Below are 140,782 nucleotides of genomic sequence, written 5' to 3'. Positions count from 1 at the left end.
ATCCTTACTAGTCAGGGTTGTGAAGATATGTGCTGAAGCTGTCATTTTCTCTTGGTTGTACTTGATTATTCTGTTCTCCGCAGGTTGATTTTTGCTCAGGATCAAGATCAAGTCACGTATTATTTGTCAGATGGTGAGAGCGGACCAGGAGACCAGGAGTCAACTTAATCAGGCAGGGGTTTCTGAGGACACGAGGTCTGGAGGGAAGGCGTTGGGAGGACCTCTAGAAGCTAGGCCCCAGAGGGCTAATTTTGTAGAATCTCATGGATCCCAAGAAACCACAGAAGGTCTTAGAAGAAAGAATTCTGCAAGTACAGTGTGTACAGTAAGGGTTCCACTAGGAAGTCACCACTCGCTGCCTGGCAGAGGAGCTTCACTGGAGAGAGGTTTGCTTGCACCCGTTCTTGCAGCCCGGAGGACTTCCACTGGCAAAGAGTCCTGTAGATGTGAGGGGTGTGAGAAAGTGCTGAGAAACAGACATGTGTTCTCACAATCCGGGTGCTCACGCCAGAGGGAAACCCACACCTGCAGCCAGTGTGGGGAATGCTTCCAGGCTAGTGCTGTGATTGTCCCCGGCAGAGTGAAGGCCTGAGAGTGGGAGTAATGTGCCAGAACCTTAGCCCTGGTCCCCAGCCTACACTGCGTGGGGACAAGTCTGAGTGCTGAAGGGTGTGGAGAAAGCATCAGAAGCCACCACTCAAGCTGCCCATCTCTATTGCTTCACAATAGAGAAAGCTCACGGGTGTCACAAGTGTGGAAGAACCTTCGGAGACATGAGGCCCTTCTCATCAATGAGCACACAGGATTACAGTTGTGTCCGACTCTTTGCGACTCCATGGACTACAGCTTGCCAGGCTTCCCTGTCCTTCACTATCTCCCAGAGTTTCTTCAAACTCATATCCATTGAGTCAATGATGCCATCCAACCATCTCATCCTCTATCATTCCCCTCTCCTCCTGCCTTCAATCTTTCCCAGCATCAGAGTCGTTTCCAGTGAGTTGGCTCTTCGCATCAGGTGGTCAAAGTATTGGAGCTTCAGCTTCAGCATCAGTCCTTCTGATGAAGATTCAAGGTTAATTTCCTTTAGGATTGACTGGTTTGCTCTAAGGAACTCTCAAGAGTCTTCACCAGCACCACAGTTCGAAAGCATCAGTTCTTCATTGCTCAGCTTTCTGGGAAGGAATATATCTTCCAGGAGGGCCTTTCCTCAGGAGGTCACTCTAATTGTTGGTCACACGAGAGAGAAGCTGAATAGAACATAAAGCATGTAGGAGAGATTTCAGAGAGAGATCACACCTCATCACACACCCATGTTCACACCCCAAGTAGGCCATGTGCATATCACAAGTGTGGAAGAGCTGTCATGTATATCATATTGACCTCTGGTCACTGCAGAGTTCACAGGAGAGAAGCCCCATGAGTGCAAAAGCTCCCAATGCTCGGTTTTTTTTTGAGTTCTCACTCTGAGGAAAGCCTTGCACGCATGGTGAGAAGGGAAAGCCCTTTGGGGACTGACACCATGGCATTGCCCATCAGAGAATTTATACTATAAGGAAGTCTTAAGAATGGTGTAGAAAAGCCCTTGGCCAAAACTGGACTCTCGGGGCCCATCAAAGAGTTCACCAGGAGAGACTCCTGGGAGAGCAGACGTGGATGGACATCCACCTGATGGATTATCAAAGACTCCACTCTAGGGAGAGGTATCAGCCAGGAGGGAGGAGGGAGGAAAGGTCATCAGTAATCATGGACCTTCACTGACACGACAGGATTCATGTCTCCTATGAGTTCAAATCCCACGAGGGTGATGAGCAGGGAAGTGGAAGAATGTTGAACCTTCCTCTAGCCAAAAACTGATGTTGGAGATGGAAGGACAGACAGACCAAGGAGTGGAAAGCCTTCACTGTGGCTCACCTGTCCCAGAGCAGGCCAGCGAGCTCAGTAAAGGGCCGGCGAGCAAGCACACTAGGCCTGTGGGCTCTGCCATTGGAGCGTGGAAGCCGCCAGACGGTCAGTACACGGATGAGTGTGGCTGCGTTCCAGGAAAACTACAGAAACAGGCGGCCAGCCAGATGGCCCCCAGGTCATACTTTGCCAACCCGTGTTGTAGAGGAGGCCTCTTAGAAGCCTTAATGATCCAAAGGTGGAGTCATGCTCGACTGGTTCCTTCTGCAGAAGAGCCTGATCAGCAGAGCAGAACCTTACTAAAGGGCGTTCAGGGTCAGCAGGCCACATGTGGACAATCTCGCCACCTGGATTCTACCACAAAATCGCTGAAGGGCTGGTGCCCAAGGGCTTGTCAGAGGAGAGCAAGACAGGATATTTAAAAGTGCTTTCAAAGTGAATGAATGTGGTAAACACATAAAAATGGCGATTTATGTGAAAAGACCCACTCTTCAGGGATTTTTCTTTTTTTTTTTTCCAGTTTTGTTTCTTTTTTGGATTTTTTTTTTTTTTTTTTTGGCTGCAATGTGTAGTCTTGTAAAGTCTTAGTTTCCCAACCAGGGATTGGACCTGAGCAATGGTAGTGAAAGCCCAGAATCCTAACCACTAAGCCACCAGGGAACTCACTCCAAGCAGTTTCTGAGCCCCAAGTAGTTTTTTTTTGTTTTTTTTTTTTTTTTGTTTTTTTTCCCAAGTAGGTATTTTGTGCCAAGTTCCTGCCAAGGTAAGTTTGGAAGAGTCATCATGCAGATGGTTTAGAGTCATGGACTGGGTGCTTTCACCAAGGGGATTTTTTTTTTTCTTTTACCAAGGGGATTTTTAAAAAATTATTTACACTATTTATTTGGCTGTGCCAGATCTTTGTTGCAGCATGTGGGATCTAATTCCACAACCAAGCATCAAACCCTGGCCTCCTACATTGGGAGTGCAGAGTCTTAGCCACTGGACCACCAGGGAAGTCTCTCACCGAGGGGATGCATGAAAGCTGAGCTGGGGGCCTCCAACATTTAGAAGTCAGGATGAGGAAATGAGGGATCCAGTATGAAAGATGGTGAAAGTGTCCTGTGGAGTCAGGAAGCAGAGTGAAGGGAGCATCTGAAGGCTGGGACTCTCACCCCCAAGTGCTGCCGTGGGTGGCTCAGGGCAGGACGTGGACTGGGACACCGGGTTTGTCGAAGGGTAGTGTATTAATTCCCTGGGGCCACTGTGACAGATCGCTACCAGCTGGTGTCTTAAAACAACAGGAATTTATCTTCACCATTTTGGAGGGCGGGTGCCAAGACCAAGATGCCCCCAGGGCTGGCTCCTGCCGAGGCTCCAGGGGATCTCACTCTGCCTCCTTCAGCACCTGGACGCTCCAGATGTTCCTGGGTTTGCGGCTGTAGAGCTCCATTCTCCTCCTCCTCCTTCACAAGGCCGTCTATTCTTTCTCTTTTTTCTAATTTATTTTTGGCTGCGCTGGGTCTTTGTTACTGTGCACCGGCTTTCTCTAGTTGGGGTGAGCAGGGGCTCCTCTTTAGTTACAGAGCACGGGCTCTAGGGTACTCAGGCTCAGTAGTTGTGGGGCGCAGGCTTAGTTGCCCTGTGGCACGTGAGATCTTCCCGGACCAGGGATGGAACCTGTGTCCCCTGCACTGGCAGGGGGATTCTTAACCACTGGACCCCCAGGGAAGTCCCAACAAGGCCCTTTCTTCTGCCTGTGTCTCTCACGTGTCTCTCGGAACACTCACCATTGGAATCCGAGGTCACCCAATAATCCAGGACAATCTCAAGATTCTTAATTCTATCTGCAAACACCTTTTCCCCCCCAAATTAGTTAACATTCATAGTTTCTGGGGTTGGGATGTGGAGGCATCTTTTGCAGGGCACCATTCAGCCCGCTCACTACAGGTTGTGTCAGTGCAAGGACGGTAGTGAAGCATGTGAGCTGTTCCAGAGAGAGCGGGGGCAGAGGGAGTGCAGACGGCGAGCGTGTGTAGAGCTAGAGGCTAAGACTGAGTCACGCCTGCCTGATGAAAGCAAGGATCCTGTCTCACCCACCTCTCTGTGTCGGATGCGGCACCCACACACACACACGTTCTCAGAAGGAGGAGAAGGAGGCGGCGGGGAGGCAGTTGTAGCACGGTATTCCTGTTGCACAGCCGTGGCCTTTCTGGAATCAGCCGCTGCAGTGGGCGTCAGGTCTCTAGACGCCTGGAAGCCACATGAGCTTGGCTGGGGGTGGGCAGACAGCATTACCAGGGCAGGTGGGCAGGAGCTAGAAGAGAACAAAGGTATAATGTGCCGGAGCTCCTATGAGCACCTCGGGAAGCCCTGAAGGCTATGCTGAAGACTTGCAGAGACTGCACTGCCTTTGGTACTGAGGCAGTCGTCCATAAAATAGACTGCATGTCCTCCTGCAGCCACAGAGACCTGTCCTCCCAGACTACACCCACTTCCCCAGCTTCCAGGAGAAAGAGATGGTCTTACCTGCAGGACACCTACGCTAGGTTTGGCATTCAGGCCAGTGTCCAGGTCTCCAGTGGTAAAAGCGCACCCTGGCTCTTTTGCACAGGATTGCTTAGACAGGGACTCAGACAATGGTGGTCTTTGGGGAATGGTAGCGTGACTCTCAGCCTTGAACAGAAGAGAACAGCAGGTCTTAGGAAGGGGCCGTGGCCAGAGTAGGCCAGGTTGTGATGTGCAGACAAAGATGGTGATGCCAGGATGAAATGACTCACTGGAAAGGGATAGCACCTGGAGGAAAATGGCTTGTGGGGGAGGATGTATTTCAAGTTAACTGAAATGTAATTTTTTCAAAAAGATTTTCTGAGGCACACCCACAAGTAAGTTGGATACCTTGTTCTTTCAGTTCACTTGTTTGGGGCCCATCATCAGGCTATGGCGGTAACTCCATGATGGCAAGGATCGACCACCATCCTAACATGGCTGATGGTACAAATTGGAGAAGAAAGGAAGGGAGAAACAATAGGCTGTCTTCTGCATCTTTGTTCTGAGCAGTAGCTAGGTGATGTCTAGGAGAACCACTGCCACCTGCTAGCTGCAGGAGCTGTCCTGTGAGCTCTGGCCCCTGCACAGCACTGGGCGGGGGAGGGGAGATGCAGACGGAGGGTGTCTGGCCCCTTTTTGAACTCTCTGATGATGGACTGCATGCCACCTTCCCGCCATAGGTTTGCCTTGCCGGTTTCTACCATCCCCAGCCATCGCTTGCCACCTCCCAGCTCTTCCCCTTCTCTGTCCTCATTCCCAGACTGAGGAATGCCAACTGAAGGGTGTCCTTTGAGTCCCCCCTCCCCTCAGTTTTCTCTTCTGTCCCTTTCAGCCAGCCTGAGCTGAAGAAATGTGCAGTAGCTGGTGGTATGTCACCTCCAGTACCAGCACCAGCCCCATGACCTCCTTCCACCCTCCCACCTTCAGATACACTTTAAGCCACAAGATGGATGCAAACACTTCTACTTATTAAGAAATGGAATATTTCCTGCCATAGCAGTAAGCAGGGATGTCACAATCATCAGCGATTCCAGCCCTCCAGGGCACTCAGGAAGGAGAAGAATACCTGCATGATCTAGCAGCCATCAGCTGCAGCCACTCCCTACGGTGAGCACTGAGGAACTTAGGATGTGAAAAATCACAGGATAATGGCCCCAGATAGCTGAGATGCATGTGAAAGGAACGATTTCAGTGAGCCCAGACTTTTGCATCTTCCCATATATAGAAAAGTGCTAAATTCCTTAACTTGAGATATCTGATTTCTTTAATTCATAAAAATGCTTTTGATGTTCAGACTACCTGCCCTTTGTAACAAACTTCTATATAACCTGATTCCTCCCCTAGTCTCCTGGGAGCAGATATCTCAGGGTTACTTGAAATGCTGTCTCCTGGGCTTGAAGTCCTAAAAATCCCCACTGAATAAAACGTAACTCTCAACATTCAGGTTGCGACTATTTTTAAAGTCAACCTCGTGTTACGTACACTTCTTACTGAGGATAAGGTAGGCCGGGCACTCAACTCTAACGTTTGAGCAGAGCATGAGGTCTCTGCTCAGCTGATCTTCCCATAATGAACATCAATTTCTTTTGGAACTGAATGTGACACATGAAGTCCACATGATTGGCAAAGCACAGATTTTTAAAAACGTATAAACTATTTTTGGCTAAAGAAAGCTTGTAGAAAAATATCTATTTTTATTAGATAAGTATCTAATCAAATAGTTATTTTATAAAGATCAAAGCCTAGCTCCAACCATGTCGTTTGAGAAGAAAAACAATGAGAGGAGAGTTGGCCTATCAGATATCAAGACCTTTCATGAAGCTACAAAATGCAGACAGTGTTGAACTGGTACAGAGACAAATGGCCAGAGAAACAGATCCACACATATGAACGCCTGATATAAGATGTGGTATTGCAGAGAAACTGAGAAAAGGTGAATGTTTTGGTAAATAGTGCAGGGAAGAATGGCATTCACATAAAAATAACTTAAAATGAATCCTTACCCCACACCAAACTCAGAATTAATTCCAGGGGGACTAAAAATCTAAGGATTTTAATCCAAGGATGAAAAGCAAACCTATAAGGGTTTTAGAAGACAATATAGGAGAATATGCTTATGATCTAGGAAGAAGGATTCATCTAAAAATTCACATAAAAGTATAAACCATAAAGGGAAAAATTCACGAATTAAACTGTTAAAGTAAAGAATTTCTATATGAAACCAAAAAGAAAATGAAAAGAGAAGCCACAAATGAGAAAAGACAATTGCAATTCATGTAATAAAGAATGGGAATCCAGAATATGTAAAGAGCTCCAATAAGTTAAAGAGTAAATAATTTGTTGTTATTGTTGTTAAGTCACTAAGTCTTGTCTGACCCTTGTGCAACCCCATGGACTATAGCCCACCAGACTCCTCTATTGATGGGATTTTCCAGGCAAGAATACAGGAGTGGGTTGTCATTTCCTTCTCCAGGGGATCTTCCAGACCCAGGGATCAAACCCAGGTCCCTGCATTGCAGGCAGGTTCCTTACCAGCTGAAATACCAGGGAAAACTCCTTTACTGCTAGTGCCACCTTGTTGTTGTTCAATAGCTCAGTCGTGTCCGACTCTTTGAGACCCATGGACTGCAGCATGCCAGGCCTCCCTGTCCTTCACCATCTTCCTGAGTTTGCTCAAACCCATGTCCATCGAGTCAGAGATGCCATCCAACCATCTCATCCTCTGTTGCCCTCTTCTCCTCCTGCCCCCAATCCCTCCCAGCATCAGGGTCTTTTCCAAGGAGTTAGTTCTTCGCATCAGGTGGCCAAAGTATTGGAGTTTCAGCTTCAGCATCAGTCCTTCCAATGAATATTCAGGACTGATTGTCTTTAGGATTGACTGGATCTCCTTGCAGTCCTAGGGACTCTCAAGAGTCTTCTCCAAAATCACAGTTCAAAAGCATCAATTCTTTGGAGCTCAGCCTTCTTTATAGTCCAACTAACACAACCATACATGACTACTGGAAAAACCATAGCTTTGACTAGACGGAACTTTGTTGGAAAGTAATGTCTCTACTTTTTAATATGCTGTCCAGGTTTGTCACAGCTTTTCTTCCAAGGAGCAAGTGTCTTTTAATTTCCTGGCTGCAGTCACCATCCACAGTGATTTTGGAGCCCAAGAATATAAAATCTGTCAGTTTCCATTGTTTCCCCATCTATTTGCCATGAAGTGCCAATAGTGCCACCTGGGAAGCCCTAAAAAGACTTGATCAGACCTTTATATATAAAAAAAAGTGGCCAATAATCATAAAAAAAAGAAAGATGCTGAACTCTTTAGTAATCAAGGAAATACAAAGTAAAATCATGCGATACAAAAGCACATCTATCATTTAGCAAAAACTAAAAAGCCTCACAATACCTGTTGAATTAAAACTTTTATTATTGCATTTTTTTAAGAAGGTGTATAGCCTTGGAATATTTGAGAAGTATACATTTCATTGCCGACTGATACACCAATTGCAGTTTTTTCTAAGTGATGTTCCTTTGCTAGTTGTGGAGAGAGGAGAAAGTCCCACAGTCACTTTTAGGGACCTGTCTCCAGAAGTGGAGTGGACTTCTTTATAATGCAGGGTTTTGTTGGTATGATGCTGCATTCAGCATGGCCTCCAAGTGATGCCCCAGAATCCTGTGACCCTATCAACACATGGTACCAAATATGTTATCTGAAAATAAAAATGAGGATGGTTCCTGTTTTATATACAATTTAAGAGGAAAACCCTTGAAACGGGACCAGTCCTTTTAAAAATCAAACTTTGCCCCTTAAATTTCTTGGATCCTGATTCTATTCCTTACTTTATAAATGCTGACATATTTGATTTTTAAAATTTTTAATTGAAATATATTTGATTTATAATGTGTTAATTACTGCTGTATAGCAAAGTGATTCAGTTATATATACATTCTTTTTTTAAAAAACATTCTTATTATTTTTTAATGTTTATTTATTTACTGTGTTGGGTCTTCCTAGTGGCATGCAGAACCTTTTGTTATGGTATGTGGGATCCAGTTCCCTGACCAGGGATGGAACCCAGGCCTCTGCATTAGGAACAAGAAGTCTCAGCCACGGGACCAGCAAGGAAGTTCCTATACATTCTTTTTAAAAATATTCTTTTCCGTTATGGTTTATCATGTGTGTTAGTCGCTGTCTTTGCCACCCCATGGACTGTAGCCCACCAGGCTCTTCTGTCCATGGAACTCTCCAGGCAGGAGTGCTGGAGTGAGTAGCCATTCCCTTCTCCAAGGGATCTTCCCAACCCAGGGACAGAACCCACGTCTCCTGCATTGGCAGGCTGAGAAGCTCGTATCCACCACACCAGCTGCTTAAATATTTTGAGGGGTGGCATTAAAGACAGTTTTTTGAAAGCAGGGACCCATTCTTAGTCATCTCGTATCCTCAGCACTTCATGTGAAGTCCCTGATTGAATGAGGGGCTGAATGAGCCAGGCAAGCGGAGCTTTCACGTGGGCCATAAAGCACCAACCAGGTGCCTGCTCCTGGGAGGAGGTGGGCTCGGTAGTCAGACCTTCCTGCCCGGCCGGGCCGGGAGAGGGGTTACCGCTGGGCGCCCTCCAGCGCCCCCGGCCCCGTAACAGTGAGGGCGGCGCCTGAATCAAGCGGGGGCGATGGGCTGAGAGCACCTGAGCCCGCCACGCCCCCGCCAGGGAGCTGGGATGCTGGGAGGAGAAAGAAGCACCTTGAACCCGAGGAGTCGGGAGAAAGCTTACAAGGATGGGAGGAAGGGCTTCCCTCAGAGGGAAAGCAAGGAGAAAACCTAGGTTTGAAACAAAGCATTCATCATCACCCCTACCCACGTAATCAGAGGGGCCCCGGAAGGCCGATCTCCAACTGCAGATGGTGGGCCAGGGAGCGCCGGACCGCCCCTAAAGTGCAGGCGGCGCCAGCCTCGAGCCGCGGAAGAAGCAGGTTTATGAGCCTTGAAACCTTCTGAGATGAGATAATATCCATAAAATCCAGGATTGCTAGAAAGTCACAGACTTTCTTCTCCAGACTGCCGAAAATAGAAAGTAGGAAGTGAAATTAACAGCGCTGGGAATGAGACATGAACAAGGCCAGGCGCGCTTGTCTTTAAAGCATCTTCTGTACACATTCCAATCCGGGTTCTTAACTAAGCAGTTTTCACTTCTTGTGTCATTTTAATCTTCATAACAACCCAAGGAGATGGGTGCCCCAATCTTGTTTGATCGATGAGGAAGTTCTGTTAGGTTGAGTAATTTGCCCAGAGTCGCCTGGTTGACTTGAGAGGACCGACTTAATCACTATGCCAGTAACTTTTAAACTTTTGGGGATGACCTTCAGTAAGAGAGGTATTTTAGATCCAGAGCACATACATACAACTGAAAGGAAATTTTATAAAACATGTACCCCCTGCTAGCTACAGTGCTGATTCTTCCTATCCTTTTCATTTTATGTAAAGGGAAACACTGGTTCCAACCTGCTTAATGAATTTCATACCCCACCTCCAACTGGAGAAACTGTGTTACTGCCTCCCAGCAGCAGCGGGGCTGGATTGGACTCTGAAGAGGGCTTTGCCAGGCTACCAATTGCTGGTCTGAAGCGTAAATACCTCAGATACCTCCTCAGATAAATAGTGAGGACTATAAGTCTTCTTGAATCTCCTGACCCTGATGAATTACATCCCAGCAGAGTGAGAGAACTGCCTCAGAGATCTTGGAGGAATTGCCACCAACGAAACTGGCAGTGGATTATGAACAAATCATTAATAAGCTCTTATAAAGGGGCACTGCATACATTCACAAGGAACAGGTCTCTGTCCTGGTGGAAATACTTCTGCTGTTACTGTAGACACCTGAACTTCAGCAGAGCATTGGACTAATATCCTAACAGCCCTCAGGAGAACATGAGAAATGTGGGATGGCTGGCTTCTCCTGGGGGTCTAGTCACTAAGACTCTGTGCTCCTAATGCAGGGGCCCCGGGTTTGACCCTGAGTCGGGGAACTAGACCCCCCATGCCGCAACTAAAAGATCCTGAATGCTGCAATGAAGACCTGGCGCAGCCAAGTAAATAAATATATTCTTAAAAAATAAATCAGGCTTTTCTGGAGGCTCAGTGGTGGAGAATCTGCCTGCAGGAGACACAGGTTGGATCCCTGATCTAGGAAGATTCCACATGCCGCAGAGCAACTAAGCCCGTGGACCACACCTACTGAGCCTGTGCTTTAGAGCCTGGGAGCTGGAACTACGGCAGCCTGCACGCCCCAGAGCCGGGCTCCGCAACAAGAGAAGCCACTGCAGTGAGAGGCCTGGGCACCGCAACTAGAAAGTAGCCCCCACCCACTGCACCCAGAGAAAAGTCTGTGCAGCAGCGAAGACCCCGAACAGCCAGAAATACATACATAAAATTATATTTAAAAATAAAACAAAAAGTTAAAAAATAAAATCTTTTAATACATAAATAAATGTATTCCCAGTTGGCTGCCTATCCCAAACAGGGCTCAAAAGAGATAGTCCTTGAAGGGAGTTCTATGTAAAATCAACAGTACCAAACAAGTGTGTTAGCATTTATATTTTTAATTTTTTTTAAATTTTTTTTTATTTTTAATTTTTAAAACAAGTTTTATTTATGTATTTATTTTTGGCTGTTCTGGGTCTTCGTTGTTACATGGGCTTTTCTCTAGTTGTGGCAAGTGGGGGGTTACTCTTTGTTGTGATGCATGGGCTTCTCATTCCGGTGGCCTCTCTTGTTGCAGAGCAAGGGCTCTAGGCACACGGGCTTCAGTAATTGTGGGCCAGTAGTTGTGGCTTCCGGGCTCCAGTACACAGGCTCAATAGTTGTGGCCCACCGGCTTAGCTATTCTGCAGCATGTGGGATCTTCCCAGACCAGGGATCAAACCCGTCTCCTGCATTGGCAGGCGGATTCTTTACCACTGAGCCACCAGGGAAGCCCAGACTTTATACCATATTTAAATGCATCTGTCTCCTCCACTAGAATGTGAACTCTCTTGAGAGTGGAGAACTTATTTCATTTGCCACCTTTGTATTCTCAGGGCTTAGCCCAGGCTCAGGCATTCATTTATTTATAATAATTTTTAAAATATAGTTGATTTACAATGTTGTGTTGGTTTCTGCTGGACAGCAAAGTGTAGTTATACATATACATATATCCACTCTCTTTTTAAGAGCAGGCTCAGGCATTTAGATGTTTCTCAGTCATTCTTGGTGGAATGTGACCATCAGTTGATCAATAGCTGCCTGAAAGAGAACTCCAGGGACATGGTCCAGGGCTCTGGCCCGAATCCTCTCATGTTCTACATTCTCACCAGTTACTTGGACGTGGGAATGGATGACATATTTATCAAAGTTTCAGGTGGCACAAAACTGGGACAGCCAAAGCACCGGATGACAGAATCAGGGTCCAAAAATAACTCAGCAGCCTGGAATGGTGGGCTGAATCAGGATGAAAAATAATAGAGATCTGTATTCTGCCTGAAAGTCTAAAACTTAACTTCCTAAACCCAGGATCTGGTTTAACAGCAACACATGTGAGGGACATGGGGTGCTTATGGGAAGCTAACAAATGAAGCAGCATGCGGTGAGGTTGCTGACACTGCAGACTCGCTTGGTCAACACTACAGGGACGGCAGCGCCCCTCTACATGGTGCAGGTCAGAGGAGGCTGGAAGAACCGGCTTGGTCTAAACAGCCATGAAGGATGAGACCAACACAATTCTAGAGGCGGACAGTACAGAAAATTTGTCCATATCAAAATCCAAGATTTTGTTTAGTGAAGGACACCATCAAGGTACTGACTAGATGGAGGGCAGACTAGAAAAACATATATTAAATGAGCATGGAATGAATACCTAGAGTATTTAAGGAACATGTGCAGGAGGCCGAGAGAAAAGAGGGCATTTCACAGAAGAGGAAACTTGAACTGCTACCAGCTTCAGAAGAGATGCTGGGATCCACCACTAATCAAAGAAATGCAAATTAGAGCAACAGGACTTCTCTTTCTGGTAATAGCAGGATAACGCTCTCCAGCCATCCTCCTGCTGAAAACAACTAAGTAAGCTGGATAAGATGTTGAAAACATCCTCTGTAAAGAACTGACAAGGCAGACAGCATCAATCTGTAGGTCACCAATACCAAGGTGGGAGGAGCCAAAAGGCTGCTGTCCTGCTAAGGAAGGGCCTTTGTCTGCTAGGGGGAGGGCTGACCTTCCCTTCTGATGACATCTTGAGAAGAGTGGGTCTCCATCACAGCCCAGGGCCTGCCCGGTGGGAAGTCACACAGGAGACCCTTTCTCCCCAATAAGGCAGGATGAGGGTAAACTATTTAGAAGTGGACCAACCTGCCAGAGACAGCCTGGTTCTGTTTACCTGGGTTACCCAAGCCTTGACTTTGTGTGGCTCAGTATTGACAAGGTACCCAGGCTCCTGGAAGAAGCAAAACAAGTTCTCTATGGAGGAAATTACCTTCATTCTGGTGCTCAAATTATCCATACAAACAATTTTTCCAATATAATGACTAGCATATAGTCAAAAATAACTTAGAGCACAAGGAAATCAGGCTCCAGCCTGTTGCCCTAGAAGCCCAAATTCTGCTAGACTCCATACCTTGACACGTCAGGGCACAGGTAGCACAGATCACTTGGCCGTCAGCAACCGTGTCCAGAGCCCAGGGACTGGTGAGGGGTTGACAGTGTAGGTGCATGTGTGTGCCAGGGTGCGGGAAAGTCCTGCCTGGCAGAGAAAAGTGTGCTTGAAGAAAAGTGCAAGTGTCAGTCACTCAATCGTGTCCGACTCTTTGCAACCCCACGGACTCTAGCCTGCCAGGCTCCTCTGTCCATGTAATTCTCCAGGCAAGAATAGTGGAGTGGGTAGCCATTTCCTTCTTCAGGGGATCTTCCCAACCCAGGAATTGACCCAGGGTCTCCTGCACTGCAGGCAGATTCTTTACCATCTGAGCCATGAGGACCACATGCTTGAAGGGCCACTTTTTCTAATTTGCTTAAAGGTGTCCTGTAGCCTAGGGGCAGCCCCATGCAAAGACTTTAGACATTAAAACTATCTTATACAGACTATAAAATAATGAAGTGTATGATCTTAAAGAAATAGGTTGAACACATCTGCAAGAAATAGAAAACTAGAAAAAGCAATATGGCGGGTTTGAAAAAGAACCAAGTGGGACTTCTAGAAGTGATAAATGCAGTAAGTGAAATGAGAAATCATTCCAGTGAGATAACCACTATACCAATCAGAAAGACAGAAGCCAGACGGGAAGGAAATATTCAACACTGGCTAGGATTCGGGGAACTGAGATCCTTGGCCAGCGCTTGCGGATATGAATAGAAAATTATCTTCTGGAGAGGCACCTGGAATACTTTGGGCAGTGGCACATATATGCCCTGTCATCTAACAGTCCTGACCCTGGGGTCAGAGCTCAAGAGAAACCCTTGCACAGGCCAGTGCGGAAATGACTTTGACGGCCACCATCCCAGCCTCACTTGGGCTGCAAGCAGCTGGGATGTGGCCCTCATGCAACTGGCGGTGGCTTTATTAAGGCAGATGTGGAAAGCAGGTTTTCATTTGGAATAATTCATACTATAGCCTGTAGAAATTGAAAAAGGAAGAGGCTTTTTTTTTTTTTTTTCCATGCCACATGGCATGTGGGAGCTTGGTTCACAGACCAGGGATCAAACCCGCACCCCTTGCCTTAGAAATGCAGTCTTAAGCACTGGACCACCAGGAAAGTCCAAAGAAGGTTTATCTTTAAGGGATTCTGACTAAATAGGAAGCTTAGGTGATGTTTCTAATTGAGATGATTACAAAATTCAATTTTAAAAATATTTTATTTGTATTGCTGACACAGTATTAAAATCATCTAATTTGTTTTGTTAAAGTCAGTACACATTTGTTATAGAAAAAATAATCCAGATTATATGGCATGGCTGTTTTAGAAAAATAAAATACTTTTATAATGTCAGTATTTTTTTTTGGAATGGTGGTTGATCTTCTCATAGTCTGACAAAAATAAACTCATAGCCAAAATGGAAATCTGACCAATTAGTTCCACAGAGTTAACCTCCCAGGACTCCACTTATTTGCATCATCTGTTTTTGCTAAATACATTAATAAAATCATCTTTCCATTCTTCTGTGTATACATTTGCAAAGTTAATGATTAACTTTAATTATTTAGTTGATTATTTAACAGCATTAAATATTTTAAAGTCCTTATAATAAAATGTAACCTACAGCCAAATCTGAGATGTGAAGATTACATATTAAAATTTTTTAAACTCTTTTTTTTGGTTGCACAGCATATTGGATCTTAGTTCCTAAACCAGGGATTGAACCTGTGCCCCCTACAGTGGAAACACAGAATCTTAACCATTGGACCACCAGAGAAATCCCTATATCAAGTGGCAAGTTTATATCAAATGGCAAGTACCAACTGGTGACAAATAATCAGTTAGTGGATTGTTGATTAAATCAACAGACCAAGACTAGTACCTTAAATAAACATATATTAAATAGTGAATTGAGTCTACCTTATTAAAATCAAATTGCCTAACTCCAAATGCTAGGTGCAATTTATATTGACAATATTTAAAACAGTTGGTAATTCCTGAACATCCTGGCTCTTCCTTGGAAGATGATCCTGGAAAGAGCTTGACAGACAAGATGGGCAGACCCAGAACCTAACGTTCCTAGTGGGCACATCCCATCAGCCTGTCAGGGGCTGGGTAACAAACACTGAAATATGTTGGCACCTATCGGCTTTAATGCTGCCTGGCTAGTTGATGTAAAATTATATATGTTGAGCTATCTTGGAAATTTCTTATTCAGGAATTAAATTTACACTTTTTTGCTTTGTTGGTTTTGGAATGCTCATCTTAGATATATTTTTATTAGATTCTGGGAGCTGTAGGTATTTCTCATAGGTAAGCTTCTTGTTGATTGACTTTTTTGTACATAAATGAAATCCCAAATTGGAAAAACGCAAACTAAATTTTTTCTACTTAAAATGCAATTCTTTTCTAGTTTTATGCATTCTTTTCCCCTTTTCATTAATTATTTAACACATTTAATGATCCATGGGGGTAACTGGCCTGAATGACTATTGACTATTTTTTTCCCTAAAAATTGTTTTGAGAAATAATGGAGTGAATTTAAAAGGGCATGAACTTTACAATCATTCCCACCTGGGTGTTAACTGGGGTTCCCCAATTAGCTATAAATTAATTACCCTGTTGCTGTTTCCGTTCCATAAAACGGAATATCACCATCCTTGCAGTTGTTATAAAGAGTAAAGCTAATGTGAGTAAAGCGCTTGGTGTCTGAGAGAGAGTTTTTGATATTATTCCCTTGTGTGATTCTTGCCAGGGTTTGATGGCTTAAGCATGTCACTCTAGTGGGTTTTTTGTTTGTTTATTTTACACAGCATGACATGGTGGATCATTCTGGCCCTTCAATCTATTCTTTTCAACATGATTTCATTTTCACCTGCACTTGAGACATACCATCATATGAGTTAATTTATCCAATCTTCACAATAGCCCATGAAGGTCTGTCTCAAGGTCATCAACATAAGCTCACAATCCAAAATTAGAAAACCCACAAGGAAACAATCCACAGTGAATAAGAGTTTGCCTACACAACAGCAGGATTAGATTCTCAAAGCACAGACAATAGAGTTACAAGATTCAAGCTGTAAGTATGATAAAAACGATTAGTCATAAAACAGAGAAATCAAACGCATGAAATAAACAGAATGTTATAAAAAGATTAACTAGGTATCAATGATTACAAATAACTAATATAATTCAATATATAAATATAAACTCAATGGATGGGTTAAACAGGTTAGAAGTAGCTGAGGTTAGAATTGGGTACTAGAAGATAAATCTGACAAAAGTGTCTAAAATGTAGACAAGAAAGATAAAGAGATGAAAAATGAGTAAAGGAGAGGAAGAGGCATGGTGGATAGAATGAAATGTTCTAACAAATACTGAAAAAATTTTGAGCAGGAGAGAATAGAGAGAATGAGGGGAAGTGGAGAAAAATGCTCATTTATTTACAAATGCATTCAATAACTATTTATAAGCACCTAATACGTGCCAGCACTATTTTAGGCTCTTAAAACAGATAATGAGATGAGAACAGATCATGATTGATCATCATCCAGAACTGATTTTGGACAAGAATTCTCTCTCAGTCTCAGGAAATAAGTCTCAAGATATACTAAATCCTCACCCAGATACATTAGAAAGAAACTAAAGAACTCAAAGACGGGGGGGATGGGGGGATATTTTAAAAGAAACAAGAAAGAAAACGTGTGTTCCACAAGCAATGAATCCAGGACAAATAGCAAATTTCTCAACAGCAACTATAGAAACAAGAAGACAGGGCACTACTATCTTCCTAGGTCTTGGAGGAAATATCTGGCAACTTATACCATTACACCCAGGTAACCTACCATCCGAGAATAAAGGAGACTTGAACAAACCCCCAGTATACAGTCGACTCCTGTTCAGGTTTACCTAAATCCTTACTGATCTTTTTAGACAGCTGGAGAAAGATGAGTATAGATTTAGTATTAGATGGTGTAAAGAATTATTATTTAATTAGTGATAAGGAAGTTGTGGTTAAGTAGGAAATGTCTATTTTTATAAGATAAATACTCAAGAATTTAGGGGCAAAATGCCATGATATGTGTAACAACTTTAAAAAAATCACAATGAGATGTTATTTTACATAATGATATTGGCAAAATTTTAAAAAATCTGCACATACCAAGCACTGAGGAAAACAAGTGTCTAGATGCTGGTGGTAGAGGAGTAAATGGGCTGGTGGAGAGTGACTTGGTATCAGAGTAATTTGATGAAGCTGAAGATGCAGTTTCCTCCTACCCAGTCAGATGTGTATCACAGAAAATTCCTCCTACCTGTGCAGAAGCCTGTTCCAAGTGGTCCCAACTGATGCTAGTTAGAAGTTAAATGTATACGCCCGCCATCTTTAGGATATATTTTTCCAACCCTCTTCCCAGTCTCTTGTTTATTGTAATGTATCCTGACTGAAATCTATCACACAGATCTGTCTAGAAAAAGCCTAAAGCAAATTATTAACAAAGAACACAATCTTAGTATATAACTATATACAGGAATACTTATATAACAGATGGAAAAGTAAGATATTATTGTCTTCTGATAGGAATATTGCATCACCTGTAATGTGATCTAGTCAATTCAGTTTGAGTTAAATCTTTTTTTTTTTTTTTTTTATATTCGAGTTTATTCTTCATTTAACTTTTAAACACTACTATAGTTGAATATTAAAACAAAAGCAAGTAGTGAGCATATTATGATTATAGTCCTTCACTCAATCACTACTGCAATAAAACCCCAGCAGTGAGTGTTATTCATGGGCCTACTAAGAGGTCTGACACTGAACACCACCCCGGGGATGATGTTCATCATCCTCATATGCTTCTCCATTGTAATGGCGCCGTCTTTCCTGATTTGGATCAAAGTCCACTAATTCTACCTGGTCCATTTCATCAGTCTCTTCTACTTCCTTCCTCTCAGGCAGAAGTTTTTCCAGCAAAGAGAGTTTATCAGGAGAGAGAAAGCCATTCTCAGGAAAGTTTACCTTAAATTCAATGATTAGGCGACCCTTTTCATATGGCCTACGATAAATTGGCATGCCTTCATTTAGCACACACTTGATATCTCCATGCTTGACGATCTGACCTGGATGAGAAGTGATGACTATGGTTCGGTTGTCAAGAGTAGATATTGGCTTCTGGAAGCCACACAACGCCTCAACCAGCTGTATGTCCATACACATGAAAAGATCTTCTCCTCGTCGAGTAAAAACAGCATGGTCCTTCTGATCTAAAACAATGATAATATCTCCTGGCTCCAGTCCTGGTTCTTGGTCTCCTTCACCATGGAATGTTATCTTCTGGCCATCTTTCATGCCTTTGTCAATACGAACTTCTAGAATTTTCTTTTCTCGAACTATCTTCCTTCCGTTGCAGCTTTTACATCTATCTTTAGGGCTGATCCGCTCCCCATGGCCCTGGCACTCCATGCAGACAGACTGAATTTGCTGAACCATTCCAGGTCCTATCTGATGAATTCTCATTTGCATCCCAGTACCTCAGCAATTGGGACAGCATTCTACCGCTCCTTTCTTACCACCTCGGCCTTCACATTTGTCACAAATCACATTCTTTTGCAGAGCTAGTTTTCTTGTTGCACCATTATATAAATCTTCTAAAGTTACTCTAAGTTGATGCACAACGTTTTTACCTCTCCTCTCTCTCTGCATCCTGCCTCCTCCTCCGAAAAACATATCAAAGATGTCCATGGGGGAGCCAAAACCACCACCTGCTCCACCTTCTTTAATTGCCTGTTCTCCTCCTTTGTCATATAATTCCCTTTTCTTTGCATCAGAAAGCACTTCGTAAGCTTGAGAAATCTGTTTAAACTTCTCGCCTTCGTTTGGGTTCTTATCAGGGTGGTACTTCAAGGCCAGTTTCCTGTAAGCCTTTTTCAATTCTTCTTGGGTGGCATTGGGTTTGACCCCCAAAACATCATAGTAAGTGGTTTCTTTCACCATTTTCTACAGCCGGTGAGCGGGCCGATGCCGGTGTGGGGGAGCGGGAAGGAGCGCGTTGCTGTGCGCAGCTCGGGAAGCCGCCGCTCCTCCGCCTTTCACCGAGCGTTCTGGAAAGTTCCCTTGAGTTAAATCTAAACAAGCCCTTGGATCTAACTTGCAGTTTAAAGGAAGTCTAGAGGAAAGAGAAACATGCTAAAGAACACTTTATGGAAGCAATCAGACCCAGAAAGCGGGCTATTTCATAGGAAAACCAGCCTTGTCAATTCAGTTAATCAGTGTCATGAAAAAAGGGACAGTTCAAAATTAAAAGGGGCTTAAGAGATACAATAAAGAAACCAATGCACTATGTGGCTCTCAATTGGATCTGATTGGAAAACCAGATATTATTGGGATAATTGAGAAAATCAGACTATGGAATGGATATTAGGTGATACTAAGAAATCACTGTTTATTTTGTTAGACATGTTAACATTAATTTGGCTACATAAGCAAAAGTTGTTTTTAAAATGTAGATACAAACATTTAGAATTAGAAATATCAAGACATCTAAATTACAGATTTTTAAAATATAAAGTAAGTTAATTTTTTATTGAAGTATAGTTGATTTATAATATTTCAGGTGAACAGCAAAGTGATTCAGTTATACATATATGTTTTTTAGTATTTTTCTCCATTATAGATTATTATAAGGTTGAATATCATTTCCTGTGCTGTGCAGTGGGACCTTGTTGCTTATGTTACATGACTGTGTGTGTCTGTCAATCCCAAACTCCTTTCATCCTTCCCCTTGCTCTTTGCCTCTGGTAACCATAAGCTTGTTTTCTATATTGGTGATTCTGTTTTGTAAATAAGTTCATTTGTATCTTAGATTTCATGGTAAATTAATTTTTTAAGGGAGGGTGAAATAAAGTCACTCTGAGAAAAACTCAGTGTTTATCACTTACGCAGTCTCAGTGCAAGATTCCTAAGGGATGTATTTCAGGATGAAGGAAACAGAACACTGAAATGCAAGACAGAAGAGCTTACAAATAAGGACTTTACATAAAAACAGGTATTGACTGCATAAAGCAACAACAATAACATCAATATGGAGGATCTAAAAATAAGCCATATCTGAATGCTGGACATATTAATGTACCATATGGAAGGGAGAGGGTCAGCGTAGTAGCAATCAGAGGCTCCTTTACTGTTATGGAAAAAGGTACATAAATAACCTTTAGACTGTCAAGTATGCACATTAAAATAGAAAAGAACTTACTAAAAAAACGGAAGAAATAGGAAGTATAACTTCCAAACCATTAGAGAATAAAGGAAAAAGAGAAAATACAATGATTTCAAATGCAAGCAGGAAAGCAGAAAGTAGCAATTTAGGAAAATCACAATATAAAATAATCATTATAAGATAGTAACAAATCCAGATATATAACTAATTGCAATAAATATAATGTTCCATTTTCCAAGGATTGTTGTACTTAAGGATTTTTAAATATAGAGCTATATGCTATACATTAAAGATATGCTTTTCATCACAGGCGACTGAAATGCAAAAGTAGGAAGTCAAGACATACCTAGAATAACAGGCAAGTTTGGCCTTGGAGTACAAAATGAAGCAGGGAAAAGGCTAACAGAGTTTTGTTCTTTTAAAATTTATTTGGCTGTACTAGATCTTAGTTGCTGTGTGGGATCTAGTTTCCTGACCAAGGATTAAACCCAGGACCCCTGAATTGGGAACCTGGAGTCTTAGCCGCTGGACCACCAGGGAAGTCCTGCTAACAGGGTTTTGTCATGAGAACACGAGGGTCATAGCAAACACCTTTCCAACCACCCAAGAGATGACTCTACACATGGACATCACCAGATTAATACCAGAATCAGATTGATTACATTCTTTGCAGCCAAAGATGGAGAAGCTCTGTATAGCCAGCAAAAACAAGACCAGGAGCTGACTATGGCTCAGATCATGAGCTCCTTATTGAAAAATTCAGGCTTAAATTGAAGAAAGTAGGGAAAACCATTAGGCCATTCAGATATGACCTCAAATACCTCAAATACAGTGGAGGTGATGAATAGATTCAAGAGATTAGATCTGATAGACAGAGTGCCTGAAGAACTATGGAGAGAGGTTCCCAGCAGTGTACAGGAGGTAGTGACCTAAACCGTCCCAAATGAAAAGAAATGTAAGGCAAAGTGGTTGTCTGAGGAGGCTTTACAAATAGTTAAGAATGAAGAAAAACAAAAGGCAAAGGAGAAACAGAAAGATATACCCAATTGAAGGCAAAGTTCCAGAGAATAGCAGAGAGATAAGGTCTTCCTAAAGGAACAATGCAAAGAAACAGAGAAAAACAATAGAATGGTAAAGACTAGAGATCTCTTCAAGAAAATTAGAGACAGCAAGGGAACATTTCATGCAAGGATGGGCATGATAAAGGACAGAAATGGTAAGGACCTAAGAGAAGCAGAAGAGATTAAGAAGAGGTGGCCAGAATACACAGAAGAACTGTACAAAAAAGGCCTTAATGACTGGGATAACCATGATGGAGTGGTCACTCAACTAGAGCTGGACATCCTAGAGTGTGAAGTCAAGTGGGCCTTAGGAAGCATGTGAAAAGTGAAAGTGAAAAGTCGCTCAGTCGTGTCTGACTCTTTGCAACCCCATGGACTGTAGGCCACCTGGATCCTCCATCCATGGAATTTTCTAGGCAAGAGTACTGGAGTGGGTTGCCATTTCCTTCTCCAGGGGATCTTCCTGACCCGGGGATCGAACCCGGGTCTCTGGCATTGCGGGCAGACACTTTACCGTCTGAGCCACCAGGGAAGCATGACTATGAACAAAGCTAGCAGAGGTGATGAAATTCCATCTGAACTATTTAAAATCCTAATGTTGTTAAAGCGCTGCACTCAATATGTCAGCAAATTTGGAAATGTCAGCAGTGGCCACAAGACTAGAAAACATCAATTTTCATTCGAATCCCAAAGAAGGACAATGCCAAAGAATGTTCAGACTACAGTACACTTGCACTCATTTCACATGCCACCAAGGTTATACTCAACATCCTTCCAGCTAGGCTTCAGCGTTACATGAACTGAGAACTCCCAGGTGTGCAAACTGAGTTTCAAAGAGGCAGAGAAACCAGAGATCAAATTGCCAACATTTGCTGGATCATGGAGAAAGCAAGGGAGTTCCAGAAAAACACTTATTTCTGCTTCATTGACTATGCTAAAGCCATTGACTATAAGGAATGCAACAAACTGGAAAAATCTTAAAGAGATGGGAATACCAGACCACCTTACCTGTCTTCTGAGAAACCTGTATGTGGGTCAAGAAGCCATCATTAGAACCAGACATGGAACATCTGACTGGTTCCAAATTGGAGAAGGCATATAGACTGTATATTATTATCACCCTGCTTATTTAACTTATACGTAGAGTACATCACGTGAAATGCCAGGCTGGACGAATCACAGCTGGAATCAAGATTGCAGAGAGAAATATCAACAATCACAGATATGCATATGATACCACTCTAATGGCAGAAAGTGAAGAGGAACTAAAGAGCCTCTTGATGAGTGTGAAAAAGGAGAGTGAAAAAAGTGGCTTGAAACTCAACATTCAAAAAACTAAGATCATGGCATCTGGTCAGTCTCATCATGTCATGGCAAATAGAAGGGGGAAAAGTGGAAGCAGTGACAGATTTTATTTTCTTTGGCTCCAAAATCACTGCAGACAGTGACTGCAGCCATGAAAACTGAAAGACGCTTGCTCCTTGGAAGGACAGTTATGACAAACCTCAGTTCAGTTCAGTTCAGTTGTGTCCGACTCTTTGCATTCCCAAGGACTGCAGCACACCAGGCTTTCCTGTCCATCATCAAGTCCTGGAGCTTGCTCAAACTCATGTCCATCAAGTCGGTGATGCCATCAGCCATCTCATCCTCTGTTGTTCCCTTCTCCTCCTGCCTTCAATCTTTCCCAGCATCAGGGTCTCTTCCAAGGAGCCATTTCTTTGCATCAGGTGGCCAAAGTATCGAAGCTCAGCATCAGTCCTTCCAATGACTATTCAGGACTGATTTCCTTTAGGATTGACTGGTTTGATCTCCTTGCAGTCCAAGGGACTCTCAAGAATCTTCTCCAACACCACAGTTCAAAAGCATCAATTCTTCGGCGCTCAGCTTTCTTTATGGTCCATTGGCTATATTCCTTGTGTTGTATAATATATCCTTTTAGCTTATTTATTTTATACAGAGTACTTTGTACCACTTAATCCCCTATCCCTATCTTGACTCTTCCCCCTTCCCTCTCGTCACTGGTAACCACTAGTTTGTCTTTGTACCTGTGAGTTTGTGTCTTTATTATAGTCCCTAGTTTTATTTTTCAGATTCCACATTTAAGTGAGATCATAGAGTATTTGTCTTTACTGTGTTGTAAACAAAAGTGCTGTCACCCAGGCTTTGCTATTCCATTCATAGAGCACAGGCAGAATAAATTTAGCACAATACTTAAGGGCCTTATGGTTTTTAGAAGGTCAAATGAGCACTGGCTTCAAATTAAAGTCACCAGTTGCACCAGCTCCTAACAAGAGTCACCCTGTCCTTTGAAACTTTGAAGCCAGGCACTGACTTCTCTCCAGCTATAAAAGTCCTAGATGGCATCTTCTTCCGGTGTAAGGCTGTTGGCCTGCACTGAAAATGTGTTGTTTAGCACAGCCAATTCTGTGAATTAGCTAGATCTTGTGCAGATCTTCCTTTGGCTTCTGCATCAGCACTCGCTGGCTCACCTGGCACTTTTACGTCATGCAGATGGCTTCTTTTCTGAAACCTCATGAACCAACCTCTGCTGGCTTCAAATTTCAGCTTCCTCACCTTTCTCAGCTTTCACAGAACTGAAGAGAGTTAGGGCTTTGCTGAGGATTAGGCTTTGGTTTAAGAGAATGCTATAGCTGGTTTGATCTTTTGAGACCACTAAAGCTTTCTCCACATCAGCAATAACGTTTATCATGTCCAGAATTTTTGGACTCCTAATTGTGCACCAATAGGAGATACCCTTGAATCTGTATTTAGTTTATCTCTTCACTTCTGGTATACTTGTATCTTATAGCAGCATCCAGGGTACTTCTTACTCCCTGGTGTAAGATGTTTTCAATATAGAGGATCAGTATAATATTCTGGAGAATATCCAGATGATCAAGGTCCTGTTAGCCTACACTGTGACAGAGAGAGCAAGAGAGGGTGCAAGGGAGTAGTCCCGGGAAGGACCATGACTGGACACCAATGTCTATTCTATGTGAATGGTTTCTGATCTTTGTTTCTGATAGAGATAGAAAAGAACACACTTATCAGATCAAAAGCCACATACTGGGGCTTCCCTGGTGGCTTAGTGGTAAAGAATCTGCCTGCCAGTGCAGGAGACACAGGTTCAATCCCTGATCTGGGAAGAGCCCCACATGCCTCAGAACAACTAAGCCTGTGCGCCGCAACCGTTAAGCCTGTGCTCTAGCGTCCGGTGGCCACAACTACTGAGCTCATGTGCTGCAGCTACTGAAGCCCTTCCACCCTAGAGCCTGTGCTCTGCAATGAGAGAAATCACTTCAGTAAGAAGCCCATGCACCACAACTAGAGAATAGCCCCTGCTTTCTGCAACTAGAGAAAAGATCGCGCAGCAACAGCACAGCCAAACCCAGCAGTCATAAATAAAAATACTTAAAAAATAAAGGCGATATACCAAGAGCCAGAGGCTATGCTGGATTATCAAATAGTCCACCACCATCCACCATAATCAATCTGGTTTTTACAGGAGCCATTAAAGTTACAATTCAGTTGCTCAGTTGTGTCCAGCTCTTTGTGACCCCATGGACTGCAGCACGCCAGGCTTCCCTGTCCATCACCAACTCCCAGAGCTTGCTCAAACTCATGTCCATCGAGTTAGTGATGCCATCCAACCATCTCATCCTGTCATCCCCTTCTCCTCCTGCCTTCAACCTTTCTCAGCATCAGGGTCTCTTCCAATTAGTCATTTCTTTGCATCAGGTGGCCAAAGTATTGGAGTTTCAGCTTCAGCATCAGTCCTTCCAATGAATATGAACCATAGTAGTGAAAAAAATAAAAGGAAATATAACCATATAACCACCACATTCTTTAAGTATTTGAGGACAGTATTAATCTCTGCCATTCCACGTAGGATGCAAAACTATTTCTAATTGATCTTGGCTTGGTAGGGGTAGATGACACTGCTTTGGGAGCTTTTACTTGTCTTTTCCTACCATTATGGCTCTTACTCCATAGATCAGGGAACTCCTAGGAGGGTCCTACCAGAGTCTAAATAGATACTTTCAAACTATGCTTTTGGGAATTACTGATATCATCAGAGGATTTTTCCATAGACCCATGAGACCTACTGTGAGAAATACTTAGGCCAGGACTCCATTTATTACTCAGCTTCCCTATACCACTTACTAGGGGTGCCATGATGTTGCTTTGGTATCCTAATACTGCTGTCAGTTCAGATTCTAAAACCCACATCTCTTAAAAGATCTTGCTGTTCCTCCTTTTTCCTATGTACAGTTCCTTTAATAAATTACAACAGGTCCCATTAGGATTAGAGGAACTTCTAGTATGTTGTCATAGAGTTTTTCCTCAAGATAATTCAGTCTTCTCTGGGTCTGAGAACTGGCTCTGCTGTCAGTTGAGTGAGGGATCATGATTCTTCTCTTCAGTAGCAATCAGCTTTTGGCTCATTCACTCTTGATCTTTCTGTTTTGGCTATGTAGGTTGCATAATGTCCTACCTGGCTATCTACCTTGCAGCGGGAATACCCTGACACAGACCTCTATTTGCCTCTTCCCTCTAGCTTCCATTCAGGCTTTGCTGCCTGTTATGGTAATTATGTCTGCCTTGCCCCTGACAATTAAGTCAGGGCCTCCACTCTTTCAAAATTGTATCTCTCTATTGACACTGGGGATTCCAGTTCCACATCAGCCTCCTCTGGGATGAATCCTAGCTTTCAAAGAACAGCTACTACCGATAATCTCAACAATGCCAGTGCTCATCTCCAGCAGATTTCTTATTGCTTTATTGAAGGGAGTGGCCTCTGGCCTCCAGGGAACACATTCAACTGACAAGTTCTTTAATTTCCATTTCTGATTGCTGATAAAGCAGTGCTTTTTTGTTTTAGTTATTTTTGACCATGCTCCATGGCATGCAGGATCAAAGTTCCCTGACCAGGGATCAAACCCTCCCCCTGCACTGGAAGCCCAAAATCTTAACCAGTAGACTGCCAGGGAAGTCCTATGTTCTTTGATAGTAAAGCAAATTTATTCTAGCATGTCTACATTTTAACTTTTCCAAGGAAGTTCTAGCATCTCCTCCTCTCTCACTATGGGATGTTGCCTTCCCGAGCTTCAAGGAGCTTTCTCAGTGGTGGGCTAGGATCAGTTCCAGGCTTCTTTGCCAGGATATTAAATCCTAAGTCACCAGAGAGTGTCTTTTTATTAACATATGCTTTCTTATCCAGTCTTATATTCCAATCTTCTTGTTTCAGCACCCTCAAGATCCCCTTCCCTTGGTATAGTCTCCCAATTCCTACTGGTACATATTAGCCAGGTTCTGCAACTCTTCTGGTGAAAAATTTCTTTTCTTCCAAAGCAGAGTCAGTGTTTCCCCAGCTGGGCCATAATAAAAGATCCAAATTTTTAGCCTAGAAGTCATGTAGGAAATTGCAGGCAAATCTTGAAGAGGGCAGGTATCACTTACAAGGCGTCTGTCTCAGATGCTGAAAGTAAAGACTAAGAAAGAGTTGTAAATGGCCTGGTTAAACACTGAAGTTTTCTCAACCCAGAGCCAATCTAAAAAGACCTAGAGAGTAATTTTCATTTTCTGGTTTTGTTTTTTTTTGTTATCCATAATTATCAAGGTATCCAGTTTTCAGAACTTCCCTGGAAGTCCAGTGGTTAAGACTCTACACTTCCAAGGCAGGGTGCATGGATTCAATCCCTGATTAGGGAACTAAGATCTCACCTGCCTTGCAGCATGGTCATGTGTCTTTAACTTATTATTTCACTGTTCATTTACATTACTGTACACATTTGTTACAGTTAAAAGGAAAATATGATTTATACCCTAAAGGTTACTGTACAAAGTCATTAATAATTAGACAGCTGGTGTTTTAAAGGCTTTATCTTAAGCAGAAAACCTGGTTGACTGTTATATACATACATGTATTAGAGTGTTTCAAGTACTGAAAGAAACTGGTTGGGGCTTCTAGGTGTGCTGGGAGTGCTGGGAATATATATATATATATATATATATATATATATATATATATTTTCTATTTATAACAATGATATACAGACACCCCTGCCTAAAAATTCACTATCTAACATGTTTTTAGGAATGGATTAAATCCTCTGAGGAATGCCTGAACTAGAATACGAGATATTAAAAAGAATAAAATCATATTGTTACTCATTGTTGTGAATATTGCAGTCCATTAGAGACACAAGGTCAGCCACTAGTGATACTAAGATTGATCATTTGATATACAGTTAATGCTTTCCCTCTTGAGATTGGAAAGTTATCTCTGTGGTGTTACTCTGGCTCTATATGAATGTTTACAACAATCAATCATCTGGTTTTAATACCAGTTGATAATCCTTGCCTGAATTTCATTGGAATTTGTTAAATTATGTTTTTCTAATTGTTTCCTTCACACTGTTTACAAGAATTCTGTGAAGGTTTTCTTCATTAACTGGAACTATGTGGTTTTCCTAAAATAAACTTTTACTGGAAGAGCAAAATAATGCTTAATAGTCTCCCTTTGGACTTCCTACGTGTCTCAGAGGTAAATAATCCACCTGCCAACCAAAAGATACAGGTTTGATCCCTGGGTTGGGAAGATCTCGAGAAGGAAATGGCAACCCACTCCAATATTCCTGCCTGGGAAATCCCATGGACAAAGGAGCCTGGTGGACTACAGTCGATGGGGTTGCAAACAGTCAGACATGACTTACCAACTAAACAATAACAACAATTTTCCCTTTAATTACCAATTTTCAAAGCAAATGTTTTAAAAGTTACCCCAAATGGCAATGAGTGAGAGTTCTTGATTTATTTGCATTTTGAGTATCATCATAAAATAATGAATTTCATTCAACCAGTGTGTTCAATTTGATCATTATTCTTTTAGTTACTGAGATTGTGATAACTTTGTTCAGTGGGTACCTTTTCATGTAGGCTCCTGGGTTCTTTTGACATGACAAACTTTTATCTTCTAAAGTTTTCTTGCTTCCTAACACAAAAATGTGTCCCAGGTACACTTTGAAAAATGCCTACTTCTAGATGTGGAATCAGCAATTTCTTCAAGAAGCCATGCTTTATTTTAGTAGGTACTAGGTTGCTCATTGTTTCTAGTCCATTTCAATGGACAAGACCAGAAAATATATACTGGAAAACTCATAAGTTCATCCTGATTTTTCACTTTAAACATTAGTATGTTGTCAGTGGGTTTCCTTGGTTATATAATTGTATATCTTTTCCTTATACAAAAAGCATTGATTCCTCAGGGGCTTTCCTGGTGGTCCAGTGATTAAGAATGCACCTGCCAATGCAGGGGACATGGGTTTGATCCCTGAAAATTTCACATGCTGCAGGACAACAAAGCCCAATTTCCACAACTATCGTGCGCTTAGAGCCTGTGCTCTGCAATAAGAAGCTACAGCAATTAAGAATCCTGCACACTGCAAGGAAGAATAGCCCATGCTCGAAGCCTCGCATAGCAATGAAGACCCATCATAGCCAAAAATAAACAAATAAAAACACTGATTGCTCCCACTTTTAATATAACCATGTCTTTTGACCTATTTATTGGAAAATACTTTATTTTTAAAATTCCTGTATTGATAATACTTCAAACAAAATAATTTCAGAAACAAGTTTAAAGCTTAAGAGAATTTCACATTTAAGGGCTTAAAAGTTTAAACTTTTAGTTAGGGATTTTTTTGTCCTTAAGAGAGTACATCCCCTTAAGGATGGAAAGTCTTCAGAACTAACTCTCTTTGTGATTATATTGCCAAGTTGATATGGTTCAGTTCATTTGTTCTCAAATTGAAAGAATTTTAAAATTTTTATTTTTTGATTAGGTAATTAAATTACATAATTCAAAAACACACAGGCACTTCCCTGGTGGTCCAGTGGTTAAGACTGTGGTCCAGGAGACTCCATGTTCCCAAAGCAAGGGGCCCAGGTTCGATCCCTGGTCAGGGAGCTAGATCCTGCATGCCAAAACTAAAAAAACAAAAGAAAGATCCTGAATGCCACAACTAAGACCCCATACAGCAAAACAAAAGCAAAAAAACCCCAAAGTACACCTACAGGAGTCTTAAAGCACATATGGTCATTTCTGTCCTTACCTCAACTTCTTTTCCCATTTTTATTGTTTTCTTGTTTATCCTAGGAGTGCTTATTTTTGCAAATATAAGCAAATATTATACCTTTATTTCCTTTCTACCTTTACTGTCTCTCACACAAAACATAGCATGTTATGTATTAATATATTGTCCTGCACTTCGCTTTTTACACTCAGCAATATATGCTGGAGATCACTCTAAATCAATACAGAGAGCAATGAATTATTTTAAGAGTCAAGTAGAAAGTTTTACTAACGTTGACCAGAACACCAACCAGAATGTGCTTGATTCAGTTCAGTCACTCAGTCGTGTCCAACTCTCTGCGACCCCATGGACTGCAGCATGCCAGGCTTCCCTGCCCATCACCAGCTCCCAGAGCTTGTTCAAACTCATGTCCATCAAGTTGGTGATTGATTAGATGCTCTTAATGTGCATTAACTATTTCCAAATTTATTTCTCAATCTTTTAAAAAAGTGACTATATATACAAAAATTACAATTAGTACAATTCTCTAGAATGCATATGTGTATTTGGCATTTTTATTCAGTCTACATCTATGGATATATGCATTTATCTGTAAATAACCAAAGAAAGAGCTCTCTCTTTTTTTAAACTTAACTCACAATACCATTATCACAAATAAATTTTTAACAATAATTCATGGTATCTTCAAACGTCTAGTCAGTTGTCTCATTTATGAGATAATTATGATAATATTTTTTTTAAATCTTAAAAATAAAAAACTATGATCCAAACAAGGCCCACACATTACGATTACTTAAGACTTTTAAAATCTTTTAAACTGCAGGTTTCCTTCCATCCCTTTTTTCCCCTTGCAATTTTTTAAGAAAACTGGTTGTCTAATCCCCAGAGTCTCATACAGTCTTAATTTTGCTGACTGCATCACTGTAGTATGGCTTAACATGTTCCCCTGCCTTCTGCATCATCTGTGAATTGGCAGTTTTATCTTGAGGTTTGATCACATTCAGGTTCCATACTTTCAGTTAGACTAATAGGTGGTGGTAGTGTTCTCCAAAAGCAACATATTACATATACATATGGAATTTAGAAAGATGGTAATGCTAACCCTCTAGGTGAGACAGCAAAAGAGACACAGATGTATAGAACAGTATTTTGGACTCTGTGGGAGAAGGCGAGAGTGGGATGATCTGAGAGAATAGCATTAAAACATGTATATTATCATATATGAAACAGATCCCCAGTCTAGGTTCGATGCATGAGACAGGGTGCTCAGGGCTGGTGCACTGGGATGACCCAGAGGGATGGGATGGGGAGGGAGGTGGGTTCAGGATGGGAAACACATGTAAACCCATGGCTGATTCATGTCATTGTATGGCAAAATCACTACAATATTGTAAAGTAATTAGCCTCCAACTAAAGTAGATAAATTTTTTTAAAAAAGCAACATATTTTTATTGTCCGGTTGTTTCTTTTTTTATGGTATTAGCCACCACTGATGCTCAATGTCGAGATCCATTAGCTCACTAAGGGTTCATTTACTTTTTCTTGTGGCTAATATACCTAACAAAACTTACAATTTAAGCCATTCTTTTTTTTTTTTTAAATTTAAGCCATTCTTAAGTGTACAGTGGCATTAAATAATTCATGTTGTTGTGAAACCATCACCACTATCAATCTGCAGAACATTTCTCATCTATCCAAACTGAAACTAGGTACCCATGTAACAATAATTCCCCTTTCCTGCTCTCCCCAGCCTCTAGCAACCACCATTATACTTTCTGTCTCTATGAACTTGACTGCTCTAAGTCCCTCATATAAGTGGAATCATAACAGTACTCTTCCTTTTGTTCTTGGCTTATTTCACTTAGCATAGTGTCTTCAAGGTTCACCTATCTTGGAGCATGTGTCAGAATTTTCTTCCTTTTTTAAGGTCGAGTAGCATTCCATTGTATATAAATACCACTTTTTGTTCATCCACACATCAGTCAGTGGACACGCTGTAGACGTGGTACCATTTCTTAAAAGGCAAAAAGAGCTTATATGGAAGCATCAATAAACCTCAGCAAAATCATTAAAGTTGTCTGAATTACAGGTAGAGTCAAGAACAAGAAGCAAGATCTCCATCCCCACACAAATTTGCAACAGACACATATTCTGAACCCAAACTATGGTTCCAGCAATATTTTTCAGACCTCAGTGCAAGTGCAAAGGAAATTCCTATATTTCATTTAACTGTGCAGTTGGAGAGTTTCCACCTATCCTTCAATTGGATGTGCTTAATTGACAATGTGGAAAACAGTGAAAAATTATTAAAGAGATGGGAATACCAGACCACCTTACCTGCCTCCTGAGAAATCTGCATGTAGGTCAGGAAGCAACAGTTAGAACTGGACATGGAACAACAGACCGGTTCCGAATTGGGAAAGGAGTATGTCAAGGCTGTATATTGTAACCTTGCTTATTTAACTTACATGCAGAGTACATCATACGAAATGGCAGACTGGATGAAGCACAAGCTGGGATCAAGATTGAATCAAGATTGCTGGGAGAAATATCAATAACCTCAGATATGTAGATGACACCACCCTTATGGCAGAAAGCAAACAGGAACTAAAGAGCCTCTTGTTGAAAGTGAAAGAGGAGAGTAAAAAAGCTGGCTTAAAACTCAACACTCAAAAAACTAAGATCATGGCATCTAGTTCCATCACTTAATATACAGGGAAACAATGGAAACAGTGACAGACTTTATTTTCTTGAGCTTGAAAATCACTCCAGACAGTGACTGCAGCCATGAAATTAAAAGACACTTGCTCCTTGGAAGAAAAGCTATGACAAACCTAGACAGCATATTAAAAAACAGACATTACTTTGCCGACAAAGGTCCATATAGTCAAAGTGGTGGTTTTTCCAGTAGTCATGTATGGATGTGAGAGTTGGACCATGAAGAAGGCTGAGCGCCGAAGAATTGATGCTTTTGAACTGTGCTGTTGGAGAAGACTCTTAAGTCTCTTGGACTGCAAGAAGATCCAACCAGTCAATCCTAAAGGAAATCAGTCCTGAATATTCATTGGAAGGACTGATACTGAAGCTGAAACTCCAATACTTTGGCCACCTGATGCAAAGAACTGACTTACTGGAAAAGACCCTGATGCTGGGAAAGATTGAAGGCAGGAGAAGAGACAACAGAGGAAGAGATGGTTGGATGGTATCACTGACTCGATGGACATGAGTATGAGCAAGCTCCGGCAGTTAGTCATGGACAGGGAAGACTGTTGTGCTGCAGTCCATGGGGGGGCAGTCAGACACGACTTGAGCGACTAAACTTAACTGAATTGATAATGTAATGAGACGATAAAAGGCAAGTATCAAGAGAATATAAATGATAGAACTCTATAAATGCCTTTCAAGTGATGAATATGCTCAATTAAAATGACATGCTTTTATAGACTGATACCAGTTCTGGCAGTATTACCTGTGTGAAGACATTTTCAAAGATCAAATATAAAAAATCTCATTACAGATCAGCACTAACAGATGAACATTTGCAGTTGATTATGATGATAGGAAACACTGCTTGTAATTTTTTTAGCTGCACCATGCAGCACATGGGACCTTAGTTCCCCAACCAGGGGTTAAATCCATGTCCTCTGCACTGGAAACACAGTCTTAACCACTGGATCACCCCGGGGAAGTCCTAGGAAACAGTAACTTTTGATCCCCAATTAGGCAGCTGACTTGTACAACAAAAATTTGTACTCAATTATTATTTTGAATTTTGTTAATAAATACAAGGAAATTGTGGAGATTTGTTTTCCTTAATTTTTTATGTACCTATATATCCTTGATTTTGCTTCTTGGCATGTAAAGCCTGATATTTACTATGCTATCCATTATAGAATAAGCTTGCCACCCCCTGGTCTAGAAGAACACTTGTCAATACATCCAGCTGCTTGTGATCACTCCCAAGTTCTATTCCTGTCTCCCACTCATTAAATGGCCTCTAACTCAAGCCAAAACTCTAGAAATCATCCTTGGTATTTTACTTTCCCAGAATTTCTTTATTGTTAAAATGTTGCGTGTCAGTCCTACCTTGAAAAATAATAATTTTAATCCATCTCCTTCTCTCCATATCTGCTTTTACTCACTTCTTGTCTGCACTAATGAAATAGTCTAATTGGTCTCCCTACTCCTGCTCTTGCCCTCTGTATACAATTTATTTTTGGCTTCATTGAGTCTTCGTTGTTGCACTCTGGCTTTCTCTGAGGTACACGGTTTTCTCATCGCCATGGCTTCTCTTGCTGTCCAGCACGGGCTCTCAAGTGTAGGCTCAGTAGTTGCAGCACACAGGCTTAGCTACACCAAGGCCTGTGGGATCTTCCTGGACCAGGGATGGAAGCCATGTCCACTGCATTGGCAGATGGATTCTTTACCACTGGACCACCAGGGAAGTCCAGTGAAAGTGTTAAGTCGCTCACTCATGTCCAACTCTTTGCAACCCCATGGACTGCAGCCCACAAGGCTTCTCTGTCCATGGAATTCTCCAGGCAAGAATACTGGAGTGGGTACTCATTCCTTTCTCCAGGTGATCTTCCTGACCCAGGGATCGAACCTGAGTCTCTTGCATTGCAGCCAGATTCTTTACCATCTGAGCCACCAGGGAAGCCCAAGAATCTCTTTAAAATGTGAAAAGATCATTATTCCCCTACTTTAAATTCTTTGTTGTCTTCTCAATGCATTTAGGATCAAATCCAAATTCCTTATCACAATCAAGGCTTCATATAGTCCAGTCCACCTCTTTAATCACATCTGCAATGAACTGATTGTTTATGCCCCCGAAAAATTCATGTTAAAATCTAATCCCCAAAGTGGTGTTATTAGAAGGCTGGGCACTGGTGAGATTAGGTCATGAAGGTGAAGACCTCATGAATGGGATATGTGCCCTTATGAAAAAGACTTCAGAGAGCTCTCTCTCTCTTTCCACTGGGTGAAGATATAAGATATATGAGTCAGGAAGCAGGTCCTCATGACACCAAATCTTCTGGCACTTGATCTTAGACTCCAGCCTCCAAGTGTGAGAAATAATTCTTTTGTTTATAAGCCACCCCATTGGTGGTACTGTTATAGATGCCAGAATGGACTAAGACAACCTCTCATTCCTCTCCAGGTTCCCACTCTCATCAAATACACCTCCTATCTCTTCCTTGGCCTTTACATCTGCTGAACACTTAACTGGAACCACTTTCCTTGCCCTGTTTGCATGTCTGGTGTAGTGGGAATTCCTAATAATGTACTTTCACAGCCTTGAGAAATTTCACAGAAATAATACCTGGAAAAACAGCATGTATTAAGAAACTATATTGATGATTACTTCTCATGTCCTTCTTAGAATTATAGCCTTGTTACAAACCCCAGGGTCAGACCCAGAAGGGATTATGACTGGGATCATGAAAGCATGGACTTGGAACGCCTAGTCAGCATCAGGCATGAACGCTGCCTATGCACTTGCTAACTGTTCCCAAGACCAGCCCAGAAGGGAATGGCCTGGGGTAAACACAAGGAGATCCGGACTGTGTCAGTGTAGTCCATGATGCTTAGGAGTATGTGACTGATATGGCATATGTCTTGAGAAAGATAAGATCTGAGAAAGTCTTGTAGTCTGCAGTTACGAATAAAAGCTGGACTCAGAGTGGACTCTGCACCTCAGTCCAATAGAGGCCGCAGGTCCCCGACCCCTTGCACCAGATTTCGTGTTCTGTCTTCATTCTCATCACTCACTCCCAGACCATTAGGGCAACAGTCTGGGTCTTTCTTTTCCTTTGGATACTAGATAAATATGTACAGTATGCCTTCCTTTCCTGTTACTCTCCATCTTATTGCCTGTTGTATTTCCTCTCCCTTTTATCTATGAAGTACATACACAATGATTTAAACATCTGTCTCTTAAAGCAAAAATCCAGGCCCAAGTCCTTATGATACTTTCTGCTTTCTTCATCAGTGCCCAGTACACAGCAGACACTTATTGTTGAAAGAAGGAAAGGGGGAAGAATCTAAGTAGCTTGGGGGTTAGGAAAACTGGATATATAAAACTAAGGGTCACCAGTACTTAAATGCTTTAACTCAGAAAAGTGGATAAAAATAATCCAGGAGTGTATCAAGTTAGAAGACAGGAGAAAAGAGCCCTGAAAAGCTAGCATTTATGAGAAAGGCAGTAATTAAAACAATAACATCTAATCCTTACTGAGTGCTGTATGCCTCATTTCCCTTTTAGTTGAAAACACTTTCCCTTTATGGATGTGAATGCTCCCTGAGAGAACCGATCCCCCAGTGTGGGGAACTGATGCTCTCACTCTGTAATAACAGCTGACATTTATTGAGTTTACTGAGTACAAGGCAGTGTTTTAAGCATTTTACATGTATTAGTTCTCACAATCCCATGAACATATTAACTGTTAATGAGAAACTACAGAGACAGAGAGTGAAGACATACGACAAAGAGGATAATTAAAAGAGCAAAGGCTCTGGGAAGGGGCCTAGCCATGGACAGTAAAAGGGACATTTCCTCCACTATAAAAAGGAAAAGACACAGGCAGAGAAGTGCACATTTAAGTTTGTTTAAACCAAAATCTTTCATCATGGAACTTGATTTCCCTATAATTCTAATAACTTGATTAAAAAAAAAAAAAAACTTCTAACATGGGAGTTTTAATGGGCTTCATAGGAAGTAATAAAGAGCTGTAGGGAATAAGGAGAGGGAGGAGGCAATTCTGCTGTATGTCTAGACATCTATTAAGTGCCAGGTATACCTGAGGCTTTACAGATCCCGAGATGGGCAACATGTGGAGACTGTATGGGTGGGCCTCTGTTCTTGGGTGGGCCCCCTTCCCCACTCTTCTGTCCCAGATCTTCAATTTACCCTTGAGGATTCCAGGATTTGTTGCCTCAATGAGATATATGGCCACGGTACTCTGGCCAGAGGATGGACCTGAGGCCCAGAGTCCACTCCTGGGAAATTTTATCTTAAGATGAGTGACACAAGACATAAGACTGACTGGGTCTTCCCAAAACATATGACCTGAAGAAATCCCCCGTTTCTGCTCCCTGAACCCCTGGAGCTGACCCAGGTCTTATCCTTCTAAAAGCTGGTCTTTTAGCCCTTCCTTCTGTTCCAGGAGCCACTCCACATCCTTCAGATTCCTGCTTTGATAAGGGTTAGTCAGAGCCAGCTTCCATTACTTGCAATCCAAGGATCCTGGCCAATAGATACAATCACTTACAGAATGTGCACCAAAAGAATGACAGGTGGGTGGCATGCAGTAGATCCAAGGGTGGCAGCCTCCATCCCTGACCCTGTATCCAGTGTGGTCACAGTCCTTATAGTGGGGATGGTTCCTTAGAAAGACTGACAGATCCCAGCTAGAACTCACCTTCTCAGCCACAGTCATAGTTTAGCCCCTTTAGGCTCCATACCTAATAACTTCTGAGGTACCGGCTTTGGCAAAGGCTGTCAGTCTTGACTCTGCAGTTCTCATGCTCACCATTTCCACATCAATTCAGTCACCTATCCCCACTGCCACACTCTGGCAACGGAGGAGGTCTTTGTGAAACCTCTGGTGACCTATAATAGGTCTTTACTCAGCTTCCTTTGTGCCACTACAGTAGCTTGTACTGTCCCCCATCATGGACTTACTATACCACATTGTCATTATATCTAGCTTTGGTAGTAGCTGCAAACTCTTCACGGTTAAGAGTGTAAGTCAGGGTTGAGTACAGTGCTTTGTAATAAGTGTTGAACAAACCAAACAATACACATAATACATGAAGTCAGGAGGCAACATTATAGAATCATGTGAACAACCCCTAAAAAAAGAGAAAACAAAGAACCAGTCAGAAGGTACATAACACCCCACCCCGCAAAAGAGAAAAAAAAAAATTAAAACTCTGAAAAATAAGGTAACTTATCAGAAGTTATTCAGAGGCAGGTGAGGACTGAGAATCTGGTCCACCAATGTCCAGGACTGTGTTCTCTGCATCAGCGTGAAACTATCTGATTCTTCCCCCACTGATATAACCCAGCTGTATAAGGAATACATCCAGGTCTTTGCAACTCTTTTCACATGGTCTCTCCCATATAAATGACTCAATTCAGTTCACAGTTAGCTTAGATTTCATGGCAAAGTTTATTTGAAGAAATAAAACTACGACAATCTCCCCATTCCAACATCTACCCTCCTATGTGTGGACCAAGGGGCTGTAATATGGGTGAGGATGGAAAGGGAGGAGGTATGGTCCCACTGTGCAGTTATTTCTCTAGTTTTCAGCATGTGCCACCTCAGCCCTGAGTCCCTCTAACCTCAGCCACTTGTTCAGAGCAGTGGCACTACCCTGAGAGCATTTTAGGTCAGTGGCCATCTCCTGAGTTCACTAATCACATTTCAGTCCCTGTGATCAACATGAGTGATCAGAGGTGGTCAAAGGTAGACAAGAGGCACAGACTGTGGAGGGAATACCTCTATTAAAGAGGGTTCTAAGTGACTCACGGAATCCTCAATTTGTTAAAGTGCTCAACTACAACATACAAAATAAAGGGGTTGAAAAAGTACCTACAGGTGAGTAAGTAATTTACAGACTGAAGGGTTTCCAGAAAATCATAACAAAGGAAAAGTATAGAAGACCTTTACTCATAAAATTTCAGCCAACGATGAGGGAAAAGTAAAGCTTAGAGCTTAGTCTCTGGGATTACTAGAACTCTGAATGGAGACCAGCTCCCTTAACTTCTTGTAGAGACTGAATTAAACATTTATCATAATTTTTCTTGCTCTAACTCCTCTCTCATCAAATAAAACTTCTAATCTGAAATTTAATCCAGTTTCCTGTATGAAAAGATCTATTACAGGCAACTGATCAGTATGTTTACGGCCTGTAAACCAGTTTCCTGTAGGATAGTTAGCAAAAACCTGGAGATGAGAAATCAAGTTTTCAAATCTGTCAGGTTGAGGCCCACACCCAAGAAGAGATTCATAATATATCTACCCTTCTGGAATAATGAACAAGATACAGGGACGTTGCTGCTGGTCCAGTGCTTAGGACTCTGCACTGTCCACTGCAGGGGTGCAGGTTCAACCCCTAGTGGCATGCTACGAAGTATGGCCAAGGAAAAAACCACCAACACCAACAAGATACAAGATTAGGGTACTGTGGTAGTGAGGGGTAATAAGTATCCATCAGCAGCAGTGGCTCCCTTGTCCTGAAAGTTAGCATATGGCCTCAGCAATCACTTGTAAGTCCAGTGAGCAGTGGCCCAGCCCTGACCCTTGCAGAGGTCCCGATGGCGAAGGAAACAGGCATGGACTCTGAACCGGCGACCACAGTGAGGACAGGCATGTAGGGCTCCAGCATGCGTCTTCATATGCTCTGTCAGATGGTGCTTCAGCTTGAAACGCTTGTTGCAGATGCCACAGCCAAAGGGTCGAAGGCTGAAGGTCAGCATGATGTGCCGGTCACGCTTTGGCTTCACTGCAAAGCGTTTCCCACACAAACAACCAAAGCGTTTTCCATCTGCAGGGGGTGCGCCACCTAGCTTCACAGGCCCGTGCACAGCCTGCCCTGCTCCCCCAGGTCCCCCACCCCCTGACAGGATTTCATTCCCATGAAGATCCACTGGTTTCCAGGATGGACCACCTCCTCCAGATGCTGTCCCTGCTCCTGAGGGCAGTAGGAACCCCAGTTCTCCATTCTCTTCAGTGTTCCCTCCTGGAAACACTTTGGTCTCCTCCTTCACTCCTACAGACTGACTTCCGCCTCCTGCTACCTCCTCCTTGGACTCAAAGGGTTCCTGCTTGACGTAGAAGATTTTGAGGGGCAATGCAGTGTGAGGAGCAGGAAACTCAGGTGGGGCGTTCTCGCCCTCTGGAAGCCTGCAAGGAGTAGTGGATGTGAGCAGGGGGTGGGATGCAGGAGGGCAAGGAAAACTCCCTGACCCTTTCTGAGACTGAGGAGTCTGAGAGGGTGCTGCTGACCCTTGGTCCTCCTCATCTTCTTCCTCCTCTTCCTCTTCAACCTGAAGCTGTAACATATCTCCCAGTTCACTCCCCTCCCCTCCAATCGGGCTCTGGGTAGAAGCATAAGACTGTGCCGGGGTCTGGCAAGGGGAAGAGTGGATGCACCAGCCTCCTGTGGTGGAAAGAAGTGTGTGGAAAGGGGTAGCTCCTCGGGATGAAATCCCACCACCTGCGTTTTCCAGTTCTCTAAGGATCTCTGAGAACTGATCTACCACTTGCCACATCTGCAGGCCACTGGCCACAAGGAGGTGCGCAGGGAGAGCATCCAGGGGCAGACGGAGGTGCCCCGAATAAATGAGCTGGAGCAGCCCCTCGAAGGCATCGGCTTCGATAACGCTGGGAAGGGTGAGACGCGGGGCATCCCCCAGAAGTAGTTTGTCGTGGAAGTAAGGAGAAGCGGCGGCCAACACTGCTTTGTGGGCCCTCAGTTCGCGGCCCTGCACCAGGAGAGAGACATCACAGAACTTTCCCTCCAGCCTGTGGCGGTTCAGGGCCTCCAGCAGCAACGAGCTGTGCTGAGGAAACTCGATCTGGATCGTCCGTGGGGCTGGGTTGCAGGCTGGGGAGGGGGCTACGGAAGGCAAAGGCGTCGAGGTATCCATGGCCTCCTGGGGAAGAAAGAGACCCCAGAGGGTCGGGTACAGGAGGTGAGGGGGCGGGGGAGAGCCCCTGCGCGACGAGGGCTGTGGAGGAAAGAGGGGGTCACAGACGCTCGGGATGAGGGCAATCGTATCTCCCCAAAAACGTCCGCCTCCGCTGCACCCCAACGTGTGGGAACTTTTCGGTCGCCGGTGGTTCGGGCAGAACAGTCCCAAACACACCCCGCCGAGAAAACGAAAACAAACCACAACAAAACACCAACCGGGGCTTGAACTTGCAGGGCCTGTAGCGAGGAGAAGGTCCTTTAGCCGCGAGCCGGACCCCGCCGTTCCGCTCCCCAACTCACGTGCCCGCAGAGTCCAACTCCCTGGCAGGCACCTGGGGACCGCGAGCGCCAGCCGCTTGGCCCTTCCTGCCGCCACGCCCCCACGGGTACACACGCGGTCTGGCGTCCAAAGCGCCTCTGCAGCAACCGCACCGCCTCGGCCGGAAGCCGCCTCCTCCCCGCCGGAAGCGGACCTCTAGGAGTTGGGCGGGGCCAGGGAGACAGCCAATCGGAGGGCGCCGGCCTACAAGCCTCACGCCGATTGGTCGCGCCGGGGAGAAGGCGGTGCTGGCGGGAGGCAGTAGACCCGGCCCGGGCCACAGAAGGGAGGAGAAGGTGCACCCGGTACCGAGGGCGCGACCAGTGAGCCATGCCAGTGATTAAATGTAGAGCCTGCCCCCGATAGGTGGAGATTAAGAGGGCATCTAGTGTATGGGCTAGGTATTGTTCGCATCACCTTCTATCCCACGCTCCCTCCCCCGACCTGCCACCAGCGAGGTGGGAGTTCCCATCCTTTCCTCAGGGGAGGCCGAGGCGGCAAATGCTGGCCCAGGGGCCGACTCCACAAGGCTGAGGCACCCAGTTCTTCCCTCCGTTCCGCACAGGAGCACTTTAACCAACAATTAAATAATCTTCATTTCTAGGTAATTATTTTTAAGGGACATGTAGATGTACACTTGTAATTTTTTATCAGATAATGCTGCTGTTCCTTAACCTCTCTACTCTTGGGGTTAAGTGGCGCAGTGGTGAGACACATGGGGGAAATTTGGCCTGTGCAAGACTCCTACTCTAAAACAGTTTCGCTGGTTGGGAGATCGGTATTCTAGGGCCAAGACTATGGCATCACACAAGGATACAGAATTTCTCCCAAGCTGTCAGCTTCCTCTCAAAAAGCAGTTCCTGTCACCATGCTAATCCTCCTGGAGGTCCGAGACTAGGAAAGTCAGCACCGCGATAAAAGAACAATCTCCGTTTATTAAACATGATTTTTCTGTTTCACCACACACTCCAGAAAAAAAGGAAATGGGGCTGGGAGTGGAAGAAAAGGGGCAGTGGTGGGGGAGAGAGTAGGCTGGGGGTGGGGTGGGGAGGGGTGGGGAGGGAGAACGAGAAAACAAAATAAAACAGGTAGGAAGAACATCTCCCTACCCTTATGGGGTGGGGGACGGAATCGTGGGGGGGAGGGGGCCAGGAAGCGCTGTACAGAGGGGTTGCCCCCAGCCCACACACACACACCCCAGATATGTACAGTACAAATCCCAGATAATTACAACAGCCAAAGAAGAGAAGAGGAAAGGGGGTCCAGGGGGAGGGTCTGAGGTTGGGAAAGCAAGGAAGGGCACAGGGATAAAATTTCACATATTTACAACTTTTATATAAGTATAAATTTGGCCCCGGCTGGGTGTCTGTGTGTAGGGGATGGGACTGAAAGGGAACTGTCCATACAAAAGAAAGAAGGGTGAAGTCCGAGAAGTCTCAATACCAAACGCAAGAAGGGATGAGGGGGCAAGGCTGGGTAGAGGACAGCAGTCAGGGACGAGGGGGTGCCAAGGAGGGCCTTCTCTCCTCCTATGACCGACCCACCCCAAACCCCATCCATCCTACCTCCCCTATCCCGCCAGAGAGCTATGTACAGAGAAACACCGAAAAATTGTGGAGCTGGCGGGAGGGAGAGATGTGGAGGGAGATTGGGGCGGGGGGAGGATGAGAGGGAAGCCCAGCCCTGTCCTACCTCCCCCAGGGGACAGAGTCATGGAAGGGGGCCCCCAACACCCCTCCTCCAACACAGGTCCCCCTGCCCTGGGGGAGAGAGACATGGCTTTTCCTAGAGTAAGTTCCCCCCTCCCCCTGGGAGTAGAGACCAAGAGGGGGGGGCAGGGGGGCTGTGTGTGTCAGGGTAGGGCAGATCAGCTAGTCTGTCCTCCCCAACATACACCCCCCTGCTAAACCCTAACCCCTCCCCTGAACCTCAGTTCCGCCCCACCCAACACACTGGGGGAGGGGGGGGCCTGAGCCCCCTCACCCCGCTCTGGGACCAGCCAAGAGCAGATCAGGTATGGAAGAAAGGGAGACAACTCCCATTCCCCCTTGCCGCCCCCTCCCTGCCCCGGTGGCCCCTCCACCCCATCTGGGTTCTGGGTGGGGAGGGAGAGTATTTGAGAGTGGTAGGAGGAGAAGGAGTTTGTGCGTGCTGAGCCCCCCCAGACGCTCCTGAGAAATCAAGGGGTAATAGGACCCCCTCACCCGGGGTCCCCTCCCCATAACAAGGGGGACAGGGGAGGCCAAAATGGGGCGGTGGAGGGGAGTTAGATTGTCAGCTCTGGTTACTGCTAAAAAATCACCCTGAAGTTGAAAGTTTGGAGGTGCCGCACCCCCAGGGTGGGGGTGAGGGTCTGTCCCCCAGTGCTCAGGGGAACGATGAGGCAGAGGATGGGGATAGCACCCCGGAGTGAAGGGGTCTGTGTCCTGGGGCAAGGGTCCTGGGGGTCACAGGGGACAGCACCCCAGCAGGAAGGAAAAGGGGGCAGCTGAGGCTCCCCGCTCTCCCTCCCAGAAATGGTGCAGTGGGGGTGGGGGACTGGTGCCCCGCAAGGAGGCGTTCAGGGAGGCGATCCCACTGTCCCTCGGCGACGTCCAGTCCTGGTGGTCGGTGCTGTTCCAGGGTGGGGTGCACAGGGAGGGAGGAGGAGGTCTGAGATGCTGGGTGGGCTAGTGGTCTGCGGTGTTTCGGAACTCGCCGTTCTCAGTGATCTGCAGCCGGGGTGGGGGAGGTGGGGCTGGGGGGGCCAGGCCGTTCCAAGGTGGGGCCAGCGTCACACGCGGGTTTGTTGGACCCAAGGGGGGAAGCTGCCTCTCCTGCAAGATACCAAAGAGGAGAGCGCGGACTTATTGAGACGCTTCGCGGGGGCCTGGCTGCCAGCCCCCAAGCAGTGGCCTCCCCCAGAGCTGGCCCACTCCACCAACTATCCCACCCCCTTCCCCCAAGACACCCCTCCCACCCACATCCTCCTCGTTTGTTCTCACCTGCAGGAGAAGGTACATCTTCTGCAATCAGGGAGAAGAGACTCTTACCCCGACTCCTAACTGGGGCCTTCAACCCCAGGAGTCACACCAGGAACCCATTTCAAAAGAGGTCAGTTTCCTATCTCACCCTCAAGCTAACCCTGGCATCTTCCACTGCCCAGGGCCCCCTCCCAGGCCACCACCAACTTGAGGTGGGAACTTAGTGCAGAGGGAACAAGGAAAGGCAGTACAGCAAAACCTCATTAATCCAACCCCCCATGGATTGGAATTTTTTCATAATTTGAACAAAAACTGGGCTTGAGTTTTCCTTTATCTGTGAAGAAAGAATGTGCTAAGCAAATTAATAGTAGAAACATGTCTGTGGGAGGGAATATTTAACCTATACCAGAAAACAGGCTTTTCAATCCTATTCACTCATTAACACATGCTCCCTGAGGGCCTCGAGTGGAAAAGCCTCGTTCATGGAGTTCTACTTACTGTATATATTCTGAAGATATGCATTTCATTAAACAGATACTGTCATTCAGTTTTGTCACTTATTCAGAGTGGCCATCTCAAATACAACACTCTACATTAGAGAGGTTTAACTGTACTGGGGGAAAGGAACAGGATTCAGGGAAGTAATGTGGGAAGGAAAAAATACTGTGGGAGGGCTGCCTCTCATGCTGATGTCAGAAAGGAAGGACCAGGAGCTCCTGCAGAGACACAGCATGCCCCTAGCTCTGCGTCCCCAGGAAGCAGAAGGACTTCGTTCCTCTCCACCCCCATGTTCCTTTCGTTCCCTCACCCTGGGCTCCCAGTTAAGAGGGTGAGGGGGACTCCCACCCCTGGTACTATTCTACCCCTTTCTACCCTTCCTGGACCAACTCCTGTCTCCTCCCCTCAGCTCTGGCCTCTGTTCCTCTGCTGGGAGCGGAGAACAACACTATGTATTTTATGCTTCAGGTCGCTCATTTGGCTTTTAAAAATACAGACATAAAATTAATTTTTACATTAATGGTTGAGTTACAGAGGGACCAATACCTGAAAGGGATTTAGAAAAACTGTCCAAATTATTTCCTGAGATATAGGGCATTGAAGCCTAGCAACCGAGCTGTGTCTGACCAAATCGCTAAAGACATAACAACATTCCAGGCAGAGGCTCCCGAATCCGTTCTCCTCACCTCTCAGAAGGTCACCCAAACCCAAGATTTAAGCAAAGCTGCCCTCTTAGCTACTGAGTACCTCCCACACTTTCCAGGAGTCAACAAGAGGAAGTCACGTGCAGCAGGGCATCCTGAGTGTGGCGGGAGAGCAGGGGAAGGAGACCTCAGACTCCCTTCCCTCTGCTTGTCTGCTGGCAGCGGCACACAGGCGTGCCCCCGACACCCCCAGGGACCCAAATTTAGAAAGGAGATAAATTAGGGTGCCATTATTCATTTTACAAAAGAATTCACCACAGGAGTCCTTTAAATGGTGAGGTCCCCTGGTGCCTGGCAGCATCTGTTTTCAGCTCACTAACTACTTTGACAGAGAGGCTGGGCAGGCAGAGAGTTAAAATTACAGTGTGAGGAGCCACTGCCCACTGCAGATCCATCCTGCAGAAAATAAAGCCTCTCAGAAGTGATGTCACTGGTTGACAGGTTCCCACTTACTGGCTTTTCAGGTAGGATTCTGTGCCCGGCAAGGCCACTGGGTAGCAGGAGACGGGGAGTGAATGGCATTAGCAGCCCCCAACCTAGCACCTCTGCCTGAAATCAACACGGCTACCAGCCCATGATCTTATCTAGGAAGTAATCTCCTGACACTGCCAACTCCCACACCACGTGGGCCGGTCCACGTCCTAACATCCATCAGGGTCTCCATTCTCAATCCTTCTCCTTGCTCCACTCACCCTTAACTGTCTTGACATCTGAATGGCACCCTTTCCAAGACCCCCAAAGTCTCCCTGCATTAACTACACACTCTTAACTCCCACCCAGCAGGGTCGAATAGGAGCCTCAGATGCTGTCTACCTCACAGGTGTAGGGAAGGAGGAAGAGAAACAGGTGAGGGGTGGAAGGAAGGAGGGCTCTCCACAGAACCAGGAGAAAGGAGAAGGAAGAGGAAACCCCAGCCTACCTGCTGCAGCCAGCACAGCCCCTTTAGCCAGCGCCCCCCAACCCAGTGTCACCACCCCTCCTTAACAAACCCTACCCCCAACGTCCCAACCCCCAAGGACGCTTTGGTGAAATGGGGGGTGACAGACATACACTGGAGAGATTAGAGGAGGAGGCAGGGTGTGGGGAGGTGCAGGGAGGTTGTGTGGGGAGGGCGCTGTGATCTAGGGATGTGCAGGTGTCTAGGGTAAAGAGCTTGGTAGGGAGCAGGTGTCCCTGAACGGTTCTGGGAGGCGGCAGGGAAGTGCTCTGGGGCAGTGCTTGGGGAGATGGGTCTGTGCAGGTGTCCGGAGGGTCGCGTCTGGGGAGGTCCTCAGGTGTGGGGGGCAGCCGTGAGCCGGGGAGGGGCTCTGGAGAGTCAGAGGGAGTGGGCTTCACGACCAACCTGCAGTGGTCCGGAGTCACCTCCCCCTGTGTCCTCCGCCCGTGGTCAAAGCGGAACCAGGAGAATTACCTGATGAGGAGCTGCAGGGGGAGAGAGTGGGGTCATGGGGTCAGGAGCCTTGGTGGTTCTGGGTGGGGGGAGCCTGGAGGTCAGAGCAGAGGAGAGGAAAGCATGGGTGGGCAAGTGAGCCGAACTGGGGATAGGGAAACAAGGGGTTGGGGGAGGGAGGGAAGTCCTAAAAGCTGGCTGGAGAGAGAGGGCGGCCGGCTGGGAGCTAGGGCGGTCAGGCAGGTGTGAGGACCAGGCGGGGAACAGGGCTGAAGAAGGTGGGCTGGGCTTTAAACACTGGCAGGAGAGGGTGCTCAGAGTGTGGGGCCGGGTGGTGGGGGGTGGGCTTCAGGATCCCAGAAGCTGGGAAGAGGCCTGGCGAGCCATCAGAAAACAAGGAGAACTTGAGGGGCCCAGGAAGCAGTGATGACGAGCACCTCTATGGCCCCAGGGCACCCGCCGGGGGCTCTGCGCTGGTGAAGCACTGCCTCCGGCCCCCTGGCCTGAGAGGCGCTCGGGGAGACCACGCCAGTCTGGGGCCAAGACTCGGGTCTGGGAGCAGAGAGACTGAGGTTCTGGCTGGAGGTCCTGAAATGCAGCCGAGCAGGGGAGGCAGGGTGGGGAGGCATGGGGAAGGGGGAAGGGAGTGGAGGCTGACACTGCTGGGAGTGACGAAGGCACAGACGACTGGATGAAGATGGGGTCGCGGGGGACGGCCGGGAGCGGCTGCTGGACGGAGGACAACGGGAGAGACGGCGGCAATGGGGCCGGGGTGGCTGGCGCAGTGACCGCACGAAGGACAGTGGGATGGATGGGGATGGGACACGGAGAAGATAAATGACATTGTAATTTCCACCTGAGCGTCGAGCAGCCTCTTCTTGGGTTCGGGCAGCGGCTCAGCCATGGTGGGGTGGTCCCGGCGCAGCTCCTCCTCCACCAGCATCAGCCTGAAGGGACGGGCTTCAGTGGGGTTAGTGGCGGGCACGGGCGGGGAGCCTGCCCGGGGAGATCCTGACCCTGGGAACCCTGCCACTCTCTCAAGAAGCTTCGGCACTTTTCTCGCTTGCACTCAGAATCCCTCCATTGCTCCCACCTCAGGGCCCCCAGAGACTGTCCGTCATTCACCCGCTTTCAGGAATGCCTGCATCTCCCTGCCAAGGACAGGTCTCTGTGCCCCGGGGGCCCCACCCACCAGGCACACAGCACTCAACACTCTATCCATGAGCAGGCCCTTCCGCAGACACTGCAGCTGAAGATCTGGCTTCTCCATCCCCTACGCCACCTCACGGAACTGAGACTGTCTCCACGGCAGCCCCTGGACACCCCTGGCCCAAGAGGGGTCTCTATAATCATCATTCCCAGCTTCTCTCTACCCTCATAGAAGGCTCTCAAGGTGATTTCTCATAAAGGATATCACAGCAGTGGTTTTCAAAAGTTTCAAGTCAAGCTTTTCTAATTAATCTTACTCAAAAATACACTGAGAATGGATGGAAATGGAGCTGGCTCTGGTTGGAGTGGGGTGTGGGGTCCTATCCAGTTCTCAAGCTAACTGACCCCCTTGTTGAGACACTTCCTTTGGAGCTCAGGGCTTGGCAGAGCACAAGGTAGAACGCGCATCATTCACTTTCTGACGGAACACCTTTCCACAGCTGCAGAGGAGGGCGGCCCAGGATGGGAACATCAGGGGCTACTGTGGCTAAGGGACCCCTGCTCAGATTTGGGGTGAGCATCATAGGCTGGCCTGAGAATAAGCAGTGGGGAGCCCCAGCCTAGGCCAGTCCAGACACACAGAGATGGCTGGACAGTAACAGGTGCATTTCTGAGGGCTTCAGACATTGCTAGCAAAGAGGTCAAGGTTTACTAAAAGGACATTTACTGCGCTGAGCACAAGGCGTCTCTCCATCTGGTGACGGTGGAGGAGGTGGCATCCCTGGGAAGGTGGTGGGCTCTCCTCCGGGTGTCCTGAGCTGGGGGGGCTCACTGACCCTCTTCAGCCTCAGGCTCTTCCTCACCAGCCCTGCCCGGGCCGCTCCTCACCTGCCGATGATGCTCTTGATCTGGGAGTCCTTCTCCACCTGCTGCTGCCGTAGCCTCTTCTCACTCTGCTCCAGCCGGGCCTGATACTGCATCAGGATTTTGCTGGTCTGCTCTTCCTGGGACAGCAATCTCCGCTCATACTCCTCCAGCTTCCGGTTGGACATGTGCAGACGCTCCTTCAGCGAGTGGATCTCCTCCTCATACTCCTTCACCTGCCCGCCGGGCACACGACCCCGCACTGTGAGGGGGGCTGGGCCTGACCGTCCACCCAGCCTCTACCCTGCCTGCTAAGCACAGCACCGTGCACTGAGGCATCCTCACCAGTCTCCTCCAGCCTTTCCCTGGCCTCTTGATCTCCCCTCTCTCTCTCTCTCTCTCACACACACACACAAACTTTTAAGAAACCCCTCCCATGGGGCTGAGGCTCCCTCAAGATGTAACAAGACCGTGGACTCCCCCAACCTAGAGGTATACACATGCCCTGACGCCTGCACCTGGACACAGGAGACCCCACACAGGAGCCTAGACAGACTCATGGACACAGACATTTTATCCTTGGTTTGTTAAATAGTGCTGGAAAAAATTTATAATAAGGTCTAAAGATATTCTCTTAGCTCAAGTCTATCTACATCAATCCCAACATTTTTCTTTGCTCAGAGACTACTTCTCCCCAAAAACCTCTCTGCTCCCCTAGTTGGAATTATGTATCCTGTATGTATAATCTAATCCTGCAGTCACCCTCTTCTTCAGGGTCCTTGTAGCAACGGCTCCCAAGCAGCTTTCTGCTGAGTAAGGGCCAGAGCTTCGGCTGACTTTTGCTGGGGGCCACCAGCAGCTCAAAGTCTGGATGGTCTTCCCCACGTGCGCCAATACACCCCGTTTTCACACACGAGACCTGTGACCGCTACCCCTCTGTCTCCGGTGCCATGGGACAGTGACTGGGGATGCCGTGCGTGGCTCGTGGTATAACTGCTCTGCCCTCGCCCAGTGGATCAGCTCCCACTGCTGGTGCAGTAACTGTCCTCCTGAGAAGCCACAGGAGCCAGGGCTTATGCTCTCCCTGGGGAGGAACACGGAGGCGGTCTAATACACAGCATGCTTCGCCCGACAATCTACCATGTGTGGAACCCACAAAACAGAGCTGAAAGGGGCTTTTCAATGGACTGATTGTATCTGGCCTCCCCTGAGAGACTGAGGGCTTCTCAGAAGGGATCGGGTCTTTGTCCTTTCTTCTCATAACTACTTGGCCCCAGGTGTTGCCCTTGGAAGGGACTAGAAGCCTGCCCTGTGGGTAAAGGTAATGACAGGGCTCAGGGCAGGGAGGGCCCCTCGTACCCTGTCCAGCCGGCTCTCGTCCATAGACTTGGAGTACTCCTTGAGTTTGTACTCTTCCCGCTCGATGTGGGCGCTCTCAATGTCAGCCGACAAGTGAGGCATGTTGGAGACCCAGGCCACCGTCCGCTCAGAGGCCGGCATTGTGGGGTTCAGTGTGGATGGCGTCTGGGAATGCTGGGGCAGGAGGGGAGAGGGAAGGTGAAGAAGGCGGGCGCCTTCAGAGGCAGGGAAAATGGCCCAAGGAGACGGGAGTCCCCCCGCAGATCCCCTCGTGAATGCTGTTCTCATCACATTTCCCCTGGGAGCCCCAAGAGGGCAGGAAGGCCTGTCTGTTAACTGACAAGCGCACAGTGCCCACAACAGCACGTGGAGCAAAGTAGGCCCTCTGTGCACTTTGTTTAATGAATGAAAGGAGATGAGAAAACTGTGACTTCAGACCACAGACTTTTCTGCTCCCCTCCACCCGTCTCCTTTTCCCCTCCCGCTCGCCGCCCCTTCAGCCCTCCCAGCCGTCCTACCTGCTTGGTGATGGAGGGCTTGAGCCCCCCGCCCCCGCCGCCGCCACCGCTGCCCCCGCTGCCCCCGATGCTGCCCTCCTTGCTGAGGCTCTGCTGCCGTGGGCGGGCAGGGCCATAACTCGGCTCCGGCGACTGCAGCAGATTCCCGCTGGACGGCCGAGGTTTCTGGGCAGCGCTGACTGTCAACTGCTGAGACTTGCCCCTCTGCAATGGGGGCGGCTGACCCCCGCCGCCCCCACCACTGCCCCCACCGCCGCTCCCGCCTGCAGGCCCTGAGGGGACAGGCCTCTGGGGACCAATGGTGATCTGGGGAGGGGATAGCATGTGCTGCAGGTTGTCCTGGAGTGAGAGCTGCCGACGGGTGAAGTCGGTGCCAGAGGGTCCAAACTCATCGCTGTAGCTGTGGCTGTGAAGGATGGAAGCAGCAGGGGGCTTAGGGACCCCTGAGGAGAGGTCCTCGCTCTTGCTGTAGCCGTGGAATGGGGCGAAGGTGTCCCCTGGGGGCTCTCCGCCTCGGTGGTGGTGGTGGTGGTGGTGGTGGTGATGGGAGGAGGGTGGGCCGTGGCCGCTGCCCGCTGCGTGGCCCCCTGGGGGCCCTGGCCCATCAGCGGCCATGTGGAAGAGAGGATTCTGGAAGGAGAGGGGGATGCGCAGTTGCTGGGCAGGGACACCGTCTGTGGTGACGCCCATCTGGCTAAGGCGCATGCCGGCCGCCGTGATGGACGAGCCGCTCCCCTGGGAGAGGCGGCCAGCAGGCGCAGGCCGCAGCCCCAAGGCCGCGGTCAGGGAGGCCTGGCTCGAGTGCAGCAGGTCCCCGACAGCCGCCAGGTTGGACACGCTGCTGCTGTTGAGGCGGCCGCCGGGCCCGTCGCCCTGCAGGTCCAGCATGGAGACACTCTTGTTGACACTCAGCATCTTCTGCTCCGGCTCTGTGATGTCCGAGCTGCTGGTGCAGTAGGCGGGGGAGGACCGGGCCAGGGGTGGGCGGCTGACATAGAACAGGTCTTTCCCCCCACCAGGCGGTGGTGGCGGGGGCTTCTCCTTGGTTGGGGAGGGGAGGCGAGCCATGTCCATGGAGCTGCAGGAAGGGAAGGGGGCACACGAGTGGGAGGTCAGAGCGGGCCGCCGGCAGGTGAGCCTCTGTGATCAGCAAAGGCCTGGGGTGAAGAGGGGGCCACAGGGCAGGGAGAGACGGCGGCGGCGGGGTGCGAGGGGTGCAAGAGAGACAGGACGGGCCGGGCCTCCGGGCAGAGGGGGCAGATGGGGCAGCAGGAGGAGGGGTGAGGGCAGGTCGGGGCAGACGTGGGGGAAATGAGGGTGCATGGAGAAGGCTGGGAGCGGGCGGCAGTCGGCAGAGAGAAGAGGGCGGGGGAGCGCAGAGCCCCTCACCTGTTGAGGCCTCGAGCCATGAAGGACTGAAGGTCGATGGAGCTGGAGAGAGATGCAAGAGGGGCGAGCACAGGCAGAGAAGGAGAGAGGGGCGGAGGTCGGACATGTGGAGGCGGGCGGGGTGGTGGATGGGAATGGTGTCATGGAGAGGAAGGGCAGGGCGGGCAGCGCCCGGCGGCGCAGGGGAGGCCCTGCGGGGGGGGGGGCCAGAGCGGGCAGGCTCTGCGGGGTCCCGGCGGGGACTGGGACAGAGCCATCCGAACATCCTGACACAGGTGGCTGGTCCCAGCGTACCGGCTGAGCTCCCGCCTGCAGCAGGCCTGGGCAGGCCGAGGGACCCCAGGCTCACAGCACATGGAGCTGAAGGGATGTTTTTGGCAGGGGGGCGCTCTGCGTTGCTTGGTTCCTCTGACTTTTAAAGGCTCTCAGCCCAACCACTGACTGAACCTGTCTCCTTACAGTTTTCTCTAAGAAAACGCTTCTCTTTCCTTTCTTTGAAGTCCTCGAGAGAGGCTCATGGACCCAGGAGTGTATCCGGGACAGATGTGCGGGCTCCTAGGGCACAGCCGGGGGCTCCCGGGGCTCACCTGTTGAGGTCCCGCATCATGTAGCCCTGCATCTCGGCCGAAGGGCCCCGCAGCACCATGGGCTGAGGCCGGGGCCGCTCGCTCTGACGACTCGGCTGCCTTTGGATGTTGGGGTTCCTCAGAGCCGTGCTGATGTCGTTGAGGAGCCGGGGCAGCGGGCCCAGCTTCAGGAGGGCTTCCTGGAAGGGGAAGGCTGTTACCTGGGGGCTAAGAGCCCAGCTTTACCTGGGGGCTGTTACCCGGGGGCCTCAGAGTTCAGAAGGGGAAAGGTGTCTGAGCCTGGGAAGTGGCAGTGACGTGATCAGAAGGGTGGCAGAATCTGCTCAGGGGATGGTCTCTGGGCCACAGGAGCCTCTGGAGACCTAAGGACCAGCCAAGGGGCCCGTGCTGACCTTGCTGAGCTGGGGCAACACCTCCCACAGCAGGGCGTGCAGCGTGGAGAGCTCTCGGCCCAGGTCGATGTAACCCTCAAAGCTACTGCTGTTAGTCAGCGTGTCCAGGTTGGAGATCTCGTACAGGAACTGCTGCATGGAACCCCACTCCAGCTCCAGAAACTCGTTCATGAAGCCCAGAAAGTCCTCCTTTGAGGTAAACCTGGCCAAAGCATCCAGAAGGCACAGGTCACACCCAGAAGGCCCCAACCCACGCCTGCCTCTAGGGACTCAGGAGACCTTCCTGCCAGCCCCACCCAACCCCCGGCCTGAGGCTTCCCTCACTTGGAAAAGTTGGCCAGGTTCTGGATGACCTTGGCGATGAGCGTGAGGGTTCTCGAGGTTTGCTCATCTGGGTACTCCTGCATGAGCCCAAAGAGGCTGGGAGACATGATGGCCGGGCAGAGGAAGCGCAGAAAGAGCGAGGCGCTGATCAGCCGGTCTGCGATGTCCTCCCGGCCCCGCTCTGCACAGCGCAGTCGCCAGGACGCAAACACCTCCTTTAGCTCCCTCGGGAACACGCTGGCGGGGAGGGGCGGGGAGACAGAGAGAAAGAGAGAGAGAGAGAGAGACCGGGACTGAGCCCCAGAGACCCTCAGCTTCCAGGGAACATGCTGAGGGGGGTGGTAGGAGGTGAGGGTGCAGAGACAGAGGTGAAAGTGACAGGGCGTGAGGGAGGGCGCGCAGGAGGAAGATGGGGGGCTGAGGAGGAAGAGGGCTGCGGCAGGGGACAGACGGCGGAGAGAGGACCGGAGGGAGAGGAGGTGGGGGACAGGAACACACGTGAGAGAGACAGCGCGTGTGCCAGAGAGACGAGGAGAGCAGGAGAAGAGAAACAGACACCGGGAGAGACAGAGATGGGAGAGAGATGGAGGGTCACTTGAGGTACAGGGAGCTCGGACCCCCCAACTCTTCTGGATTCCAGGGAATGGGGATGGAGGCACCCCAGGCATGGTCCCAATCCCTGGAACAGCTGAGTTCACTCCCCCCACCTCCCAGGTCCTCCTCTGCAATGTCCCATTGACACCTTAAACTTCGAACTGTGGAAAGCAGAGCTGAGCGTCGCCCCCACACCTCCAACCTCCACTGAGTCCCCTGCTCTTGACTCCCTGGTTCTGTCAGTGAGGCCACTGGTCGCCCAGCCACCAGCCTCATGGCCTCAGGACCCCCACAGACACGGCCCTTCCTTTCCAATTAGCTGAGGATGCCCGCTGATCCTCTCCACAGAGTCCTTACAGCGGCCCCTTTCTATTTTTCCTGCCAGATCCTAACTCAGGATCTGATTTCCATGCCTAACACATTAACAACAGCCCCCAACTAGCCTGGACTTCATCTCCCTATCCAGCCGCCTCTGCACCCACCTCTACTGAAGGACTAACCTTCACGGTCACGATACTGCACGGCGCCCACACCATCACAGGCGTCCCCTGACCTACTGAGAACTCAGGCTCCCTTACCGGGCAGTGAGGCCTTCACACGCTAACTCTCTGCACCCTGTCCGGCCACGTGGCCCTCCGTTCTCCACTGAGGTGAGCCACATGCTCCACTAAACCACTTCTGCCTGCTGTCCCAGGACCTCTCGCCCTCACACATGGGTCTGCTCCACAGCCTTCTCCCGAGGCAGCTTCTCAACCGGCCATATTCTACAGATCAGAACCCCGCCCAATCTTCTAAGCCCAGTCCAGGAGCACCTCTCCCATGAAGCCTTCTCTGCTCATCTCCAAGCTCTGCCTTCTCTGATCTTATGTGTGGAGACGGGATGGAGGGTCCCTTCCTTGGAACTTAACACATACTACACTGTTCCTTGGTTTTCTGCATATCTAATATCCCAACCCCTCTGGTGCAGGTCCTCTGAGGGCAGAGACCAAGTCTCACAGCTCTCTGCCTGCTCTATAGTACTGAGCACAACACTTTGCCTACAACTGGTTCTCGGGTCTCTTTGAAGATGGACAGATGGATGAACAGATGAACACACGACTCCCCCAACCCTGGCCTCCCAACCCAGCGTTCCCAGTCTCACCAATGGGAGTTGACCACCTTGCACAGGGCCAACTCACAGCACATCCGCAGGTTGGCCTGGTGCTCAGCCAAACTGGATGCCGTGCACTTGATGGGGTCCACCTCACAGTTTTCCTCAGATTCATACAGAGCACGGATGAATTCCCCTGTGGGGTTGGAGGCACAGTGAGGATCAGTCACACTTTCAAAGGGCAGGGACAACCGGGGTTTGGGGAATCTCAGAATCAGGCTGGAGGCTGGGGACTCTGGGTCTGGAAGCATGGAGCTGAGGCAAGGTGGACTTGGGGTCTGCAGGAGCTGTGTTTAGGGCTGGGCCAGGTGTCTGTAGGTTTGGGGAGAAGGCCTGCAGGGGGGCCGTACCGATGGCATCCTTGAGGTATTTCTGACCAATCAGTCTCATGTACTCTTCTATGGCTTTAGTGGCGAGCGTGTTCTCGCGGAATATGAGGTGTTCTCGTTCCATGAAGCGGTCCACCTCGGACATGGCCATGTCTGAAAGGAAGTCCTGGAGCCCAGGAAGAGCCAGGGGTCAGCCTCTGTTCACCCCAAGCTCACGAAGACACATATGCCCTTACTGTCCCCGCCAGCGAGTACCCATGCCCAGGCCGCCTCGTCCTGAGGGTCCAGCACTCACCTTGGCCTTGCCCGTGCTCTGCAGGATGTGAACCAGGGCACTGGCGACCTCCTCCTTGCCCTTGACGTTCAGGGCGGGCTCTAACACCGCACAGAGCATCCGATAATGGTTGGTGACATACTCGGCGAACTCCTTATATAGCTCCATGGGCAGGATGCTCATCGTTTGGTAACGTGCTTTCAGCCGCACCGCTGGGCAACCTCCTTTGCCCTTGCCCCCTGAGCCGCCCCCAGAGCCCCCTCCCCCACCCGAGCCCCCCATACCCCCAGAGCCCCCGCTGCCCGTTGGCAGGGTCACAGGGTACCACTGCTCTGTGAAGTGGCGCCCGGCCAGGGTGGCCACAGGCACAGTCACCAGGCCGACATAGCCTGCCTTGTCCTTCTTGCGCTTTTTGTCTGAATCACGGTATAGGTGCAGCCGCAAGGCCCGGACAGCCGGCAGGTTGTTGAACTCGAAGTGCTCACCCCAGAAAACGGTGTCCCCCGAGGCTGAGCGGGGCTTAGAGGTGGTGCGTGCATACAGCATGTCATCCAGGCAGAGCTCACAGTAATACCGCTTCTTGGGGGGCAGCTCCCGGGCCTCTATGATCCACAGTTTCAATACGTTGTCCACCCGGCGGCTGTTGTCCTGGCAGGGTAGGGTGGGTGAAGGGGAAGGGCCAGAGAGCCAGAGACACCAAAAGAAGACAGACAGTCAAAAACCCAGTCTCTGAGACCAGCGATCACAGGGTTGAGAAGGTGTGTGTGGAACAGAACCCTGTTCCCCTCAGATTCGTTCTACTTGGAACCTGGGAATGTGACCTATTTTGGAAATACAGTCCTTGCAGATAAAATCACATTGACATGTCTTAATACTGGATTAGGGTGGACCCTAAATCCCATGACTGGTGTCTATGTGGAGAGGGAAATTTTGAGACCAGACACACATGGAAAGGAGATGAGCCCATGAAGATGGAAGTAAAAATTTTGCAGATGGAGCTATAAGTTAAGGGATGCTGAAGACTGCTGGCAACCCCCAGACAGTATGAAGGGGAAGGGGAGCATTCTTCCTAGAGCTTCCAGAGGAGCAAGGCCCTGCCGACACCTTGATTTTTGACTTCCAGTCTCCTGACTACCAGAAAATAAGTTTCTGTTATTTTAAATAGCCTACTTAGTGGTAGTTTGTTACAGCAGCCAGACAAAATTGATATAGACTGAGCTCATACATCAGTTGATAGAATTTGTATTGGGAAAAGATTTTAAAAGTTATAATAATAAACCCAAAATATTAAGGTGGAATTTGAACAGGAAAACTGAGGAGTTTTTCAAAGACAATCAGAAGTTAACTGAAAAAAAAAAAAGGCATAAATGCAAAAGGTGAGAATCTACAGTTAATACAAAAAGGGCCTGGAGGCTGACAATGACCAGTGGTTTCAGTGTGAAAAGAGCCTGGTATCCGGACTCTGCAGGGGGAAGATGGCAGCATCTTGGGTCTAGTTTTTAAGAAGGACATTGACAAACAAGGGTCTCCCCAGAGGAGCTCACTGGAAGCTGGGACACAGAGAACAGCAGACGGAACTGGGAGCATTTCTCTTGGGAAGAACACAGGCTCACAGAATTTTTGAGCCAGAGGGACCTTAGAGATATTCTACTTCAACCCCATTCCTACCAGTTGTACAGAGAAGAAACCATGGTCTCGAGATTCAGCTACTGACCAATCTAAGTGTCCTACGGAAACACTGTGAGCGGGGGCTGGTGCCCCCCTGTCAGGGTATTAGGGAGACATCCCTGCTTGTGGGGAAGAGGCACTGGAGGAAATTCTAGAGCCCTGTCAGCTCTCAGTCTACGATTTCTATGGAAAGGAAACATCATACGGCAGAAGAAAACAAAAAGAAACAGGGGGTCTCCTCCTACTCCTCCGCCTGCCCCCTGCCCCATGCCGCCCCTGCCCCCGGCCCCCTGGACACTGGCCCGCCCGTGCCGTCTGGAGCCCCCAGACGCGCAGTACCTTATTGGGTTTCACCGCCCGCTGCAGGTTCTCGATCCATTTGTCCCTTTCGGCGGCAGAACGACAGGCAAAGCATTTTGTTCCTGATGACGTTGTTACCTGAACAGGGGTGCATGGTCAGAGGGGGCTCTAGAAGGGAGAGGACTCCATAGGGCTGGGATCACCCTACCATCTCTTCCTCCTGGCCTATTCCTCCTTCCTCCCAGCCCATTCCTCCTTTCTCCCAGCCCCAGAGGTTTCTGTTTCCCTGACATCCCACCTCTGCCACCTTCTCCAAGCCTCTCTGCCTGCCCCTCCTGGACCCCCACCCTTGGTCCCGCCCCAGCCCCACACACCCAGTACCTCAAAACAGAACTCCTGGCCCAGGATGGAGCTGTGCACTGGCTTGATAATGGAGTCTTCATCCAAGTTGAGCTCCAAGGCCTCGGCCGCGCTACTAGGACTCAGCAGGGACTCGTGAGAGTGCGACTCCTTAAAGCTCTGCATCAGCCGGGCCCTGGGTGGGGGGGTGGTCCAGGAGCGGGGATCAGGACCCAGCCTGCTTACAAACCCAGAGGGCTGCATCACCAAGCGGGCTCTGGGATGGACAGAGACCTGGGGAAAGTGCTTCTACACCCACTTCCCACACGAACACAGACAGAGAGAAACCCAGCCTGTACCAGGGAAGGACATAAGGGGTGTGAGAGAAAGCCCCTCCCCTCAGTCCACCACCTAAGGGGTTTTGAATACTGGGGACACCTAGAAATATCTCAAGCCAGAAATGACCCATGGCAGGGAAAAAAGGAAACAGGTGGGCTTTGGACAGTTCTAGATGGGACTTCTAGGTGATCACTCCCCCTAAAAAAAACTCACAGCTGTGGGAGTCTTGATTCTTGGGAATCAAGAATTAAAAGTACAAAGATGTTGGTCTGGGCCTGCCCCATAGGTACTATCTAAAAAGCATTTAATAAATCCAAGAATGAATGAGGTAAGAGAACACATTTTAGCAAAATTGAGGGAACGAGTGAGGGAAAATAGTAAGAGATACGAGGAGGCTGTGGGCAGAAAACAGAACAGGAGCATGGGTCTGGAAAGGAGGACTAGGGAGGAAGAGATAAGGAAAGGACAGGAAGAAGAGGGAAAGGCAAGAGCAGAGAGACAGGGTGGCAGAAGGTGAGGAGGGGCCCTGGAGGCTGGCTGAGAGCACAGAGGGCAAGCAGGGGTGAACTTGGGAGCACCCCTCAGAAGAGCAGAGGGACACGGGAGCCAGCGAGGGATGAGGAGTGGAGAGCCGCGGGGAAGGGAGGGGGAGCCGGGTGTGGGAGCCTCCTGGAGCTATTTATAGCAGCCCCGTCATCCTGGGCTCCACTGCCGTCAGCGCGACGCTCCCCCGGCCCCCCGCCCCCGCGGCCAGGAATACCAGGCCCTCACCCCCTGCCGGCCCCAGATCCAGCTCCAGGGACATGGAGGGGGAGGGGAAGGTGTGACTCACCTAGCCCAACTCCCTACCTGCCCTGCCCCGGGGTGGCCAGACAGGGGGAAGGAAGGACAGGTTTCTCCCTGGGAGGAGCCCCGGGGGAGGGGGAAACCCAAGGAGGGACCCCAAGAAGCAGACCCCAGGAGCAAGCGAGGTTCCTTCCAGCCCAGCCCTGGAGACGGTGCCCTCTGGACTGTCTGCGGCCTTCCTCCTCAGGCTCAGTCCATGATGAACCCTCCAGCCTGCCCTCCCTGGCTGTGGACCCGCACACCTGTGCTACCTGCCCTCCTCCGCTTGCTCCCCGTGCACCTGCTGCCCCGCCCCGCCCCGCCCCCCTCCCTGGGACCCTGCACCCGGATCACACACACCCTCCCGCCCACCGCCTCCTCCCCATCCTCTCCCCGGCTGTCACTCCATCTCTGTCCTTTGGGGCAGCTCTGTCCACCCCAGCCTGGAGCCCATCCTTCCCCGGCCAGAAGAGGCCCTCCTTGGCTTCACCTTCATCCCCTTTCCTGCCCCGCTCCTCGCTCCTCGTCCTCCCCCCACTCCCCACCTCCTGCTGCTCCTCCATTCTGGCCCCTGCCCCATAACACCTCTCAATCAGAGGCCATCAAGCTCTGCACTCTGATAGCCCCCACAGAATGGGCAGTGGGCACTCCAGAGCCCCCTACTCTGCATCCAAATTATCCCACCCTGGTCCAGCCCACTTCAGACCCCATACCGGTCATGGTCAGCACTTCGGAAGCGAGGCAGGATCTGGCGGAAGCTGCTGGTCCGGTCAAGTTTGGGTTGTGACTTCGTGCGTTTGATGGAGCTTTTTAGCCTCCGGCTCAGGAAGCCTTGCTGGGTGGGGGGAAATGGGGATAGGGGTGGGTTGGGGTAGTGTCGGTTCCACTTGCTCACTGCTCAGCTGGTAAGGAGCCTCTGGATGAAGCCAGGATTGGGGTAAAGGGAAGTCTCCAGGGTGAGAAAAAGGGGACAGGAGCCCTGCTACAGTTTGTCTTCCTGTGCTCCCACGGGTGCGAGTGCACACACAAACACACACACACACCAGCCTAGAGAAGGTGGGAGGGCTGGTCTGAGAAGCAGGGGGGGCAGAGCTAGGAAGGGGGAAACCAAAGAAGTGGGGGGACACACGCACAGACTCTCTCTCTCCTGCCCCCTTTCTCACAATCCAGGGGCTCCAGCTGGGACTGGCAGGGAGGGGACCAGCTGACCAACATCTGGCAGGGCCTTCACTCACCGAGGGCCGGAAGGGTGCGGCGGGGGCGGCCTCCATGCTGTACTGCTTCCCCCCTGGGACACTCTTCCTCCTCGAGCGACCCAAGTGGTATTCTGGAGGGGAGGAGAGGGCCGGCAGGGATGTGGGAGGGGGTCACCGTAGCCCCGGGTCCACCCTGGCCCCAGCACATCTGCCCCCTCCCTCGGCCCCTCAGCTCCAGCCTCACCTACCCCCCGGGAAGCAGCAGGAAGAGCAGCGGCGGCTGAGAGGCTGGCGGCGGGAAGGAGGGGGCAAGGAACCTGAGCCAGAGCCCCCAGAGGGGGACGGGGTGGGGGGCCTCAGGCCCATGACTGGGGTTGGGGCTGGCAGTCAGCAAAGGGGCATGGCTGAGAGCGTCAGTAAAACTTCAGGAATAAAGGACACCAAAGAGCCACGGATCCTAGGTTCTTGGTGCCCACACCCCCAGGAAGGGGTCAGCTGGGGGGGGGGGGGGGAAGTCGGGTTAAAGGTCATGGGCCGGAGGCAGGTTTTCCTCCTCTTTCAGCTGGGCACATCTTCTCCCCGACCCCAATCTGTCTGGAGGGCCAGGACTGCCTCCCATGACCCCCTCCCTGGCCTGGAGGGGGAGGTCCTGGAAGGGACCTGTGCGGAGTGGAAGCGGAAGAAGCCTGGGGACAGCAAAGGGCAGGGGGAGGGGAGAAGGGGCCCGCTCCACGTGCACTGCAGAGGCAGGGAGTCAGAAGGGAAGGGGGAAGGGGAAGGGGAAGAAAGCAGGGGAGCAGGGAGAATGGGCAGTGGGCACTCGGGGGACTCCCAAGTGAGGGCAGGGCGAGGAGGAGGGGAGGTGAACGCGGAGGAAGCTCGGACGGCTCTGAGTCTGGAGGGGTGGCAGCTCGGAGGAGGGAAGCTGAGGCTCTGCTGCCAGGGAATTGAGAGGGGCTGAGGAGCTAGAGGAGAATGAAAGTGGGGGGATGCCAAGCTCGGGCTCCAGCTCCAGAATGGCTGCCCAGGCCTGGGCTCCCCCCTCAGCCCCACAGTCACCACTGCAGCCAATGGGGGGGCAGGTGCTGCATCAGGGGCGGGGCTACCATCTCCACAGCAACAAGAAGCTACAGGCTGGTGGGGGGGGGGGACCGGAAGAGCCGCCTGTTAACCCTCTAGTGTCCAGAACAAGGGAGGGCCACAGCCACAGCTTCACTGTCAGCTTCCTGAACTGCAAATCACCTGCAAATTGCCCAGCTTCCCTATGCCTCTAAAACCCGGGTGTTAGGAGATCTACACACAAAAATGTGGATCCCATGACATGGAAACCCTTGTCAGTCCCTCAGCAACACATGTGTAGAGCACAGAAACATACACGGAGCTGTGTGGGGAGGGGACATATATACATGATAACCACAGCACCGACGATAAAGAGGAACCCAGGTGCTTAGGAGACATGCAGAGAATGGTGAGTTGGGGGTGCCACAGGTCCGCATCCTGAGGCCCTGGGGCCCACATACCCCACTGGACACATGCTTAGACATATGTGAGCACTGCAGCAGGGGAGTGCATACTTGACCCTGACACCCATGAGAGCTGCTGGTGTGGACCTGGGGCCCAAGTCCCTTGGGCAGTCATGTGGGCAGCACATTGCAGAAAAGGACATTTAACCCTGACACCACACAGGGCCCCCACACAGGGGAGGCCACTTTAACCTCTAAGACACAGGTCTGAGTAAACCATGATTCTGACCGCATCAAGGTACCCCCAGACCCCCAAAGCACAAGCATCCTTCATTCACAGGAAAAGTACAACCACAACCACTCTATCTCAGGACAACCCCTTCTTCCCCAGCCCTTTCCTGACTCCAACACAGGAATCCCTGGTTGCTTCCAGAATAAAGAAAAACCAAGGAACAAATGCATTAACTACCCTTCTGTTACACACTCAACAGTGCATCTAAGGGTTCAGGCTATTTCCTTCCTAAGTCTTTGCTTTTCTCAGGTCTGCTTGCCTCATTCTCATGCCAAAGAATGCAGTTCAGCCATTATGTTCATATAAAAGATCCTGTAATAAAGGCAGAAACTCTAACTTCAAATCCACTAAAATTCTGCTTTAGAACTAAAGAATTAACAGAAGGAGAATGGATTTGCTAATTGGTCTGCTTGATTCTTGGAAGTAATATAATCTTATACATATAACCAAGTACTAAGAGGCACAAACTCATATTTAAGTCAGAGGTACACAGAGACCACATACGCATATGCTTACAAAGCCCCTCAGTGCCACAATGAAAAAAAAAGAGCAGAAACACAGAGGAAAGGGGGCAGAGTGACAGAAACACAGGATATCCTGTTAACAGTGCTGCATGCAGTGACATGGACAGAACACAGGCCACAGGCCCATGTCCACGCAGAGAGCAAACCTGATAAGCACACACCAAGATCCTGGGCCTCCATGTCCCATCCCTGCACGATGTATACACGCATGCACACGCATAACAGCCACCTACACAGACCCGTAACACAGGCATTGTGCACACACCCACACATGTACACACCCTGTATACACACACAATTGCACTCACTCACACACACAGCAAGGGCTTGCACTCCCACCTCTCCAACCTCTCTAATCTTGCCATCACCCACAGAATCTCCCCCTACCCTCCAATCCCCCAAACCACTAACCTTCCCTTTGGCCTTTCTTCCCTGTCACACCCCGCTGGCAGCTCTCAAGGGGAGCCCCAGAGGAAGGCTGCCAAAGCAGGTGGAGGAACAGAGCTGGAGAGAGAGCAGAGGAATGGGCCGGGGCGGGTGGGGGGGGGGCAAAACTCTGGGCTGGGAATGGGCACCTCTATCAGCAGGTCCTGCTGCGCCAGGCCTCACTGGGAGCCAGCCTCTAGGATGGCCTCTCCTGAGCCAGCCAAGCCCGATTCTACATGGCCTACACAAGCCACAAGCCCGGCTGCCGCTCTCCTCTCAGTGATCACTTCACGGAAGGCCTGACTCTCTCTTGCCCCTGCGCTGCCTCCCCATTTCCAGACTCCCTTCTCCATCAGCTCCAGCCAGTTCCCCACCTCCTCTCTCTTCTCAACCTGACTCCACGAAGTCCCACCTGCCCAAGCCCTCTGCAGCCATTCCCTCTCCTGCCTCTCCCCTCACCAAGCCCCGCTCAGTCCTCCTCTCCCCCAACTCCCCACTTTTCCTCTTTACCCCACTCTTTCCCTTTTCAGCTAGCTTTCCTGTCCCCACTCCCTAACAGAGCAGGGGCTCACACCTGCTAGCCCAAAGGTGTTTCATACATGGCAGGATTCCAAAGAACACACTCACACACACTTACTCTCTTCCCCCCACTTGCATACCACCCACATCCAGACACGCCCTGGACACTCATGCTGGGACTGACACAGATACCCAGGCCAGTGATGGAACACACATGCAAAGACACACACCTGCCACCAGGGACACAGAAATCCTTCTCATGCAGCCACACATCTCCACACACAGGAGACTGACAGAAGGTGAGCCCCAGCCAGGGACGTGCATTCTCAGGGTCAGAGGTGACAGGGACCAGTACGGCCAAGAGCTGCCCCCAAGCCGCGGCCAGCCCAGCAGAGCCCTAGGTAGGAAGCAAGCCGAGGCAGGCGAGGGCAGGACAGGCTGCAAAAGGCTGGCTGCACATGTGTACGCGAGGAACGGGCCCCCGTGTGCACATGGCACTAACACAGGGGACACAAGCCTGGACACCGACCACACGCGGACACTAGGGCTGCCGCCTCCACCGAGGGGCTCCAAGACCACCCTACACCGGCCGCCCCCGCGCGCTCCGGAGACTGGCCCCACGAGGCCAGTCTCCGACCCCCCACCTCCGCTGCCCCCCGCCAGTTACCATAACTCCCCCCACTCGGAAGATGCAGCGAGAACATGCGGAGGGAGCAGCTGCCGCCGCCGCCGCCGCCACCGCGGCCTCCCCACCCCCTCCCCGCGCCCACGCACACGCGCGCCCCCACGAGCGCGGCGCCCCCCACGCGCTCCTCGTCCGCCCGGCCCCGCCCTTACCTCGCACCGCCCCCCGGGGGGGTCGGGGGTGTCCCCGACGGGGGAGGGGCGGGTGCGGCGGGAGAGGGGGCGGCGCGGCCCGGCTCGCGCCGCCCGGCGCGGTGGGGGCGGCGGCGGGGCCCGGGACGGCCTGGACGGCCGCGCGGTGACGGCCGCGGGAACGGCTCCCTCCGCCGCCGCTCCCGCCGCTGCCGCCGTTGCCCGGGCCCCGCCGCCGTTGCTAGGCGACCGCTGCTGCCGTGGCCGCCTCTGTCACGAGCCCCGTCGCCCGGAGACAGCGCGAGAGAGATGCGGGAGGGGGGCGAAGGGACCCCCAAAACCAACCGGGCCTCCCACCATTCCCTCCTGAGCTGGACCCCCCATCGAAACCACGGAGGGAATGAGGGGCGGCGGCTCCACCCAGGAGAGGAGGAGCCCTGAATGCCGATGCCCCTTGAAGGTCCGGCGACCTCTCCTGGGCTCGAGAGTCCACAGCCTCTGCACAGACCTTCTCGGACCCAGGCCCCCAAGGGTCCCTAAACTTCTAGGTTCCTTGCACATTCTCCACTCCCTTTACACATTCTACGTCCCTCTGAGAACCCCAAACGTTCACCAGCCATCAACTCTTTCACTAAACACTCCCCCCAAATATATATACCCCTGGACCCCCTCCCAGCCCCGACTGAACTTCTGACACAAACACCTCCACACACCATCCTCAATTCCAAACATACATGAGTGCCCTTCTCCCTAACACACAGGAGACCCACACGAGAGACCCCAGACCCTGAGGAGTGACAGTAAGAAGATAGAAGGGGAATGTGTGGGCAGAGACGCCCACCACCAGATATATAAAAAACATGCCCCATGAGCATATGACCATTCCGGCCTGGACACACAGGTATGCACACATGGACACAAACCTTTCCCAGGCATGGACATGACTGACTCTCACACACACACAGATGTGACAGACATCACACACATTCTCTATACACATTCCACCACCACCAGCAGCTCCACCTGGCTTTGCCTCACAGAAATGTGCTACCCACACGCCCCCATGGTCAGAAGTTTCCATGACAATGACACACACCCCAGGCCAGCAATCCACCCAGGGTCCCAGAGTTGGCCCCCAAGAGCAGTAAGGCTTGAGCCTATCAGAGAGGGCTGAAGGGAGCCAAGGGATGGAGACAGGCCACTGGCTGTAAGGAAGAGAAACTGGAAGCCTGGATCCCTGAGGGGAGGGGGGGTGTTGGTAGAATAAGGGGGTCACCAGGGGTTGAGGGGATGAAGGACCTGGACCCTTGGTCCTGGAAGGGGGACACAGTGTAGGGGGCAGTGACAAGGGGGTTTCTGGGGGCTGAGGGTGTCTCTCTGCACCTTGGCTGCAGATCTCGGTTCTCTGCCTTCATCTCCCCTCACTGTTCCCATGGAAACCTTTTAAGCGAACTTCTCAGGAAGACAAAAATCTTTTTTTAAATGACTAAAGAGGGGGGTGGAGGGGGGGCAGAAAGAGGGAGGGAGGGGAAGAGACAGATGGAGAGAGGGAGAGTTGGAGAGACAGACTGAGCACATAGCTCCACAGACAGACAGAAAGGAGATGAGATGGGGGTCTGACGGAGTTCCACCGAGAGCAGAGGGGAGAGGCAGACGACCCAAGAGCGATAGAGAAAATAAGAGATATCGGGGAGGAAAGCGGAAGAGGGTGACAGAATTGCAGAAAATAAAAACAGCTGATGAGAAAAGGAAAAGGGGGCAAGAGGGAGGGTCCACAGGCCAGAAGGTCTGGGAGAAGAATCAGGAGAGTGGGGGGTGGGGCAGAGGTCTGGGGGCAGGGCCGGAACTAGGTCATTCTCTCCAAGATCCCAGACCCAGGCCGGGGAGGGGCAGGGGCAGCCACACTCGGACAGGAAGCGAAAGATCTAAGGAGACTATTTTTACAAGCACCGGGGAAACAGTCAAACTTCGCTGCTGGAGAGGAAAAAGAGAGCGAAACAGCGAGGACCGCTGAGGCCTCTCACCCACAACCTGCGTCCCGCTCAGACCCCAGAGGAGGGCGCCGGCTCCGCCCGGGCTCCCACTCGGTGCGAGACTTCGTCTCCGCCCCCTCCCGCCCCGGACGCCCCCTCCCCTGCACCCAGGCCCCCGCAGCCCCCTCCCCGCGCCTGTCCGGGGCACGAGAGCCTGCTCGGCCGCCGTACCATGCTCGCCGTGGGGCCGCCCCTCCACCGGCACGGAGACCGTGCGTCTCAGCAGTTTGTTGCGACTGGACTCGCTCCTCCGGTCCCGGATCAGAAGGGGGTGTATCTAGGGATGCGGGGGGGGGGGGGGGGCGTCAGACCTCGTGGGCCCAGGCCGTCCTTCTTCTTTCTCTTCCCCACCCGAGGAGGATGAGCCTCCCTTCCCACCAGCCTGACCACCTGCCCCTTCCCCTCCGTACTCTTTTTAAGTGTCTCGGGGTGAGTGGATTTCTCATTGCCTTCTCTCTCCGAGTCTGCTCCCTCATCCCCTCCCGTCCCACCCTCCTTTCTTCCACCATGTCTTCTGAAACACCCTCCAGGGAACCCCTGGAACCACTCTGGTCTCTGCTGCTCCCCAAATCCACTTTCCCCTTGACCTTCAGTTCCTCCCTTCTCCCTGTTTTCCTCCCAACCTCCCACCGCCCTCACCCCCTTCCCTCCCTCCGTGGCTGTCACGGGGGTAGCAGAAGCTGCATTTATAATCAGGATCCACAGCTTGTCTCCCTCCCACGGCCAGGCTTGCGGCCAGAATGGGACCCAACCTCCCCACCCCCTAGAGGGCCTGGTCACCTCCCCCCGCACCTTTCATGGCCCCCCCCTTCAGCCTGGCTCACCTCCCTTTAGCCATTACCTCTCCCTAAGCCTCATCCCCATTTCTCCCTGGCCACCTCCTTCCTAACCTTCCCATCTCCACCCCGCCAATCTCCACCCCTTCAAGAACCACCCACCCCACTAGTCCCAGCCTGGGCTCCACAGCCCAGCCAATTCCAGTTCCCTGTGGCCCTGCACTCTGCCATTCCAGGACCCCCTCCACACCCTTCCTACCTCAGTTTCTAGCCACCGGTCCTCTGGACCTGTCTGTCCCCATCTCTTTCATTCCTTCATTCTCCCACCCACTGTCCAACCTCTTCATTCTCACTCAGTCTCCAGTTTCCCCCATTCATCCTACAGACCCCAAATGCTTGGCCACGACTAATGACCATTCAAATTGGCCCCCAGTGCCTAACACTTGAACCTCCCAAACCACCCTTCCCTTGAGTCAGTCACCATGTCCTCCCTGGACAAAGCTTCAACTTGACTCTGTGCCTGGGAAGCTCTCTACCCAGGCATCTCCACACTCACTTGCCCCCCAGATTCCTCGAAACTCTGGTTAACCTCAACTCCAGCTCTAACCCTGCCTCACTACACCCTTCCTGACAGTTTTTGGGACATATCTCTTACCACCTCTCTGGTCTTGCAGGTTATCCTGTCACTCTCTAAAGCTTACCTAAATCACCCCCCACCACCTGAACCACACCTCTGGGGATCCTTTCTTCATAGTCACATCTTCTGTTTCCTCTGATGGATGCTCTCTCTACTGCTGACCCGGCTCCAGGATCAGAGCCCACACCCCCTGGCTCTCTAATCACACTGCACGGCTACCTCCCTCCACGAGGATGCTCGGTTCATTTCACATCTTCCACTTCGGCTGGTCCTTGCCTCTATCCCACTCTGACTCCTTTAGACAACTTCCCATATTCCCAGTTCCCCTCACCCCCCTAGGCGTCTCTTCCCTCATATTCCTTCCCTGTGTCCCTGGTGAAAGCCCTCTCAGCATCTCTCTAAACCCTCATCTCAGGCTTCCCTGTCTTCACCACCATCCAGGCCCAGACCTACTGCTCTCTATTATCTCTCCTTGTACCCTGCTGCCCCTTCCTAGTTCCCTCAGAGACCCCACTCTGAGTCCATGCACTCTGCCCCATGCCAGGGAAAGGATGGGGAGTGGTCAGTGATGAGGCTTGCTCAGTATGGGGAGAGGAGAGGGAAATGTTCCCTCCAAAGTGATCCCTGTGTCTTCACCCTCCTCCAAGCCCTTTTGTTTCCCTTTCCTAGCCTAACCTATCCCACAATAGGAGCAGGGTGAAAACAGAAGGCACCCCCAAATCTTTAGAACCACGACTCCTCCCCATCACTGCACATGGCCCTCAAACACCCCTCTGGCCCAGGGGAGAGAACCCCTACCCCTTCTGACATCTCGACCCAAGTCTCAAGGCCACCCTCCTCCCACCACTTGCCAGTGTCTTTCCCTTTGCCATCTCTGTGCCTCACATCCCTTTGCAAATGAGGATTCTCCCATCCTTCTCTCACATTTTCACATGCTACCCGGAGGTATCTTCCCAGCCTTCCCACCCTGCTCACCTCGTCCTCATCCAGCATGAGAAGCTGGTTCCCCGAGATGATGCAGAACCGAGGGTTCCAACCAGGACGATCATATGGGGAGTGAACGTATTGGGTTCGGTGCATAGGGGGTCCCCGTACATCTAGGGGGCAGAGATACACAGAAACTGTAAGGGAAGCTCTATGTATTCAGGGGATAGAAGAAGAATCCATAAAGGGGGACAAGGGGCCCCCACCCACCTTGAGGAGATCATAGAAGGGGGTGAGGCCCCTGGAAACTTTAGAGGAACAGAAGATAAGCTTCTCTGGCTGGGGCGGTGGGAGCTGAGGGGCTCAGTAGACTTGGCAGAAGAAATACAGAGGAGTGGTTCAGAGGGGAATGATATCCTGACAGAGAGAGTACAAGTTTGGAGGCAGAGAAAGGGGAAGGAGCTCTCCATCCACTTCTGAAAAATCAAAAGGCTGAGGGTCCAACAAAACTGGCAGAAGAAAAATACAGGGAGGTTGGTGGCAAGTGTCTGGGAAAAGGGAGGGCAACCAGATAGCTGCAGAAGACAAGGATTTGGAAGGTGACCCCACCCATCTGCAAGAGAGTAAGGAAGCCTACAGAGCTGTGGGAAGAAGAATGGGGATGTAGGAACATTTGGGTCATGAGACTAAAAGCTAAATATCTAGAAAAGAGAGGGAGTGAGGAGCTTACTTGTTCCCAGGGTCAGAATACCATGAGGACCTCCTCTCCTGCCTCTCCTCTTTCCTTCACTCCCTCCTCCCCAGCCCAACCCTGCTTATCCTTCAGGGAAAGAGCTGGTTCTGCTGGTGGTAGAGGAAGGATGGGTCTTGTTGGTATCTGGCTGTGGAGGGGTTGGGGACTGAGGAGGCAGGAAATATGCCCTTGTTTGCATGAATACTGAGTTGATCTCTTCCCCTACTCCATGCCCAGAGGTCAAAGATTCAATACTGTCCCCCTACCCCACTTCCCCAGTCTCCATGGACAGGATGGAAGCCAACTCCTCAAGTAGGAACCTCCCCAAGGCACCGTGTGAAGCCTGAGGAAGGAAGAGGGGAGGGAAGAATGAAAGATCCAAGCCTGTGATATAGAGGCTGGGGATGGGGACAAACTTCCAAAAGTAGTAGTAAGGGTCGCCCCTCCCCTGACTTTGCTGTTCTTCCACACCCATGTGCATGCAAAGTGCCTCTCCTTTAAACCCCAATGCTACACACCATCACAGGGACATAGTGGGCAAGCCCTATAGAAGTCAGAGAGAAATAAAATTGATGACATCAACGTGATAGAAAATAAGCTTAAGGAATGAGGGTGACAGAGTTTAGAGGAAAAAAGATCAAATCCCGTTACCTTTCCAGTATAATTAATCATGGGAATATTGCAGGAAAAGAACTGGCCAGTGAACTTCATTCCAACTAAAAGCTATGAGGAGCAGAGTGTTAAAAAATCTAGCCCCTTTCTGTCTGTAAACATGGTTCAAATTTACCCAATCTGCAGGTCAGAGACAGAGATGAACTCCCTGAACACAGGTATCTAAAAACCCCGATACTCTTGAAACTCTGTGTCAGTGCCACCTCAGAGACACCAAAGATAAAGAGATCACCAAAACCTAGGCTCTGAGACTGCAGATACTGCAGGAAATATGCCCACTGCAGTCAGACCCTGAGGACTCCCAGAGGGGACATCTGTTGATTCACATCATCATCATAGGAGGGACTGGGTCAGACAGCAACCACAGGCAGGACAGTTATACTTCAGGGGACACCCTCCTCCTGGGAGTGGGGAAGGACACGGGGAACTTCACTTAGGAGCAACTCTGGAAATACACACATACACAAACATTGCCTGGACTTAGGATGATTCTGGGAGGCAGATGCAAGAGACAAAGGGACACAGTTAAGAAAGGGGAAAGATTTACTAGGATAAACAATTCCATGGGGCTCAGATGGGGATCTCTTGTAGGTCCTGTTCCAACCGTCAAAACTGGTGTCTTTGCTCCCCAAATCTCCAACAGCCCAGGAACGAGAGGAGACAAGAGAAGGGGAATGGGTGATAAGAGGTGGGGTCTTAGTGGAAAGTAAGTAGGCACAGACTTGTGGTGATAAGATAGGGAATGGGGTGGGGAAGAAGGGATGGGGTGGAGAAGAAATAACAGAAATGGATCTAAGAGAGTAAGAGTCAGAGATGATGGTAAATCTTTAGGGACAAGGGAATAAGGCCCAAAGAAAATGAAGGGGACAGAATAGGGACACTAGGACAAGGGGGTCAAGAAGGAGGGGGTGAAGAGGTGGTAGAGATATAAAGGACTACCAGGCAAAAGAGAGGGAGAGAGAGAAGGGACACCAGAGAAGGGACTGATAGAGGGGAAGGACAGAAGGGGGACGCATATAAGGAACGGACACCATATGTGGGGAAAGATATAGGTGATGGACACCAGAGGAGGGAGGGGGAATGGAAATAAGGACTGGCGGTGGGGGAGGGGGTGAAAGTGGTGAAGTGAAGGAAGTGGATAAGACCCCAGGGATTACGTTTCAATGCTCAAGGGCCTTAATGAGGGCCTGAGTCTGGGGCAGGGTCTTCATCTGCCCCCTATTCCCAGCACTCAGTTTTACTTGTATTGCCCCCCTCCCCCCCAATAAACACATACCTAATTTGGCCCTCCCCCTGCCCTGGTCCCTCCTCCCCCAAACCCATTCCCCATCCTCTCTCCTCTCTTCCCTCCATCTGGACCCTTCATTCCTCCACCCCCCCCCCCCACCACTGCCTCCCTCTCTCTCCATCTGGCCCCTTCTCCTCTCCTTCCATCTCCTGTCTTTTTCTACCCCCTACCATACTCTGAGACCCCACCAGATCCTACCCCCCCCCCATCTTCTTGGCTGCTTTTTTCACCCCTATGTTTTAATTTTCTTCATTTTCCCCTCCTAGCCCCTCTCCTAAGACTCTGTCCTTCTATTTTCTTGATATTTTCCTCATCTCTCAGCTCCCACCTCCAAATTATTTCTGCAGCTCTTCCCCCAACCCTACCCTTCTATCTTCCCACCTTCTCTGGCGATCTCTTTCCCCTTCATCGTTTTCCCCTCAGCCCCCTTCAAGGCCTGTTTCTTGGCCCCTCGGGTCCTTATTTACACCTATCCTCCAGTACCTCCTTCCCCATTGCTCCCATCCCTGCCTTCCTCTCTCCTTCCATTTCAGCTGCTCCCCTCCCTGGCCCCAGCTCTGCCCAGCCCCCCCCCCCGCGCCCCTCCCCCCTTCTCCCCCCCAACTGGTCCTCCCCCTCCCCTCACCACCGTACCTCTGAAGGGGGCATAGGACATCGCGGGGATGCTCCCCCGATGGATGGAGGCGCGAGACCTGCTCATCAGGCCTGGGGGGGAGGGGGCGGGGGGGCCGGGGGAGAAAGAGAAGAGAGAAAGAGGGGGAGAGAGAGGGGGAGAAGGAGGAGGAGGTGGAGGAGGAGGAGGAGAGAGGAGGAGAGAGGAGCGGAGAGAGGCAGAGAGGAGGAGAGAGAGGAGGAGGAGGAGAAGAGGAGCCAACGGCAGCAGCGGCAGCCGGGAGAGAGAGAGAGAGAGAGGGGGGCGGGGGAGCGAGCGAGAGGAGAGCAGGAGGAGGAGGAGAGAGAGTCCCTGCAGCCCCCACCCCTACTCAGTGAGAACCAGGGAGGCAGAGACCCCGACTCAAAACAGAGAGAAAGAGACTCAAGAGAGAGCGGTTCTAAAGATGCAGACCCCAGACCCTGATATCGGGAGGCTCCAGACCCACAAAGATACCTTGCCACCCGGAGGTGGGCGGGGGGGGGGGGGGGGGGGGGGTGGCGCAGGGGATAATCTGAGGCGCAAACCCTAAGTCTAGAGGAAAAGAGGCCCCAATCTCATAAAACAGACCCCAGACCACCCTCCTAAGATGGGTCAAAGGTCAAAATCTGAGCATTCAGTCTCCAAAAGGTTCTTCATAGCCACAGAAATCTTAAGACACCAGACTTAAACAGTAATTTCAGGGACTGAGATCTAAGACCTAGACTCAAAGGAAAAGATGAGACCAGATTCATAAAGAATCCAGACCTGAAATTAGGTCTTTGAGAACTCAGACCCACTGAGAGATATCAGAGACCCCAGACTTAGATCTCAGAGAAAAGAAACTGCAGACTCAGAGGCTGATAACTCAAAGACAAAGGAACTCCAGACCTTGGTTGGGGGGGTGAGGGGCAGAAGAGACACGCTGCTAGCCCAGAGATGAACTCAGAGATCCCAAATACATAAAAAAAGAATTTTTAATACCTCAGAGAGGGTGACTGCAGACCCAGAAACCTCCCCCCGCAAACAAAAAACAAGGACACTCAGTCCTAAAAAAGATACAAATACCAAAAGACCCCATAGAGATCCCTCAGAGACAAACTCCAAAGACAGAGATCTCAGGGAGACCTCCAACCCCAGAGTGGTAGGTATGAGAGAACTCAGCCTGGGAAATGCCCAGTTATACCCACCCAGCAGACCAGAGACCCCAGACCCAGGATGGAGGGGGAATACTGGGTAGGGAAAGTGGCAGAGCCTTTTTCTCCCTGCCTCCTCCCACCTATTTCTCCTCTCATTGGCCCCTCCATTTTTGGGTCACAGGATGTGCTTGGGCCCCAGGGAAGTTATGTAGGGCAGGTCCTGGCTCCTAGGGGGATGGGTTAAGGGAAGGAGACCCAAGGCTGAGAGGTAGACCTGACCCAGAGAGTGAAATAGGAAGGGGGTAAAGGGCAAAAGGTCCATCACTACTTCCTGGTGTCTTCTTCATACCCCCAACCTGCGGCCCTCCTCTCCCCCACCACCTCTATCGATTCACAAGTCTGTATGCAGTTTTAGGGCTTCAGTTAAGGCTGAGGCGCCCCATTTTAATCACTGTCTATCCCACTTACAGGGTCTTACTCTGTTCTTTTAAAATACATCTTTCCACCTAGCCGTGGTCATGCCATAGCCTGCCTGCCTAATCACTTCCCCCTATAACCAGAGACAGTTGGTTTCTCAGATTATACTTGTGCATTCCCCAACTCAAGAACCTGTCAGTCCTAACCAAAATGGCAGGGGGCGCTCTCTTCACCTCCCCCTCACCCCCGAGGTTCAATCTCCTAAGACCCTGTCACTCCTTAAGACCTCAGGAACAGTATAGGGGCTGCTACTAGGCACATTCCGGGGTTTAAGGATGAGCCCCCACTCCACAACCTGACGCATCGACTCTGCGGGGTCTCCAGCCCCCCTTTCCCAGCGCCTGGGCTCTCATCATGTGGCCTGCGGGGCTGCCCCACGATTGGTCTCTTCGCGTAGTTCATTGAGGTACCACTGCCTGAGGAGACCCGCCCCCTCACGTGACAGTGGAACGCCGCTGCGGCTCTCCTCAGCCAGCAATTGGCCGTTTCCGGTTTACACGGAAACGGGCGCTCCACTTCCGTGCACGTCTGCAGATCCGGGTGTTGATTGGTTGGATCCTTCCTCGCCCCTCCCGCCCACGGAGGCGGGACAAATCGGGCCACGTGGGGGCAAGGATTGGCCAGCTCTGGAGGTTAGGGTAGTCCGGCTTCTACTGTCACGTGGTCTGCGCTGTTTTCTTATCTCGTGGCTGCTGTCCAGGTAAGAGGCCGCTCTTCCTGGCTTTGGGGTTCTTTCTCCGCGTAACGTGTGGTCTCTGATATTCAACCCTCCTCTACCAGCATAGGCTGCATGAGGCGGGGTCGGGCTCCCGCATTCCTGCTCGGCGGAGGGGTGAGTGACCGGCCCCGCCCCTTCCGGTCCTCGAAGCTTCGCCCATGACCCGTACCCCAAAACCCAGAGGTTGGCCTCCGAGGAGAGTGAAAACCGAGTCTTTGCCTTAAATTTTCCAAGCTTCTCTTGGTTTCAGGAATGTTTTCCTTCGGGATGCAGAAGAGGGAGGGCCTGAGTGTCTATCCAAGCGAAGTGTTCCCGGGGTGCAATTTCTTGGGGTATTTATGAGACACCGAATTCACCTCCTGCTCTCAGGCCGCTCTGCTCCTGTCCCTTCTTTGGATGCCGACACTGCTGCCTGTAGCCTCCCGCCTTCTGTTTCTACCCCGAGCCCTGCTGTCCATGGCTTCAGGAAGTCCCCCGGCCCAGCCCTCGTCGGCCTCGGGCTCCGCCTATGTCCCCGGCTCGGTCTCTGCGGCCTTTGTCACCTGCCCCAACGAGAAGGTCGCCAAGGAGATCGCCAGGTGGGGACTTAAGTGTGAAGCGAGGAAAGGTGCTTATGAAGGGAGAGTTGGGGGAGCATCTCCCGCTGCTTCCTGACTGTCTCTGGGCTGCCAGTGCAAAAATCCGGGTCATGGGGCCTTTAAACGGTGCTCTCTTCACCTTCAGGGCTGTGGTGGAGAAGCGCCTAGCAGCCTGCGTCAACCTCGTCCCTCAGATTACATCCATGTGAGTTAATTAGGGGTTGGGGGGTTAACCTAACTCAAAGGGCTGACTGGCAGTCTTCTACCTTGAGGGAAATCTTTGCTCACACAACACTCTCTCCCTGACCTTTTCAGCTATGAGTGGAAAGGAAAGATTGAAGAGGACAGTGAAGTGCTGATGGTGAGAAGTGTTTCCTACCCGACAAAAACTTAATTCCCTGACCATTTACTTTGACCCCTATCCCTCATCCGAGATCCTGAAATCAACTTCAACCCCCCAATTCAGCCATGTTTGTCTTCACCCCTCAGATGATCAAAACCCAAAGTTCCTTGGTTCCAGCTCTGACAGATTTTGTTCGGTGAGAACTTTGACTTGGGTGGAGGTGAGGGTGTATCCTGTGGGGTGAGCCTTCCTGGGCAGTCTGAGGGGATGGTCTCCTTTGGGTAAGTCTTTGATCCCCCATTGTTCCCACAGGTCTGTGCACCCTTATGAAGTGGCCGAGGTGATTGCATTGCCTGTGGAGCAGGGGAACTCCCCATACCTGCAGTGGGTGCGTCAGGTTACAGAGTCGGTTCCTGACTCCAGCGCAGCGCCACTGGGATGAACCCTCGTTTCTGCCAGGGTTTCCCTCATAAATTTCAACGCTCCTACCTTGTGATGACTGGACTCAATAAATCCCATTTTTAGTTCTCTCTTCCATTTTCCTTTTTCCTTGTCAAAAAGTGAATTTGGTTGGGAAGATCAGAAGTGCTTCTAGTCCCTTTCTTCTCATTTTTTAGAATGACTCAGGGCTGCTAAGTTTGTTTATTTATCTTTATTTCAATGATACAGAGCCCAGGATCTGTTCTCCTCCCCTCCTCAGTCTCCGTCCCCAGGGGTTAAATAATTTTAAAAAATATTTAAAAAGCTGTAACAAAATAACATCAAAGGAAATGAGGGAATGGTTGGGGGGAAGGGTCAGGAACCGTGAAGGGAGTAGAGGAGAGCGAGCCTCTTCCCCAACCCCCAACCTGGATTCCAGCCTGGACAGTGGAGGGAAGTACCCCCCTAGTGCCCCAGGTACATCCCAGCTGTAGGTGAGGTCAGAGGTCAGGGTATGAAAGTGCCGGTGTGTGTCAGTGGGCAGTCGGGCAGAGGCAGGCTGTTCAGAAGATGCCCCCACCTCCCCACTCAACCAGGTACTGCACAGAGCCATCAGGCCGCACTCTGCGAGCAAGGACCCGCACGGGGTCCCCTCGGGACAGGTAGCCGACCCCACCTCGGACTCCACCCCCGGCCCCAGGAGACAAACTACGGCACAGGGGAGAAGGGGGTGCTGAGCGTCTGGGAACACCTGGGGAGGGGGCTGGGACTGAGGAGGATGAGGCAGTCATCGAGTGGGGGGCACTTTTAGGGAGGTCTGTGGGGAAACCAATGTGAAGTTCCAGGGGTGACCTAGGGAGAGAAAGCAACTGTCAGTCCAGATGGAGATAAAGACTGACCAGAAATGGAGGCCGTGTGGGGATCAGAGAAACAACAACAACAAAAAGGTTTACAAGACCAAGGAAATTAAGAGTACAGAGGTATCACAGGTAAAGGAATAGAATCTCACCTGTCTGGGGGTTCACCATCCCCAGAGGTCCCTGCGGTGCTGGCAGAGGGGTGGAAGGAAGCGAACATCCGGATGGGACTGCTGGGGTTGGAAAGAAAGTAAGTCAGGACCCAAAGCAGGGGAATAGGACCTTCTCCCCCTGGGAAGGGCAGAGTGCAAACACTATCCTCAAGGAACCCGTCCCTATATACTGGGGAGCAGACACTGGTTCTCGAAGTCTCTAGGTAAAGAAGTGGGCAGCCAAAGGGGAGAGGGAAAAGAATTTTGGCTGAGGAAATCCAGAAGATTGCAAGCAATTGGAAGAGAGGTTCCGAGGGAGTGTGTCTGGTTGGAGGGAGGCGGCGCACTGACCTGGGCAGGCAGCGGGCGTCTGTGGGCCGGAAGTTGTAGCCGCTGCTGCCCTGGTAGCTCTGGTTAGGGCTGGAGGGTGGTGGAGACGCTGAGGCCTAGAAGGAGCAGAGGACTGAGAGCGCATCCTTGACTCCTTCCCACACCACCATGTGCCCACGGCTGCCCCTGCCCCTGTACCTGCAGTGCCCTCTGCAGACGAGCCCGCTCCCTCTGCTCCTGGGGCTCGGGCTGGTTGCGCACTGCTGAGGGTGGCCCCAGCTCCTCCATTTTCCCCTTCTGCCTCCTCCTCAGGGGCTCTGGCTCCGGCCTCCGGCGCTTCCCCAGGGGACGTGAGACCCCTCCCCCAGGGCCCTGCCCTGAAGGGAAGCTGTAAGAGGCCTCCTTATCCCCCCAGCCCCCTCCCGGACACCCCAAAGACCTCCCTGTTTCCATACATACACCCTGAGAACTTCCCCATCCCCCCTGGACCAGTGACCTGGTGGGGGCTCCATCTCCAGGAGGGGGCTCCACAGGGGGAGGGATCCGAGCATGGAGACCAAACAAGCATTTCCTCTTCTTAATCTCCCTCCCTGAAATGAAACTGGGATGAGGAGAGAAATGATACAGGGTCAGTGCTGGAGAAAAGGGACCCTCCTATGCTGTCTGTCCTTTTCAGAGGGGATCTTCCAGATGGGCTGCAGCCCCTCCCTCTCAGGCTGCGTAGCCACGTCTCCATCTCCTGAGGCTCCCTCGGACTCACCGGTCCTTGTGGCTGTTAAGAGCAGAGAGGAGCTTGGAAGACCGTTCTCCCTTGGGGGTTTCTGAGAGCTGGGGGAGGGGATAGGAAATGGGGTCAGGAGAGCAGTGATCCCCTCCCCCATTTTTCCGCATCTCCCTGGTCCACCCCGACCCCCAGAGGTTCACCACCCCTTACCTCTCCAAGGAGCAAGCTGTCCCAATTCTCAGAGGTGAAGGGGAGGATCTCACGGTCAAAATCAAAGTATTTTTTCTTACAGCAAACACTGAGGTGGTAGAGGACAAGATGCGCCACATCCACCCTGGAGAAACACTGACTTGTCAAGGTGGTGGAAGCATTACAAAAGCTGGGGGGTAGGCAGGGGTATCCCCCAAGTAGGGGGCTGGGGCCTGCAAAGTGAAAACTGGGGGTGCGGAGAGAGGAGTGATGCTGAGGTCGTGCCCCATATCCAGCTCACCAGCGAAGCTGTAGCCTCCGGACCTTCTCAGGGCCCCCCCGACACACACAGCACTCAAACTCATAGAACCTGGACGTAGGCAAGAGGAACAGAATACACCTTTTACAGGAAACTACACCTGCCCATGGGGGAGGGGGGGTGTTCCGAGCAAGGATGGGGCTAACCAGTAAGCAAGGTTTCAGAGGTCAGGAAGACACCTGGTCTGGGATGGGGGGGCAGAGCTCCTGGAGGGTCTGCCCAGGCTCACCTGTCCCCGTAAAGGAGGGGCTTGCTCAGACACTGGGTGCAGGCCTCGTGGAACCACTGCAGGCAGCTCCGGCACTGCAGCATCTTCAGGTTCCACCTGAAGGGAAACGGGACCAGTGACCCCCCAGACACGTCCTCCTTAACTGCCCCAAACCCTGCTCACCACTCTCCTGCCCCTTCAGCACCCCGCCACCCTGCCCTTCTCCTCTGTTCCCACCCCCGTCACTTGTTCCCTAACCCCGCCCCTCACTACTCACTCCCCAGGGCCACCACAGTAACAGTAGCTCTGCTGCCGGTTGCTCAGATGCCCAGCGTCCCAGTCCAACCCCTTCAGTCCATACGGCAGGGAGAGCTTCATGCCCAGCATGGCCCGGGCGTAGGGGCCCTTCTTCAGCGCACCCCCCCTCTGTGGGTGGAACAGACAGGTGGCCTCAGGAGTAGGGGAAGGAAGGGCTCAGGAGAGGCTGGGGGTGGGAGGGCCCACAGGGAGGAGCCCTTACCTTGGTGGCGATGGCAAAGACGCACTGGCGGCAGACCCAGGATACGCCCTCTCCCTCTCCAGGGGCTGGGGCCCTTGGAACGTGGCAGTCCTGGTGATAAGCTGAATAATGAGAATATTGACAGTAGACCACTTATTGCATTGCATACCTGTGTGCACTAGGCATTGGGACAACAGTCTTACCCCCATCTCATTTTGTTCTTGACCATGGTCCTACTGGGGTGGGCGTATTGCCTTTACTTTAAAAGGTGAGGCAGCTGTGATTCTTAAAGGTTTAGGGACTTGCCTAAGGTCAAATGGTTAGAAAAGGCCATACTGGAACTACCCTCTGCCCGCATTCGGGGTTTCCCTGATAGCTCAGTTGGTAAAGAACACATGCAGTGCAGGAGACCCCGGTACGATTCCCAAGTCAGGAAGATCCCCTGGAGAAGAGAGAGGCTACGCACTCCAGTATTCTTGGGCTTCCCTTGTGACTCAGCTAGTAAAGATTCCGCCTGCAATGTGGGAAATCTGGGTTTGATCCCTGACTGGGGAAGACCCCCTGGAAAAGGGAAAGACTACCCACTCCAGTATCCTGGCCTGGAGAACTCCATGGACTGTACGGCTCATGTCGTCGCAAAGTCAGACACAACTGAGAGACTTTTGCTCACTCACACCCTCTGCTCGCAGAGCTCATACATCCCAACCCAAGGTCGCCTCTCCTGTGCTGGAAGGCAGTGAGGTTACAGGCTTGTGGAGACTGAAGAGAGCAGTGGCTTGGGCACTCAGACCAGGACAGGTAGTATAAGGACCAGTGCTGGAGGGAAGGGTCAGAGGCACCCTGGCAGACCCAGGGCAAGCTGGACCATTCAGGTGTCCTGCCCTCTCACCCACCATGGCGACACTTCTCACAGCTGACCAGCCGGTTCCCAGGGACCACAGTCTCAGAGCGACATACACAGCAGAGGAGCTCCTCCCCAGGGAGGGCCGCTGTGAGAGAACAGAGTGTCAGAGGGCTTTGTCCTCCAGCCCCTTTCTGTCCCCCATGCCAGGCTTGTTTTCCATGGGATCCATACTCTCAGGCTTCTCACCAGGGCTAATGTCTTTCCATAGAACCAGAAACTGGGAATCATCCTCAAACTGAACCAGACACACCTCCCGAGCACTGTCCACCTGGAATGGGTGAGCACAGAAGATGGAACAGGAATCAGACCAGATAAGGGGAATGAGAAAAGGTGACAGGTCAGAAGGCTCACCTTTTTGATGGTCCCCAAGTATAGCAGCCCATCTGTCCATCTGGCCAGCACATCTTGACCCTCCCAAAGTCGAGGCCGAGGGCCTGAGGTGGGAGCAGGGGAAGCTGGGTCCCAAAGTGGGGGGGCACCAGAGCGGCTCAGCCGGGGGGGCTGTGCCATTGCATCCTGGGGGGGTCTAGTTAGAAATGAGACGATAGGAGAAAGTTACGAATATTGAGGAACTAGCCCCCATTTTCTTTGCCTGTTTTTCTGTCAAAAGACTTGAGCAGGTGTGCCCAGCCTCCATTTCCCTGAGACACCTGGGTAGGAAACCCACTGGGCACCCCTTCCGGCTCTCCCAAAAGAGTCACCACAGGCTCTCTTCTCCCAGCCGGCCCCGCCACCCCACCACCAACCTAGTTCTCTAGTTTCCCAGCTTCCAGAGCTCCCCTGGGATGTTATATCCTGGCCTTGAGATTTTAGCAGAAACGACGGTTGCAGAGGCAAAGGTTACCACTCAGTTTCCACTATCACCTTCTACCACTGTTTATAGTGGTATTATAATTGGGGTGCTGTGTCCCAGAGATGTGTTTCGGGAGCTTTTTCTGGAGATGTTTTCCAGAGTGGAAAAGGTTGCCTCCTGGGCCCCTGTGTCTCATTCAGAACAATCATCTTGGTGCTAGGTTATGTCAGGTCACCCTCAAATTCGGGGCTCCCTGCCCCCGGGTTAGATAACTTCCCTGAGTGCCCCGGGAGGGGGGCGTGTCCCAGTCCAGGTCTCTTCTCCCCAAGACGGCGAGTCCGAGAGGGGACTTGAGTCGGCCCAGCCCGACCCGCCGCCCGGGCGGCGCGGCTCTCCCGCCCGCGCCCTGCGCGCCGACCCCCGGCTCCCTGCCCCCCCACGGGCGCCTCCCGCCGCCTCCTTACCAGTGACAGCTGGGGCCGCCGGGAGCCGGGCAGAGGCAGACGTGGGAGACTGAGGTGAAACCCCCGCGCGGGGAGGGCACGGCTGGGCGTCGGGGGGGCGTGCAGGCAGAGACCGGGGGGTCCCCAGGCCCAGCCCCTCCGTCCCGGCGGCTCTGGGGCGTATGACGCAGCAGCCAAAGCAGCGGCAGCGGCAGGAGGAGGCGGCGGGGGGAAGGAGGGGAGGGGAGGGGAGGGACAAACCGGCTCGGGGGGAGGGTGGAGGGAGGGGAGGGCCGGGGGGAAGGAGGAGCCGGGGGGGCGGGCACCTCCTCACCCCACCTCCCTCACCTCCAGCGGGCCTGGAGGGCGCGGAGGGAGCCGGACCGTCTCCGCGGATGGGGAGGGCGGGCTCTCGGACCCGGCGGGAGAGGGAATCCCCGCAGCCCCTTCCTCCAGAGGGAGGCCTGCCCTCGGGGCAGGAGGGAATCCCCCGCTAGGCCGCCGGCCGGGCCCCCGCCCCGCGCCACATCCGTTAACTGCCCCCCGCCCCGCAGGGTCACTCCGGGCCCCGCCCCGCGCTCTAGTTCACGACCCCGCCCTCCATTCACCCGTCCCATGGCCCCCGCCCCGCGGGCCCCGCCCCCTCCCGCCTTTGCCCCGGCCCCGCCCTCCCCGGAGCTAGTTGCCCCCACCCCCGCCCACCGTCGCCGCGCGTCTGCGCACGCGCGACCCCTCCCGCGCGCGCGGCACCTGGGAAGACCCAGCCCTCCTCTGACGGGGCGGCGGCCCTCGGCGGTTGGCGCGAGGGTTAGCCCGTGCGCCCCGCCCCGCGCGGCAAGGCGGGTGCACCGACTAGAGCTAGTACCGAGGCGGTGACGCCGCCGAGAGCCAGCCAATGGCGGCGGGCGGAGCTAGCCCCGGCGGTTCGAAAGGGAAGGCAGAGAAAGAGCGGGAGGCGAGACCCCGCAGCTTGTGGGCGGGTGCGCCGGCCCCGCCCCGGACTCGGACTCCCACCTTCCCGCACTCACCGAGTTCCTGCCCCGGGCGAGGGTGGCTTGTGGCGGAGGAAGCGGAACTAGTGACTGGACACCTGGTGCGCACAACCCCCGGACGTGGACGGGGACGGGAGCGGGGAGAGGGGCTACCCTGACTCTGGGGTGACCCGTTAGAAAAGCCGAAGCCCTGTCCCCGTGAAACACTGACGTTTGGCAGAATGGAAGAGCCACAGCTCCCATCTTCATGGATATGACAAATATCCCCCTTATTGGGCAACTGCTAATAAAACCTTTATTTAAAAACAACAAAAATTCTCTTCTTTATTTGATAGGCCCAGGTATCAGCGCCCCCTCCCAATAAAGCACCACCACCCCACCCCACCCCCACCGTGTGTCTCACACATACACACACACACAATCTAGATCCATCTTCATTTCTTGTTGGCCTGGGCAGTGCCAATGACACACTGGTTCACCTGCGGGCAGGGGATTTAGACAAACAGGATAAAAAAAGTTTTCAGAGCAACCAAACGAAGTTTTCCCCAGATCACCTCTGAACCCTCAGTATTAGGGCTGCCCTCAGAATCCTGAAATAAAGGCTCTGAAAGCAGGTTCAGGCTGGTCTCAGTTCTCCCACGCCCACTGGGCACACTAGATGTGGAAGAGGGGGAAAGGCCAGAGAAGGGACAGAAGCCCCTCACAGGAGCAGAGAGAGGCACTTCTCTTTGTAGACAACCCCACAGCCCTCCCACCACTAATGCTCAATAAGCTAGATAACACGGCAACATAAAGATAAAACATAAAAGAACCAAAGTTCCTTAGAAAATTAATGATCCTCAGTCTAGGGCCAGAAATGTACAAGATGAATCCGGAGAAAGGACTACTGGGAACTTGTCTAAAGGGCACAGGAGCCAAGTTGGAGCTTCCACTGGCCAAAGGCAGGCAATCTGAGTATCAGAAAGAATAATGACTTCAAAGGATATATACCAAAAGTACAAGTAAGATGTTATCTCCTGGATAAAAACTCACTGGTCATCTTTGGAAGTTGCCAAGATACCAACTTACAATAGTGAAAATTGATGAAGAATCTAGCATTTATCCCATCTTACCTATATGGACTGCATTTCAGAATAACCAGAATAGAATAACCAATTTCAGAATTTCAGAACAGATGACAAGGAGAGTTCTCAAGAATTATGATTAATAAATGTAGAACAGCTGAGAAAATTAGAAAATCACCATTTTAAAACTCCCTAATAATAGATCTGGGGCTTCCATGGTGGCTTAGTGGCAAATAACTGCCTGCCAATGCAGGAGAGGTGGGTTCAGTCACTGGAGAAGGACATGGCAACCCACTTCAATATTCTTGTCTGGAAAATCCCATGGACAGAGCAGCCAGGTGGACTACAGAGTTGGACATGACTTAGTAACTAAACAACAACAAACAATAGATCTAGATAGCATCGCTGACAAAATCATTAGGGGAGAAAGTTGAAGGGAGTTTTTAAATGGATAGATCGGGCTGACAATACCCAAGTCCAGTGATCAATTTTTATATCATTAAAGGTGATACAACTAGGGGGAGGGGGGAAAATGGAACAACTCGATACTAGGTGCCTCCTGATATGATGCAATAAAATGTATCATACTATTTAAATTTTCTTGCCAAGAAATTTGAATCTGATTCAAATCAAGCCTCCAAACCTAATTACAAGAAAACAAAAATTATGGAGGAAAGAGGAAGCAACCCGCCAAAATCTAGAATATATGTTCTATAGGACAAATCACTCCACTTCTTTTTTTTTTTTTTTCCACTTCTTCAACAAATAAATCTGGGGGTGAGATTATTACAGATTAAAAGAAACTCAAAAGACCATTTCAACTAAATTAAAAGGGTGGTCCTTGCTTTGATCCTGAATGGAACAAACCCTAATGTATAAAAGGCATTTGAGACAATCAGGGGAAATTTAACATAAACTGGGTATTAGAGGATGTCAAAGAGTTTACGTTGTTGGGTATTAATGATGTTGGTAGAACTTTAATCGATTTCCCTGGTGGCTCAGACGGTAAAGCATCTGCCTACAATGAGGGAGACCCGGGTTCAATCCCTGGGTTGGGAAGATCTCCTGGAGAAGGAAATGGCAACCCACTCCAGTATTCTTGCCTGGAAAATCCCATAGACAGAGGAGCCTAGCAGGCTACAGTCCATGGGGAACTTTAATTGAACTTGTAAGGTAGCAAGGGAAATCCTGATTAAAGCAGAAGACCACAGCAGGGCGCTAAGGTGGCCAATTACTTCCACAGCAGCAAGAGTGCAGAAGAACACCTGTAATCTGAGACCCTGAATAAAGCCAGAAAGCATCTCAAGGCTATATCCTCAGGAAAATGAGTTATCAGAGGAATACATTACCCTCCAAGGCACTATGTAAAGAAACTTCCTGACTTAACTCTTGTAGAGGGAGCTTAAGTTTCGTAGAGAATTCATAGCCTGGACACAGCTGACCCTTGTGGGGACTGGAGTCTGAATTCACGCTATCTATTTGGAATAGCCTGAAAAACCTGTATGTCTCTGATCCAGGAAACCCATTTCAAAGAATCTCTCTCTGGATAGTTAGATGTAACCAAGCAAATATAAAATGATATGTACAAAGTTAGTCAACATAGCCTTGTTTGTAATAGTAAAAGGGTGGAAAGAATCCAAGTGTCCAGTAGAGGGAACTGGTGGATAAACTTTGGCACATCCATACAGTGGAGTCCTAGGCAAATGCAAAAATAATGGGATGATCTCTGTGTGCTGGTGGGGAATCATCCTGGGGCTGATTTTTTTTCTTTGTCCCCCACTCTCCCTGGCCACCGCCCCGTCCTTAAGGCTGTCTTGTTAATAAAAAAAAAAAAAAGGCAGGACAACATATAATACATGAGAGAGGGGAAGAGATGTCTTCTCTAAGAAAGAGGGAAAGCCCATGCATATTGCTTGTATTTGCAAAAAGAAACACTGAGAGAAGTAAAAGGATAAAATATGACAACGACTACTAGGACCGGAGAGAGAATGCGGTGGGCGGGGCGGAGGTTAAATCTCACTTGTATACAGCTTTCTACATATTTTTGACCTTTCAACCACCTAGTTTTAAAAACTTAATTCAAACACCCCCAGAAGTCAATAGTTAACTGCCTGGCAAATGTACATCCTTTCGGGATGCACGTGCCGCTGGCCTGAAGGACCAGGGTGCAGACGCCTATAGTCAGCAGGAAGCCTGACGGGGATGGGGCTGCTAGTGACCGCACCTTGGAGGCGAAGCGTAGGGAGTTGAGGGACTCAGAGACGTTCTCTTCTAGGGGAGAAATGTTCACAAACATGAGCCTGTGGACAGAGGAGAGGGGGCAAACCCCAGAATCAGTGTCCAGGTCTCCATTACATCACTGCCCCGCCCTGACCCTGACACGGTGGCTCCCAGCCCACCCCTTCTGCTCACATCTTGGCACTGCCGCCCAGAGAGTTCTGCAGCAGGTAGGTGAGCTTGCTGTTCCGGTAAGGCACGTGGGACTCCTACAGGGTGGAGAGAGACAGGCGATTAGGACATGGCTGGGGACAGCCAGCACCAGCCGCTTCCCAGGGCCCACCTGCCCCCACCCCCATTCCTACCTTGTTGCTCAAGGCCATGATGACCAGCCCCAACGTGGACAGGCTGCTGTTAATGGCCTGCGTTTCCCGAAGGCGTTCCCGCTCCCCAGGGCCGAGCGCTAAGCCGGGGTCGAGCCGCTCACTCCCAGCCAAGTCCACCAGGCTGAGGGGGGCCGCACACTGCAGGCCTCGGCCAGCGTGCTCCCCAGAGATCTGCAGCTGGAACACGCTGTGACTACGCGACGAGCGCTCATTCTGGGCTGTGCGGGCCACAGCGCGGTTCTGGCGGGCTAGATGGAGCAGGGCCTCCACCTGGGGATAGGGCGCAGCAAGAGGTGAAGTCAAGCAGTGGTCAGCCCGTAGCCAGGTTAGGTGTGCATGCATGCCTGCATGCTCAGTCGTTTCAGTCAAGTCCGACTCTTTGCAACCTGTGGACTGTAGCCCGCCAGGCTCCTCTGTCCATGGGATTCTCCAGGCAAGAACACTGGAGTGGGTTGCCGTGCCCTCCTCCAGGGGATCTTCCCAACCCAAGGATCAAACCCGCGTCTATGTCTTCTGCACTGCAGGCAGATTCTTTACCCACCGAGCCACCTGGGAACCCACAGGTCAGATACGGCAATAAGCAAGACCCAGCACCTGCCTTCTTGGTGCTTTTTTCTAGCCAGCAAAAGACTAAATAATTAAAATACACGGTGTGTCTGAGATTATCAAGGAATAAAAATAGAAAAGCAGTGTGTGATGGTGAGGGTTCTGATTTTAGAAGGGATAACTTTTCCTGACAGTCCAGTGGTTAGGACTTGGTGCTTTCACTGCCAGGGCACAGGTTCAATCCCTGGTTGGGGAACTAAGATCCCATAAGTCATGCAGTGCAGCCAAAAGTTTAAAAAAAAAAAAAAAAAAAGATGGTCAGGGATGGCCTCAACACCTTAAAAACTTTAAGGTGGTTAGGGGGCAATCCAGGCCCTGCTGGGAAAGGAACATAAGACCATGTCAGGCAATGGACAGAGGAGGTGCAAAAGCCCTGATCCACAGGTGTGATGAGCAGGTTGAGGAAAAGCCTGGAGGCCAGCAGGGATGTCGTGAACTGCACAAGCAGAGGGGGCAGAGATGAGACAGAGGTTGCCATGTGGGGCCCAGGGGCACCCGTCTCAGGAGACATGTCACTTCTCTCCACGCCTTGGTTCCACCTCACAGCTCAGCAGCCAAAGCCAAACATCCCATCTGTCTTCACCACTTGCCCTTCCTCACCCTGCCGCTCCCCCCACTTCCGTACTGCATCACTCTGCCTGCACCCCAGCCCTCCGACCCCACGTCCAGGCCTAGTGGCCCTCAGCACTTACCTCCCTCTCACAAGAGACCGGAACGTAGCGCGCGTTGGTGACCGTAAGCTCCTCGCTGCCTGGCCCTGCCCGGCGAATCTCACACTCACCCCCCTGGCCCTTCCGGGCCCCAGTGGCCAGCAGGTCTCGGACAGTCTCGTTGTAGATCTCTACGTAACTTGCCACAAAGCTGTAGGTCCAGCCCTGGCCACGGAGCTCCTGGGCCACAGAGAAGAGGTGCCGCAGGGCCCGAGGGATCAGTCCCTCCAGCCGGGGGTCTCCCCCAGGCCCGCCCTCCATGGTGAAGGTCTTGCCACTGCCTGTCTGGCCATAAGCAAAGATGCACACTGGATAGCCATCCAGCGCTGACTGGACAAGCATGGAAATCTCCTCAAACACTTCATCCTGTCCACTCCCCGGTGGGAACACCCGGTCAAAGGAAAAGTCATGGCGGGTAGGGGCAGCTGGCGCCCCACTCAGGGTCCCACGCCGCTCATCAGACCGGGAGAGGCTGAGGCGGGTTGGAGGGTCAGAGGGTCCACAGGGGCCAGAGGGAAACTGAAGGAAGCCAGGGGATGGGGTGGACTCCCCTGGAAGGACGGGGCGGACCCGGCAGAACACTCGGATGTTGCCTTTGAGTTCCTGCAGCTGGTTGTGTAACCGCCGGCGCTCCATCTCGAGCCCGTGGAGACGGTCTTCCCGCTCAGCCAGTACGGCCTCCCGGGCTGCAGCCTCCTGGCGCAGAGATGCCACCTCCGCCTGGCTGTCCGACAGAGAAGCTTCTGAGGTCTGCAGCCTCCTCTGTCCAGAACAGAACAGACATGGACGATGAGACACAACCAAGAGTAAGAAGTTTCATGATGGGACTAGGGGTGGGAGGTGGGCTGGCCCCTGACCCCAAGGACTTCAGAGTCTGGTAAAGAAGAGACAAGTGAATGTTAATCATAGTATTAGAATAAGGAGTACATGGGAGCACCAGAAAGGGCACAAGGAAGGATATCTAGGCTGACACCCGAAAGCGCGGGAGTGAACCAAGGGAAGGATGTGGTGCAGAGAGAATATTCCACAAAGAGGGATGTGCCAAATGCCCTGAATTGAGAATCGAGTCATTTGAGAGATTACAAGTAACTCATTCTAGTTGGTGCTCACCAAGGAGCCAAACGGATGACAGATGGGAGAGAATGCATGGGGACCTTTATCAGTGAAGGTCCATCCGTGACCATCAGTGAAGATGGACAGAAAGAAAGGAGGTGGAGAAGTAGAGGAGACGCAGATGGCAGAGGGGAGGGTTATGGAAAGTCAGAATGGGGTGAAGTGGGGCAGGAAGCAGGACAGAGCAGAAGTGTGCAGAGTGGGGGCGAGCAGGGAGCAGGGTGGGGGACGGTGCTGCCGGACAGAGGTGCTCAGGACTTCAAAGCCCAAAGCAACTTCTGGGCCACCTAGAGAGAAGCCAGCCCTCACCTCCTGCTCGCCCAGCTGGGCAGCCAGTCCCCTGCGCTCCTCCTGTAATCTCAGCTGTTCTTGCTGGAGCTCTTGCACTAAGCCCTCCTGCGTGCCCAGCCGCTCTTCCAGCTCCAGGACGCGGGCACTCAGGTTCCCCAGCTCCCGCTGGCGCTGCTCAGCCTGGGCCCGCACCCTGGTCAACTCCTCTTCCAGGGTCCTGCGCTCTGCCCCCAGGGCCGAGGCCTGTTGCTGGGCCTCCCGGAGCTGGTCCTGCAGCTGTTGGTTCTCCTGGTCCAGCACCTGCTTCCTCTCACGGTAGCATTTCAGCTCTGCGTTGAGGTCACATAACTGCCCCTTTAAGTCCCAGGCCGGACGTTTGGGTTTCTTCCCTCCCACCATGGGAGGCGCAGCTGTCGCTAAGATGGGCACAGAGAAGACCAAGGTCAGGGCAGCCCTAGCTCTGTCTCCTTTCTCCCTCCTAGCCTTAGGGCCTCCACACCTGAGGCTCCGTCTCCTTCTCTTTCAGGCAGGGAAAGGACCAAAAGGATTGTTCTGGGCACTCACCACCTCCTCTCCCCATCCCAGCCTCTCACCCAAGATCTTATTTGTCACCTACTTCCAGGCTTCTGGGCAGGAACAACAGGACCTGGCTTCTGAGTCTTCAGCACTAGAGAATCAGAAAGGTGGCATCAGGGGCGATAACACCAGGGTCCCTCCACCTCTACCCACCTCCTTCACCCCCAACCCCTTCTCAGCCTTGGCTCTCAGACACTATTATTACCTGGGGCAACAGCCATGGAACATCGGGGTGCTGACTTCCTGGGAGCTCTGGGCACTGCTGGGAGACAGAGGAGAGGAAGAGCAGAGTCATGACGCACAGGGTAGCATGCACTCGGGCTGGGAGTGTGTCCAAAGACAGAGGAGTTGCTTTTTCAGAAGATTAGAAATAAGATAACCTTCCTCTTCCTCTAAATCTGACCAGCTCCTAAAGATATCCTCCCTAGGACCAACATGCCAAGAAACAAGTTGGACAAAGACAAGTGAAAAGAGCTGGGGGGCGGCAGGCAAACAGTGTGTGAAGTATGCTAGTGCGTGTGAAACACACCGGGGGGCACGCCCATATCTGCTTGCAAACCCACAGAACATCCCTGGAAGGACTCACAGCTGCCCCTAGGGAGGGGGCTGGGGGACTGGGGAACAGAAGCAGGAGGGAGAGTTCTCAACTGCACAAAAACTTCTGTGCCTTCGGAACTTTGAAACCAGTGAAACATGTTACCTATTCACAATCAGCTACGATCGAAAGAAAAGACAAAGACAGAAGTGAGCTGAACTGTGGACCAGGTCTCTCTCCAGCCCTGGCGCCCACCTGCGGTCTGGCCTTGTGTCTGTGGCACAGAGCTGAGGGCTGCTGCTCTGGGGTGGGTCGTGGTCACTCTGGTGCCCAGGCCTCGTGTTCTTTTCTGGGGAAAGACAAGGGTGGGGTGGGCTCCACAGCTCTTTCCCTGATGGTTTCAGACACACGTCCATGGATCTCCACACCCAGCTCACCTTCTCCGGCTCCAACGCCTCCTCCATCTGGTCGGGCCCCCTCTTCAGCCTGCGTCCCGAGAGAGGCAGCCGGGAAGCGGCCTTGGCCAGGGGTCTCTTCAGCTCTATGTTGCCCTTCACTTCCAACAATGGTGACCTCTGCTGGAAAGAGAGAGGCCTTTCAGAACACACCCTGAGGCCCAAATGTCCCAGGAGCTCCCCTTTATGGCCCCCGAGCCTGATTCTCAACACCATCTCCAACAAGCATCAACTCAGTACCCCTGGGGCCACACCCTGGGGCTCTCAGATGAGGTGCCAGCCAAAAACCATGGAGGGAGGTGGGACACGACACAGTCCCTAAGGGACAAGACGTAAAGACACATGCTGGACTTCAGCTAACGTTAAGGGGAGGACCTAAATCAGCAGAGAAGGAGCCCTCCTTTTGGAAGGCAAAAGCTTGGCCTGCACATGGCATGGCTGAGAAACCGATGAACTCTTTCAGTGAGAGCTGAGAATCATAAACAAGGGAGTGACTTAGAAAAGAGACCAGGCTGAAGGCTGGCTGGAAAGAGTAGGTAACATTTATTAGGAACAGTTTCAAACGTTTTATCTGAATCAGCTGACTTAAACCTCACAGCAGCCCATGGAGGAGGTGCTACTATTAGCCCACCTTGCAGATGAGGGAAGGAAGGCTGCTGGGAAGTAACAGAGCTGGGCTAAGGTCGTTGATGAATAAAAGGAAGAGCTGGGGTTAGAAGCTAGACAGTCTGGTTCTGGAGGCTGTGTTTTTAACCACTGGACCACACTGTCTCATAGGGCATTGATGCCGCGCTAAGGAGTTTAGGTTTGGGCCCTGCATGCATGGAGAGCCAGATAGAGTTTCTGATCAGGCATGTGAAACAATATATGAAAGAGGCTATATAAATAATAATGAAGTGGGAGTAGGCGGGCTGGCAAGGGGAAGATAAGAGTAGCAGCATGATCAGTGGAAAGCACCAAGGACAGGTGTGCGGTGGGGGTAAGGGAAAGGAAGAGCCTCTCCTCCAAGCAGTCCAGCTCAGGGTCTGGGGATCACGCCCAACCTCTGCTTACTCCTGCCTCGGGGGACCAACCATCCTGGTGTGCCAAGGACTGAGGGGTTTCTTGGGACACAGAACTCTCAATGCTAAAATCAGGTCACTCCTATGCAAGCCAGGACACGTGGTCACCCTTCTCCTGTCCCCCTCGGGAAAGCACCACGGATAGATCAATTTCTGATTTTCACTATGGGTAACTACTAATTCCAAGGCCGGTTTCTCTCTGCCCTTCAGTTTACTTCATTCGGTATTTACCAAGTGCCTATTACATGCCAGGAAATGATCTGGATTTTGGAGTAACAGGCGTGGTCCCTGTCCTCAGAATGGCCACAGGACAGTAGGCAAGTAAAATGTAAAGAGATGATTAAATCTTACTGAGTGTGATCAGGAAAGGATCCCCAAGGAGGGAGTGGGCATCCAGTTTAGATGGGGAGAGTGGTAGACACAATCCTACAAAGTATTTTCAGGCTGAGCCTTGAGGATGAGAAAGAGCTGGCTTGATGGGCTGGGCTGAGGAGGAGCATTCCAGGCAGAAAGCAAGGGGAGGGATGTGCAAGGAATGACAGTTATTCTTTTCAGCTGAACACAGGGATGTGCAGAGTGGGGAGGAGAGCAGAGGCAGAGGGAAAGACCACGGCAGCCGGGACGCCAGCATGGAGTCTGGGTCTACTGAAAGCAAGAGGCCTCTGACGTCGTTAAGTTAGGAGAACAGTATGACTCAATTTGTACTGAACAAGTGAACTGTGGACTTCCCTGGTGGTCCAGTGGTTAAGACTCCGTGCTTCCACTGCAGGGGGCTCAGGTTCAATCCCTGGTCAGGGAACTATGATGCTGCATACTGCACACTGCAGCCAAAGAATAAAAAAATTAAAAAGGTTTAGGGGCTTCCCTGGTGGCTCAGTGGTAAAGAGCCCGCCTGCCAGTGTGGGGGACACAGGCTCGACCCCTGGTCTGGCAGGCTCTCATATGCTGTGGAGCAACGGAGTCCATAAGCCACGGCTATTGAGCCTGTGCTCCACAAGAGAAGCCACCACAATAAAAGCCCACACAGCAACTAGAGGGTGGCCCTCACACACCACTAGAGAAAAACCCGAGCAGCAACAAAGACCCAGCACAGACAAAAATAAATAAACAAAATTATACAAAAAAAGATAAACTAAGGCATATTTTTAAAGTTTTTTTAAGTGAACCATGTCCAGTGCAAAGAATGAATGGAAATAGAAGGTGAGGGTTATCACAGCAGAGGGATGGCATCATTCCCTCATCCATCCATTCATCATGGGTCTGTCCCACTAGGTTTGCTGAATGATGCTCTGGACCAGATGCTGTTCTAGGCCCTGGGGCAAGAGTAACGAATGTAAAGTCCCTGCCTGCCCAGAGCATACTTTCCAGGGCAGCCTTTCCAAAAGGGTACAAGAGAAAGCTCTACAGAAAATGAACTGTCTTCTCAATTCTCCCAAGAATGTAAACAGCTCTCACCATTCTAACTGCTCAAGAGAGAAGTTAATACATTAGATGCAAAGGATGCCTTAGGGCATTAGAGCTTAATTCCCCAGGAACTCAGTTGAGAGGGGATATTCTAAGAGTCTCAGGGCTAAGCAGAGGTAGCATGGAGTGGGGGAGCAGAGGGCAGGCAACGAAGGAGACCAAGTCTGGCTGACTCCAAGAAGCCTGCCCTGCTTCTCAAGATCACAGGAGGAAAAGCTGTGTTTGTTTTTCAGTTAAACTTCTTGTTTTTAAATATTGTTGATTCACATGCAGTTGTGAGAAGTAACATGGAGAGATCTGAGAGTACCTGAAAGCTAATTTTTAAGAGATGCTAAGTTTAACTTCAGGAAAGTAAGGTTGAACTACTTGTGATACAGAGATTCAGGGATGCTCACAGAGAAAACTCTGAAACAATCTGATATCCTTGTTTTTGTTTTTTTTTTAATTTTTAGTTTATTGATTCTTACCAACTGAGCTATGAGGGAAGCCCATCCACCAGCAGGGATATACTTAACTGTAATACGTTCAAACTACTGGCTCATATACAAATAAAAAGGGGAAAAAAAAAAAGGCTGCATTCTCTTTTTCCTGCCACTTGCAGAATTTTGCACAAAGAATACTGATTTTAATTTTTAATTAAATGTAGTATGAAAAGTAAATTTTTCTTTTCAGTATTTCAAGGTCAAACATTGAATTTCTTAATCAAAAATGCCTATTGTTCTCCCTATGCTAAGATAGTGGATTACCTAAAGACTTACCTCCTTGGAATTTGTGTGGGTTCAGAAAATGTGTTCAAAGGTTTGTTTACTCAGGACAACTCCAAAGAGCACAGTATTTAATTTTCTCCCATCTATAAAGCTGGACAGGACAACTCCCAACTTTCCACTCCTTCCATAATATCACCTTCCATAATATAAAAGCAGATTTTCATTGAACCCCTCCTATACCACTTCCCAGGTTCAGAGATGGACGCCCTGCTGCTAAGTCATCATGTGTAGGTCTGCTCCCACTCCTCACCCACTCAAGAACAGCACCCAGGCAATCCTTCCTTTTCTGCACCATCACTGCCCCTTTCTCCTGGATCCTTCCAGCCAGTATACAACACACACTGTTATTGCTTCCAACCAAAAAGAGTCTTTCTCTCCTAAACCCAATCAGACTTTCACTCCCACCATTCCCCAAAACTGCTCTCAAGGCCATAAGTCACCCTGTGTTGATCACTCCCTCTTCCTAAATACACTCTTTTCACTTAGCTCCCGGGAGACCATCTTCTCCTGGTTTTCCTACCTCTCTGGTAGATCCTCTTCATCTCCCCAAATTTTAACAGTGGTCTTTCTAATCTCTATGTTCTGGGCCACTCCTATGGCTTTACACACCACTCATATGCTGCCAACTCCCAAGCTTACGTCTCCAGCTCAGACTTTGACTCTGAAGTCATACGGAACTGCCTTCTCAATGTCACCACTTGGAATCCTAGTAAACATGCCAAACTCTGACCGCGTGCCGTGTAATCGTTTCGACCCTGCAGCTTCCTCCATCTCAGCTGATATAACTCCCTCTTCCAGCTGCTCAAGCAAATACATCTGAAGTCCTCTCATTCTTTTATATACCACAAAGTCTAATGTCAGCAAATGTAGCCAACTCTATCTTCCAAATAGATCCAGAATCAGACCACTTGTTACCACTTCCCCTGCTGCTCCCATGACTCAAATCGCCATCATCTCTCACCTGGATTATCACACGCCACTGGTTCTCAGCTAGGGATGACTTTACCCCCAGGAGATGTGTGAGTGTCTGGAGACACTCTGACTGGCATGGTCAGGTGGGGGTTGCTACTGTCACCTAATGGATAGAAGCCAGGAATGCTGCTAAACATCAGCCAATGTACAGGACAGCCCTCCACCCCCAATGAAATGTCAATAATGTTGAAAGCTGAGAAAACCCGCCACATTCCTAACAGCTCTCCTTATTTCTATCCTTGCTCCTTTACAAGCTAATCTCAATGCAGCTGCTAGAATGGCCCTCTTAAAATGTAAGACAGATCTTGTCTCTCTTTGCTTAAAACCATCCAGTGATTCCCCATTTCACTCAGAGAAAAAAACCAAAGTCTTCACAGCGGCCTGTGCAAGAAGTCCGTTATCCGACTTCCCTCACCACAACATTCCCTCTTGCTCATTCCAATCCGGCTTTGCTATACAACTCTAGAGATTTTGCGCTACGGGATTCCCTCTGCCTGGAATGATCTTAATAACCCCTTACCTGTTTTCCTCACTTCCTCCAAGTCTTTATTCACCTCTCACCTTCTGCACTGGGAGCTTACTAAGACCACCCAATTTAATTGTCTCTCTTGCCAGCTGGCCTCCCCTCTTCCCCTCTTAATCTGCTCAAACTTTTCCTTTTCTCAACAGCCCTTAAAACATTAACAGCATTAGACAATTTACTTATCACATATTGCCTGTCGCCCCAAAGAATGGCAGCTCCATGACGACAGGGATCTCTGCTGCATCCCAAGCACATCGTATATGCCTGGTAAATATGTGATGAATAAACATGAGAAGGCTTGTATTCTTTTTCATTGTCACAACACACTGCTCCACTCTCTGGCTGGCAGGATACAAAAACTCTCTCTTTGTAGCAACTTGACTTTGGGTAAATCTGAATGCCAAACAGAAGTAAACAGAGGATTCTGGCAGGAGCCCTTTTCTGGCACCAGAAGTCACCCCACTCTGTCACAAACACACTTCTCTCCGCTGGACGGAGGAGGCTGCAGGAGGTCGTGGGGTGCCGCAGGGCACTGATGGGAGGAGACATTAAGTTAACCAGTCCCACTGAGCAGAGATCTCTGCAAAACCAGGGAAGGAGAGATAATGCAAAGTCCTTCAGTTCAGAGTACTCCACCCTCTTCCCTTCCGATGCCCGCAAGCGGCTGCAAAGAGGAGAGAGAGGACACGAACAGGCATTAGCAGGGATTCGGCTTCAGTCACCGTTTCCCCAGGGCTAGAGGCCATCTCGGAACTCACACTGAATGGACGGGAGGGAACGTGTTCAGACAAGCCTGAAGATTCGAAACGGGAAATCCTCGATACACGAAAGTGAGGAAGGGTGCGGGGGCTCCCTGAAACTGCGAGAAGGCAGGCCGACGTGCCCCCGCCCTCCGGGGCCGCTCCCTGCCTTCTCCGCTCTCCACTCCGGATCCGTCCCACGGAGCAGGGCACGCGAATCTGGGCCCCGCCGGCCGGACCGAGGCCTCCGGCCGGTCAGCGCTGAGGGGTGCGGCAGCCGGCTGTCGTCCCCGCGCCGCCCGCCACTCACCTGCGGCTCCATGTCCGGCTCGGGGCCACTCACGCCGGGCAAGCGCACTGAAGACGACACAGAGCCGGGGCTCCCGGGACCCGCGTTCTCTCGCGCGCTCGCGACACAGGGTACGCGAGCTCCGGGCCCCTGCGCCGCCGGCCCCTGCGCTGCCACACCCGCCACTTTTGAATTTCAACGGCCGCCACCCGGGCGCACCTTGCTCGGCCCACAGGGGCCAATCGTCGCCGTCGCCACAATCCAGGGCCAATCGCAGCGCCCGCCGCCTCCGGAGGCCACACCCCGCCCAGCCGCCACCGCCTCCTTCCTGCTCCCCCCGCCCGCCTTGCAGGCGACTGAGCCCCACTTCCGGCACCACTTCTTTCCTCACCCCACCCCTCCTTCAGCTGGAGGCGCGCGGCGCTTCCGCTCGGCTCCCGGCCGCCTCTCTCAGCGTCAGAAATGGCCGGGAACGCGCCGCCCGAGCGTAACTCGTGTGGGGGCGGGGACGCCAGCGCAGAGGAGGCGCGCCTGCGCAGAAGGACCTGTGCGGGCCGCGGAGCCGGACGAGCGCCTCCTAGCGGCGGCGGCAGTAGGCAACGCGTTCGCGAGCCCCAAACTGGACCGGTGGGGTTGCGGCTGTTGCGCGATGTCCCCGCGCCGCTGAGCACTAATCCCCGAAGCTGGATCCCGCTTGCTGTTGTCGGAGTGAATGATTCGGCTCATTTCCCCGGTCACTTTGGCGTTTCTCACCACATGGAAGCCCGACGGTGGGGATTCGAGGTACAGAGGAGGAGGATTTTTCTCTGCGGTCACCCTCCTCGCCTTACCTCCTGTGTGTACCTGGGCGCTGTTACTGGTGCTGGACAACTGACTTGAGTGTTTCCGAGGCTAGAACCCACGGAGGATTTACTCCTTCCGTTTATGGAATGTTTTTAATGCTTTTCAAATAAATCGCTCCATTTACTGGGCTCTTAATATGTGTCAAGTGCTTTCCATTTCTTATCTGCAAGCCAGAAAAAGGAGACAGGTTCAGAAAGGTGAAGTTAACAAGTGCACAAGTAACGAACCACACTGCTGATCGGAAGTGTGATTGGATCTAAATTCCACTAGCTTCAAAATGCAAGGTATATCGGTTATCTCACAATACTTCTACTATTGGTAACAGCAACAACCCCCGACCTGTGAATAATTTGCAGTGTTTCTACTACCCCCTAGTTACCAACCAATCCTGGGGGTAGGCAGGGCAGGGATTTTATTTACCAGACTGAAAGCGGATTCCTAAGGGATTTGTCTTGGTGCATAACTGAAGACACAGTTCAGTTCAGTCGCCCAGTTGTGTCTGACTCTGCAACACCATGGACTGCAGCACGCCCAGCTTCCCTGTCCATCACCATCTCCAGGAGCTTATTCAAACTCATGTCCATCGAGTGGGTGATGCCATCCAACCATCTCATCCTCTGTTGTCCCCTTCTCCTCTTGCCTTCAATCTTTCCCAGCATCAGGGTCTTTTTCAATGAGTCAGTTCCTCGAATCAGGTGGTCAAAGTATTGGAGTTTCAGCTTCAGCATCAGTCCTTCCAATGAATATTCAGGACTGATTTCCTTTAGGAGGGACTGGTTGGATCTCCTTGCAGTCCAAGGGACTCTCCTCAAGAATCTTCTCCAGCCTCACAGTTCAAAAGCATCAGTTCTTCAGTGCTCAGCTTTCTTTATGGTCCAACTCGCACATCCATACATGACTACTGGAAAAACCATAGCTTTGACAAGACAGACCTTTGTTGGCAAAGTAATGTCTCTGCTTTTTAATATGCTATCTAGGTTGGTCATAACTTTTCTTCCAAGGAACAAGCGATTCTTAATTTCATGGCTGCAGTCACCATCTGCAGTGATTTTGGAGCCCAAAAAATAAAGTCTCTCACTGTTTCCATTTTTTCCCCATCTATTTTCTATCAAGTGATGGGACCAGATGCCATGATCTTAGTTTTCTGAATGTTGAGTTTTAAGCCAGCTTTTTCACTCTCCTCTTTCACTTTCATCCAGAGGCTCTTTATTTCTTCTTCACTTTCTGCCCTAAGGGTAGTGTCATCTGCATATCTGAGGTAATTGATATTTCTCCCGGCAATCTTGATTCCAGCTTGTGCTTCCTCCAGTCCAGCATTTCACATGATGTACTCTGCATGTAAGTTAAATAAGCAAGGTGACAATATACAGCCTTGACGTACTCTTTTCCCAATTTGGAACCAGTTCGTGGTTCCATGTCCTGTTCTAACTGTTCTTGCCTTGAGAGCCCCATGGACAGTGTGAAAAGGCAATTGGAGACAATCGGAATTGTCTGGAATTCAAGCCACCTATCTTCTAATTCAGTGCTTTAACTTGAATTCAGACTTGTGCTTGTGGAGGGGAGCAGACTGTGGGGAAACACAGTGTCTAAAAACCCTGTCATCATCCCCCAACCTTTGAAATCCTAGGAAACATACAAGGAGAAGGAGCTTGAAGAGTGAGCAGTGATGAAGGAAACCAGAGAAGACCAACGCTTACTGGATGGGTAAAGAGGACTGAGAAGGGAAAGTGGAGAAGATATGTATATCAAAGTTAAAAAACAAAATGTTAGAGTAGGAGAAATATGGACATTAAGGAGGAAAAAGTTTACTTAATTGATGCAGAAAGACTGCTCAAAATATTCAACATCCATTGATACTGAAGAAAAAGCCATAACCTGATGAAGGACATCTTCAAAAATCCAACAGCACACATCACGATAATAATAACGTGTTGAAAGCCTTCCTTTTAAGATGAGAAAAAAGGCAAAGAAACCTGCTCTCAACAATCCTAGTCAATACAATAATGAAAGTTTTAGCTAGTCCAATAAATAGTGACAGCAAATATATAGGGGTTGGAAAGAAACAAGACCGTCAGTATTTGCAGATGAAATGTGTGTGTAACAACCCCAAAAGAAAATTCATGTTGAATTGGCAAGTGAGTTTAGCAAGATTTCTAGTCCAAAATAAATACAGAAAATATATATATATATAATTTTTGCATTTCTCATCAGTAACCATCAGAAAGTGTAACTTTTAAAATATACTGTTTGGTTACATGACTATATACATATATAAAAGTCAAGTTCTGCACTTGACTTTGCACTTCATGTTATGTTGCAATAAAAATTTTAATTAAAAATATACCATTTGCAATAGTAACAAAAATACAAAGTACTTAGGAATAAATTTAACAATAGGAGTGCAAACCCTTTGTGGAGAAAATGATAAAACCTACTGGAAGATGTTCTAAATTAATGAAAAGATACACAGTGTACTTACAGAGAAAGACTTGATATTATAAAGATGTCAGTTCTCTCCAAGGCCTTGATGTTGGGCTAAGGGGGATGATAAAGCCTGTGATAAAGCCTAGAGTGTGATGACAAAGCCTAGAGTGTCTCCCGTCAGTACCGCAGGAGCAGGTTGAGTGGGACAGTCCCTTAGAGGTCCTTTCCCCCTCCTCAGAGATCCTTCCTGCAAGCTGGGGAGGATTTCTTGTTTTGGAAATCACATTCCTGAACTCCACATCCCCTCCTCCCCCTGCTTCTTTCCCTTGCTTCTCCAGGGGATTTCTTTCCACCTGCCCAACCCTTTGCAGACCTCTTCGCAGATGGCAGGGTGTGCAGTGAAGTTACCTTATGGTTACCAAAGGCAAAAGGTGGGGAGAATAAGTTAGGAATTTGGGAGCAACATACCCACTCTACTATATCTAAAGTAGATAACATATCCACTCTACTATATACAAAGTAGATAAGCAACAAGGTCCTACTGTGTAGGGAACCATGTTCAATAGCCTATGAGAAACCATAATGGAAAATAATATACAAAAAAAGAATACATATGTAATAACTGAATCACTTTGCTCGACAACAGTAACTAACAAAACATTATAAATCAACTATACTTAAGAAAAGAAAGAAAAGAAAATTTAGAGGAAAACAAATCATTTTTCTAGCCATGGAAGCCACTGTGTACGGCCTTGCAACCTTTTTTCTGTATGTGTTGTTGCCTAGTTGAAATCCCAAAGATAAGAACAAAACAGAGAAGCAAGCAAACAAAAATGCTAAAGACTCTTCAGATAAAATGTAGTATATCTATAAAATGGACTATTCTTCAGCCATAAAAAGAAATCAAGTACTCATACATGCTACAACATGAATGAACCGTGAAAACATGCTGAATGAAAGGAGCAGACACAAAAGGTCGCAAATTGAATGATTCCATTTGTATGAAATGTCCAGAAGAGGAAAATCCATAGAGACAGAAAGTAGATTAGTGGTTCCAGGGACCAAGGGAGGGAGGAATGGTGATTGGCTAATGGGTTTCTTTTTGTGATGATGAAAATTGTTCCGAAATTATATAATGGTGATGGTTGACCAACTCTGTGAATATATTAATACTAAAAACCAATGAATTATACATTTTAAAAGGATGAATTTTATTTCTTAAAATTGTTATAAAAGGTCACTCAGTTTTCAAGTACAGTTCATCATTTTTTAAATATTTATTTCTATTTATTTCTATGCTTGTTTGGCTGCACTAGAGCTTCATTGCAGCACTTGGGATCTTCAGTCTTTGCTGCAGCATGCGCTTCCCTTGTGGCTCAGCTGGTTAAGAATCCGCCTGCAGTTATATCGCAGGAGACCTGGGTTCAATCCCTGGGTCGGGAAGATTCCCTGGAGAAGGGAATGGCTACCCACTCCAGTATTCTGGCCTGGAGAATTCCACGGACTGTATAGCCCATGGGGTCACAAAGAGTCGGACACAACTGAGTGACTTTCACTGGTCACTGGTGGGATCTTTAGTGGCAGCATATGGTATCTAGTTTCCTGACCAGGGATTAAACCCTGGTCCCCTGCATTGGGAGCACGGAATTTTAGGCACTGGACCACCAGTAAGTCCCCAGTTGATTATTTCTTAAGTGCCCACTCTGTCATGTGCTGTGCTAGGCTCTTGGGCAACACTGATGAAGGAAATAAACATCATTTCTTTCCTCCCAGAGCTTCCAGTTTTGGAGTGAAGCAGACACAGACAATAAAATGTTACCTTCCATACGGTAGAAGAAAGACAGGTGCTGAAATCAGATCACCTTGCTCAGAAGTGAGGAGGTGAAGAAAGATTTCCAGGGGAAGTCCTCATCTCAGGTGGGAGCAGCAAGATAAGTAACAGTCAAGGGAAAAGGCAGCTTCGATTTTGCAGGAGTGGAGATGTGGGTACAGAGCAGGGGCTGAGGTCCCCAAGGAGGGTCTAGCTCTGTGAGTCCGAGAGGAAGCTCTTTGAGTCTGAAAGCACTCAGCCAGAGGTGGTTGATCCCGCGTCCCCCTGCCCCCAGATTTTTCTCTATCCCAGATGACACAACCAAGGCATAGGTAGATACTCGTCCAATGACAGGGAGGCCGTCTCCCCCCACAGACAGTTACCGAGAGCAGTGGGCCTTGTGATAGATTCTGGAGAGGAGGACCACCGCCTCTGGTCTCCAGACCCAGTTGCCAAGGAGGCCTCACTCACCACCACCACACCCTCCATCTGTGTGGACAGGCCTCCCAGGACACGCCCCAAAGCAGTGTTGAAAGTCTAGGGAAGACATGCCCTTTAAAGGATGTGTAGGGAGCCATCTTCCTTTGTTGGGTCTAATGCTCCTAGAAAAACTGAGTTATAATACAAAAGAAAAATCAGTTCATTGCTTCATTTTTTTTTGGTAAGATGCAGATTCAGTGTGAAAAAGGCTTATCATGGCCAGCTGTAGCATGGAGCCCAGGGCTCCTCCAGCCTGCCCCACTGCTGCGTGCTGGGAACACAGCAGTGAACGGGACAGACAAGGTCCCTGCCTCTTCGGAAGTTCTTTCCCAGTGGGGAGCACAGTCAGTCCCCTGCATACAAACGAACTCTGTTCCAAGGGCACGTTGGTAAGTCCAATTTGTTAAGTCCAACAAAGTTAGCCTAGGTACCCAACTAAGACATTCAGCTATGTAGTACGCTGCTGTAATAGATTTATGATACTTTTCACACAAATAATACATAAAAATAAATAAGCATAAAAAATAAAACGTTTTTAATCTTCCAGTACAGTACCTTAAAAAGCAGGGGGTAGTGCAGTACAACAGCTGGATACGGGGACACGTTGGTGTCTTTGAAAGTTCACAACTTAGGGATGGGTTGGAGAGGGAGGCGGAAGGGGGGATCGGGATGGGGAACGCATGTAAATCCATGGCTGATTCATGTCAATGTATGGCAAAAACCACTACAATATTGTAAAGTAATTAGCCTCCAACTAATAAAAATAAATGGAAAAAAAAAGAAAGTTCACAACTTGAAGGTTCATATGTCAGGGACTTACTGTCCAGACAGATGAGCAGACAGGCAAGGACAATACTAAAAGGTCATGACTGTGACCTCCTTAGCACCGCATGTACATCGGCATGGGTTACTGCATCCCTCCAGGCAGGGAAGGCCGCAGCCGGGCTCTCCAGGCACCCGGGACTGAAAAGGGCTGGAGCAGACAACAATCTGGGGAGATGGGGCTGGAAAGGGTGGCAGGTGGCCTTCACCCTGCATGTCCCTGGCGGCTGGCATTGCTCCATGGGCCCTGCTGGCACCCAGGAAAGTCACCCACTGCCCTACAGTCTGCACCTCATGCCAGCTTGTCCCCGGGGGGTGGCTCTGCCTGCCTCCTCCTGAGACTTTTAAGACCTCAACTCTGCAAGCCAGCCAGCCCTTCTCTCCAGCTGATGTGGCCACCTCCCAGGTTAGTCTCTGGTCACACAGGCAGCTCAAAGGATGGGCTTGGGCTTAGTCGCTCAGTCGTGTCCGCCTCTTTGTGAGTACATGGACTGTAGCCTACCAGGCTCCTCTGTTCATGGGATTCTCCAGGCAAGAATATTGGAGTGGGTTGCCATTCCCTTCTCCAGAGGATCTTCCCAACCCAGGGATCAAACCCAGGTCTCCTACATTGCAAGCAGATTCTTTACAGTATAAGCTACAGGGAAGTTCCTCAAAGGATGGACAGACCTCATATTCTTGCTGCCTCCTGCTGGTGGCTGTGTGTGAAAGGCAGAGGTGCCGTATCCTTGGGGGAAAAAAAAAATCACATTCCAAGAAGGCGGCGATTATGTCCTAGACAGCCCAAGAGAATATATGGCTGAAACATGGGTTGATGTATGTGCGCATGATCAAATTTCAAATGATCAACGTAACATGACCAGAAAACAAATGACCCTTTACTTTTCCTGTGTATTCTGAGTAAGGCTTCATTTGTGGTTGTCATCTGTGAAGCCCTGTAGTCACTCTTCAGAGAGTCATTAGAAGCCAGGATTCAAATATGACACTGTACCTTGGGTAACGATGTACCAGCATTAAGTATGGGGGATCTGAAAGAAAAGAGATCTGTGTTGTTCCAAATCAAACACATTCCAAAGAGCCATGACAGCGTATTTCCTTGCAGTGGTGGGAAGTATAAAATTAGCCAGGAGCCTGGGTTTCCCTGGTGATCCAGTGGTTAAGGCTCAGCACTTCCAAGGCAGGGATGCAGGGGGGTTTGATCCTTGGTCCGGGAACTAAGATCCCACATGCTGTGTAGGGTAGGCAAAAAACTTATCTAGGAACAGCACATTGGACAGTACAGACCAAGAAACAATGATTTCTGGACGGAATGGGAAGAGATGATGCCTGGGAACCACAAAAGAAATCTTCACATGTATAGGTTGGACGGTTTATGAAAAAATACATAAGTACATTTTTTTACCCATTAATATAAATTTTCATCAGTATGTCACTGTACTTCACTTGGGCTTAGGTATTCTGTGGGTGTATGCTCAGTCTCTTTGTGACCCCATGGACTGTAGCCCGCCAGGCTCCTCTGTGCATGGGATTTCCCAGGCAAGAATACTGGAATGGGTTGCCATTTCCTCCTCCAGGGGATTTTCCCCACCCAGGGATTGAAACTGAGTCTCTTGCATCTCCTGCATTTGCAGGGGCGGGGGCTGGGGGGAGCCGAATTCTTTACCACTGAGCCACCTGGGAAGCCATGTATTTTGTAGCAATTTTGGAAGTCAATTTGTTTATAGATTTTGCCTACACACCTTAGGCATGACCCTGCCTTGACATGTCCAACCGCAGCTTGACCTTCTCCCCAGCACCTGCTACTCATTTTGCGCCTGTCTCCCACTTCATCAGCCTCACCAGAAACCTAACACTCTCCCTCCGACCACCTTCTCCCCACCACCACTGCCTGCCTCCCGCCTCTTCCACCTCCCGGTCCTGCAGATTCTACCTGCTGCTCATCCTTCCTCACCTTCGACCTCTCACCTCTCACCTGGACTACTACAACTGCATCCAGCTGCCTCTCCCATCCTCTCCTATTTCCTCTGACTCTCCATTTGGCAGCCAGTGTGATCTTTCAAAAGTGCAAATACCGGGACTTCCCTGGTGGCCCAGTGGTTAAGACTCCAACCTCCCAAAGCGGGGGGCAAGGGTTCCATCCCTGATCAGGGAACCTAAGATCCCATATGCTGCACAGTATGGCAGAACAAAACAAAAACAACAATAAAAATTAATTTAAAAATAAAATGAAGTGCAAACTGCTCAATATGACATGAAAAAGTCAGGATTTCTCTGGTGGTCCAGTGATTAAGAATTTGCCTGCCAGTGCAGGGGACATGGGTTCTATTCCTGGTTGGGGAAGATTCCGCTTGCTGGGAGGCAACTAGGTCCTTGATCTGCAACAAGAGAAGCCACCCAATGAGAAGCCTTCATGCCACAACTAGAGAAAGCCCACACACAGCAACAAACACCCAGCACAGTCAAAAATAAATAAATATAAATTTTTGGAAAAGAAAGTCAAAGCAACAGCATTGTTCTGTGTTTGAGTATGGGGAAGGAACTTTAAGAATCCACTTGATTTAACATAATGTTATGGGATAAGTCTTTGAACACCATAATCACAAATTGGTATTTTTATTGTTGAATAAACTGCCCCTTTGGGAAAAGCTTCGTAAGCTCACAGATGCCCTATTTATCTCAACTGATACGAATTTTGAACCATCATTAAGTTTCACAGTGATAATTGTAATTTATCTAAAGAATGTGTTATAAGCATTTGGAATAACTAATTACATAATAAAGTGTCTTTACAAATTTATTGGCCCTAAGAGAATTCCTATTTTCTTCCCTTTGGATGCCAGAATCTTGAGAGCAGTTTATGTGCAAAGTCAAGATGCATTCACTTTGAGAACTGTACTTAGCTTTCCAAAGTTTTCCAAATCTAGTTAGTGAACCCTTTACTGTTTAAAAATGACTTCCATTCTTCAAAGAAAAATTCATATATCTGATCTTACATTTTCTTTAAAAAGACCCTGCATATTTTTTGCTTTCAACATGGTACACTGGTCCAGTGTACCAGCTCATGACGCCCACCTGGGCAGACTTCTCCAGGGCAAATCCACCCTCACTGTAGAATCCCACTACATGGTTTTTTGGCCACTCCAGCCATGCGGGATCTTAGCTCCCCAGCCATGGATTGAACCTGGGCCCTTGGCAATGGGAGCACTGAGTCCTACCCACTGGACCACCTGGAATTCTCCGAAGCTTTTTTTAATTCCTCAACCAAATGTCACATTCTCTCTCACATCTCAGTCTTCATATTTAAAGCTTCCAACAGTGTTCTCCCTTCTCTTTCCTTCTTTTACAAAATGATGAAATAAATACAGAACTGCAGAGCATAGCCATAACGAACCTCACAGAATTACCACCACCTTCTCCAACCTTATTAATTTGCTCTATTTTTTAATGAGTACAACATTAAAGACTCAGAGGAATCCCCTGCATATGCCTTCCTGATCCCCTTCCTCCTTCCTCAGAGGGAACCTCTAGCTTGAATGCAATGATTATCATGCCCATGAATGTTTTCGTACTATTTCTACATATCTGTGAAAGCATGGGCATTTTTAATAGGTTCAAGCCAGACTTATTAGACAACGCATTGCAATTTAGCTTCAAGTTCACACTGTGTTTGTCTATTGCCCTTTTCCTTTATAAGTTATCTCAGAACTTTTTGCACACACTTAAAGGCTTTTTCTTTTTCTGCCATGGTACACAGCTTACAGGAGCTCAGTTCCCTCAAAAGACTTTCGTTCCCGCATGAAACAAATCAGAGACGTGAGCCAGATCTTGCTATAGAAGTTTCGGTACAAACAGTCAAATTTTGCATTCTGTGGAAACTGTAAAATACCACAGAGAGGAAACACAATGTTCCTTTTTTAAAAAGATAATCTGGTAGGCAGGTTTCAGTAAAAAACCAAGAAGTATGATTTTGCAAAGTCCAAACAAACTTTACCTGCTTTGGGCCTTTTACTTGAATTGATTGAGGCCAGGAGAATTAACTTTATGTTATTTTTTGGTGACACAATAGCCTGTTTCAAAACTGAAAAGATGCAAAAGGGCATCTGTGAAGTCTTTCAGCCACTTCATCCTTCACTTCACCACATGCTTCCTGTCTCTAAAGGCAGTGCAATCAATTTCTTCCAAACTATTTAAATGGGACGATCCTCTAGGTGTTTTTCGGCAACTAGCTTGGTTTCTCCAATCAAACTTAGATTTTTGAGACTTGTATATTTTGAAACACTTTGAAAATGAGATAGCTCCTTTTATCGGCTCTATAGCAGTGCCGTCCAATAGAACTTTCTGCAGTTATGAAATGTCCTCTATCACACTGTCCAATAATATAGTACCCAACAGCCACACATGGCTACTGAACATTTGAAATGTGGCTAAACTTGATAGAGGAACTTAATTTAAAATTTTCAATTTAAAACATAGAATTAATTAGTTTTGGGGGGTGGGAGGCAGTGCCTTGCAGCGTGTGGGATCTTGGTTCCCTGACCATGAACTAACCTATGTCCCCTGCACTGGAAGCATGGAGTTCTAACCACTGGATGGCTAGGGAATTCCCCTAAAATAAATTTTATTTCTTTTAAAAATTTTCCTCTAGAATTAATTTTAATAAATGTAAATTTAAATAGGCACATCTGGGGCTTCGCTGGTGGTCCAAGTGGCTGAACCCACCCTGCAGTGTGGGGCTCATGGGTTCGATCCCTGGTCTGGGAAGCTCCCACAGGCTGTGGAGCAACTAAGGCCCTCACCACAGCTCCTGAGCCCACGAGCTCAGCCTGAGCGCTGCAACTACTGAAGCGGGAGCGCCCTAGAGCCTGTGCTCCGCAACAAGGGAATTCACTGAAATGAGAAATCCACACACCGAAACGGAGAGGAGCCCCTGCTTGCGGCAACTAGAGAAAGCTCCTGCACGGTTGCGGAGACCCAACACAGCCCAAAGGGAATGAATAAATAAAAATTATGTTAAAAAAGACACACGTGGCTCGTGGCCACCATATTGGACAGCACAGCTCTATAACGTGCAATTACATAAATAGACCGTGAATCATTATTCCCTTCTTTCATTTATGGATGTTATTTCTAACTTCCTTCTTTTTTTTTTTTTTTAAAACTTTACACTGAGATATCTGACCAGTTATTTGGGGACCATTATGTCATAGTCCACGTTCGGGTTGGAAAGAATTTCCAGACATGAGACAGAATGAGAGAGAAATAAAGTTTATTAGAGTTGGAGACGCTGTTAGAAGAGCAGGCCGGCTCGAGCGAGAGTGGACCCCAACTTATTTCTATGTAAGAAAATGCTGCAATGAGCATACTTTTCTATGCCTTCTTATGCAAATATGGGAGAATTTGGATATAACTTTATAAGTGGAATTATACTGTCAACTCTACTAGATATTGCCAAATGATTTCCATAGTGGTTTTTCCAGGTTACACTCTCATACAACGTAAGAGGGTCCCTATTGCCCCATAACCTCAGAAAGACTTGATATTACCAGACTAACCTTTGCCAATATGATGAATGGGGAATGTTGCCCACTGTTGTTGTTGTTGTTTTTGTGGGGGGTGGGTGGAAGTATATTTTGGCCATGCTATGTGACTTATGGGATCTTATTTCCCGGACCAGGGATCGAACCCATGCTCCCTGCAGTGAGGGTGCGGAGTCTAATCACTGGACTGCCGGGGAATTCTTTCCTGTTATTTTATTTTTCAATAGTTTATTCATTATATTTCTAGGTTAGACATATAACACAAACAAAATGTTAAAACTGTATTTCTTCAAAGCACAGTGGGGGGGCAGTATTGGGGAGATGAACATGGTCTTTGAATATTAAATCTTTGCTTTGGTGGAGAAAGCAGCTGCTCTGGAGGCAATGAAGTTGGTTCATCTTAAAGTCCAAGGTTTTGCTCTTGACGGGCTTTTTCTTGCTGAAGTTATCATTGACTTTTTTCACAGGGAGACACCGCTGTGGTTCAAATGAATCTTTCAGATACACTTGATAGCTGAATTATTAATATCCCTCTGAAAGTCAGTGATGCAGCTTCCATTTTATTTTGCATTTTCACGGAACCCACCTTTAGTCTGCTGTAGTCGCTCAGCTCCCCCTTAGAGAAGCCAGCCCAAACCTTTGCTGTGGGCCCCAGCTTGCCAGCACAGCTTGAATATCCAAACCTCAGAGCCCCAGCTGCCAAGAGGACTACCATGTACATTTGGGTTCTTCCCCTCACTGTTACTTTAAATTGCATTTTCTCTTTCTTCTCTGAGAAATTGTCTTTCATCCTGTCTTCATTTTTCTCTTTGGTTGACTGTCTTTCTTCATACTGATTTGTTGAAGTTCTTCATAAATTCTAGATGGTAATTCTTTCTTGGTTATATGCCTATATATGATGTCTATTATAAGATTCTTCTGATTATTCATTGAATTTTTGGAATAGTAATATATTCACATGTATTTCAAAAGGTGCACAAAGATAAGCAGGTAGACTACCATGAGGGTGTGGTCACTCACCTAGAGCCAGATACCCTGGAGTGTGAAGTCAAGTGGGCCTTAGGAAGCATCACTATGAACAAAGCTAGTGGAGGTGATGGAATTCCAGTTGAGCTATTTCAAGTCCTAAAAGATAATGCTGCTAAAGTGCTGCACTCAATATGCCAGCAAATTTGGAAAACTCAGCAGTGGCCACAGGACTGGAAAATTTCAGTTTTCTTTTTCTTTTTTTCCATTTATTTTTATTAGTTGGAGGCTAATTACTTTACAATATTGTAGTGGTTTTTGTCATACATTGACATGAATCAGCCATGGATTTACATGTATTCCCCATCCCGATCCCCCCTCCCACCTCCCTCTCCACCCAATTCCTCTGGGTCTTCCCAGTGTACCAGGCCCGAGCACTTGTCTCATGCATCCAGCCTGGGCTGGTGATCTGTTTCACCCTAAATAATATACATGTTTCGATGCTGTTCTCTCAGATCATCCCACCCTCGCCTTCTCCCACAGAGTCCAAAAGTCTGTTCTGTACATCTGTGTCTCTTTTTCTGTTTTGCATATAGGGTTATTGTTACCATCTTCCTAAATTCCATACATATGTGTTAGTATACTCTATTGGTCTTTATCTTTCTGGCTTACTTCACTCTGTATGATGGGCTCCAGTTTCATCCATCTCATTAGAACTGATTCAAATGAATTATTTTTAATGGCTGAGTAATATTCCATGGTGTATATGTACCACAGCTTCCTTATCCATTCATCTGCTGATGGGCATTTAGGTTGCTTCCATGTCCTGGCATTATAAACAGTGCTTCGATGAACATTGGGGTGCATGTGTCTCTTTCAGATCTGGTTTCCTCAGTGTGTATGCCAGAGTGGGATTGCGGTCATATGGCAGTTCTATTTCCAGTTTTTTTAAGAAATCTCCACACTGTTCTCCATAGCGGCTGTACTAGTTTGCACTCCCACCAACAGTGTAAGAGAGTTCCCTTTTCTCCACACCCTCTCCAGCATTTATTGCTTGTAGACTTTTGGATAGCAGCCATCCTGACTGGCGTGTAATGGTACCTCATTGTGGTTTTGTGCTGCACTCAATATGCCAGCAAATTTGGAAAACTCAGCAGTGGCCACAGGACTGGAAAATTTCAGTTTTCATTCCAATCCCAAAGAAGGGCAATGCCAAAGAATGTTCAAACTACCGCACAATTGTGCTCATTTCACATGCTATCAAGGTAATGCTCAAAATCCTTCAAGCTAGACTTCAACAGTATGTGAACCGAGAACTTCCATATGTTCAAGCTGGATTTAGAAAAGGCAGAGGAACCAGAGATCAAACTGCCAACATCTGTTGGATCATAGAAAAAGCAGGAGAATTCCAGAAAAACATCTACTTCTATTTCATTGACTATGCCAACACCCTTGACTGTGTGGATCACAACAAACTGTGGAAAATTTTTCAGGAGATGGGAATAGCAGACCACCTTATCTGCCTCTTGAGAAACCTGTATGCAGGTCAAAAAGCAACAGTTAGAACCGGACATGAAACAATAGACTCGTTCAAAATTGGGAAAGGAATATGTCAAGGCTATATATTGTCACCCTGCTTATTTAACTTACATGCAGAGTACATCATGCAAAATGCCAGGCTGAATGAAGCACAAGCTGGAATCAAAATGCCAGGAGAAATATCAATAACCTCAGATATGCAGATGATATCACCTTAATGGCAGAAAGTGAAGAGGAACTAAAGAGCCTCTTGATGAAGGTAAAAGAGAATGAAAAAGCTGGCTTAATACTCAACATTCAAAAAATTAAGATCATCACATCCAGTCCCATCACTTCATGGCAAATAGATGGAAAAAATAGAAACAGTGACAGACTTTATTTTCTGGGGCTCCAAAATCACTGTGGACAGTAACTGCAGCCTTGAAATGAAAAGACGCTTCTTCCTAGGATGGAAAGCTATGACAAACCCGGACAGCATATTAAAAAGCAGAGACATCATTTTACCAACAAAGGTCTGTCTAGTCAAAGCTATGGTTTTTCCAGTAGTCATGTACAGATGTGAGAGTTGGACCATGAAGGCTGAGTGCCAAAGATCTGATGCTCTTGAACTGTGGTGCTGGAGAAGACTCTTGAGAGTCCCTTGGACTGCAAGGAGATCAAATTAGTCAATCCTAAAATCAACCCTGAATATCCATTGGAAGGACTGATGCTAAAACTGAAGCTCCAATACTTTGGCCACCTGATGTGAAGAACCAACTCATTAGAAAAGACCCTGATGCTGGGAAAGATTGAGGGCAAGAGGAGAAGAGGGCAGCAGAGGATGAGATGGTTGGATGGCATCACCGACTCAGTGGACATGAGTCTGAGCAAACTCTGAGAGATAGTGAAGGACAGGGAAGCCTGGCGTGCTGCAGTCTATGTGATGGCATAGAGTCCAAACAACAACTCTTATGGCTGGGTCTGATCTCACTCATACTCCCCAGCTATTGCAACCTCCCTGTGGCTCTGGAGAGCCCAGTGGACTCCCTGAATATCTACTGTATCCCCCACCTAGCCCCCGACCCAAGCTGTCTGAACCTTACACCTCTGTCGCCCATTCACCATCTTGCTTGCACACCACGCCCATGGCAGGCCCATGGCTCTCAACTCAATACCCATCTAGGAAAGAACTAAAAGTGCAAACTACTCTCTGTCTCCCTACCGGTTCACCTTGATTTGTCCATGTGTCTACACTGGACACCAGTTTGTACCAACTTCAATGATTTCTTCTATTTTCTGGCTGTTTTGAAGCCATTTCCCCACTCCCAAGGTAAGCCTCTTTGATGTCTATTTCACTGTCACCTCCCGGCTTTCTTCTTCAATCCCCAAGACCAGAAGGGGTGGCTTCTCTTGCGTTCCTTTCATATCATACCCTTGATTTTCTAGCTCTAGTTGCCACTTCAGAAGGAAGGAGCTCCTTTTGGAAGCCATCCTTTGAGGTGGGTGTTACAGTTGTCATCGTGAACAGGTGAGGAAGTCAGAAACGAGAGATTAAATTACCTCTCCCTTTGGTAGAAACTTGGATCTAGATCTCGATCTTGATTATGTTAAACAGGAGCTAAATGCATACAGAAAATGATTTCTCTGTGAGTGCAATTTCAAGTCTATTGTCTTGCTGAAAAACCCTATTTTGAATTTCAACACATTAACTCTTTTCTCCTCTTTCTGTTCCTTCTGAAACAATCTTAATGTTCTCACAAGCAGGATAATTCCACAACCAATGAAGGAGGAGGTCACTTAGTTGCTGACGGCAAAGAGAAAAGCACATGAGTAGTTTCTTCATACAGTCTGCATTCCAGCTCCCCGTTTCTGTCTGACTTCCCATCTCCAGAGTCTATAAAAATAGTGAATTTTTATATAGTCCTTTGATTTTCTGCCTGCACACATGTGTCTATATGTGCGTATGTATGTGAGTACATATCCTATGTGGGACAGCACTGAGAAAAATGAACTCTCTATTCTTCTAAAGGTTTTTTTTTTTTTTTTTTTTGAGACTTTGGCTTTTAAATCCCAAAGTCAAAAACTGAATAAATGATAATCTGCATTCTACTCTATTTCCTTTCCTGGGATACTAAAGCCAGGACCTTTGTTTTTGTGATGGGAGTAGAGACACACATTACAGAAAATATGACAATAGGTTCATATATTTAAAATCTTCTGTGTCCGGGATCCAAGTCAATGGCCAGAGGGTTGGAAGAGAGAACAGTGTTGGTGACCTAACCCAACTCCCACTGAGCTGTCCAGCCTGTTTTCTCCTTCAGCTTCTTTGAACCATCACCTGAGCTTCAATGACCTCTGAATGCAGGAAAATGCAGCCAAGGTATTTTTGAGTCTCAGCCATATGCCTGGCAATGCTTTATGTACTTTCATATACAGTACCTCATTATTTCCTCTTATCAGTCCTTCAAGGTACAGTTACCAAATCAAACTTAGGTCCATTTGCCCAAAGCACAGCAAAGCCAATCTACCGACGCTGGGTTGTGATGAAGGAAAGGACAGCACTTGTTGCAAGACTTCAGGTGAATTTGAGCTCATGCTCAAAAAACCAGCCTCCCCCATGCCTTTCAGGGAAGGGTTTTTAAAGGCCAGGGGAGGAAGAGGGTTGTGGGGTGCATGATCAGCTTGTGTACATTCCTCTGATTGGTCAGTGGTGAGGTAACAGGATGAACTTTCAAGAATCTCAAACATCAACTTTCTGGTTCCAACTGTTCTGGGATCTATGCGCTGGTGGTCAGTGAACAGTTAACTTCTTCTGCCTGGTGGGGCTTTAGTATCTGCAAAACAACTCATGGGTATGGCTCAGGATAGGATTTATAGCCCCTGAAAAGGAACTAAATGTCCTTGATTTTGTATTATGGATAAAATTCTGATTACCTTGTCTTGCTTGACTTCTTTCCTTTGTTTCTGCATTTTTTAAGAATTTCTCTGATGGAATTTGCTGTTTGAGATTTGGGGAAGGTCTAGGAGGTTAAGGCTTTTTTTTTTTTTTTTTAAAACAAACACAAGGCAGGGGACGCAGCAAGAGGTAGGGGGTGGTCTATCCCCAGGAAGGCCCTCCAGGGTCCTGCTTGGTTTCAGTAGATATTACTAGTCTTACTTTTTAATGATGAGGGAGCCTCTGCTCAGCCTGAAAGATGTCGAATAACTTCTTCAAAGCTTCACAGCTTTGAGGTGGGGAAGGAGGTGGGATTCAAACCCCATCCTCTGTGACAACACACCTCACCATTCTTTCCCTACATTAAGGTGCCTCTTCAGAGAATGGGCTGACAACACATGGGGAGAACTCCATCAAGATGAGTGTTTTCTTCCTTGTAGAACTTATTTTAAATTTTACTTTTATTTATTTGTTTATGGCTGTGCTGGGTCCTCGCTGCTGCGAGCGGGCTACTCTCTTGTTGTGGGGCTTGGGCTTCTCGTTGCAGAACATGAGCTCCAGGGTGCATGGGCTTCAGCAGTTGAGGCACGTAGGTTCTAGAGCTTGGGCTCAGTAGTTTTGACCCACGGGCTTCGTTGCCTTGTGGCATGTGGAATCCTCCTGGACCAGGGATGGAACCTGTGTCCCCTGCATTGGCAGGCACATTCTCAACCACTGGACCGCCAGAGAAGTCCAAAACTTTATTTTTAAAACAGGCATGAAAGTGAGTTTATTTAATCTGGTTGTAAACTAAAGGGATCAGATTTCAGCCACTGGGGAAAAAAAAAAAAATGAGGCCCCATCTCCCTTGCCGTTTGTTAGAAGGCGCTCATACTAGGATGGATCCAAATGTCACCCAGCCTGGAGGTACTTTGGGGAGCATTTCCTATTCTTCTCTTCAAACTTAGGTTTTCGAAGCATATGAGTAAAGAAAACAATCCTTATTACATATTTTTAAAAATTCTAATATGTATGTTTTCTTCCAGACCAGCATATGGTTTTAACTGCCTTGTAGGTTTAGCTCTTTTTGAGTGCAGTCTAAATGTTGTCAGACTTGTTAGTCTGTAGAGGCAGTCTCTCAAACATCGAGAACTCAAAGTTCCTCTTCTGGTTCAGTCTTGGTTTTCTGTTGATATATAACAAACTGTCCCAAAGCACGATGTCTTCAAACAGTGACCATTTGATCGCTGCTCACAGTTCAGTGGGTCAGGAGTTCTGGCAGGCCACAGATCCCCGGCCATCCCCGTGGTGCCCACGGGGCTGGAAGGTCCATGGGGCACCTTCGTCCTGCGCTCAGAGTCTCCGCTCGAGGGCGTCAGGGCCCCGCAATGACCGGAACCACCCGCCTGTGGTCACACCCCTGCGGCCTCAGTTCTCAGGGCTTTGTGGTGACCTCTTTATGCGGTCACTCCAACAGGGTAGACAGGCTTTTCACCTGGAGAGCCCAAGTTCCCAGAACAAGGACTTCTCCTGATGGTTCAGTGGCTAAGACTCCGCGCGCCCAGTGCAGGGGGCCCAGGTTTGAACCCTGCTCAGGAAACTAGATCCCACGTGCTGCAACTGACACCGACACAGCCAAATAAATAAATACCCCTGTTCCCAGGAGAGGAAAAATAGAAACTGCTGGGTTTCTTAAGGCTTAGGCTCAGAGCTGGCACACAGTCAAGTCCACTGTGCTCTATTAAATCAGGTGACAGGGCCAGCACAGGCCAGCATTGTGCTCTATGAAATCAAGCAGAGGGGCCTACGTGAGGTCGTGGATACTGGGAGGCCTCCACTGGGGGTCACGGAGGTCACAGGCCTCCACCTGCATCAGCCAGCCCTGCAGGCCAGCCTTCCCCTGATATCTCTGGATGAGCCCACAAGAGGCCTCATACGTGTCCATAAACATCAGCTGTGGCCACCATGAAGTACCTACTGAGTTCTTCTTCCATTCTGCTTCTCTGTCCACAGTCCTCAAAGCCACTCAAGGAAGTTTTGCTTTCTGATCCTCATATATACTAACATCCATTCCCACTGGAAGTAAACTATCTGTCATAATTGATTTATGCAATGCATTCTTTAGAATTCTGGTTGATGAACTAGCCAATGCCTTTCTGCCTTCACTTGGGAAGAAAAATAATTCACTTGAACAGTAGTGCCTAGGGGTTTTACTGAGAGTCCTTCTATTTATCATAAATCTTGAAGGCCAATCTGGGTAATATAAAGTTCCCTAAAGGTTCTACTTTGTTGCATACATGGATGATTTGTTTCTTTGCACTCTTTCTCAAGGCTCCTCACAGGAAGACAGCATCCAGTTTGCTAAAGCACTCAGCCCTAAAAGAACATAAAGTTACCAAAGAAAAAGTGCAGTTTGCCCAAATCTGGATTCAATATCTAGGCATCTGCTCTTAGAACAAGGACCACACCTAGATCCAAATAGACTTCATGGTTTCCTAAGTTTCCCCAAACCCAAAACTAAGTGCCAACTGTTTTTCTCTGGATAGCTGGTTACTGTCAAAATTGGATTTCAATTTCTCTTATGGCCAAACCTCTGTATGTTTTACTCAACAATAATGACCCCAACCCAATTTTATGGAAACAACTGGAGGACCTAGATTTAGGACTTTAAAACAGAGTCTGATGAACCCACATGCCATTAGGCATCCCAATTATCGGGTTCCCTTTCTCCTTTTTGTATATGAAAACTAAGGAATGCCCTTGGAGTATTCACCCCAAAACAGGGGGACCACTGCTGACCCATAGGGTATTACAGCCAGCACCTGGCCACCTTGCCCTAGGGCCATTATAGTCAATGCCCTTTTGGTGGAAGCCACTGAGAAAATGATTATGAATCTCCTTTAACCATTTGTAACTCACGCAGTAGAAACCCTCCTGAATTCTCATTACACTGAACATTTCTCAGCCAGACACCTCACCTCCTATGAAGTCCTTCTGCTACCTGATCTCATGTAACCCGTTTATGTTATAGTCATCTTAACCCTGTCACCAACAGAATCCCTCGTGACTCCTTAATGCTGATGGACCACCTCCTGATTCCTCTTGGTGATCTTGAAATTCCTCTGGGTAACGCTGATTTCTTGTGGTTTACTGATGGTTTTTATTCAAAAGATGACAACCATAAATATTATGCTGGGCTGCTATTACAATTCCTTTTGATGTTGAGGCAGCATGCTTACCTATGGCCAACAGGCTGAATTATATAGTTTTACATGGGCTTGTACTTCAGACAAGGACAATATTTATATGGATAGTAGATATGTTTTTAGAGTAGTTCATGATTTTAGAATGCTGTGGAAGCAATGTGGCTTCCTTACTTCAGAGGAAATCAATTTTTAAATGGCTTCTATGTTCAGACATTATTAAGTTCAGTAGTTTTACCTGCTGCATTAGCTATTGGTAAGATTCTAGGGTATTCTGAATTTAACCCTTTGGAAGTTAAGGGAAATCACCTTGCTGATATCTCCACAAGAAATACTGCCCTTAAAGGGACTACCAGCAACTAAACTTCTGTCATGGTCCAAGGTAATATTTCTCCCAAATGATAACTTAGAAACACTGGCTAGAGAAGTCCAACCAGTTGGTCTCAGAAAAGGAAAAACAAGATTTGGAATTCAAAAATTGTTGATTTGATTCTGAAATTCCCACTCCTCACTACTATACGTGGATTAACCCATTGATTTACTGACAAAATGATAGCATTCATTACTCAATATTGGTGATGAGTAATACCACAATACCACAAAAAGTGCCCACCTCCCTTATCCCATGTGTCAGAAGTATAACCCAGGGAAGTCTATTCAGCTCTTCCTACATTTGAACTGCCTGATGGACCATTCAAGCTCTGGCACAGGGATTTCATACAACTTCCTCCATCTTATGGCTATATGTTTCAGTCGTGGCCTGTATGTTTTCATGCTGGACCAAAGCCTTCCCTCACAGATGGGCTACTGCCTCTTTTGTGGATGAAGTCTTTTTGGAAGAGATTATCCCTACTTGGGGCCTCCTCTCAAACTTCATTAGTGATCAAGGAACCAACTTTATTGGCCAGATACTTCAACAGCTCGCCTGCACTTTGGCCAGTTTTACAACAATTTCACTGTGCTCACCACCCTCAATTCTCTGGTTTAGTCAGATGCACTAATGGCATTATTAAGATTCAATTGGCAAAATTTGTAGAGTCCCTCCAAATACCTTGGAAAGACCCTCCAAAACATCATCATTGGTCCTTCCAAGTCTCAGATCCACCGTTTTTGGAACTCCTAAGTGCTCACCCTTTGAGACAGTTTCAGGATGCCCAATGCACTTGGCTTCTGCTTCTTTTGACCCACAACTGATAAAAGGAGAGGCATTCCAATATTGCAAAGGCCTAACTGCTTCTATTAAAAATAACTGTGCTTTGGTAGAGCAATCTTTCCACAGTATGTTTTCAGAAGAGGAAGACCTTAAGCATTACACCTTGCAATCTGGGGATTTTTCTCTTGAAAAAGACACCTTCAGAGGAAGGCTCTTCAACATTGCTGGAAAGGCTTTTATCAGGTATTTCTAACCAACCTTTGTCCTGCAAAACTCTGAGGAATAGACCTTTGGATTTACCTGACATACCTAAAGAAAGTACTGAACCCTGACTGGACCTGTCCGTCACTTGGTGACCTGAAAGTAAAGGCTCCCAGAACTGATGCAGATGAGATTCAACGAATGGTTTTCCCAAAATATCTGGACGAGGCCTGTTGAAAACTTCACCAGACCTTTTTGATGACATAATATCTCGGAAGATCTCCAGTGTCTATGATCTTGATAACATATGGACTTTAGATAAAAGGTACATGAGCGTTCTCTCTCCTGACCCTCCTTATTGCTTGAATAGGTTTTCAATCTGTGCATTTTCCCTCTCATATAAGACACGACACGTCCTTTCTGATATTGAGCGACAAAAAGCTGTTGAAGTTAGAAAATCTGCTCCTTGATCAGCAGTGCTTTCAGAGAATGACCTTGATCAAAAGGGAGAAATGGTAAAAAAAAAAAAAAAAAATTAATAACTAGAAAGTGAAAGTCCGACTCTTTGCCACCGCATGGACTATAGCCTACCAGGCTCCCCCGTCCATGGGATTTTCCAGGCAAGAATACTGGAGTGGAAACCTCAATTAAATAGTCAGGAGACCAGCAGGGGGAGCTCTCACACGCTGCAACAATAGCAGAGTCTTAAGGAAACGGCAACCCACTCCAGTACTCCTGCCTGGAAAATCCCGTGGACGGAGGAGCCTCGTAGGCTACAGTCCATGGGGTCGCAAAGAGTCGGACACGACTGAGCGACAACACACACAATAGGAAGAAGAAAGACTTCTCTTCCTTCCTGGCAAGGACTCAGTCAATGAAAAGTCAAAGATTCTCTGTTTTTTATAGCCGTCCCAACTTCCTTTTCTGCTCTATAGAAGAGTTCTGAGATGTGTGTTTTACATCATTTTCCCAAAGGTTTTCCGTAGCATTAAGCCTCAGTTACAGTTAGCTCTACAGCTGTTTTCTCTTCCCTGTCTCACTTTCCTACTCCTCTATGCTTCCATTGAGTACTTCCACTTGAATACTTGGTTTTAGGGTCTCTTTTGGGAGAACTGAAACCAAAACATTCAAGTTAAATTTGAAAAGCCCCATGCAAAGAGAAGAGATCGTCTGATCAGCTTTTTAGTGCCCCAGGCTTAAATATAGGCAGATAGCCAAGGATGATCAGAAGTTTAAAAAAAAAATCTCTAACTTGAAATACAGAGATCAAGCAAAACAAGAATCAGAGACTACCTCAGAGGCGTGCGTTCATGCTCAGTCGTGTCCGACTCTTCGTGGCCCCATGGACTGCAGACTGTCAGTTTCCTCTGTCCACAGAATTTTCCAGGCAAGAATTCTGGAATGGGTTGCCATTTCCTCCTCCAGGGGATCTTCCTGACCCAGGGATGGAAACATGTCTCCTGTGTCTCCTGCATTGGCAGGCAGATTCTTTATCACTGAGCCACCTGAGAAGACCCTACCTCAGAGGAAACAGAAACTAAAAAGGGGAAGAAAACTTGCCAAATATTTATTATTAATATCTTCAAGAGAGTTAAGAAATTACATTTATGAAACAATCACAGAATACTATGAAAAATAATATTCAGAGAACAAAGCAGAGCTCTTGAAAATGAAAATAAAATGCATGATAGTAGAAATCAAAAACATAGAGACTTGAAAAATAAAGTTGGTGAAGTCTCTCAGAAAGTAGAGAAAAGAAAAACAATATGAAAAATGGGGGGGGGGGGGAAAGGATTTAAAATATTTAGGAAACCAGTCCAAGAAGTCCAGTATTTGATTCTGGGAGTTATAGAGAGAGAAAATAAAGAAAACAGTTGTGGCTTCCCAGGTGATCCAGTGGTTGAGAATCTGCCTGCCAATGGAGGGGACATGGATTTGGTCCTGGTCCAGGAAGATCTCACATGTCACCAAGCAACAAGGCCCGTGTGTCCCCAGCTACTGAAACCCGCACACTCTAGAGCCCGTGCTCCTCAACAAGAGATGCCACCACAATAAGAAGCCTGCCCATCTTGACTAGAGAGCAGCCCCCACTCACCACAACTAACGAAAGCTCTAGTGAAGCAATGAAGACCTTCAGTTCAGCTCAGTCGCTCAGTCATGTCCGACTCTTTGTGACCCCATGGACTGCAGCACACCAAGCTTCCCTGTCCATCACCAACTCCCAGAGCTTACTCAAACTCATGTCCGTCGCATTGGTGATGCCATCCAACCATCTCATCCTCTGTCGTCCCCTTCTCCTCCTGCCTTCAATCTTTCCCAGCATCAGGGTCTTTTTCAGTGAGTCAGTTCTAGAGCAGATAAAAATAAATAATTTTGTAAAACAAAAAGAAAACAGTTGGAAGGCTATAACCAAAGAAATAATTTAAGAAAATTTCCAGAACGGTGGATGAGTTTCTAGAGAGACAAGGCCCAGCACATTAAACAAAATTAATTCTAGAGCTATATTGGGGCTTCCCAGGTGGTGCTTGTGGTGAAGTACCTGCCTGCCAATGCAGAAGACATAAGAAAAGTGGATTTGATCCCTGGGTCAGGAAGATTCCTTGAAGGAGGGGATAGCAACCCACTCCAGTATTCTTGCCCGGAGAATCCCAGGGACAGGGGAGCCCTGGCAGGCTACAGTCCATAAGGTTGCAAAGAGCTGGACATGATTGAAGCTACTTAGCGTGGATGCACAGCTATATAATTTTGAATTCACCATTGTGAAAAAAGAGATCTTAACAACTTCTAGAGAGGCTAAAACAGGTTTGTTTGTATGTTTGTTTGTTTTTGGCTGCACCACTCAGCACGTGGGGTTCTAGTTTCCCTAGAAAGTAGAAAACATTGGAAATTTTTTTCCAATCTAAGATTCAATACCAAAGCAAACTATTAATTAGTTCATGAGGAGGATAAGTACACTTCCAGATGTACAAAGTCTCAAAGCATTTGCTCCTCAAGCACCTTTGCTCTGGAAACTTACAGGATGTGCTCCACCACAACTAGGAGATAAACAAAAAAGAATTCTTGATATGCGTGAAACAAGAGATGGAACACAAGGGAAGAGGAAGAGAATTCCCAGAAAGACAGTGAAGGAGACGCCAAAGACCACAGCTGCTCAGCAGGCCTGGAAGGCAGCCCGTTCCCACAGGAGCCGGTCAGAGGCTTCAAGAGGAACGTTCATTCAGAAAATGTGATGGATGACTTGATATGTTTGAACAAATCAAAGAGAAATACATACTAGGAGATATTTGGAGGTTGAATTAATGGTAAGAACATAGAAACAATACACACAAGGGCAATTATTAGGTCGAGGGGAATGAGAGTTTATTTAGTGAGTAACGCTTGTGGACTCATAATATGTTATTGATGAATATCCATTTAAGCAAAATGAACTATATAGTACTAACTCTGTGTGATGACAGATGGTAACTAGACTTATCGTGGTAATCATTTTGTAATGTATAAAAATATCGAATCACTATGTTCTATGCCTGAAACTAATATAATATATTGTATGTCAATTATAATTCAATAAATAGTTTTTTAAAATGAGCTATGTTGCACTGGAGTGGGAGGAGGGGTGTTGTTTCCTAACCATTTGAATCTTTAAACTAAGTACATGAATAATTGATTATAAATGATAACGTTGATTAAAAATATAAAAGTATGAAATTAATACCAAAATAAACAATTAAGTGAAATAAGATTGGGACTTCTAAACTGAAAATGAGGTACCAGTAGGGATCAGCAGTCTACTGATTTTTGTAAAAAGTCTCATAAAATTATATGACTTTGTTTTTCAGTTTCTCCACTGAAATTTTTTTTTAATTATTCATTTTTGGCTGTGCCATCCAGCATGTGGGATTCTGGTTCCCTGACCAGGGATCAAACCTGCACCCTTTGCAGTGGAGGCATGGAGTCTTAACCACTGGACCGCCAGGCAAGTCCCTGAAATTTTTTATTGAAGTATAACATGCCTACCCAAAGTGTACATGTCATAAATATAAAACTTGATTTTTATTTTTAACCTATTTTTATATTGGTCTATTGTTGTCAAGATGTATTGTGAATATTTTCTGTTACTTTCTGAGTTACTTAATTTACTTTTAACTATGTTACACAAATAAAAACAGGACCAAAATTATATATTTTTACAAGAAACACATCAAATACAAAGCTATATTTAGGTTAAGGATGCAAAAAGATATACCATGAAACTCTAATCAAAAGAAATCAGAGGGGCTATATTAATATGTGACAAATAGACTTCACAGTAAGGAATGCTACCTGGGATAAAGAGGAATCAACTCATGAAGAACATAACAGTCCTAAATATTCATGCATTGAACACAGTTCCAAAATATGAATAGGAAAACTTACAGAACTGAAAATCAGAATAGACAAACCCACAATTATAGCTGGAGGCTTCAACACTCCTGTCTCAGTAATCAATGAAACAAGGAGACCGGAAATCAGCAAAGATAAAAAGACCTGAACACGCTCAACAAATGTGACCTAATTGACATTTATAGAACATTCCACTAAACAACAGAAAAACAACATTCTTTCCAAGCACACATGAAGGGTTCAGCAAGATCAATCATAGTCTGGGCCATAAAACAGCCTCAACAAATTTAAAATAACTGAAATCATAAAAAGTATGTTCTCTGACCACAACTGAATTAAATTAGAACAAAATCTGGAAAATCTTTCAAATATTTGCAAGTTAAATAACACACTTCTAAATATTAACCCATGTGTCAAAGAGGAAGTCACAAGGGAAACTAGAAAATATTTTGAATTGAATAAAAATAGAAACACAATATATCAAAATGAGTGGGGTATAGCCAAAGCAGTGCCTAAATGGAAATTTAAATATTAAACTAGAAAATAAGAAAAGTTTCAAATTGTTAATCTATGTCCCTTCTTAAGAGACCAAAAAAAAAAAAAGAGCAAATTAAATTCAAAGTGAACTGAACAAGTAGGAAATAAGGCAGATTAGAGAGGAAATCAATGAAATTGAGAACAGAAACACAAATGAGAAAAATCAGTGATACCAAAAGCAATTTATTTGAAAAGATCATTAAAATCATATAAACCTATAAATAGACACATCAAGAAAAACTATTTAAAAATCGGTAGGAGCAGAAATCAAATCAGTGCTGGCTACTGGCTTCATGCTAGGGGAGGGGACTGACTACAAAGGACCAGGAGGAAATTTTGAGGAATCTGGAAATGTTCTCTATGTTGATTGTGGTAGTGTCTGCGATTGTACACATTTATCAAAATACATGGAACTGTGCACATAACCAGGGTGATTTTACTGTGTGTAAATTATATCTCAATGAACCTGAAGTAAAAGAAAATACAAGAGTGCATTTTAGTATTTTACGTAGAAGGAGAATTACATGAAATTTTTGTTTTTGATGCATGTGTGTTCTGGATTGCAGTAAGAAAATGCTTTTTATCCCATAAATTGGAGTTAAAAAAGAAAAAGCAAGTCATTGTCTGAGAACGTGCCAAGGTCCTCCCTGTCTTGGGACTTGCCACGAGTCGGTCCCTCTGCCTGAAACACTGAGATGGTTCGTTCTCCAGCTTGAAGTCCCCTCAGGGAGACTTTTCCAGGCCACGCCATCACAAAACCCGATGCCTCCCTCTCTCTGAAGCATAATTCTCTCATGCTGCTTATTTCCTTTATATCATTTACTACAATCTATACTTATTATTTCTACAGCAGTGCACTGGGTCTGCGGGCTCAGAGGTTGTAATCAGATAACAGCTTTATCCGTTGCCACCACTGTTCCTGAGAGCCTGCCCTGTGGAGTGACTTCTTTCTGTGCCTCTGAACAACTCAGAAAGGCCACAGAACACATCTACTCACTATCTCTATAAAAAGCCCTCCATACTTCATTTTAAATTACATTTCATCTCTAGGCCAGCTATCTCTGGCTTTGAGATAGGCGATATGTGGACCCCTGGGCTGGACAGCTGGTGTTTGTCAAGTGGAGTAAAATTCAAGCTTTGTTCTCACCCAGGCACTCTGAGGACAAAGCTAGTGGCAGAAGCTGAGATCTGCTGAAGTAACAAGATTAGGTGCCCACCCCTAAGGTCAAGGCAAAATTCCCTGTCCGCACACGCGCAGGAAGGCTTCTTGTGAGTCAAAAAGTGGGGGTCCCACTCCATAATAGGTGTGGACATGCACCCACATGTCTCTGTGGTAGAATCCATCTTAGCAGAAAATTGCACGCCCGTCTTGCGGAGGGTCCAAGGACCAGTCAGTTGTGAAAAAAGAAACAAGATAATTGGCCACATGGAAACAAAGACCACGGCTTCCCAGGTGGCTCAGTGGTAAAGAATTTGCCTGCCAATGCAAGAGAGGAAGGAGACGGGGGTTCAATCCCTGGGTGGGGAAGATCCCCTGGAGGAGGGCATGGCATCCCCTCTCCAGTACTCTTGCCTGGAAAATGCCATGGACAGAGGAGCCTGGTGGGCTACAGTCTACAGGGTGGCCAAGAGTCAGACGTGACTGAGCAGCCGTGCAACGCATGCTCGCAGAGACCTGGAGGGACTGCCCTACATAAGAGATTCAAGTTACCTCTTTACTGCGCTCCTCATTCAGGACAACTCCACTGCTCTCCGGGTGTGCATTTCTGCCTTGCTTCTGCCTTAAATAAACAAACTGTTCCTCTGTTTGCTCTCCCACATGTTATTATGCTGTCTCTCTAATAATAAACTTAGTCTCTAATAATAAACTTTGTACCTGTTTTCACAGTTTTTGCCGCCTTGAAACATTCTTACTTTCAAAAGGAGGCAGGGGTGGGGATGGGGGGCTGTCTAAGGAGGAAGCCAGGATGACTTTGCTCCTATCCTCCAGCCCCTGGTGGTCCAGTGGCTAGGATTCCTGGTTTTCATCCAGGCTACCCAGGTTTAAGGGGCTTCCCAGCTGGCTCAGAGGTAAAGAATTTACCTGCCAATGCAGGAGACACAAGAGACACCAGTTTGATCCCTGGGTCAGGAAGATCCTCTGGAGGAGGAAATGGCAACCCACTGAAGAATTGATGCTTTTGAACTACGGTGTTGGAGAACATTCTTGAGAGTTCCTTGGACCGTAAGGAGATCCAACCAGTCAATCCTAAAGGAAATCAACACTGAATATTCATTGGAAGGACTGATGTTGAGGCTGAAGCTCCAGTACTTCGGCCACCTGATGTGAAGAGCTGTCTCATTGACCTTGATGCTGGGAAAGACTGAAGGCAAAAGTGGAAGGGGGCGGCAGAGGATGAGATGGTTGGATGGCATCATCAACTCAATGGACATGAATTTGAGCAAACTCCGAGAGACAGTGGAGGATGGAGGAGCCTAGTGTCCATGAGGTTGCAAAGAGTCAGACATGACTTAGCAACTGAACAACAGCAAGAACCACCCAATTCCTGGGCAGGGAACTGAGATCTCTCTTCAGAACTGCTCCCTGCTCTCTCTCCCAGATAAGTTTGACTTGGAAAATTGTGCTGAGGAACAAAGACGGTGCAGCTGGCTTCTTTGTGTGTTTCTTTCCAGCCTCACTCAGCATCCCGCCGTACCCATCAAAGCCAGAAGCAGGGAGTCAAGGGGAGGAAATGCTTTACTTAATAACCAGTACAGACCAGCAGTGGTTTTGGTTTCCTCTGGCTGTGGCAGATGTTCAGATTGACTTTTGCTCTGTGGGATGTTTGTGGGTTTGAATAGCCCCATGATTGCTAGCTACCTCTTACCTACAGTCTGTATCCCAAGCTTTGAATTTACGTAGGTGTTGAATTGGTTGCAATTCTCCTCACTTCCTATTTTCTGGGCCCTTTGCAATGTGCTCTTGGCAGCTACTCCAACAAAAGGTGGAGCTTTTTTGCCACACTCCTGGAATCTGGATTGGCCTTATAACTGGCTTTGGTTAATAAAACAAGGTAGAAGCAATCTTGTGCCAGCTCTGAGCTGAGGCCTCAGAAAGCTCTGTACATTTCTGCTCTCAATCCCAAAACACACTCAGGCTAGTCTTCTGGATCACTTGCCCGGTGGCCCGGGCACCTCTCATCGCTGCAGCCACGCCCAGGCAACCTTCAGAAGCGGAGCTGTCCAGCTGCTGATCACAAACATAGGCGTGAGCTTTGCAGAGATTATAAGAATTTCATACAGGAGCCCAGCTCATACTGCTGACTCACAGAAGGGTGACCTAACTATATGGTTGTTTCAAGACACTAACTTTAGGGGTAGTTAGATACACAGTGTTAAATAAAACAAAGTGGACTGAGAAAATCTGAAGATCTAATTGGCATCATTCAATGATTCATGAAATGGATGGCACCCTATCTAACAAAGAGGAGTGTACTCAGGGAATGCCCTGGTGGTCCAGGGGTTAAGGAGCTTCCCTGGTGGTGCTAGCGCTAAAGAATCTGCCTGCCAAAGAAATGCAGGAAACACAAGAGACGCGAGTTCGATCCCCGGGTCAGGAAGATTCCCTGGAGTAAGACCCTGCACCTTCACTGCCATTAAGATCCCACAAGTCCCACAGCATGCCCATCTCCAAAAAACAAACAAAACAAAGAGAAGTGTGCTCTGAGGAGATGTACAAGATGGAAAGATTTTACAGGCAGAATCGGGGTGAGACAAGGAAGTTAAAAGTGAATTTTCCAGGGAAGATCCCCTTGCCTTATGGGAAGGCAGGAGGTCTTATCAAGCTGATTGCTTCACAAGGGTTGCTCAGGTAATTTCAGAGTAATTGGTTTAAAATTCCACTCCTGGGAGAAGCTGAAACTGCTATTAAGTTCTGTAACATCTCACGGAAAAACCTGAATCAAGTTTTTGGCCATCCCAGTGCTAAATCTTGGTGGGACTTAGCATGCACTGTGCTGTGCTTATTCACTCAGTCGTGTCCGACTGTTTGCGACCCCATGGACTGTAGCCTGCCAGGCTCCTCTGTCCATGGGATTCTCCAGGCAAGAATATTGGAGGGGGTCGCCATGCCTTCCTCCAGGGGATCTTCCCAACCCAGGGATCGAACCCAGGTCTCCCATATTGCAGGCGGATTCTTTACTGCCTGAGCCACCAGGAAAGCCTATGAATACTGGAGTGGGTAGCCTATCCCTTCTCCAGGGGATCATCCTGACCCAGGAATCGAACCAGGGTCTCCTGCATTGCAGGCAGATTCTTTACCAGCTGAGCTACCAGGGAAATCCAGGACTTAGCATAAGTGACTCCACTTGGGGCCTGGGGTTTCTTTTTTAAAAACAGCAATTAGCTAACTGATACAGTCTGTTAAGAAGTTATCTGTGCCAGGTGGATTCTTGTTAAAAATTTGCATGGCATACTCTTATCCCTTTGCTTTAATTTTGTGTGTGTGTCTTTATGAGTCTTTCTTTTTAAATTTTATTTATGGCTATGCTGAGTGAGTCTTCATCGCTGCACTTGGGCTCTCTCTAATTGTGGCAAGTGGGGGCTGCTCCTTAGTTGCAGTGCATGGGCAATGCATGCAGTGCAATGCATTGCAATGGCCTGTCTTGTTGGGGAGCACGGGCTTCATTAGTTGTGACACGTGGGCTCAGCAGTTCCAGCACGCAGGCTCCAGAGGATGGGCTCAGTACTTGTGGCACATGGGCTCAGTTCCTCCACGGCAAGTGGAATCTTCCAGGACCAGGGATCAAAGCAGTGTCCCCTGCTTTGGCGGACAAATCCCCTTGCAAGGTGGATTCTTAACCACTGGACCACTAGGAAAGCTCCTTATGATTCTTTTCTTTAAAAAATCCAAATAACAAGACGAGAATTATTGTTTATTTTGATTTTCCAAGCCAACTTTTCTTGGCATAGGCTCTTTGATTTCAACCTTGTGGAGATTATTATCTACTTTATGAATAGTTAATTGAGTCCATGAAACTTAAAGATGTGTCCAAAGTTACTTAGCAAGACATAGAGCTAGAATATGAATGTAGGCAGTCTGGCTCCAGAGCTGATGCTATTAAACATCATCTACTTGTTCCCTGTCACACTGAGAAGTATTTCCTGGTATGTGTGTAAACCAGTTTGAGAAGCATGGGCTTAAAAGAATGTTTATCTGTACGCTGTTACCTCTAGCCTTTACTTTCCCAAAGTTATTTCTAAATAACAGGCAGCACTCCCCAAAACATAAACATCTCTTTCAAATCAATAAGAAAAATATTGACAACCAGTAGAAAAACAGGCAAAGGATATAGACTATTTATGGGAAAGGAAATTCAAATGGTTGTTCAACCATTTGATGGAAATTTAAAGAGTTCATTTCACTTCTAACTTAAAAAAAATCATTTATCTATTTAATTTATTTTGGCTGCACTAGGTCTTTGTCGCTACACCCAGGCTTCCTCTGGTTGCAGTGAGTAGGGGCTACTCGTTGTTGTGGTACGCAGGCTTCCCACCACAGTGGCTTCTCTTATTGCAGACTGTGGGTTCTAGGTGTGCACAAGCTTTGGCAGTTGTGGCACACAGTCTTAGTTGCCCCGAGGCACACGGGATCTTCCCGGACTAGGGATAGAAGCCACATCCATCCCCCTGCACTGGCAGATGGATTCTTAACCACCCTTGTAGAGACCTCAAGGGAAGTCTCTACTCCTAACTTTTAAAATGTAAATTAACATAACAATGACACACTTTTTTGCCCATCAGATAGACACAGATGAAGAAGCTTGACAACAAGCTCAGTTGGCAGGAGCCAGGGAAGGAAAGTAGTACTGTGCACACTGTCCACACACTGCTGGTTTTTTTTCTCTTGTCCACTCCAGCCGGCAATGAAAGCAAAGAGTCTTAACGACTGGACCACCAGGGAATTTCCTGTCCACACATTATTGATGGAAAGGTACAATGGTGCAACCTCTACAGATGGCAATTTTAAAATATCTACTGAAATTAAATGTCTACATATTCTTTGACCAAGCAGTTCTACTTCAAAGAACACACATCTACGCTGGACTTTTTGAGACTCAAAGGGAGCACTATTACAAGCAAGAACTATCCCAGGTATCTGCAGGTACAGTCACCCTGACCATGAATTACACACAAAGATCTTCACTGTAGCACCGGGTGGGTTGGTAAAATACTATAAATAACTCAATTATGTCTCAATAGATGAATTGTTAAATAAAAGGGCCATTATCCCTACAATAGAATGTAACACAATGGTTAAAAATAAGACAACTCTGTAAATATTGATTGCAAGATATGAAGTGTAAAAAATGAAGGCAAAGAATGCTGAGCATGATATACTAGTATTTATGTATTTATATAGAAAATATGTAAATCCACACTTGTATAAGAAGGCACTGTCTCTGGAAGCTAACAGATCCAGGTCTAGGCGCTCTGAAACTGTACAATTCTGGTGGCCCTTTTTAAGAAAAAGAATGCCAAAAGTACAAATACAAAATTAGGTACAATGCCTGCGAAGGGCCCCAGCAAGCAAGAGACCCTGATGTGTTAGTCACCCAGTTGTGTGCAACTCTCTGCAGCCCCACGGACTGAAGCCCGCCAGGCTCCTCTGTCCTTGGAATTCTCCAGGCAAGAATACTGGAGTGGGTTGCCATTCCCTTCTCCAGGGGATCTTATCAACCCAGGTATTGAACCCAGGTCTCCTGCAATGCAGGTGGATTCTTTACCACTGAACCACCAGGGAAGCCCAGGAAGGGACTCTGAAGCAAAAGCGTAATTAGCTTCACAGTCAGTTCAGTTCAGTTCAGTCACTCAGTCGTGTCCGACTGTTTGCGACCCCATGGACTGCAGCACACCAGGCCTCCCTGTCCATCACCAACTCCCGGAGCTTACTCAAACTCATGTCCATCAAGTTGGTGATGCCAGCCAACCATCTCATCCTCTGTCATCCCCTCTCCTCCTGCCTGCGATCTTTCCCAGCATCAGGGTCTTTTCCAACGAATCAGCTCTTCGTATCCGGTGGCCAAAGTATTGGAGCTTCAGCTTCAGTATCAGTCCTTCCAATGAATATCCAGGACTGATTTCCTTTAGGATTGACTGGCTTGATCTTCTTGCAGTCCAAGGAACTCTCCAGAGTCTTCTCTAACACCACAGTTCAAAAGCATCAATTCTTTGGCACTCGGCTTTCTTTATAGTCCAACTCTCACATCCATACATGACTACTGGAAAAACCATAGCTTTGAGTAGATGGACCTTTGTCGGCAAAGTAATATCTCTGCTTTTTAATATGCTGTCTAGGTTGGTCATAGCTTTTCTTCCAAGGAGCAAGCATCTCTTAATTTCATGGCTGCAGTCACTATCTCCAATAATTTTGGAGCCCAAGAAAATAAAGTTTGTCACTGTTTCCAATAAATTGCCTCTATTTGGGGGGCTTCCCTGACAGCTCAGTTGGTAAAGAATCCACCTGCAATGGAGGAGACCCCAATTTGATTCCTGGGTCAGGAAGATCCCATGGAGAAGGGAAAGGCTACCCACTCTAGTATTTTGGCCTGGAGAATTCCAGGGGGTCGCAAAGAGTCAGACAGGACTGAGCGACTTTCACTTTCACTTTTATCTGGGAAGATGCAGGAGAAACCAGTAAAAGAGTTTTGCTCCTGAGAGGTGAACTGGGACAGAACAGAAAAAATAACAGGGGACATTCCTTTCTCCCTTTGGGATTTTGCACATATGCTCTCTATTCAATAGGAAGAATTCCTTTGTAAGTTAATTTGCAGTGTCAATACAATTCCTAATAATCAAAACAGATAATAATTTCTCAGTGTAGTTGCTCAGTCGTGTCCAACTCTTTGCTATACTCCATGGACTGTAGCCCATCAGGCCCCTCTGTCCATGGGATTCTCCAGGCAAGAATACTGGAGTGGGTTGCCATTCCCTTCTCCAGGGGATTTCCCCAACCCAGGGATTTAATCCAGGTCTCCTGTATTGCAGGCAGATTCTTTACCATCTGAACCATCAAGGAAACCCTGGTGTTTTATAGGTACCAGCAAAACAGTTGTTTACAATGAGAGTGCCCTATATTTAATAATTCATTAGTTTCTCTAATTTTAAAAGGATCCATCGTTTTGCCACCGAGTAAGAACAGGAAAAGATCTCTTATAGGCCTAATATAAACAAACAAACACACAATAGAGCAAGCTAGTAAGATCATATAGGACATTTACATCTCAGAGACACAGAGAAATCAGCTTCCCCCTAGAAGGCTGTGCTTAAGGTTTAACCAAGCCAGCTTTTAATTTTTAACTGTATACACGTTAAAGAGCCTCCTCAATATTTAGGGTGAGATTTAATTTCTCCAGTTAACTAGGTACTCGCAAGAATTTCTCAGAGAAAGAATTTCTCAGAGAAAGATACATTTCTTTCTTTAGAGAGTCCAGTTATTTTCAAGACAAAAAAGAAGGTTCATACCTTTGTTGGTTGGTTGAGCTAACGATAACGACAATTGTTTTTTAAAATGCCAGTAGCTCCTTTCCATCATAAGAAGTAATAAACTCTAGATCTTAAAATTGGCCTTAACGTTTTATTTCTCATATACTATTGATCACCTTACTGCACCTTCTTGCTAATTTTTTTTACAGCATCCTGTTTTTCTTTCACAGATACTCTCCCTCATCTATGAGGAAGTTTATTATAATTTATGAGACGTTTCCCTCTCCTCTCTATCCTCTGTGGTGTTTTTTTCCCAGCCACAGACGGATCCTGGGCATTCATAGATCTCTGCCTATCTCGTGTGTCCATCCACATATGTGTCTGTATATCTCTGGTGGCTCAGACGGTAAAGAATCTGCCCACAAGGCTGGAGACCCAGGTTTGATCCCTGGGTTGGGAAGATCCCCTGGAGAAGGAAATGGCAACCCACCCCAGTATTGTTGCCTGGGAAATCCCATGAACAGAGGAGCCTGGTGGGCCACAGTCCATGGGGTCACAAAGCGCTGGACATGACTGAGTAAGGACAACAACATCTCAACGGGAGGAGAAAAGCAAAAGGTGTGTGTGGGGGGGTGTCTCTCATGTAAAAAGTCCAAAATACAATTCTACCTGTACTGGTCAGTCCGAGTGTGGCTGTGAAGTGCCAAGCCAGTGATGGCACACAGGGGTGGCCCTTGGTGCTGACTGGGGGCCATGCCCCACCTTGGCAGACCAGTTATCAGGCTCCTGAGACCAGCCCTGCATCGGGAGGGGAGGGGAAGGGCACAGGCCGGCCCTCCTCCCCGTCAGCAGGGAGATGGTGGGATCCCCCAGGGTGGTCTTCTGAAGTTGGAGCCCTCCTTTATTTCGAAGTGCACCGGAAGGTTGCTGGCCGCCACAGAGCCTGGGGCCTGCAGGAGCTGCTTCCCGGAGTCAGGGCTACTGTTCTCTGCCTCCAGAGGCCCAGGGGGCTTGCGGGGCAGACTGCTGCCCGGGTCAGGCAAGCTCCTGTCGGGCACGTCATCGAGGGGCAGAACAGATCCAGCAGGGCGCTGGTGCCCACGTGGAAGCCGTGGCTAGTCTGCCTGGTCTGCAGGTCATCCAGGTTGGAGTCTGTGACATCCAAGTGGTCCTTGAGCTAGGTCCCTGACGACTCAGTAATGCAGACAGCAGGAGGGGCTGGGGAAGAGACGGGTGACCCCAGGCCTCTGCGGGGTGTGAGCCAAATTGTCCAGGTGGGTTAGGCTGAGGCACCTGATGGGGAGGCGGGGGTGGGGCCGGGAGGGGCAGGGACTGTGGGGAGGGCACTCCCCCCAACCCCCCATCTGTAAAGGGTGTGGTCGACGTGGCCTGGGTGGCAGGCTCAGGTTCTGCTGCAGAATAGAGTCAATGAGGGTGGCTGGGCTCCAAAATCACTGCAGTTGGTGACTCAGCCATGAAATTAAAAGACGCTTGCTCCTTGGAAGAAAAGCTATGACCACCCTAGACAGCATATTAAAAAGCAGAGACATTACTTTAAAGGTCCGTCTAGTCAAAGCTATGGCTTTTCCAGTAGTCATGTATGGATGTTAGAGTTGGACTATAAAGAAAGCAGAGCTCCAAAGAGTTGATGCTTTTGAACTGTGATGTTGGAGAAGACTCTTAAGAGTCCCTTGGACTGCAAGGAGATCCAACCAGTCCATCGTAAAGGAAATCAGTCCTGAATAGTCATTGGAAGACCTGGTGCTGAAGCTGAAACTCCAATACTTTGGCCACCTGATGCAAAGAACCGACTCATTGGAAAAGACCCTGATGCTTGGAATGATTGAAGAGGGGAGGAGAAGGGGACGACAGAGGATGAGATGGCTGGATGGCATCGCCGACTCAATGGACATGAATTTGAGTAAGCTCTGGGAGTTGGTGATGGACAGGGAGGCCTGGCGTGCTGCAGTCAGACATGAATGAGTGACTGAACTGAACTGAACTGGGGACAAGGGAGTCTCCATCACGGAGGATGGGTGCCCGCGACCGGGACCAGAATCCTTGGCCCAGGGGCTCTGAGGTGGGCTGGGGGGTGGGGGGACTCCTCCTTGATTCCAATCAAGGGCCTGCTGGACAGGGGTCTCTCTTTGCCAAGGGGCTGCTGGGGGCAGCTCAGTGATGTCACAGATGATGGGTCCAGAGCTGGCAACAGCATCTGGAGAGGAGAGGCTGGGGCCTCTGTAGGCCAGGCAGGAGCCTCCTAGGGGCTGTAGTGGACCTGCTCCAGGGAGTATTGCTGGCCATTCTGGGGCTTGGGATGTGCTGAGCTGCCGTCTTCAGCATCACCGGGATCGTTCTCATCACCTGCAGGATCCGGTTGGACCGCGCCAGCCAGATGAGCACCTGGAGGAGCCTATCGACTGCTTTCTGTGGGCTGGCGTGCTTCTGATGCAGGCCGGCCACCTTCCGCCACAGGGCCTCGTCCTCTGCTTCACGGCCGGCAGGATGGGGTCTATGCTCTCCTGCTTCCCGTTCACCCACTGAGAGACGGTCAACAGCCTGGTGACACTGTCCTGGCAAAGCTTTATGTCCTCACTCCTCAGGGTGGACGCACGGTCACTTTCTCCCGACTGTTCTCCGAGAGCTACTCCTGGCCGCGCCGGACGCGCGGTGCTGGCACTCGGGGTCATCGACCCTGGCCCGACCCGGCCGCCGGTCTCGATGAGGACCACCTTCCGGAAGCCACAGGGTCGAGCCGCCGCATGAAGCTGCCCGCGCCTTGCTTGGGGACTCAGGCAGCCTGCCGGCCTGGTCGAGCACGTGGACACAGCTCCGCGTGTCCGTCAGGGGTCACTCAGGAGGGTCCACGGCTTGACCAGAAAGGCCGGGACGTTGCTGGGCCCGCTTGACCAGGGGCCTTCGGTGAGATCGAGACCCATCTGACCGGAGGCAGCGCAGGCGCTGCTGGTGGTGGCCCTGCGACCGGCGGGGACTGCATGGCCGCCGCCATCTTGCAACAGGCGCGCTCCCACCAGCTCCGCCGGCTCTCCTCCTTGTTGCTATTTATTTAAATTTTTTGTTCCTGTCCAAAATCTCCCTTAAATGTCTAGTGGTCTTGAGCTGACAACTCCTGCTTAAAAGCAAGCCACCCGCAAGCCGGTGGGCCACTGTGGTACCCAGGTGGGAACTAGTAGCCTTACTGTGAGTTACTGAGAGCGAATCCAGACTAAAAGTTTTGAATCAGGGGCTTCCCTGGCTGTCCAGTAGTTAAGACTGCCTTCCGATGCAGGGGGTGTGGGTTTGATGCCTGGTGGAGGAGGGATCCAAGGTGCTAAGATCCTACCTGCCTTGTGGCCAAAAAACCAAAATGTAAAACAGAAACAATATAGTAACACATTCAGTAAAGACTTCTTAAAGATTTTGCTTTGAATCACACTCAAATGTCTATATCTGTGAGTATTTTTTCTTGAGGGAGTCAGTTGCCTCCAAGCGTCAGGCTCCTGGGGGACTGAAAGTGGATTGCCAGTCTTCTGGGACCCAGCTGGGGAAAGGAGGCTGCAGGTTCACTGCTTGGGATATAGGCCTTCCATCAATAAAACTCTCTGTATTCAGTATGGAGCCTCATCTCTGCTCTCCATTGGGTTTGAGGTCCCCAAAGCCAGATTTGTGTGGTTTGGCCCTGTTTTGCAGAAAGTTTTCACTTTCGTCTCAGGCTCAAAGGATTTAACAAAATAAGCCACTCGTTTTATACAAATAAATAATATAGATACTTACTAGAGAATTATCTAACTTACTTTCAACATACTAACATTAAAAGAAAAGAGAACTAGAAAGAGCAGAGAATACATCACCAAATTGAGCTTTGACCAACATCCAGATTTAAACAGCTCTAGGAAGTCCCATGTCACAGTACATCTGGAGTCCCAATTGGGAAAGGGTCCCAGGCAGCGTGTCCCGCTCCATGGGTGAGCCTTCAAAGATTGCCGTTCGGGGTTCCCACGTATAATCCCAGGATGAATGCAAACTGATATCATCATCAATCTGTGACCAAGTTGCAAGCTTGGTTTCAAGTTAATGATGATGGTTTTGCCATGTAAAACTTTGAATGTTGCTAAGCCTGGGGCTTGGTTGGCCAGGCCCCCTCCAGGCGTTCGATAATCTCAAGATTCCTCCCCCATCTTATCTAAGGTGCTGCAAGTCTTGCCCTCAGAGCAGGCAGTCACTCACAGTTAGGGCAGTGTCCAGGCAGGTTAGAAGCAAGGTCAGAGGCCTGCTCTGCTTTGTCTCTGGAGCCTAAGCAAGACTATTTATTTAATTTCCCTAATAGAACTTTCCTCAGTCTTCTCCCAGTGATGCTCTGGCCTGGGGGCTGCCTGGTTACCTTCTGTGGGGAACCAACTGCAGGTATCTCAACTTCTTCAAAAACTTTTAATCCATCATCTCCTTGCACCTCTGCTTTCACAAGAAACTAGAGCTGTGAAATTCCTCCATTTTCCTGAAGTTCTGCTTCAGGAATCAGCTTGCTTCTTGTTGCCCACAGCTCCCACTTTCACCCTTAGGTTTTGCTTTCTCAGATTGATGAAGTCAGTAATTACTCTTCTTTCAGTTCCATCAGCTTTCCACTCACTAAGATGTTGGCTTCTCCTGTCTGTCATTGTCTCTTCCCCTGTTCTCTCTGTCAACTACAAATTGGTACTTGTCACCTACCTCTACAAGAGTTAAATCATGAGCTGCTGCAGCTGCTGACCTAAAACACTCCCTGAAGGGAGTTTAGGGTGGAAATCAGGAATGAGGCACTCCATGTTCTGGAAAAATTAGCAGAACAGGTCTTCAGATAGTTAGATGTTTTCAGGAACTGATTATATGAACTCAATTATCATATCTTCTCATATCTAGAAAAGCACCAAAATCCTTCATGGTGATGTCTGCTCCTTGTGACTAGGAGAAACCTTCTGCCAGGAAACATGTGCTTGACTGTGTGTACTCCCTCTTCATCAAAAGGGAAATCAATATCACAGATATACTGACCTCACCGTACCTCTTTGGAGCAGTTTCTCAGGCTATCTGAAATGCTGTCTCCCTGGCTATAGTCCTCATTTTTCTCCAAATAAAACTTAATCCAATGCTCTTATTTTGTGCACTTTTTTTTAAGTCAGCATCTTTGTCCTGTAGGCCTGTGCCTTTCTTATTCCATTTCAGAGAGGTTTGGGGCGTGAGATGAGATCAACTTGAATGTCCACTTCTTAAGATTTAACCGAAAGAGCTTAAAATTACTTACAAGTTCAAGGAAAATGAAGCATAAATTTGTCTTTTGATCAAGATAGACCTTTATTTGGAGATGAACTACTTCTGTAAGCCTTTTGTTTAGCATGGTTTATTCATTAATTGATTCACAAATATTTCCAAGTGTTGAATATACTGTACAAGCTGGAAAGACAGTGTTGGTTGCCAGCTTCATAGAGCTTTGATTCCATTTTTGAGAAAGGAGAGGCACAGATAAAGAAAACAAGGCAAAAAAAAAAAAATTTTGAGCTGCAGTAAATATTATATTGAAAAAAATGAAAGAGATAAAGAATAACACTATTGTCCTCCTTCTTTCAACATCCAAATAAGAATTGTTAGTATGGCTGTTCACATCCCCAACCTTCCATTCATTTTCCACATCCTATTCCAGTTGGGCTTCTGCCTCGTTCTCTCCTAAATTCCCCCAATGACTTGGATGTAACTAAATACAGTGGACTTTCCAGACATCCTGTTACTAATTTCCCCAGCAGCAGGTGACAGGTACACTTCCACTTTCTTGGGACACTTTCCCTGGCCTCCAAGACCCAACACTTGATATCCACCTCTGTAATCACTCAATCTCCACTGCCTTTCTCATCCTGACATTAAATGTTGGAGCTGTCCAAAGCTTGGTTTTGAGCACTCTTCTCTTCTCACTTTGCTACCTTGGGAGAGCTCCTCCTTAAGAACTGGAAATTTTAGCACTTGCTTTCCTGTCTGGACTGCACCAATAACCCTGAAGTTATTTTTGAATACAACCTTGACTCCTTTATCCCTTCATCCTTTCCTGGCACTCCTGGCAAAAAGTCCTAACTCTCTGCCACTCTGCCATTGCTTTCACATGGCTGAGCATATCTCAAGGGAAAGAAAACTATACAACCATGCTGGCTTTGAATTTCTCACTTTGAATTTATGTTAAGTCTCATGTAGACTTTATACTGGCTGACAACCGTGCTACACGTCCCTAATCCAGTGGTCTTCACCTTGAAGTGTGCAGACTCCAAGGAATACCCAAAGTCCTTACAAGGGACATGAGGACATGGCCAGTTATGAAGGTATTCATGTTCACGTTCTCTATTTCTGTATATCCTTCTCCTAAAACTAATTTACCTGAGAACTTTTGCGCATATTTTCTCTCCTCCTCTTCTACCATTGCCCATTTGCCATTCTCCTGAGGTGGGGAAATGTAAAAACATCTGGGTTGCTAAACAAAAGTACAGTTTGAAGTATTATTTTTGAAAGTAAAGGACTCTAATGATTGAGTAATGAATCCTTTAGCAAGTGAGGTTGTTTTCAACAAAATTAAAAGAGAATCTAATTGAGTTTTTAGCTTGATACATTAAATTTTAATGTTTTTTTTTTCATTTATTTTTATTAGTTGGAGGCTAATTACTTTACAATATTGTAGTGGTTTTTGCCATACATTGACATGAATCAGGCATGGATTTACATGTGTTCCCCTTCCCGATCCCCCCTCCCGCCTCCCTCCCCATAAATTTTAATGTATTGTGAAATACATTTATGATGGCTTATGATGTGATTTTTGACATATAGTTCAGAGGGAGTTCAAACAAGTGAGTGTTGGGTCTTCCCTGGTGGTCTAGTGGCTAAGACTCTAAGTTCTCAATGCAGAGTGCCCAAGTACAATCCCTGGTCAGGAAACTAGATCCCATATGCCACAAATAAGAGCTCGAATGCCCAAGCTGCAACTAAAGATTCTGCATGTCGCAACAATGATTGAAGATCCCAAATGCTGCAAATAAGAGCTGGCACAGCCAAATAAATAAACTAGAAGTAAGTGTCATTGCTATAATAAATTTACATTGCCATTCCCATTTTCTTATTTATGTGAACAAGAACTCTCAGCTTTTATTTTTATGGAAAAAAAAATAGAAAAAGAATGTTACTGAAAGCTGACTCATTCCAGCAATGTGATTTATGATTCAGGGATACCTGAACTGTTACCTAAAGCAACTCTGTGTGCCTGAGGCACAGTGAGGTCAAACAATACTGAAAAGTTGTTGGAGTTTGGAGCAGAGAAAAGTTTACTGTCTGCATGTGCGTGCTCAGTAGTGTCCCGTCTCTTTGCAACCTCATGGACTGTAGCCAGGCGGGCTCCTCTGTCCATGGAATTTTCCAGACAAGAATACTGGAGTGGGTTGCCATTTCCTACTTCAAGGGATCTTCCCAACCCAAGGATCAAATCTGGGTCTCCTATGTTTCCTGCATTAGCAGGCAGATTCTTTACCACTGTACCATCTGGGAAGCCCTAAGGTTTACTGCAGGGCCTGGCAAACCAGAACTCCCCAGGCTTTCAAGCAGAGCTTTTTTTTTCCTTTTTTTTTGGCTTCGCCTCTTGGCATGTAGGATCTTAGTTCACCGGCCAGAGATCCAATCCATGCCCCATGCAGTGGGGAATTTCAATCACTGGACTGCCAGGGAAGGCCCAGCAAAGCCCTTTGAAAAGGAAGATGATGAAAGGGTATGGTTAGTTTTTGCAAACTTCTGGGTGTGGAATGCCTTGTTCTTACAGCTGTCCACGTTGATCAGGTCACAGTCAGGTCATGATGTTCCTCCAAACCTCAAACAAAACTGGTACTATTCTCTGGTCAGGTCAAGGTCAGGCTCTCCTGTATACTGGAAGCTATAGGCAACATTCTTTTACAAAAGGTGCAGAGCCAGCATGACTGAGCCTAGGCAACAGAGCACTAAAGTTAAAGTAAAAGGAACAGATCTAGTATGGAGTCAGATCTGTTCTTCTCTATTACAGAATAGCTAAAAACTCTTTAAGAGATGCATGGTGAATAACATTTTATATTTATGTTTAATAAATCTATCAAGCTGTATAATACATCTATGTGATTTCGATCAATTTGCTCTGTTGCTAATGTTCAATCCAAAAGTTTAAACATTTAGAGTATTATGATTAAAAGAAATTAAAAAGAACTAATTTTTTGAAAATATATTTTGTTACAGAGAAACACAGAAAGATCAATACAAGGCTTTCAGATATAACATACATTAAGATAAAATTATGTAGTAGAAATGAATGAAATACGAATTCAAGGAAGAAGTAAATAATGTACAATGTCCAATTGTTGAAAAAGAGTCTATTCGTGATTTTTAAAAGGATAATGTTGAATATCAAAAAGCTATGGCATTGGGACGCCCTTGGCAGACCAGTTGTTAAGACTCAGAGCTTCCCCTGCAGGGCACACAGGTTTGGTTCCTGTCCGAAAAACTAAGATCCAGCATGGAGCACTGCACAGCCAAAAAAAAAAAAAAGTTATGGCATTTAAGTTCTATTGGTCACATTTAAAAGAGTATCATAAAGTTTTATTTTTAAATGCCAATATTTGTGACATTAAAATTTTTACATTGTTTGTCATTATTTAAATTTACAAGGAAAGAAATTAGATATGAAGTAAAAAGTGTGCAACAAGTCACATAGTTTTCCAAAAGGCCTTTAGGGAACATGCAAGTAAAAAAATTGAAGACTGAGCCCTATATTTAAGAGGACACTACATGTCAACCCACAAAAAAAATTTTGAAGGGACATAAGGTATCTGTGTTACTAAGGACTGACACAGTTCTGGCACAATGTATTAGCTATATAAAAAATTACCCCAAAACTAGTGGCTCAAAACAGCACACATTATTTCATGATTTTTGTGGGTCAGAAACCTTGGAGAAGCTTAGCTGGACCCTCAGCTTCAGGGTCTTTCACAAAGTTGCAATCAAATTGTTGCCAGTGATCTCCTCTGAAGGCTCAGTTGGGGAAAGGCCTGCTTCTAAGCCTTTTCCCCAAGTTGTTGGCAGGATTCAGTTCCTTAAAGGCTGCTGGACTGAAGTTATCAGTTTCTTGTTGACTACTGCCCAGAGGCCACCCTCAGCATCTTGCCACATGGGCCTCTCCAAAATAACAACTTGCTTCATCAAAACCAGCTGTGGAAAAAGTGCCTACAAGACAAAAATCTTGACTTTTAATCTCAGAATTGAAACCTCATCACTCTGCCATATTCTATTCATTACAAGCAAGTCACTAGATTCAGCCCACACTCAAGGGAAAGGGGTTACATATGGGCATGGCTGTCAGAAGGTAGAGACCACTGGGGGCCATTTAAGAAGGTTGCCTACTGCACACAGCATGACCATAAGTCTAAACATCTGCTGTTATAATTAATACTATTCAAGTCGTAAGGAAATGTGTTCCAGACCTCTTGTCCTCTGTCATTGAAGCAAAAGGTGATAGTGACCAATGCTGTGAAGAGTCACGGATTGTGACCCTACAGATGGATACCTGTTTGGGAAGCAAGGAGAATTTAGCAATGAGAGTGATTAAGTAAGGGAAAAGGCAAATTAATTAACTTGTCAAACCTTCTCTCTCAGTAGGAATGCAACCCTTTCTTACATAATGATGTATCCTTTCTCAGCAGGGCCACAGTTGTACGTGGTGGCTGAGGAATATTTTCCTTGTACTAAACAATTAATATTACTCTTCAGTTTGTATATATATACATATATATACACACACACATATATATATACACATAACAAACATAGCTCATGAAGCTACACTGGCAACTAAACAGACATCTAACACTTGAATTACATGTATTTAACTTGATAAAAAATATTTCATAAGATTTAATTAAAATTTCAAAAAGTTAAATTTTCATGTCAGTTTTCTATAAACAATTTTTGTTTATTCAGTATAATTTGCAACTAACACTTTAATTTTTTAAATTAATCATCACAGATGTCTTATTTATTTATTTATTTATTTTTGGTGGTGCTGGGTTGTTGTTGCTGTGAGTAGGCTTTCTCTAGTTGTGGCGAACAAGGGCTACTCTTCATTGCGGAGCTCGGGCTTCTCATTACAATGGCTTCTCTTGTTGCAGAGCTCAGGCTGTAGGCATGTGAGCTTCAGTAGCTGTGGTGTGAGGGCTCAGTAATTGCACCAGACTAGTTGCTGCAAAGCATGTGGGATCTTCCCAGATCATGGATCAAACCCGTGTCCCCAGCACTGGCC

General features: G+C 48.3%; 6 protein-coding genes, 1 non-coding gene and 1 pseudogene across 40 annotated transcripts; 2 read left to right on the top strand and 6 right to left on the bottom strand.

Moving 5' to 3' along the window:
- Positions 1-17,714: 17,714 nt before the first annotated feature.
- LOC122430032 (dnaJ homolog subfamily A member 1-like) lies at positions 17,715-19,190 on the bottom strand. Its single transcript, XM_043450788.1, has one exon. The coding sequence runs from the start codon at positions 18,602-18,604 to the stop codon at positions 17,882-17,884; it is 723 nt and encodes a 240-aa protein (XP_043306723.1). The 5' UTR covers positions 18,605-19,190; the 3' UTR covers positions 17,715-17,881.
- An 18,419-nt stretch (positions 19,191-37,609) lies between these two features.
- On the bottom strand, positions 37,610-40,609 carry ZBTB9 (zinc finger and BTB domain containing 9). The gene is made up of 2 exons (XM_043450564.1): positions 40,372-40,609; positions 37,610-40,117 (listed from the first exon to the last, which is right to left on the bottom strand). Exon 2 carries the CDS (start codon positions 40,109-40,111, stop codon positions 38,723-38,725), a length of 1,389 nt encoding a protein of 462 aa, XP_043306499.1. The 5' UTR covers positions 40,112-40,117; positions 40,372-40,609; the 3' UTR covers positions 37,610-38,722.
- A 780-nt stretch (positions 40,610-41,389) lies between these two features.
- Positions 41,390-73,528, bottom strand: SYNGAP1 (synaptic Ras GTPase activating protein 1). Of its 22 annotated transcripts, none has more exons than XM_043449322.1 (20): positions 71,362-71,496; positions 68,087-68,208; positions 65,870-65,975; positions 59,665-59,756; positions 59,143-59,264; positions 57,308-57,461; positions 56,966-57,064; positions 54,980-55,606; positions 54,706-54,850; positions 54,347-54,491; positions 52,612-52,848; positions 52,288-52,489; positions 51,896-52,074; positions 51,309-51,350; positions 49,920-50,997; positions 49,402-49,575; positions 48,067-48,278; positions 46,886-46,976; positions 46,051-46,061; positions 43,103-43,290 (listed from the first exon to the last, which is right to left on the bottom strand). In XM_043449322.1, exons 1-20 carry the CDS (start codon positions 71,426-71,428, stop codon positions 43,248-43,250), a joined length of 3,948 nt encoding a protein of 1,315 aa, XP_043305257.1. In that variant the 5' UTR covers positions 71,429-71,496; the 3' UTR covers positions 43,103-43,247. The 22 variants fall into 22 exon arrangements, 18 of the variants coding, with proteins under 18 accessions (XP_043305250.1, XP_043305249.1, XP_043305254.1 ...); XR_006265932.1 differs by having other exon boundaries at positions 43,157-43,290; positions 45,982-46,061; XR_006265933.1 differs by having other exon boundaries at positions 43,157-43,290; positions 45,982-46,061; positions 48,067-48,272.
- Positions 73,529-73,558: 30 nt separating this feature from the next.
- Positions 73,559-75,146, top strand: CUTA (cutA divalent cation tolerance homolog). Of its 4 annotated transcripts, none has more exons than XM_043449343.1 (7): positions 73,563-73,675; positions 73,761-73,807; positions 74,063-74,271; positions 74,417-74,476; positions 74,587-74,632; positions 74,761-74,810; positions 74,927-75,146. In XM_043449343.1, the coding sequence occupies exons 2-7, from the start codon at positions 73,766-73,768 to the stop codon at positions 75,054-75,056; spliced, it is 537 nt and encodes a 178-aa protein (XP_043305278.1). In that variant the 5' UTR covers positions 73,563-73,675; positions 73,761-73,765; the 3' UTR covers positions 75,057-75,146. The 4 variants fall into 4 exon arrangements, with proteins under 4 accessions (XP_043305280.1, XP_043305278.1, XP_043305277.1 ...); XM_043449342.1 differs by having other exon boundaries at positions 73,613-73,675; positions 73,756-73,807; XM_043449345.1 differs by lacking the exon at positions 73,761-73,807 and having other exon boundaries at positions 73,559-73,675.
- A 105-nt stretch (positions 75,147-75,251) lies between these two features.
- PHF1 (PHD finger protein 1) lies at positions 75,252-81,008 on the bottom strand. Of its 7 annotated transcripts, none has more exons than XM_043449338.1 (15): positions 80,474-81,008; positions 79,568-79,742; positions 79,403-79,484; positions 79,206-79,301; positions 78,334-78,434; positions 78,091-78,239; positions 77,835-77,930; positions 77,588-77,656; positions 77,308-77,431; positions 77,134-77,201; positions 76,870-76,974; positions 76,572-76,761; positions 76,395-76,489; positions 76,044-76,124; positions 75,252-75,886 (listed from the first exon to the last, which is right to left on the bottom strand). In XM_043449338.1, the coding sequence occupies exons 2-15, from the start codon at positions 79,724-79,726 to the stop codon at positions 75,598-75,600; spliced, it is 1,704 nt and encodes a 567-aa protein (XP_043305273.1). In that variant the 5' UTR covers positions 79,727-79,742; positions 80,474-81,008; the 3' UTR covers positions 75,252-75,597. The 7 variants fall into 7 exon arrangements, 5 of the variants coding, with proteins under 5 accessions (XP_043305273.1, XP_043305274.1, XP_043305272.1 ...); XM_043449339.1 differs by having other exon boundaries at positions 76,044-76,121; XM_043449337.1 differs by having other exon boundaries at positions 76,572-76,974.
- A 734-nt stretch (positions 81,009-81,742) lies between these two features.
- Positions 81,743-95,392, bottom strand: KIFC1 (kinesin family member C1). 4 transcript variants are annotated; one of them, XM_043449333.1, is made up of 11 exons: positions 95,235-95,392; positions 89,380-89,520; positions 89,198-89,291; positions 88,613-88,669; positions 88,448-88,498; positions 87,850-88,247; positions 86,410-87,189; positions 85,091-85,381; positions 84,921-84,994; positions 84,733-84,808; positions 81,743-81,923 (listed from the first exon to the last, which is right to left on the bottom strand). In XM_043449333.1, exons 1-11 carry the CDS (start codon positions 95,244-95,246, stop codon positions 81,879-81,881), a joined length of 2,019 nt encoding a protein of 672 aa, XP_043305268.1. In that variant the 5' UTR covers positions 95,247-95,392; the 3' UTR covers positions 81,743-81,878. The 4 variants fall into 4 exon arrangements, with proteins under 4 accessions (XP_043305268.1, XP_043305269.1, XP_043305270.1 ...); XM_043449334.1 differs by having other exon boundaries at positions 88,613-88,666; XM_043449335.1 differs by having other exon boundaries at positions 89,380-89,517.
- On the top strand, positions 91,185-91,257 carry TRNAG-UCC. The gene has a single exon. It is a non-coding gene; the product is annotated as a tRNA-Gly (tRNA).
- Positions 95,393-131,312: 35,920 nt separating the features above from the next.
- On the bottom strand, positions 131,313-133,477 carry LOC122429285 (annotated as a pseudogene).
- Positions 133,478-140,782: the final 7,305 nt, after the last annotated feature.

The sequence above is a fragment of the Cervus canadensis genome, chromosome 28 (genome assembly GCF_019320065.1).
Source record: "Cervus canadensis isolate Bull #8, Minnesota chromosome 28, ASM1932006v1, whole genome shotgun sequence".
Taxonomy (NCBI): Eukaryota; Metazoa; Chordata; class Mammalia; order Artiodactyla; family Cervidae; genus Cervus; species Cervus canadensis.
This window is presented reverse-complemented; position numbering and strand designations above follow the sequence as displayed.

Excerpts from the sequence above, each read along its gene's own strand:
- ZBTB9 (XM_043450564.1), bottom strand. The coding sequence starts at position 40,111 with ATGGATACCTCGACGCCTTTGCCTTCCGTAGCCCCCTCCCCAGCCTGC.
- CUTA (XM_043449343.1), top strand. The coding sequence starts at position 73,766 with ATGAGGCGGGGTCGGGCTCCCGCATTCCTGCTCGGCGGAGGG. Across the intron at positions 74,272-74,416 it reads GTCGCCAAGGAGATCGCCAG|GGCTGTGGTGGAGAAGCGCC; the intron begins GTGGGGACTTAA and ends CTTCACCTTCAG. Across the intron at positions 74,477-74,586 it reads GTCCCTCAGATTACATCCAT|CTATGAGTGGAAAGGAAAGA; the intron begins GTGAGTTAATTA and ends TGACCTTTTCAG.
- PHF1 (XM_043449337.1), bottom strand. The coding sequence starts at position 79,726 with ATGGCACAGCCCCCCCGGCTGAGCCGCTCTGGTGCCCCCCCACTTTGG. Across the intron at positions 77,657-77,834 it reads CCCCTCCTTTACGGGGACAG|GTTCTATGAGTTTGAGTGCT; the intron begins GTGAGCCTGGGC and ends GCCTACGTCCAG. Across the intron at positions 77,202-77,307 it reads ACAGCTTGCTCCTTGGAGAG|CTCTCAGAAACCCCCAAGGG; the intron begins GTAAGGGGTGGT and ends CCCCTCCCCCAG.
- LOC122430032 (XM_043450788.1), bottom strand. The coding sequence starts at position 18,604 with ATGCAAATGAGAATTCATCAGATAGGACCTGGAATGGTTCAGCAAATT.
- KIFC1 (XM_043449333.1), bottom strand. Across the intron at positions 85,382-86,409 it reads CGGTCTCTTGTGAGAGGGAG|GTGGAGGCCCTGCTCCATCT; the intron begins GTAAGTGCTGAG and ends CCCTATCCCCAG. Across the intron at positions 84,809-84,920 it reads CTGGGCGGCAGTGCCAAGAT|GCTCATGTTTGTGAACATTT; the intron begins GTGAGCAGAAGG and ends CTCTGTCCACAG.
- SYNGAP1 (XM_043449319.1), bottom strand. The coding sequence starts at position 71,428 with ATGAGCAGGTCTCGCGCCTCCATCCATCGGGGGAGCATCCCCGCGATG. Across the intron at positions 50,998-51,308 it reads ATGGCTCGAGGCCTCAACAG|CTCCATGGACATGGCTCGCC; the intron begins GTGAGGGGCTCT and ends CCCTTCCTGCAG. Across the intron at positions 48,279-49,401 it reads ACGAGAGCCGGCTGGACAGG|GTGAAGGAGTATGAGGAGGA; the intron begins GTACGAGGGGCC and ends CCCGGCGGGCAG.